Below are 144,179 nucleotides of genomic sequence, written 5' to 3'. Positions count from 1 at the left end.
TGGATTACATGCAAGCAAAAGCTTTTCATTGTATTTCGATACACGTGACAATAAAACACTAAACTAAGCTAATCTAAACTAAACTAAACTAATCTAATCTAAACCAAACTAAACTAAACTAAACTGAACTAAACTAATCTAAACTAAACTAAACTAAACTAAACTAAATAATACAGCCATGACTCTCTTCTAGATTAATGCTTGATGGTGGCCTTGAGAATCTTAACAACAAAATGTAGGCTGATACATTCTACTGAGGCAATCAGAGTGTCATCAGAATACAATGGGTGAAGATAAACTAGGCAAATATGGGGGGGGAATTGTGGTTTGATGGTATTCATAAAGAATAGAACACAGTTGTCATGATTTAAATTAGAGCAGGTGGTGGTGGAGCTGAGCAATAATGCATTGCTAACCCTTGGTTATCCCACACAGTCCAACATGACTGCTGAGGAAATGATGCCTCTGCAGTCTTTACCACAGATTCAAAACACCCGTGACTAATCGAGGCTGTTGCATCAATGTTTATCTATTGCATGTCCATCTGTAACCCAAGGGTCAGAAACAAATGTATTTAAAACATTGTCCATCACGCCTGATGGCGTAACACCTCTCCGTCTCCCAGTTTATCTCCTTCGCAGTTCTGATCAAAGATCTTTGACCTAAAATGTTGATTCTATCTCTCTTCCCACAGATGTTGCCTGTCTGTACCATTTGTAGACACAAAATGCTGGAGTACAGTATATATATATATATCAGCTTGGCGTCACAAAGATGACTGAGGACAGGAACTGTGGGATTTCAGTGTTCTCAGACACATTTACGAAAATCCTGAAGTTTCTGTCTCTTTCTAAAAGGGAGGTTCCTATGACACTATTTGAGGAAGTCAGTATCTTGACCAACACTTTGGTCTCCTTCAATGATCAGCACCAAAACAGATCATCTGCCCATGACCATAACAGTCATATCACTGGGCACAAACTGAGCATTTTATTTCCTACAGTAACAACTGAAACTTCCCCATATAAAATATTTTGAAAACCATTTAGGCCTTTGCTTTGATGAGAACATAGAACATAGAACAGTTCAGGAACAGGCCCTTCCACCCACAATGTCCATGCTGAACGTGTTCATAAAACATAGGAGTAGAATTGGGCCGTTTGACCTTTCGAGCATGCTCTGCCATTCATTCATGGCTGTTCTATTTTTCCCTCTCAACCCCATTCTCCTGCCTTCTGCCTGTAGCCTTTGATAACCTCACTAATCAAGAACCTATCAATCTCCTCTTTAAAAATACCCAATGACTTGGCCTCCACAGCCGTCTTTAAGCCGCATGGATTAAAGAACCCCAGCAGCGGCTGTATCTCCTGGGGAAGCTCAACTCCTTTGCGGTCAGCAAGGACATCCTCATAACGTTTTACTACTCCTTCATTGAGAGCGTCATCACGTTCTCCTTCACCTGCTGGTTCCACTCCTTCGGCCTTCAGAACAGAAACCGCCTGCAGAGCACAGCCAAGGTCTGTTCCAAAATGATTGGACTCCCTGTCAGAGCCCTCTCTCTCCACCCTATGCGACCAGCAGATGCTAAGGTCAGCTGGCAGGGTTTTACAGGACCCCTGACACGTCCTGTTCTCTGCATTTGAGTGGCTCCCCTCAGGATATAACAGTATAACAGTATAACAGAACTTTATTGTCATTCGGTATAAATACCGAACGAAATTTCAGCAGTCACAAGACACAGCAAAAAAGAAAAGAACACAGGACACACGACCCCAACACCAACATCCATCACAGTGACTCCAAACACCCCCTCACTGTGATGGAAGGCAACAAAACTTCCACTCTCTTCCCCCCGCACCCACGGACAGACAGCTCGACCCCTACCGAGGCAAACGACACGCACAGCCCCCGCAAGGGGATGGAAGGCCCCGCGGCCGAGCCGCCCCGGGCACCAAAACGTCCCGCGGCCGCACCGGGCGATGTTAAGTCCAGCGGCCGAGCCGCGCCGGGCGATAGAAGGCCCCGCGGCCGCTGCTAAGTCCAGCGGCCGAGCCGCACCGGGCACTGAAACGTCCCGCGGCCGAGCCGCACCGGGCACTGCCGGCCTCACTGCCCAGGCTGCGGGACACAGAGGAGAAGGGCAACCTTTGTCCCCAAGGCTGTTCAGCTCCTCAACTCCCAACCACCCCTGCTCCGCTGCTCACCCTGTTAATCCCTCCCCCCGCCCACCAATAGTTTTATACTACTCTACGTACCTTTGTAAATTGCCCCACGGGGACAAATAACGTGTTTTTGAACTTGAAGTCTTCCAGGTGAGACAGAGGTTCACATGCACCCCCTCTAACCTCACCTACATTGCATCCAATGTTCCTGATGTGGCCTCCTGTACATCTGCGAGACCAAGTTTAGACTCGGTGGCTGTTTTGCCGAACACTTGCATTCGGTCCGTCAAGGCCTACTGGATCTCTGCAGTGGTTGCCAACCACTTCAACTCCCTTTCCTATTCCCATACTGAACCTTTGTGTCCTGGAACTCCTCCATCTCCAGAGTATGGCCACACGTAAACAGGAGGAACAGCACCTCATGTAGGCTTGGCTAGTTTACAACCTGATGGTGTGAACAATGAATTCTACAATTTTAGGTAAATAATCTAACACCACCCCCTCCCCCACACTTTCCCATTGTCCCCCCCCCCCCCCCACCCCTTCCCTGTGCTCCACATGGACTCCCACCTAATTCTCCCCTCCCCAACCCCATCCACTTACATTCCTTCCTCCGGCTTCACAATTCGCAACTCTTCTATCCTTATACCTTTTGTCATATCATCTCTGGCGTTCGTCGAACCATCAGCCTATCAACCCCTTCCCCCCTACCCCCACCCCTTTATTTGTACCCACCTATCACTTGTTTGGCTTTTTCCTAGCCATCCTATCTCGGTTTCTTCCCCGCCCCACCACCATCGGACTGAAGAAGGTTCCCGACCCGAAACGTCACCTATCCATGTCCTCCACAGATGCTGCCTGACCTGCCGAATTACTCCAGCACTTTGTGGCTTTCTTTTTCCTAATGGGAGTAAAGACAAGTTACGGTTTTTGGGAAATAACTTGGACTTTGACCATCTCTCTTCCTCCATAGTTGGGTATGGTGGTATTGACTCTGCAATCACTTCACCATTAGAATTGACCAGTACTGGACTACTCAGAATCTGTGGTGATATTCAGGATTACATTAAACTTGAGGAGAGGAATGTCGAATATGTTGTTTCTATTTGCCTCAGGTCTTTCTCTGCTTAGTCCCTCCCAAGAGACTTGATGAACGGGTTAAGCAGAGGCGAAAGAAGGAGGGAGAGTAGGGCAGAGGTTAGATGAGTCCGCTCCTCCTCCTGTTTATTCATTTCACAGCTTTTGGGCATCAAGGGCAAGGCCAGCATTTAATTCCCGCCCATAATTGCCCCTGAACAGATACATTTATTAATCCTTTGCAGGATCTATCAGACTTGTGGACCTGGTGTTACCTAGAGGTCAGATGCCGGGGCAGCACAGTGGCACAGCGGTAGCGTTGCTGCCTCACAGCACCAGAGACCTGGGTTCAATCCTGACTACGGGTGCTGTGTGAACGGATTTTAAAGATTTTTTTAGATTTAGATTTAGAGATACAGCGCGAAAACAGGCCCTTCGACCCACCGGGTCCACGCCGCCCAGCGATCCCCGCACACTAACACTATCCTACACACTCTAGGGACAATTTTTACATTTGCCCAGCCAATTAACCTACAAACCTGTATGTCTTTGGAGTGTGGGAGGAAACCGAAGATCTCGGAGAAAACCCACGCAGGTCACGGGGAGAACGTACAAACTCCGTACAGACGGCGCCCTTAGTCAGGATCGAACCTGAGTCTCCGGCGCTGCATTTGCTGTAAGGCAGTAACTCTACCGCTGCACCACCATGTACAAATGGCGTTTGTACATTTTACCACATGGGTTTTTTCTGGGTGCTCCGGTTTCCTCCCACACTCCAAAGACGTACAGGTTCGTAGGTAAATTGTAAATTGTTCCTCGTGTGTAGGATATTGCTAGTCGACGGTCAATTTTAGGCGCAGACTCAGTGGGCCAAAGGGTCTGTTTCCATGCTGCCTCTCTAAATTCTAAAGTCTAAAGAAAATTTATGAGGATGTTGCCAGGATTTGAGGGTCTGAGCTGTAGGGAGATTGTTGAGGTCAGGACATTACTCTAGCTGATGAGTTAGTTGTTGCCTGATAACAGCTGGAAAGAATCTGGAGATATGTGTTTTTATATTTCTATGCTTCTTTCCAGATGGGAGAGGGGAGAAGAGGAAATGTCTGGAATGAGATTGGTCCTCGATTATGCTGATGGCCTTGCCAAGACAGAGTGAAGTGCAGATGGTGTCAATGGAAGGGAGGTTGGTTTGCGTGACGGTCTGGGCTATGCCCACAAATCCACTATTTCTTGCGGTCTTGGAAGGAGCTGTTTCCAAACCATGCTGGGATGCATCCCAATAAAATGTTTTCAACAGTGCATCTGCAGAAGTTGGTGAAGGAGGCCGAGCGGTGACCTTTACAAGGTGTATGAAATCATGAGAATAGATTAGGTGAATGCACAGAGTTTTTTCCCTAGGGTAGGGTAATCAAATGCTAGGAGGCATAGGTTTAAGATAAGAGGGGAATGATTTAATAGGAACCTGAAGGGTAACTATTTCGTGCAGAGGATGGTGGATATGGCGGGGGCTTCAATGTCGGGAGCCACGACCGCCCCGACGTGCATCGGCAGCGACTTCGCCCGCCCCGAATCGCGGGGCTTGGGTCGGCCCGCTGCGGACCTTTCACCGTCCGGCGCGGCCTGGAACGTGGCAACTTCAACAGCCTGATCGCGGGAGAAGACAGCAGGGGAAGAGAAAAGACATTCTGGCCTTCCATCACAGTGAGGAGGTGACTGGAGGAGACTCACTGTGATGGGTGTTTCTTTTTTTTTGTTTTGTGTTGGTTGTGATTGTGTGTGAAATTGTTTATTTTTATTGCTCTATTGCTGGACTGTGGGTGACCTTTCATTTCACTGCACATCTTGTATGTGTATGTGACAAATAAACTTGACTTGGCTTGACTTGATATGTGGCACGAGCTGCCAGAGGAAGTAATTGATGCAGGTACTAAAACAGCATTTAAAAAACATTTGCACAGGTACATGGATAGGAAAGGGTTGGAGGGATATGGGTCAAATGTGGGCCAACGGAACTAGCTTGGTGGGACATCTTGGTCGACATGGATGAGTTGGGCCAAAGAGCCTGTTTCTATGCAGAACCTCAGAGCCTTAAGCTCAGCCACCTGCTCTTCTCACTCTGTACCCATGACTAAACCTCTACTATAGTTCTTATGCACTTATGGCAGTGCCACCAAATACACAATCTAAATCAATTTACAAGTTCGCCGTCGATACTACCATAGTTGGCTGTATATCAAATGATAAAGAGACCAAATACAGAAATGAGCTGGCGAACCTTGCACCCTGGTGCCAAGACAATAACATCTCACTCAAAGTCAGCTAGACAAAGGAGATTGTGATTGACATCAGGAAGCGAATCAGTTCACACACCCTGGTGTACACTGTTGGTGCCGAAATAGAGACGATTGAAAGCTTGTCCCCAACAACCCTCACCAACTTCTGCAGATGCACTGTTGAAAACATTTTATTCAAGATTCAAGATTCAAGATTCAAGATAGCTTTATTGTCATCCAAATTGGACGAAATTCAGTCACCCACAGTCCAACAACAAAAGCATCAAAATAGGCATTAAAATTACACAACCCCCAAAACACACAAAAGAAACATCCATCAAGAAAACATCCATCACAGTGAGTCTCCTCCAGTCCTCTCCTCACTGTGATGGAAGGCCACAATGTCTTTTCCCTTCTCCTGCCGTCTTCTCCCGCAGTCAGGTTGTTGTGGTTGCAGGCCGCGCCGGACGGTCCGCAGCGGCCAGAGCCTAAGGCGAGTCGCAGCCGCTCCCGCAGCCTCCGAAGACGGCCGGCTCCGCCGATGATAAGTCCGATCCGGGGCGGGTGAACACGCTGCTGCTGCCGCTGTTGCTGCACGTCGGGGTGGTCGTGGCTCCCGACATTGAAGCCCCCGCCCAGCAGGGAAATATCCCGCGGCCTATCTTAGGCCGCGCCGGACGGTGAAATGTCCGCGACCCAAGCACCGCGATCCGGGGCGGGCGAACACGCTGCCGCTGCCGGAGCTCCTGATGTCGGCATCCACGCGGCCCGAGCCTAAGGCGAGTCGCAGCCGCTCCCGCAGCCTCCGAAGACGGCCGGCTCCGCTGATGGTAAGTCCGGTCCGCGGGCTCTGCGAACCAGAGCCCTGGAGGCCGCCAGCTCCAGGAGTTGCATCCCAGCATGGTTTGGGAACAGCTCCATCCAAGACCACAAGAAATAGTGGATTTGTGGGTGTAGCCCAGACCGTCACGCAAACCAACCTCCCTTCCATTGACACCATCTACACTTCACTCTGCCTTGGCAAGGCCACCAGCATAATCGAGGACCAATCTCATTCCAGACATTTCCTCTTCTCCCCTCTCCCATCAGGAAAGAAGCAGAGAAATGTAAAAACACATATCTCCAGATTCAAGGACAGTTTCTTTCCAGCTGTTATCTGGCGACAACTAACTCATCAGCTGGAGTAGTGTCCTGACCTCAACAAACAAACAACAATAGTACAAAGACAAATCAATGCCTCTAAGTCTATGTTGTTTGGAGCTAATTTGGTGGTTGTAGTGTTCAGTGGCCTGATTGTTATAAGGAAGAGGCTGCTTCTAAACCTGGACATTACAGTTTTCAGGCTCCCATACCTTCTTCCTGATGGCAGGAGTGAAATGAGACCATGGCCAGGGTGGTGTGGGTTTGCTGATGATGCTAGCTGCCTTTTTGAGCCAGTGATTCCTGTAGATCCCTTTGATGGTGGGGAGATCAGATCCTGTGATGGACTGGGCAGTGTTCACCACTTATTGCAATCTTCTTCGTTCCTGTGCCAAATGACCATAAGATACAGGAGCAGAATTAGGCAATTCAGCCCATCGAGCCTGCTCTGCCATTCGATCCATTTTCCCCTCTCAACCTGCCATGACCCCTAAACCCCTCATTCCCTCAAACCCCTCATTTTCCCCTCATTCTCCTGCCATGACCCCTAAACCCACAACACCATAGCACGCAACAAGAGCTTTTCACTGTACCTCGGTGCACGTGACAATAAACTAAACTGAACTAACCTTTGACCCCCCTTACTAATGAAGAACCTATCAATCTCCACTTTGAAAATACCCAATGACGTCCTCCACAGCCGTCGGTGGCAATGAATTTATCACGTATGAACTTATCAACTTATGAATGAATACCAAAGATGTGACATACATAGTGGGACATTTATTTATTGACACCATCCTGTGCTATCATGACAACTCTTGGTGCAGTTCAAGGCAAATATAAGCTATCACTTCCTCAGGATTAGATGGAAGGTCATGAATGCATCCAATCCAATGTAAAAGAACAATATTGACGTTTGCACTTGTATTCCAATTCATTAATCTGACCTGCAAAGTGAATCGTATGCATATAATGTTTACAGAACTTAAATGATAAGGTCAAGTTAATCATAAATAACAATTTAGTTAACAATCAACTCACTTTATCTTTATAATATCAATCTGGCAACTATATAATGTAAAATGTGAGGTAAATAGAAACTGTTTTATATTCATCGCGAGAGAGAGAGAGCACGAGAGAGAACGAGAACGAGAGATTAAATACGTGCCGAAGCATTTTGTAATTGCAGGTGATGAATAATTCTGGTGCAATCGTGACTTTGCCATTAAATCAAAGTGACATTTAAGAAAAAGATTAATAAAAGGATTAATAAGAAGTTAAAGAATGGAAACAGTATTAAGCTGTTTGGCCCTGCTTTCCCATTAGGAACGGCACAGGGGCGCAGAGGTAGAGTTGCAGCCTTACAGCGCCAGAGACCCGGGTTCGATCCTGACTAAGGGTGCTGCCTGTACGCAGTTTGTACGTTCTCCCTGTGACCACATGGGTTTTCTCTGGGTGCTCCGGTTTCCTCCTGCAGTCTAAAGACGTGCAGGTTTAGATTTTAGATTTTAGAGATACAGCGCGGAAACAGGCCCTTCGGCCCACCGAGTCCGCGCGTTCCCCGCACATTAACACTATCCTACACACACTAGGGACAATTTTTTACATTTTACCCAGTCAATTAACCTACATACCTGTACGTCTTTGGAGTGTGGGAGGAAACCGAAGATCTCGGAGAAAACCCACGCAGGTCAACGTACAAACTCCGTACAGACGGCGCCCGCAGTCAGGATCGAACCTGAGTCTCCGGCGCTGCAATCGCTGTAAGGCAGCAACTCTACCGCTGCGCCACCGTGCAGCCGTTTGTGGGTTAATTGGCTTTTGTTCATTGTCCCTAATGTGTAGGATAGAACGAGTGTACGGGTGATCGATGGTCGCCGTGGACTTGGTGGGGCAAAGGGTACGTTTCCACGCGGTATCTCCAAACTAACCTAAAACTAAACAATAAGATCATTGCTACTTCAACAGTGCCACCTCTCTGCACAAATTGATTTCCCACATCTCAGTCGCTGTCTTGAATATGCTCAACAGTTCAGGTGGTGAATTCCAAACATCCACTTCCATTCTCTCTGAATAAAATCTCTGGATTGTTTTCTCTGGAACGCCAAAGGTTAGTAGGGGACCTTGTAGAAACATCAAAAATTATGCGAGGCATAGATAGGGTTAGACAGGATAACCCTTTTCCCAGGATGGTAATGTCAAATACTAGAGGGCATAGGTTTGAGGTGAGATGGGCAATTTTAAAGTAGATGTGCAGGGCATGGTTTTTACACAGAGAGTGGTGAGCACCTGGAATGCAATGGCTAGGGATGGTGGTGGAGGCAAGTACAATAGTGGTGCTTAAGAGACTTTTGGATAGGTACATGGATATGCAGGGAATGGAGGGATATGGATTATGTGCAGGTCGATAAGTGATGGTCTTGGCATCGGGTTTGGCACCGACATTGTGGCTGAAGGGCCTGTTCCTGTGCTGTAATGTTCTATGAAAATATTTCATAGAGTCCTAGAGTTGTACAGAGTAGAAACAGGCCCTTCAACCTGCTCCATCTTTGTCAACCATCTTGCCTATCTATACTAACCCCACTTACCCCCATTAATTCCAGATCACTCTCTGCCTCGTGCTTTCAAGTATTTATCCATATACCACGTTCTCTGTGTTAAATTGCATCAACCATTCCTCAGCCCACCTGCCCAAACCAATCAAGATCCTGCTGCGATTTTTGACAACCATCTACAATACCACCCATTTTGGTGTCATCTGCAAACTTGCTAATCATGTACGTTCGACACGAAACGTCACCCTTGTATGTTCTCATCCAACCATTGACATAGACCAGTTATGACCTGATGATCTTATCAATTTCATGGTTTATTTCCTTATTGTGGTTGAGTCAAACTCTGAGCCATGTATGTACATATCTGTGCTGTGCCCACTGAAAGCTTGCACCTTTATGCAAAATTCCCAGCCTATTCAAAATACCTGGAAAATTATGGAAATCCCTTTGGCCACTGGCAAACCCAGAACTCAAGCCAGACAAATCATTCACACACATTAAGCTGTTCCATTCGGTTGGCAATAGGTCATTTGTACCATTGAAGAGGAATATTTAAATCCCTTCAAAATGAGTTTTGTAATTCAGCACAAATGGAAGCAGGAACTGTTCCAGTAGACCGAGCGTTATATATGGTCCTTAAGTGTAGGAAGGAACTGCAGATGCTGGTTTACACCGACGATAGACACAAAGTGCTGGAGTAACTCAGCGGGACAGGCGGCATCTCTGGAAGGATGGAATGGGTGACGTTTCGTGTCGAGACCCTCCTTCAGACCTGTTCATAACCTGGCCTAATCGTGTCTTGTCTTGTCTTGTTGCTACTGTACCAACCACCGTTGTTGGGCTATAAACGTGCAGTCCCTCATGCATGCAGTTGCAGATTTACAATTTAGTGTTTGCAAGCAACAGTTTAAAAGATTTACTATCAGCAGCAGATTTTATATGCGGTGGCAAAGGATTCCAAACAGGGATGGTTCTGGGGTACAGCGTGTAGCAGAAACAGTCTTTGTTGGTCTGGATGGTTATATAATTCATGGATTGGTTTAGTCGAGTTCCTGGTCTGTTGTCCCGACTGTATGAAAGATGGGCAACGTTGGATGGAGCTAATGAGTGGGTTTCTTTGTCGACTGCAGTAAGCCTGGTTATTATACGGCGTCTATGGAGGGTGTCTCATTTGAGTTCATGAAGCATTTCTGTGACACTACTGGTCTTTCTATAGTCACCGGTTACAAACCTGGCAGCTCTTCTCTGGACCTGGATCGTGGCAGCATAGTGGTGCAGTTGGTAGAGCTGCTGCTTCACAGTGCCGGTGAGACCAGGGTTCATTCCCGACCTTGTGGAGTTTGCACGTTTTCCATGTGACCGCTTGGGTTCACTCCGAGTTCTTCCGTATCCTCCCATGTCCCAAAGATGTGCAGGTTCGTCGCTCAATTGGCCTCTGTGAAAATTGCTCCCAGTGTGTAGGGAGTGGATGAGAAAGTGGGATAAATGGAACTAGTGTGAATGGATGATTAATGGTCGGCATGGATTTAGTGGGCCAGAGGGCCTGTTTTCATGCTGTATGTCTAAAACTTAAAAACTCAAACAAAACGTGATTATGTTATGTTATCTTCTGGCACGCTTTCATTTCCCAGATGGGGAAATGAGGTGATGAATTCACCTCGTACCTACTTTGCCACCGTGTGTGATGCTTGAGCAGAAGTTCATAACTCCAGAAGCTGAACCTAAATGCCAGAGTTTGCAATCCTGGTTCAAATAATCTCACCTAATTTAACTCTTGGAGTCTGGATAGCAGAAAACTTCCCTCGGTCATGGGGCAATTCTATATCTTGTGATTGACACACGTGACTGAGGAGGGATTTCGACTCCAGGCATCGTTCTCAAGACAAACACCAGATAGAACAAAGAACATTGAACTTAGAACATGCAGCACGGGAACGGGCCCTTCAGCCCACAATGTTTGTGCCAAACATGATGTCAAGTTAAACTAATCTCATCTGTCTGTGCATAATCCATACCTCTCCACTCCTTGCACTTCCACATGCCTGTATAAAAGCCTCTTAAATGCTACTACCATATCGGCCTCCACTACCATCCCAGGCAATGCATTCCAGCCCCCCCCCCCCCGATTCTCTGCGTAAAAAAACTTGCCACACACATCTCCATGAAACTTTCCCCCTCTCACCTTATAGCTTTGTCCTTTCATGTTGGACATTTCCAACCTAGGAACAAAATTTCGACTGTCTACCCGCTCATAATTTTACCTACTTCTATTGTCTCTCAGCATTTCCAGAGAAAACAATCCAGGTTTATCCAAACTCTTCTCGTAGCTGAAATCCTTTAATCCAGGCAGCATTCTGGTAAACCACCTTTGCACTCTCTCCAAAGCCTCCCCATCTTTGCTTTAATAGGGGGTTAGATTTTTAAAAAAATGTTGTCAAATCATACTGGAACAATAAACATGTGCACATGTCAAAGTGTATTTGACCTCTTCCATCATCCCTTATGGTTCAACTCAATATCCCCTTCATAGAATATGAACAGAACGACTCAGAAAGCTCCACTTAGCTGTAGCAGAGCCTCCTCTCCTTGTAGAGTTGCAATGTAACGTTCATCCTTGGTGTAGTTGTAGAAGAACCTTCCTCCTATGTACAATTATAGTAGAGCTTCCAACTTATGTTTAGCTGTAGATTCTCTACCTTATGATTAGTTGAACACCTGTCCCACTTAGGCGATTTTTTAGGCGACTACAGACGACTAGGCTGCCACCACACGGTTGCCGGGGTGTCGCCTGTATGGTCGTGAGTAGTCTCCAAAGAGTCAATAGACAATAGGTGCAAGAGTAGGCCATTTGGCCCTTCGAGCCAGCACCGCCATTCAATGTGATCATGGCTGATCATTCTCAATCAGTACCCCGTTCCTGCCTTCTCCCCATACCCCCTGACTCCGCTATCCTTAAGAGCTCTATCTAGCTCTCTCTTGAATGCATTCAGAGAATTGGCCTCCACTACCTTCTGAGGCAGAGAATTCCCCAGAGTCATAGCGTTTTTCTGGTCCACCCATTGAGTCCACGCTGACCAACGATCTCCCGTACACTTTTTCTAGGTTATCCCTGTTTCACTCCCTACACAGTAGGGACAATTTGCAGAGACTAATTAACCTGTTGAACCTAATTAACCTGTTGGAATGTTTAAAAGTTTTTGGTGACTGTTGATTTGATGCCAATGATCGTAGCTCGACATCTCCTGACTGTACGGCACGGTAGCGCAGCGGTAGAGTTGCTGCTTTACAGCGAATGCAGCGCCGGAGACTCAGGTTCGATCCTGACTACGGGTGCTGCACTGTAAGGAGTTTGTACGTTCTCCCCGTGACCTGCGTGGGTTTTCTCCGAGATCTTCGGTTTCCTCCCACACTCCAAAGACGTACAGGTATGTAGGTTAATTGGCTGGGTAAATGTAAAAAATTGTCCCTAGTGGGTGTAGGATAGTGTTAATGTACGGGGATCGCTGGGCGGCATGGACTTGGTGGGCCGAAAAGGCCTGTTTCCGGCTGTATATATATGATATGATATGATATAATATGACGTAGGCGCTGTCAAAGGTTGCCGCCAGGTTGTCGCCAGGTGACGTAGGTTGTCCATCAGAGATAGATGGATCGTTGATTAGTATAGGTGTCAGGGATTATGGGATCCCCTACACACTGGTTCTACCCTGCACACTAGGGACAACTTACAGAAGCCAATTAACCTACAAACCTGCGCGTCTTTGGAATGTGGGAGGTAACCAGAGCACCCGGAGAAAAGCCACGCAGTCACAGTGAGAATATACAAACTCCGTACAGACGGCATCCACCGTCAGGAATGAACTTGGGTCTCTGGCACTGTAACTCTATCGCTGCGCCACCGTGTGTTTACTTGAGAATTGAGCATTCAAAACATCATAAAACTCCAATGATATTCATGAAGGATTTTGTGTTCTCATGTCAACACCGTGGAACCCCTTCACCAAGTGCAAGAGCTTTGCCGTTTAAGTCCTGAAAAGATGACACTTCTGGTCAGCAATGAAAGATATTTGCTGTCATTCTGCTATTTTAAAAGAGGTTTTTCGTTTAACTTATTTTAGAGATATTGCCTGGAAACAGGCTCTTTGGCTCACAGTCGATCTCCCTCAATCAACCGTTCACTCTAGTTCTATGTTATCCCACCTTCTCATCCACCCATTGACCCATTGACCAACGATCTCCCGTACACCTTTTCTATGTTATTCCAGTTTCACTCCCTACACAGTAGGGACAATTTGCAGAGGCTAATTAACCTGTTGAAATGTTTAAAAGTTTTCGCTGACTGTTGATTTGATGCCAATGATCGTAGCTTGACATCTCCTGACGTAGGCGCTGTCAAAGGTTGCCGCCAGGTTGTCGCCAGGTGACGTAGGTTGTCGCCGCTGCTGACTTCTTTGAATTCCATTGGCGACTACCTACGTCAACCAGCGACAGGTACCGGTGTCAAAACCGGAGGCCATAATGACATGAATTGTCTTCAGTTGTCGCCGACAGGGTCGTAGCTTGTCGCGGGTAGACGTAGGTTAACTTCCTTTGTTGTAGGTTGCTGCCTGTGTGGTCGTAAGTTGTCATAGGTGCGGTCGTAGGTGGACGTCCTAAGTCGCGACGATTGGGTCGCCGGTTGTCAGTAGCTTTCCGTAGCTTGACGTCGACTAGGTGATAGGTTATTGTAGCTTTTCGTAGACATTGTCTTGGGGGTGTCCAGTCGCCGGTTTTTCGGCGAACTGCTACGACTATTGCAGTCGCCGGCAGTTGCCTAAAAAAACGCCTAAGTGGGACAGGCCCCTTATAGTGTAGCCTTTACACTCAATACAGTAGCTGCATCGTCTCTATCCACTGTACAGGGTGGCACAGCGGTAGAGTTGCTGCCTCACAGTGCCAGAGACCCGGGTTCGATCCTGACTACGGGTGCTGCCTGTATGGAGTTTGTACGTTCTCCCTGTGACCACGTGGGTTTTCTCTGGGTGTTCTGGTTTCCTCCTAAAGTCCAAAGACGTGCAGGTTAGTCGGTTAATTGGCTTGGGAAAATTGTGAATTGTCCCTGGTGTGTGTAGGACAGTGTTAGTGTTCGGTGATCGCTGGTCGACAAACGGTCGGACTCAGCAGGCCAAAAGGCCTGTTTCCGCGCTGTATCTCTAAACTGAACAGAAGTTAGTTCTATTGCCTCCACCGTTTGTGTATTTGTAATATAGCTTGAACCCACTGTAACGTGGTAGTGCGGCCTCCATTTTTTAATCATTCACATAGAAAGTATTACTTCAACTGATTAGTTGTGCTCTTTTTCTCCAGAGGTGCAGCCTGACCCGCTGAGTTACTCCAGCACTTTGTGTCTACCTTTGGAATAAACCAGCATTGGCAGTTTGTTTCTCTACTGTTCTATTCCTGTTTTCTGTTTCATCTGGATTTCTCATACTAGCTTATTTTTTGATCAGCCAGTTTGGGGTTACTTGTTTTCTATTTACTGGTGTTCAGTTTAGTTTGTTTTAGAGATTTTAACGGCACTGGGCCTGTACTCACTGGAGTTTAGAAGGATGAGGTGGGACCTCATTAAAACTTATCGAATAGTGAAAGGCTTTTATAGAGTGAATGTGGAGAGGACGCTTCCACTCGTGGGAGAGTCTAGGACCAGAGGCCATAGCCTCAGAATTAAAGGACGTTCCTTTAAGAAAGAGATGAGGATGAATTTCTTGCCACAGAAGGCTGATGAGGCCCAGTCAATGGATATTTTTAAGGCAGAGATAAATGGATCGTTGATTAGTATTGTTGTCAGGGATTATGGGGTGAAGGCAGGAGAATGGGGTTAGGAGGGAGAGAGAGATCAGCCTTGATTGAATGGCGGAGTAGACTTGATAGGCCGAATGGCCTAATTCTGCTCCTATCACTCATGACCTTATTTCCTCATGAGATACAGCGTGGAAAAAGGCCCTGCCACCCACTGAGTCCACACCGACCAGCGATCCCCTGCACACTGGTTCTACCCTGCACACTAGGGACAACTTACAGAAGCCAATTAACCTACAAACCTGCGCGCCTTTGGAATGTGGGAGGTGACCAGAGCACCTGGAGAAAAGCCACGCAGTCACAGTGAGAATATACAAACTCTGTACAGACGGCACCCACTGTCAGGAATGAACTTGGGTCTCTGGCACTGTAACTCTACCGCTGCGCCACCGTGTGTTTACTTGAGAATTGAGCATTCAAAACATCATAAAACTCCAATGATATTCATGAAGAATTTTGTGTTCTCATGTCAACACCGTGGAACCCCTTCACCAAGTGCAAGAGCTTTGCCGTTTAAGTCCTGAAAAGATGACACATCTGGTCTGCAATGAAAGATATTTGCTGTCATTCTGCTATTTTAAAAGAGTTTTTTGTTTAACTTATTTTAGAGATATTACCTGGAAACAAGCTCTTTGGCTCACAGTCGATCTCCCTCAATCAACCGTTCACTCTAGTTCTATGTTATCCCACCTTCTCATCCACCCATTGAGTCCACGCTGACCAACGATCTCCCGTACACTTTTTCTATGTTATCCCTGTTTCACTCCCTACACAGTAGGGACAATTTGCCGAGGCTAATTAACCTACAAACCTGCACGTCTTTGGAATGTAGAGACTGAAGCACCCGAGGAAACCCTTGCGGTCACGGGGAGAACGTGCAAACGCCACAAAGACAACACCCGAGGTCAGGATCGAACCTGTGTCTCTGGCGATGTGAGGCAGCAGCTCGACCTGATGTGCCAGCGCGCCATTTTGTTCTTATAATGCTGATCCTTGGAATCAGATAATAGATTTTCCATCTTGTTTTCCAGAAAGTCAATTAACTTAAAAAAAATTGTTCTTGAATGCCAGACCAATGTTGGCTGACTATTGGAGGCTTGTGTAGGGAACTCTGCCAGTTGACAAGGAACTCGGTGTTGTTTTAATTGCTTGCCATCTTATGACTTACTTAGAATCAATTGTGTCATTTTTCCACAGAAGTCAAAGAGGAAACTTGGAGTTGTGCAGACCTAATGCAAAGTATTCTCAATAATGAGTCACTTTTGCCGTGAATTGTATGTTGAAATGAAGTTGTAATGCAAACTTTGGCAATACTCACAGTCAGGGTGTGAATTATCTTCTTTTTTTTGTTTTCCCTTTGTTGTTTGAGGTTTACTTTAGACTTGTGACTTTAGAGATACAGCATGGAAACAGGCCCATTGGCCCACTGAGTCCGCGTCGACCTGTGATCACACCGTACACTAGCACTATTCTACATATTAGGGACAATTTACCGAAGCCAATTAACCTACAGACCTGCACGTCTTTGGAGTGTGGGAGGAAACCGGAGCACCTGGAGACAAACCATGTGGTCACAGGGAAAATGTACAAGTTCCATAAATACAGTACCTGTGGTTGGGATCAAACCCGTGTCTCTGGTGCTGTAAGGCAGCAACTCTACCGCCGTGCCCCCCGGACTGAATCAACGGATGGTAGTGTGGAGGATTGTTATTCAGATAGGAGATCAGTGACTATGGTGAGCTGCAGGGATCAGTGCTGGGTTCATTGTTGTTTGTCATATGTAGAAACATAGAAAAATAGGTGCAGGAGTAGGCCATTCGGCCCTTCGAGCCAGCACCCCATTCAATATGATCATGGCTGATCATCTAAAATCAGTACCCCGTTCCGGCTTTTTCCCCATATCCCCGTGATTCCATAAGCCCTAAGAGCTAAATCTAACTCTCTATCGAAAACTTCCAGCTCATGTAAATAAACCCTTCCTCTATTGCTCCATGTGATGTGAAAATGCAGAAAGCACTGGGTGAGTAGTTTATTCTTATTCATTTAGGTTTCTCATTAGATTTTTCATAGTTTCCTTCAGTACCATCGTTCAAACATGAATTTGTTAAACATGAATTCCCTGGCCTGATGAACGACCTCTTTATCACAGCGATTCCTTTCAGCTTCCAATGATGTCTCATCGAGGCCTGGGACTATTGTTACTGGTGGATGTCCTCGCGTCTGAGAATTTAGTGGATGACCAAGTAAAACATGTTAAAGATGACAAAGGTTAAAGGGCAACCAGCCCGTGTTACTGTGTCAAATCTTCTTGGCTCTGTCGATGAAGAGTTTCCTCGTGTCTTGTCTTTCGGTGCAGGTTGTGACGTGCTAATGGCGCCTTTTGGAGTGACTCCATCTTTTCATTGGAGACAAGGTCCCACCCCGTGGGCGGTGAAGCTGAAGCGATTCTCTCTCACCTCATCGTCTCGTGAAGGTAGCAGAGTGTTACTGCTGATCACAAGCTATAAGTACAACCGCGATATAACAATATTACGTCATTCATGAATTTTGATCCACATTTTACTCCCGGCCCAAAGTGTGGAAATATCTTTATATTTCCTGAGGCTTGTTTATTCATCAGTCTAGCAATAATTTGTAAGTTCACAAGACAGAGGAGCAGAATTAGGCTATTCGGTCCATTGAGTCTACTCCGCCATTCAATCATGGCTGATCTATCTTTCCCTCTCAACCCCATTCTCCTGCCTTCTCCCCATAACCCTATCAATTAAGAATCTGTCAATCTCCACTTTAAAAATACCGCTTTAAAAAGAGTATTGCTCTGCTGTAAAAATAGTAAAACATGCAAAATCAGTCAGATGACACAAGGATGTAACAGCGTAAATTGACCCATTGAAACAGGGACAAGTAGATTTTTTAGATTTTTAGATTTAGAGATACAGCGTGGAAACAGGCCCTTCGGCCCACCGGGTCAGCGCCGCCCAGCGATCCCCGCACATTAACATTATCCTACACACAAAAGGGACAATTTTTACATTTGCCCAGCCAATTAACCTACATACCTGAATATTCAGTAGTGAATAAGCAACACAGGAATCAAATTGGGTAAAAATCTCATATTTTGTTCCTCAAGTCAGGTGCAATGCTAAGGTACCTTTCCTGTCATTGACTGTACTTGGCCCAAAAGCAGGGTTCAAATTAAAATTATTGATTAATATTTTTGTTCGTATTTTTTGCATAGTTCATGCTCGTTTTAAATGATTTCTTAAACCTTCGTAGAGTCTCCTTTAGTTGCACTGAAGAGGATCCTAGAGTGCCCTCTGATGGTCCCAAGTATATCTTCCCAGGCATTGAGGGAAGAGAACACATTCAGAATCAGAGATCATTCTGGAGCGATTACTTGCCCTATATTCCCAACAGAAGTACTGTATTAAAACGTGCACATTGCACAAAATATTAGATCATATGTGACTCCTCTAATATTTCTCTTCCTGGACAATTTATTGCAATGCTCAGGTTATTCGTTGAAGGAGAAATAGGGTTCAAGTTTAAAATTATACTGCTTGATGTCACCATTATAAATTCATTTGAATTGCATCTAAGAATGCAGAGAAAAATATAAGTGAGTGAAAATCATTAAGACCTTAGACTTTAGGGATGCAGCATGGAAACAGGCACTTCAATCCACCGAGTCCGAACTAACCAGCAATCACCCCGTACACTAACACGATCCTACGTACTGGGGACAATTTTGCAACTTAGCCAATTAACCAACAAACCTGTACGTCTTTGGAGTGTGGGAAGAAACTGGAGCATCTGGAGGAAACCCACATGGTCACAGAGAACGTACAAACTCCATGCAAGTCAGGATCGAACCTGGGTCTCTGGCGCTGTGAGGCAGCAACTCTACCACTGTGCCACCCTTTAGTTTGTTCAGTTCACTGTATCCCTCAGTAATCCTAAATCTCCACCAAATTTATTCCAAAGTGGACCCTTTCCCTCTAATTCTTCATCATCCATTCCTTTAATTTACATTAAGGACACCTGTTGAGTTTGCTGAGAATCTCATGAGAATCTCCCATGAAAATATCTGTTCTCTTTCTCAGTTGTCAAATGACCCCGACGTAACCAAATTGTTATGTTTCTATGTTAGGTGACAAGGAGAAGAGCAAACGGGGTGGTTCCTCAGCATTATATCCTGGTTATTCACAGTCCTTCAGACTTTCCTTGCATGCTTTTGAATATATAAATAGTAGTTAAGGCAGGTACTATCGTAACGTTTAAATGCATTTAGACAGGTACATGGATAGGACAGGTTTAGAGGGAGCAGCAAGGAAACGGGGGGTTCACCTCTTCCATTATAGATGAGGCTCTCACTAGGGTCTCCCCAATATCCCGCAGCTCCGCTCTTGCTCCCCCACCCCCTATTCTGAGGTGAGAAAAAAGTTTTCACCCAGCGAGTTGTGAATTTGTGGAATTCTCTGCCACAGAGGGCAGTGGAGGCCAAATCACTGGATGGATTTAAGAGGGAGTTAGACAGAGCTCTAGGGGCTAGTGGAATCAAGGGATATGGGGAGAAGGCAGGCACGGGTTATTGATTGGGGACGATCAGCCATGATCACAATGAATGGCGGTGCTGGCTCGAAGGGCCGAATGGCCTCCTCCTGCACCTATTTTCTATGTTTCTATGTTATTCATAACAAGGACAGAGTCCCCCTTGTCCTCACCTTCCACCTCATCAGCCATCACTTACAACATATTATCCTCCAACAATTCCACCACCTCCAACGGAATCCCACTACTAGCCACATCTTCCCATCTCCACCCCTTTCAACTTTCGGCAGAGACCATTCCCTCTGAAACTCCCTGGTCCACTCATCCCTTCCCATCCAAACCACCCCCTCTCCAGGTACTTTTCCCTGCAACCGCAGGAGATGCAACACCTGTCCCTTTATCTCCCCCCTCGACTCCATCCAAGGACCCAAACAGTCTTTCCAGGTGAGGCAGAGGGTCACCTACACATCCTCCAACCTCATCTATTGTATCCGCTGTTTCAGGTGTCAACTTCTCTACATCGGTGAGACCAAGCGCAGGCTCGGCGATCGTTTCCCTGAACACCTCCTCTCAGTCCGTCTTAACCAACCTGATGTCCCGGTGGCTCAGCACTTCAACTCCCCCTCCCATTTCCAATCCGACCTTTCTGTCCTCAGCCTCATCAGAGTGAGGCCCAGTGCAGATTGGAGGAACAGCACCTCATATTTCGCTTGGGTAGATTACACCAGTGGTATGAACATTGACTTCTCCAACTTCAGATAGTCCCTGCTTACCCTCTGTACCCCCTCCCCCTACCCAGTTCTCCCACTAGTCTTCCTGTCTCCGACTACGTCCTATCTTTGTCCCGCCCCCTCCCCTGACATCAGTCTGAAGATGGGTCTCGACCCGAAACGTCATCCATTCCTTTCTCCAGAGATGCTGCCTGACCCGCTGAGTTACTCCAATATTTTGTGTCTACCCATGTTTAGAGGGATACTAGACCAAGTGGACCCGTTGGGCCCACAACTCATTGGGTTGCTATTGCGAAGTAGGAAAATGACACTTTTTTCTTAAAAATAAATGTCTTTAAAAAAAAATGTTTCAATCTGAATGAAAATCGTGATTTTTCTTTAAAATTGTGTTTTTTTCTGCATTGGTCTAGCACTCTCCCCTCCCCTCCCTTACTCCATTCCCTCAACCCCCCTTCTCCCCCACCCATTCCCCCCTTCCCCTCCCACCCCCCAGTCACCCACTCCATCCCCCCTTATCTCCTCCCCTCCATTCTTAGGGGCTCTCTGGCGGCGCCGCCATTCCCGCCCGTCGGGTTTCCATTGTGACGTGGAACATGGAGGTATTACTGCGCATGGGCGGCTGACGGGCACAGCAAGTGGAAAAGGGATTTATTAAAGTTTAAAATGTGAATAACAAATATAATAACAATTTGAATGTTAATAGGATTTCTTGATGCAGGAATTTTCAACATCAGCATCATTTCCCCTTTTCACAACAGGAAGGAGATGTCGAAAATCGCCACAACAAAATGTAAGAATGCCGCCAAAAGGCTCATCGTTCTTTTTGCATAGATGTCGAAGAGTTCTGTCCACCGCTTCAAAGCTCTCCCTCCTAATCATCGGGCACTCATCCCAAACAATCAGTCTCACACTCCTGATCAAATGAACCATGTTGGAGTTCTTCTCAATGTTGCACATGGTATTATCGGTCACTTTGATGGGTATCTTGAATCGAGAATGTGCAGTTCTACCACCAGGCATCAATGTAGCTGCTATACCAGAGGATGCTACAGCAAAAGCAACATCAACTTGACCTCGAACTTTGGAGAGGATCAAATTGGTGAGAATTGTTTTGCCCATTCCTGCTGGTGTATCAATGAAAAACATTGAAGGAACATTCCTTTCCAAGCAGCTGCACACATGGTCATACACTGCTCTTTGCTCAGCATTCAGCAGAGGCTCCTTCTCTTCAACAAATCACTGTTGTTCAGATCTATTGTACTGCAATTCATGCAGCAAATCTGGATTGTCACCATCAAGGTTCATAATTTTTATGTCCAAAATTCAGAATTTTACATCAAATTCATAATATGGCACATAATGCAACTTTCCAGCAAAAAAAAAGTATGCATGCCAAATGCGCGTACATGTTGCGCTACATTCAGGTGTGAAAAACGACTATTATTTCCAACAGTCTGTAGTTTTTGCACTACATGCACAATGTCAGGCCTTTTCTTTTCTCCCATTTAAAAAAAAATTTCTTCAACACACATAGTACAGAATACATACAACATGGAGGAGATACATATTCAGTTACACCAGTTTTCACGTATATTCTCTTCTTTTCATGTCTGTTATGAACATGGTTAATAACTACTTCCTCATTGGTAATAATAATTCACATATTACCTCAATAAGGATATCACTCATCATATACCTTACCTCTCATACCACCTATGAATTAACTCCTGTTAACCAAATGATCAACAGGTGTAATAGAAATAAAAATAAATACGAAAAAGTAAATAAATAAACAAAGCAAAAACAAAAGAAAAAAAAAAGGTGACTATAGTTCTGGCATCGCCTGTATTAATGGTGACCATCTTTTAACAAACTCGTCTGTTTTCAACTGTATTTTTGTTGTGATTTTCTCCATGATAAAGACACTTTTTATCCTGTCTCTCCATTGCGTTATGCTGGGGGGGGGGGGGGGGGGGGTTGTGGTTTCAACCAGGAAACTGTTATCATTTTTTTTGCTATCAAAAGTAGAATTCTCAGTAGATAAATTAACTCTCCATCTGTCATATTATCAGGGAGTATACCCAGTGCTGGATCTAAAGTAAAGTTAATGCCCAGCACCTGTTCAATTTCCTTTTGAACACTCTTCCAGAAATCCAGGAGCTTTGGGCAATCCCAAAATATATGTGTGAAGTCCCCCACCATTCCACAGTCCCTCCAACATAGCTCCGATGTGTTACTATATTTTGGTGATAGATGGAGTGTTAAAATACCGCATTTTCACCTTCCAATCAAATTCCCTCCATGTTGGACTGTTGGTTAATTTATGTCCTGCTTTGAATGATTCCTCCCATTTTTCATCTGTTATTATAATATTTGTTTCCAACTCCCATTTTTCTTTGACATCCATATTGTTATCATTAGATTCATGTTGTATTATTTTATAAATTTTCGATATGACTCCTTTTTTTGTCTCTTCCTCTGAAGATGACATTAACAGTTCCTCTAGTTTGGATGGTTTTTTACAAATATTCTCCCATTCCTTATGTTTCTGAAGGTAATGTCGTAGTTGTAGGAATTTATAAAAGTCATGAGCTGGTAGATTATATTCCTGTGCAAGTTGTTCGAATGACTTCATGGTCTGTCCATTAAACACTTGTGCGATATATATTAACCCCTTTTTTGTCCAATTGTTATACCCTGAGTCCATAGTAGATGGTAAAAAATCTGGGTTTATCGCTATTTTAGTGGCCCTACAAATGCAATTCGACAGTTTTAATTTATTTTGTACTTCTGACCATGTCTTCAACGTTCCCTTGATCCAGTCATTACCCACCCTGAGCCTCCTCTGTGCCATTTCAGTCAAGAATGGGAGTGATTCCAACGGTACATTTTGTTCCATTCCCACCCACACCGCATCCGTCTCATTAGTTATCCACATAATTATAGCTCTAATTTGTGCCGCCAAATAGTAATTTTTTTAATTAGGTAGATTCAACCCTCCCTTCTCTTTCGGTCTTATATTTAATTCTAGCCTTTTTATTTTGCCATAAGAATTTTAATATGATTCTGTCAACTAATTTTTTTAAAGTAGGAATAAGAAACCCCAATAGGCAATGACTGGAACAAAAACAGCAATCTTGGTAGTATGTTCATTCTTATCGTTTCTATTCTCCCCATCAAAGTCAGTGGTAAAATTTCCCATCTAGCCAAATCCTTCTTTATCTCAGTTGTCAATTTCCCATAGTTTGCCTCAAATAGCTGTGATATCATGGGAGTAATAATAATAGCCAGGTATCTAATCCCTTTATTAGTCCATTTGAAGTGAACCTTTCCTTCCGGCGACACGGTGGCGCAGCGGTAGAGTTGCTGCCTTACAGCGAATGCAGCGCCGGAGACTCAGATTCGATCCCGACTACGTTTCCTCCCACTCTCCAAAGACGTACAGGTATGTAGGTTAATTGACTGGGTAAATGTAAAAATTGTCCCTAGTGTGTGTAGGATAGTGTTAGTGTGCGGGGATCGCTGGGCGGCGCGGACTCGGTGGGCCGAAGGGCCTGTTTCTGCGCTGTATCTCTAAATCTAAAATAAATCTCACCTGAAAGCATCATAGCTACTGATTTAGTTTCATTGGTCAAATATCCCGATATTTCTCCATATTCATTCAGGGTGTATAACAGGGCTGGTGTAGATGAGGATGGGTAACTTATATATGTTAATATATCATCCGCGAATAAAGATATTTTGTGTTCTATCCCCCCATCCGTCCCTTTTTCCTTTTATGTCTTTTTTTTTCTTATTAACTCAGCCAACGGTTCCATACTAGCAGCAAATAATAATGGACTCACACAATGTACGGTATAGGAAACTCCATTTTACCCAATCAAATGCCTTTTGTGTATCTAAACTGAGCAACATGGTAGGTTGAGGATTTCTTTTAGTGCATGATATGAGATTTAGTGTTCTCCTAATATTGTTGGCTCCTTGTCTACAATGAATAAAACCCGTTTGATCCGGTTTGATTAATTTGGTTATACATTTCTGCATTCTCTGTGCTAATATGTTTGTTAATATTTTGTAAGTCATTACGGAGCAAGCTACCAGGCCTATATCCCTCACATGAAGTTGGGTCTTTGCCCTCCTTGTGTAGGACTGAGATGATGGCTTCTGACCAAGTTTTTGGTGGGTTACCTGATGATAGAGCATAGTTAAAGACTTTAGATAGTACTGGTGTAACCTCTTCTGTAAAACATTTGTAAAATTCTCCCGGGTACCCATCCGTGCCAGGGGATTTATTATTTTTAAGAGTTTTTATAGTATCAGATATTTCTTGTAATGAAATTGGCTGTATCATTTTAGATGCACCCTCTGCCGATGGTGATGGTAAATGTAATCTTTTAAGGAATGCCTGTGTTTTGATTTCTGTGAAATTGGACTCCGAGTCGTTATATAGCCATCTCTGATGGCTACCATAATTTGTTTGGAACTAGGGTGTCTTATTTTTGAAATTATCCTATTTGTTTGGGCCTTTCGAAGTTGGAATGCTAATAAACGACTTGCTCTATTACCCATCTCATAATATCTTTGGCTTGTAAAACGTAGAGCTCCTTCTGCTTTATATGTTAGAAGTTCTTCTAAACTTTGCCTAATTTCTTTCAGTTCAAGGAGTATGGAGTTGTCTGATGTTCTCTTATGTTCTAACTCCAATTCTCTAATTTTACTCTCTAGCGCTCTCTGCTGTTCTAGACGCGCTTTTCTCAACCTAGAAGTTATTTCTATTATTTTCCCTCTTATGACTGCCTTCCCCCCCTCCCATAAAATCGAAGATAATACCTCGCCATTGTCATTTATTTGAATATATTCCCTTAAATTTTGTTTTAGTTCCTTTATTACCCTCTCGCCTGATAGGATTTATACATTAAGTCTCCAATATTTGAAAATAAATTATTTGTCCAAATCCACAGTTAGTGTAATAGGGGCGCTATAAGGTCGCTTATAGTTATGGACTCTATGCCACATTTCGAAACTTTGTGTATCTGTTGTTGTGATACACAAAAAAAATCAATCCTTGAATAACTACCCTGTGGATTAGAATAAAAAGTAAGGTCCTTCCCTCTAGGATTATTGTTTCTCCATGGATCAATAAGGCCTAACTCTTTAATAACATTATTTAATACTCTAGATTTTTTGGTGATTGGTCCCTGTTCTGGTGGTAGCCTGTCTAATTTGCCATTCTGTACCGTATTGAAATCCCCACCCATTAATATCATCCCTTTTCTATTACTGGTAATTACATTAGCTATGTTTTTAAAGAATGTCCCTTTCTCCTCATTAGGGGCATAGATATTTAGTATCGAGATAATCATGTCTCCTATGGAGCCATTACCATAACGTATCTTCCCATATTATCTTTTATCACTTTCTCTGGAGAGAATGGCAGCGATTTATTAATTAATATGGCCACTCCCCTTCTCTTGCCGTATGAAGCATGAAATACTTGGTTTACCCATTCCCTTTTCATTTTTTTATATTCCCCCTCAACCAAATGTGTTTCTTGTAATAAAGCAATTGAACATTGTAGTTTCTTCAGTTGGCTCAGTATCTTCTTCCTCTTGATGGGGTGATTTAAACCATGGACATTATAAGATACACAATTTAACCTATTCATATTAGTTTAAGTTGAAATTCCCCTGCACCTCTTATAGACCAAAACAAAAAACAAAGACAGAACAACTGCGCAAAACATCACACAGTAAAAAAGGCAAACAGTAAACGTCTCCTTCAGAACTAATATACAATAACAAAAGAACATGACTCCCAAAAGTCCCATGACCAGAGAGGTGTGGCGAACTCTCTCTGGGTACATAGTACTATCTAGGTGCACCTGCAACTTACCCGCTGATATGTAAAGTTGCTACTTACTCTAACTGAGCGACGATTTTGCTCAATATAACCAGCATTTCTGTTAGTTTGCATAGGTAGTATGTTACCTTTAACAAGCTCTGCTTATACTTCATATGTTTTATATTAGGCAGATTTTCTAATGGTCTTAGTATGTTTCAGGACCTCCACTTATTTATCCATTTATTTATTCAAGTACTTTTTCTGGTCCTACCATAATGATCAAGTTCGTGAGTTCACCCAGTGAGGGCCCATAAGTCTGCCTCTGTGATGTGTGGCTGCCTCTTCTTCTCCTTCCGTCTTGTCACCATAGTCCAGCTGCCTTGCACAAAGTCCCTCTGCAGTCTCTCTATCTCATCCTCCTCGACGTGAATCCCCATGACCTTCAGGGTAGGCGCAACTTCCGTTAGTGTAGTGAACGTCTTAGTCCCTGAGTCTAGAAACATTTCCAGCTGTGCAGGATATGGGGATTGTGCCTTCACGTTCTTCTCCTTTAGTTTTTTATTACGTCCCTTACCTTCGTCCTCTTTTTTTGTATCTCCGTCGTGTAGTCTTGATTGAAGTAAATGGTCCGTCCCTCAAATGTTGTCTTTTGTTTCCATGCTTGCTGTATTATATGCTCTTTCACTCGGCAGTCTAGGAAGCAGACAATGATCGCTCTCGGGAGGGCAGTCATCTCTTTCGGATTGGCGACCAGCGAGCAGTCTGCTCTTTTAATGCGTATGTCCATGTCGTTTGGAAATTGCAGTAATGAACGAATAAAATCAGTCACAAATTTTATTGTGTCATTTTTCTCAGAGCCCTCCGGGATGCCATGTATCCGTATATTATTACGCCTCGACCTTGATTCCAAATCGTCACTTTGCAGATAACTTTGCCTCTTGGTGAAGTAGGAAGACAACCAATCTTTCCAGCCGCGCTGTCTTATCTTCTGTGCCTCCCAGTCTTTCTTCCATATTTACTGTTCGCTGCTCCAAAGTGACTGTTCTTTCCACAAGTTCCTTCATGTTATTCTCTAGTCTAGTCAAAGCATTTTTGTTGCCATTAACCGCTTCTGTGTGCTCTTGCCTTAGCCTGCGTATATCCGCCAATATTACCGAGTCCTGTTCGCCTCCTACATGCACGGTCTCCAGTTTCGTTCCCTTCGTCGTGTCGGCACCTCCTTCATTTACATTTTGCTTCTTCCCAGGCCTGCCTTTTCTCTCCATCTCCTTTTATTAAATTTCTTCGTCACATTTCCATTAGTTTGACTCACTTTCTGCCGTACATGTTGTTTTTAAAGAGCTTGTTTTAGTCGGTTTTTGGAAAAGCTAAATTTCAACCCATGTCCTACCACGTGTCGCCACCGGAAGTCCCAATGTAGTTGAATAAAAGAACAATGGTCATAAAATGTATGACTAAGTTATGAAGCAATTTAAAACTGCACACATCTAATACATACTTGCTCCAGTGGTCTTCAACAGCATATCACAACGACCCGGTGGGCGGTGAGGCGAGGCCCGGCGGACGGCGAGGCGAGGCCCGGCGGACGACGAGGCGAGGCTCGGGGAGCGGCGAGGTGAGGCCCGGGGAGCGGCGAGGCGAGGCGAGTCCCGGAAAGGCAGGGGCTCAGAGAGCGGCGAGGTGAGTCCCGGTGAGGCTCGGCTCGGCCAGTGGAGAGACGAGGCAAGGCCCGGGGAGCGGCGAGGCCCGGCGGGTGGTGAAGCCCAGCATGCAGCGAGGTGAGACGAGCGACGAGGCTCGGCGGGTGGCGACGCGAGTGGCGAGGCCTGGCGAGGCCCGGCGATCGACGAAGCCCGGCGAGTGTAGCGGCGAGGAGAGACCCAGTAAATGCCAAGGCCCGGCCCAGACTGGCGAGGCCGGGCGAGTGGAGAGGCCAGGCAAGAGGCGCGGGAAGGCGGGGTGGGGCGAGTGGTGGGGCAAGCAGCGGGGCAAGTGTCAAGACATGTGTTTTCCGGTAAAATGTGAGGCGAAATCGGAATGGCGAAAATGAAATAAGAAGGTGGAAACTTTCTGCCAAATTCGGAAGGATTCGGAGGTCTGCATGACCGCTCGCCGGGCCCCTGCCTCGCCTCGCCTCACCGCCCGCTGGGCTTCACCTCGCTGCCCGCTGGGCCTCGCCTCGCCGCCGGCCGGGTCTTGCCTCGCTGCTCCGTTATGATTTGCTGTTGAAGATCACTGAAGCAAGTATGTCTTCAATGAAATTAGTTATGTGCAGTTTTAAATGAAACTCTTTCTTCATAACTTGGTCATACATTTTATAACTATTGTTCTTTTATTCAATACCACGAGAATTGGGATGTGTACGGAAAAACCAACATAGAAAAATCAAAACAAAACAATTTTTTCGTTGTGTTGTAAAAAGTATTTCTGTTCGATAACCTTTCTATAAATACCAGAATATACTCATGATAGGCCTGACATTGTACATTGTAGTCCAAGAACTACAGACTGTTGGAAATAATAGTCGTTTTTCACACCTGAATGTAGCGCAATGTGTATGCGCATTTGGCATGCATACTTTTATTTGGTGAAAAGTTGCATTATGTGCCATATTATGAATTTGATGTAAAATTCTGAATTTTGGATATCAAAATTATGAACCTTGATGGTGACAATCCAGAATTGCTGCGTGAATTGCAGTAAAATAGACCTGAACAACAATGATTTGTTGAAGAGAAGGGGCCTCTACTGAATGCTGAGCAAAGAGCAGTGTATGACCATGTGTGCAGCTGCTTGGAAAGGAATGTTCCTTCAATGTTTTTCATTGATACACCAGCAGGAATGAACAAGACATTTCTCACCAATTTGATCCTCTCAAGTTCGAGGTCAAGTTGATGTTGCTTTTGCTGTAGCATCCTCTGGTATAGCAGCTACATTGATGCCTGGTGGAAGAACTGCACATTCTCGATTCACGATACCCATCAAAGTGACCGATAATACCATGTGCAACATTGAGAAGAACTCCAACATGGTTCATTTGATCAGGAGTGTGAGACTGATTGTTTGGGATGAGTGCCCAATGATTAGGAGGGAGAGCTTTGAAGCGGTGGACAAAACTCTTCGAGATCTAAGCAAAAAGAACGATGGCATTCTTACCATTTGTTGTGGCGATTTTCGACATCTCCTTCCTGTTGTGAAAAGGGGAAATGATGCTGATGTTGAAAATTCCTGCATCAAGAAACCCTATTAACGTTCAAATTGTTATTATATTTTGTTATTCATATTTTAAACTTTAATAAATCCCTTTTCCACTTGCTGTGCCCATCAGCCGCCCATGCGCAGTAATACCTCCATGTTCCACATCACAATGGAAACCCGACGGGCAGGAATGGCGGCGCCGCCAGAGAGCCCCTAAGAATGGAGGGAGGGGATAAGGAGGGATGGAGTGGGTGACTGGGGGGTGGGAGGGAAGGGGGGAAGTGGGTGGGGGAGATGGGGGGTTGAGGGGATGGAGTGAGGGAGGGAACGGTGCTAGACCAATGCAGAAAAAACCCACAATTTTAAAGAAAAATCGCGATTTTCATTCGGATTTATTAAAAAAAATATTTAAAGCCATTTATTTTAATGAAAAAAGTCCCATTTTCCCACGTTACAATGGCAACCCAATGAGTTGTGGGCCCAACGGGTCCACTTGGTCTAGTAAACCATAAAGGTCGAATAGCCTTTATGGTTTATGAACATCATGTGAAAAATAAGATGAAGAGAGAAATAGAGCGTTGCTTTAAATCAAAGTTGTTTCTGATCCATGAGAAGGAACTTTGAGATCTATTGATCTCTATCTTGCCTCTCACACACAAACACACACGCACACACACATTTGTGTGGCTTGGCTGGTATACACTGGAATTTAGAAGGATGAGAGAAGATCTTATCGAAACGTATAAGATTATTAAGGGTTGGACACGTTAGAGGCAGGAAACATGTTCCCAATGTTGGGGGAGTCCAGAACAAGGGGCCACAGTTTAAGAATAAGGGGTAGGCCATTTAGAACTGAGACGAGGAAAAACTTTTTCAGTCAGAGAGTTGTGAATCTGTGGAATTCTCTGCCTCAGAAGGCAGTGGAAGCCAATTCTCTGAATGCATTCAAGGGAGAGTTGGATAGAGCTCTTAAGGATAGCGGAGTCAGGGGGTATGGGGAGAAGGCAGGAACGGGGTACTGATTGAGAATGATCAGCCATGATCACATTGAATGGCGGTGCTGGCACTGTAAGATTTGAGAAGTTTTCCCTCATTCTGCAATCAACACCAAACCAAAGAGCTGCAGTTTGGACATTTTAAACGGGAGACTGGGGCTGATAGCGGAGAAAGGCTGCGGTCAGTTTACCAAGGGATGTCACAATCTGTGGGTCCTAAGATGGCTGCAGGACCTCGTGACCAGCCACAAAAGTAAAAACCTTACAGCCCAGTCTCTAGGTTTTTGCAAAGCCACGGCCAGAACAATGGATGGGTATTGGCCATGCAGAAACCTGCGAAACCAGGTCGAAGTCCAGACACTGGGGCGCTGACATCAGCATACTCACAATGCCCCAAGCCGACCTACACAGTTAATCTCGTTAAGGGGGCACAATAGCCCATAGAAAACTACCTGGTAGGTGATGGGAAACCAGTTAAACCCATCACCTCGCAACGAAATACCAATTAACACCGTCTGGCCATCCCCGGTACCCCCGGACATAAGCGCAGATCAGAGAGAAAACTCAATACATATCTTTTAAACAAAGAGATCCCGAGATCTGGCGGGAGATAGGACGGGTCAGAATAGTATAACTGGCCACGACTTTTGGGTTTTAAACTCATGCAAGAAACTCAACAAGTCAAACGGATGCAGGAGGAAGAAAAGACAGGCAAGAAGAAGCGAAGTGCAAGAGAGAGGAACCGGCACGCAACTCGAGAAGAAATACTGCAAGAAAATCTGCAAGGAACGCAAGAAACGGAAGGAAGAAACTCAGGGGACAAGCACGACCCTCACGGAAAGCAGCGGAGAAGCAGCACGAACAGCCAGTAACCCCAGTAATAGCCCCATGGTGAGCATGTACCCCAATCCTGCATATCCTGGACATAGTTTAGTGTAGAGGGGAGGGTGGTTTGAATAAACGTGGGTGTGTAAAGGAATATGTGTTGGTCAATTTTGCGATGTGTCGTACGTTCCCCATCTTACAGTCGTGTATATGTCTTGTAGAACTGTACGTTTTAGAATTCAGAGTAAAAGGTATTCATGTATATGTCTTGTAGAACTGTGCGTTTTATGATTCATAGTCAAAAGTATTCATGTAATTCGGTATGTGTCTTATAGATATGTCTTATAGAACTGTGAAGAGCATTCATGTACAATAATCCCAAGCACTCAATAACAGCCTTTTCCATTTAAACCCTGGTCTTCAAATCTGGTCTGGTTGAGTTTTTTTCTGCACTATAAACGCTCCTGCATCTAAGTCCAGTGTCTAGTACCGTAGGGGGTGAGTGGGTCGAACCACTCACGGGGAACCAGTGTGCGCGGCCTGGTCAAGGGATCAGAGCAAGGCACGGGGACCTTAGGTCGGGCGAAAGCTCGGCGCAGAAACCCCTTACACTCGAAGGGCCAAATGGCCTCCTCCTGCACCTATTGTCTATTCATGTATATATATGTGTATATATATATAATAAGTTAAATTTGTGCAGAGTGTGTGTTTGAGCTATACAAGGGAAACTGCACAATAGAGGGGGCTGGGGAGGAAGGATCGGAGTGTCTATCCTCATTTCAAGTCAAGTCAAGTTTATTTGTCACATACACATACACGATGTGCAGTGAAATGAAAGTGGCAATGCCTGCAGATTGTGCACAAAAAAGAATTACAGTTACAGCATATAAATAAAGTTAATAAAGTTAATATAGGGAAGACAAAATGTCCCTGGAGTTATAAAAGTTAACCATCCTGATGGCCTGTGGGAAGAAACTCCGTCTCATCCTATCCATTTTCACAGCATGACAGCGGAGGCGTTTGCTTGACCGTAGCATCTGGAACAGTCCATTGCTGGGGTGGCAGGGGTCCCTCATGATCTTGCTTGCTCTGGATCTGCACCTCCTGATGTATAGGTCCTGCAGGGGGGCGAGTGTAGTTCCCATGGTGCGTTCTGCCGAACGCACTACTCTGCAGGGCCATCCTGTCCTGGGCAGAGCTGTTCCCAAACCAGACTGTGATGTTGCCGGACAGGATGCTCTCTACAGCCCCAGTGTAGAAGCAATGAAGGATCCTCAGAGACACTCTGAATTTCCTCAGCTGTCTAAGGTGGTAAAGGCGCTGCTTTGCCTTACCCACCAGTGCGGCAATGTGCATTGCCCATGTCAGATCCTCTTTGATGTGGACTCCCAAGTATTTAAAACTGCTCATCCTATCCATAGTAGACCCATCTATCTCCAGTGGCGTGTACGTCCTTGGATGTTGAGCCCTTCTAAAGTCCACAATCAGCTCCTTAGTTTTAGTTACATTCAAGAGGAGGCTATTGTCCTGACACCAGAGTGCCAGATCAGCCACCTCCTCCCGGTAGGCCTTCTCATTGTTGTTGGAGATCTGGCCCACCACCACAGTGTCATCAGCAAACTTGATGATGGAGTTTGAGCTGAACCTGGCCACACAGTCATGTGTGTACAGGGAGTACAGTAGGGGGCTAAGGACGCAACCCTGGGGGGATCCTATGTTTAGGATGAGGGAGCTAGATGTGTGTTCCCCCATCCTGACCACTTGGGGCCTGGCGGTGAGAAAGTCCAGGACCCAGGCACACAGAGGGGTGCTAAGCCCCAGTTCCAGCAGCTTCTCAGCCAGTCTGCTGGGGACTATTGTGTTGAAAGCTGAACTAAAGTCAATGAACAGCATCCTCACATAGCCCCCCTGGCTGTCCAGATGAGAGAGAGCGGTGTGCAGAACGTGGGAGACCGCATCATCCGTGGACCTGTACGGACGGTATGTGAACTGTAGTGGGTCCATGTTGCGAGGAAGGAGGGCACAGATGTTCTTCTTGATTAGCCTCTCGAAGCATTTGCTATCCTCATTTAGATTGCAGCGGTAGAGTTGCTGCCTTACAGCGAATGCAGCGCCGGAGACTCAGGTTCGATCCTGACTACGGGCGCCGTCTGTACGGAGTTTGTACGTTCTCCCCGTGACCTGCGTGGGTTTTCTCCGAGATCTTCGGTTTCCTCCCACACTCCAAAGACGTACAGGTATGTAGGTTAATTGGTTGGGCAAATGTAAAAATTGTCCCTAGTGGGTGTAGGATAGTGTCAGTGTGCGGGGATCGCTGGGCGGCACGGACCCGGTGGGCCGAAGGGCCTGTTTCCGCGCTGTATCTCTAAATCTAAAAATCTAAATGAAATGGGCAGAAACAGTAAGAAATAATAAAATCAAAGAAATTAAGCAGGGGGAAAACATTAAAAAATAAAAATAACAAAAAAATGTGAGTTGATAAATGAGATATTTTCTGCATTTTAATGTTAATGAACACACACTGTTCCCCCACCACACTGATTACACTGCGAGAGGTATCGCGGACAGCGGTTTGCTTACCAAAATGGCGGACGTTCTGCTCATTTGCCTCCTACACTTCAGTACAGGCGATTTTGACGGAGTGGTCCATCGTGCTCCTCTAGTATCTTTGGTCACTCACGTCTTGTGAAAATTATTCCAACAGCACCTCCAGCAAGGTGATCCTTAGCTTTTCATTGCCACAATACATCCTTAGTTGAAGAGCCTTCTGTGATATACTCTCATCACTGCAAGGATGAAATTCTAGTCAACAATGGAATCCTTCATCAGCTATGCCATCTTCTCATTTAGATCGGTAGGAAAGAACTGCAGATGCTGGTTTAAATTGAAGGTAGACACAAAATGCTGGAGTAACTCAGCGGGACAGGCAGCTTCTCTGCAGTGAAGGAATAGGTGACGCTTCGGGTCGCGAAGAAGACTGAAGAAGTCTGAAGAAGGCCATTCCTTCTCTCCAGACATGCTGCCTGTCCTACTGAGTTATTCCAGCATTTTGTGTCTATCCTCATTTAGATTGCTGCCCTGTCACGCTGAACACCTCCTGGAATGTGGATCTGCCAGCTCTACTCTTCATTCAACTCTCTATGAGCCTCTCTAAAGTCAGATACGACAGTGGTATTGACGAGGCATTAGGATCGGCACATGGATATGCAGGGAACGGAGTGATATGGATTATGTGCAGGCAGATAAGAGTTGGTCTTGGCATCGTGTTTGGATCAGATGTTGTGGGGCCGAAGGGCAAATTCCAAAGGGCTGTACCGCTCTAATCCAAACCGCTCTATCTTCTTTATGCTTTGATAGCAACCATATCATATTTCGATGTTGCGAGCACATAGTTTTTGCTTAAACTGATTGAAAGATACAGCGATGGAAACCAGCCCTCCAGCCCTGCCAGCCCACATCGCCCATCGATCACCCATTCGCACTCGTTGTATGTTACCCCACCTTCTCATCCGCTCCCTGCACACTAGGGGCAATTTACAGAAGCCAATTAACCTACACGCCGGTCGTCTTCAGGATGAAGGCAGGAACCAGAATACCCTGAGGAAACCCATGTGGGTCGCAGGAAGAATGTGCAAGCACCAGACACAGACAGCACCCCTCTGAAGGGGCTGCTCCTCAAGTTCTGGCTCCAGTTTAGCCCTACGCTTTTAATTTTTGGGCACCCGGTACAGAGGGGGGAGGGTCAGGAGAGAGGAGGGGGTCTCCCTGTCGGTCTGCTCCTGGGCCTGGCCAAGATAGCCATCCGCGGGTCCAGGCAGCGGGCAGTCGACGGCCTCACAGAGGTCGGCTGCCTGCCCCTGTTCCGGGCTTACGTCCGTGCCCGTGTGTCCCTGGAGAGGGAACACGTGGTGTCCACGGGGACTCTGGAGGCCTTCCATGAACGCTGGTCGCCGCGGGGGGTCGAATGTATTGTTGACAGAGATGGCGGGATTTTAATGTGATAATTGTTTATTTTGTAAACTACCGATACAAGCGGCTTTTGTTTGATCACATTTTGCTTAGTATGTTTGTATGGTTTTCTTTGGAATAAAACTTTTATATTTAAAAAAAAAAAAAAAAGTCAGGATTGAACCTGGGTTTCTGGCAGTAGCTCTTCCAGCTGCACCACTGTGCAGCCAGTCAAAGAGCAGAGTCTTTATACTCTCTCGTCAAATTTTATTATTTAAGCCAAGCTTTGACTTTGTTCCTTTAGATAGATGCTGGTTTCAACCAGCATCTGCAGCTCCTTCTTACACTTTTAGAAAGGAGATGGGAGGAATTTCTTAAGTCAGAGGCTGGTGAATCTGTGGCATCTGTGGAGGTCAAGTCAGTGAAAAATGTCTTTAAGATGGAAATTGACAGATTCTTGATTCGTGCAGGTGTCAGGGGTTATGGGGAGAAAGCAGGAGAATGGGGCTGAGAGGGAGAGATAAATGAGCCACGATTGAATAGCAGAGTAGACGTGATGGGCCAAATGGCCTAATTCTGCTCCTATAGCTTATGAACATAAACAAGCATCTAATATAATGCTTCTAATGTCTTGTACACATTAGAATTAGAATTTAGATTTAGAGATACAGCGCGGAAACAGGCCCTTCGGCCCACCGATCCCCGCACATTAACACTATCCCACACACACTAGGGACAATTTTTACATTTACCCAGTCAATTAACCCCGTACGTCTTTGGAGTGTGGGAGGAAACCGAAGAGAAGATCTCGGAGAAAACCCACGCAGGTCACGGGGAGAACGTACAAACTCCGTACAGACGGCGCCCGTAGTCAGGATCGAACCCGTGTCTCCGGCGCCGCATTCGCTGTAAGGCGGCAACTCTACCGCTGCGCCACCGTGCCGGTAAAAGTCTACATTAGAACGGCAAAGCGCCCTGCCCTCGCATTGACTTGCTTAGTTTCACTTCAGTGGAAACGAAACTAGATGATGTGGTATCGTGGCAGGGCTCGGGTTTCATATTCGTATTTCTCAATGATCCACTTTGCAATTCACGGTGCTCGGGCTCGGATCGTCGTTGCCTGGTCAATGAGAGTCCTCTGGACCGAGGAAAGGCCCAAGCCATGGCGGAAGCACCTGCAACCCGGGACGTCGCTGGGTCAAGGAAATCCAGGGACACACGGAAAAAAACCAGAAGGCAAAAAGGAGGAGCTCCAGGATACTTTGAGGAACTAAATCTAGAGGAGGAGGAAGAAGAAGGGTCGGTGAGTCCGGACAATGATGGCAAGGACAAGGTGGACAGGGACAAGGTGGGCAAGGAAAGTGCAGAGGGTGTGGATGAAGACGCCTGGTCAAGTTGTGACGAGGACTCGGGTGATGGAGATGTCTATGTGGAAGAGGTCTCTCTCAGCTCCTCGGAGACAGTCGAATCAGAAGAGGAAGGGGACTTTTGGGATGAAACTGGAGAAGGGCAAGTTGGTAAGTTCCTTGGTCTGAAATCCAGCCAAACCTGTGCAAGTGTAAAACGGTGATCTTAGTTTAGTTTGGTTCAGAGACACAATATCAAAGCAGCCCACCGTGTCCACCGCCGACCAGTGATCACAGTTTATTCCCTACACACTCGGGGCAATTATACAGAAGCTATTTAACCTGCAAATCTGTACGTCTTTGAAATGTGGGAGGGAACCAAACACCCAGAGCAATCCCACACACAGTCGCAGTGAGACCCCTAGGTAGTCAGGGTCGAACCCTGAGGCAACAACTCTATCACTGAGCCACCGTGCAGGGGTGTTTCGTGGGGGGTGGGGGTGGGTGGGAAGGACTGGAGAGCTCACACTTGGCAAGTGTGGGTGGTCACTTGGACCGAAGTGTGGCAACTCTTTGTGTTCTGTCACAGACAGGGATCTATCTACTGTCGACTCATACAACTAACTAACTGCCTCATTCTTTTGTGGACACAAAATGTTGGGAGTAACTCAGCGGGACAGGCAGCGTCTCTGGAGAGAAGGGATTTGTGATGTTTCGGGCTGAGACCCCCTTCTTCAGACCGTCCCATTCTTTTAAGTCTCTTCCCCCCCCCCCCCCCCCTTTGAAACACTTTCGCTGTTTACTTGTAAAAGACACAAAGTGCTGGCTGAATTCAACGAGTCAGGCAGGATCTCCGTGGACCATGGGTAGGTGATGTTTCGGGTCGGGTCTGAAGAAGGGTTCTGACCCAAAATGCCACCTTTCTTCAATAACCTGGGTAATCAATATCATACCTTGCACTGAATGTTGTACCCTTTATCCTTCAACTGTGCGCTATGGACGGCTTCATTATAATCAGGAATAGTCTTTTCTCTGACTGGACAGCATGCAGACATCCTTTACCTGCACCCTTTACCTGTACCCTTTACCTGTGCCCTTTACCTGTACCCTTTACCTGTACCCTTTACCTGCACCCTTTACCTGTACTCTTTACCTGTACCCTTTACCTGTGCCCTTTACCTGTACCCTTTACCTGTACCCTTTACCTGTACCCTTTACCTGTGCCCTTTACCTGTACCCTTTACCTGTACCCTTTATCTGTACCCTTTACCTGTACCCTTTACCTGTGCCCTTTACCTGTACCCTTTACCTGCACCCTTTACCTGTACCCTTTACCTGTGCCCTTTACCTGTACCCTTTACCTGTACCCTTTAACTGCACCCTTTACCTGTACCCTTTATCTGTACCCTTTATCCTTTATCTGCAGCCTTTATGTTATCTGTGTACTTTGAACGGCTAAATGGTATTCATGTGTTATCTATTCTTTGGCTTTGACCTCGGTACACGTGACAATGCACTGAGATACAGTGAAAAGCTTTTTGTTGCACGTTGTCCGGCCAGCGAAAAGACTGTACACGATTACAATCAAGCCGTCCATTGTGTACGGAAATTCCATTAGGACCCACTGCTAAACTAGTAACAGCATCCAGGTGAGCCAGCATAGACCACCAAGCATGGATCAGTTTACATGTTTTATTATCAAAAAACTTAATATGCCTATCTTCATGAGCCGTGATAGTAACGGGCAATGTGGGATGACTGACAGCTCTATTTATTGATTTATTCACAAAATGCTGGAGTAACTCAGCAGGTCAGGCAGCATCTCGGGAGAGAAGGAATGGGTGACGTTTCGGGTCGAGACCCTTCTTCAGTCTGATGTCAGGGAGGCGGGACAAAGGAAGGATATAGGTGGAGACAGGAAGATAGAGGGAGATCTGGGAAGGAGGAGGGGAAGGGAGGGACAGAGGAGCTATCTAAAGTTGGAGAAGTCGACGTTCATACCACCGGGCTGCAAACTGCCCAGGCGAAATATGAGGTGCTGCTCCTCCAATTTCCGGCGGGTCTCACTATGGCACTGGAGGAGGCCCATGACAGAGAGGTCAGACTGGGAATGGGAGGGGGAGTTAAAGTGCTGGGCCACCGGGAGATCAGTTTTGTTAATGCGGACCGAGCGCAGGTGTTCAGCCCCCACCGACTCGCACAGCTATCTGGACTACACTTCTTCGCACCCGGTCCCCTGTAAAAAGTCTATCCCCTACTCCCAATTCCTCCGTCTACGCTGCATCTGCGCCCGGGATGAGGTGTTTCACACTAGGGCTTCCGAGATGTCCTCGTTCTTCAGAAAACGGGGCTTCCCCTCCTCCATTATAGATGAGGCTCTCACTAGGGTCTCTTCTACATCCCGCAGCTCCGCTCTTGCTCCCCCTCCCCCCACTCGCAACAAGGACAGGATCCCCCTCGTTCTCACCTTCCACCCCACCAGCCAGCGGATCCAACATATCATCCACCAACATTTCCGTCACCTACAACAGGACCCCACCACTGGCCATATCTTCCCATCCCCTCCCCTCTCTGCGTTCCGCAGAGACCGTTCCCTCCGTAACTCCCTGGTCCACTCGTCCCTTCCTACCCAAACCACCCCAACCCCGGGCACTTTCCCTTGCAACCGCACGAGATGCGTGTCCCTTTACCTCCCCCCTCAACTCCATCAAAGGACCCAAACAGTCTTTCCAGGTGAGACAGAGGTTCACCTGCACCTCCTCCAACCTCATCTATTGCATCCGCTGCTCTAGATGTCAACTTATTTATATCGGCGAAACCAAGCGCAGGCTCGGTGATCGCTTCGCTGAACACCTACGCTCGGTCCGCATTAACAAAACTGATCTCCCGGTGGCCCAGCACTTTATCATTAAGAGCTCTATCTATCTCTTGAAAGCATCCAGAGAATTGGCCACTGCCTTCTGAGGCAGAGAATTGCACAGATTTACAACTCTCTAATAAGTGAAAAAGTTTTTCCTCATCTCCATTCTAAATGGCCTACCCCTTATTCTTAAACTGTTTAGTTTAGAGGGATATTGACCAAACGCAAGCAGGTGGGACTAGTGTAGAAGGGACATATTGATTGGCATGGCAAGTTGGGAAGAATGGCCTGTTTCTGTTCCATTTGACTTCATGACTCTCTTTTAGTACATGCATAAATGTACTATCAGTGGATGGAATCAGGTAGTGTCAGGTCTTGGAATCAGCCAATCAAACTGTGCAAGTGATAAAAAGAACAGAGAACAGCACAGGACAGGAAGAGGCCCTTTGACCCACAATGTCAGTGCTGAACTTGATGCCAAGATCAATTCTCATCTGCCTGCACATAATCCATATCCTTCCTCTCCCTGCCTTGTTGCATAGTCACTTCCTCAGACATTTGGTAATATTTCTACAATTTTTCAAAACTAATCTTTTAATTACAGTCATCCCGGAGATTACGGTGTAGTCAGAATTAATGCATAGTAAAGTGTATTTTTGCCTCCCGTTCTATTAAACCATAAGGAAAATACTACAAGGTTATTGGAAATCTAACATGAATATAGATAACGCTGAAAAAACTCAGCAGATCGTGCAGCACCTGTGGAGAGGTAAAAGCTAACATCTCAAGTCAATGTCCTTTCATCGGAAACATTCGGAGTTTCTTCTTTGCACTTATCACCGAGTTGGTGCTCTACAGCGACAGAGACCCGGGTTCCATCCTGACTACGGGTGCTGTCTGTACGGAGTTTGCATGTTCTGCTCGTGACCATGTGGGTTTTCTCCGGGTGCTCCGCGTTCCTCCCACATCCCAAAGACGTACAGGTGTGTGGGTTAATTGGCTTGTCTAAAACTGTAAATTGTCCCTTGTGTGCAGGATGGTGCTAGTGTAACGGGGTGATTGTAGGTGATTGCATGAACTCGGTGGACCAAATGACCTGTTTCTGCGCTGTATCTCTAAAGTCTAACGTTGCTATCTCCCAGTGGCAAAGATCTGGGTTCGATCTTGACCTTGGGTGCTGTCTGGTGAAGGAGGAGGAGAAGAAGCTGCCCGTTTGTGTACGGTAACGGTGCGGGGCACTGGGCCCGGGCGGGAGGGGGGACTCGAGGACGCTGTGGGTTGAAGGGACGGAAGGGAAGGGTGACTGGACTGAAAAACTGCCAAGTGCTGGAGGCAGCATCTCTGGTGAACGTGAATAGGTTACATTTTGAATCAAGACCCTGTTTCAATTGATTGTAGCAGTGGGCAGGGGGAGAAAGCTGGAAAAGCCATAGGGGCAGGACAAAGCTTGGCAAGGGATGGGTGGATACAGAAGTGGGGTGTTTGATTAGCAGATGGGTGCACAAAGGCCAGAGATGGAAAAGAGACAAGGGTGTAAGATGAGAAGTGAAATGTGAAGCCAGAGGAAAGGATATAGGGAGAAGGGGGTGGGGGGAGGGGAAAGAAAGGTGGGGTAATGGGGGAAATGGGTGTGTGCCCATGGGGCACAGGGAAGAGGAGGGGGGAAAGGGGAGGAAGGGAGCGCAACCAATATGGGAGAATTCAGGTCCTGACCCGAAACACTACCCATCCTTTTTCTCCATCCTTTTGCTGCCTGTCCCGCTGAGTTACTCCAGCATTTTATATCTATCTTCGGTGAAAGCCAGCATCGGCAGGTCTTTTCTACACTCTATATTCATACCATTGGGTTGTAAACTACCTAATCGCCCATAACTACTGTGGTTTCATCATTGTCTTTCAACAGAAAAGAAACCTACCGACATCTTGACGTGGCTGTCGTCATACTTGACAAAACTATTTTGCAAATGCCAGTAAGTATTGCTCACTTACATCCACAGACTAATTATATTTATTTGTTGTAAAAACATAACATACTAAAAATACTCCACAGCATCTGTTGGAAGAGAAACAGTTAACATTTCAGTTTTAAAAACCTTTTAGCAGATGAATATTAAGATGCATGGGACCCACACTGACTTGGTAGTTTGTATTCAGAACTGCCTTACCCGTAGAAGACAAAGGTTAATGATGGTAAGGTGTGATTCTGACTGGAGGTCTTCACCTGTGATGTTCCATAGGGACCACTAATGTTTGCGATATCTATCTATCTCTCTCTCTATATCTCTCTCTCTATCTATATCTAGCTCTATATCTCTATCTCTCTATATCTATCTATCTCTCTCTATCTATATCTATCTATCTATCTATCTATCTATCTATCTATCTATCTATCTATCTATCTATCTATCTATCTATCTATCTATCTATCTATCTATCTATCTATCTATCTCTCTCTCTCTCTCTATCTATCTCTCTATCTCTCTATCTATCTATATCTATCTATATCTATCTATCTATCTATCTATCTCTATCTATATCTATCTATCTATATCTATCTATCTATCTATCTATCTATCTATCTATCTATCTATCTATCTATCTATATATCTATCTATCTATCTATCTATCTATCTATCTATCTATCTATCTATCTATCTATCTATCTATCTATCTATCTATCTATCTATCTATCTATCTATCTATCTATCTATCTATATATCTATCTATCTATCTATCTATCTATCTATCTATCTATCTATCTATCTATCTATCTATCTATCTATCTATCTATCTATCTATCTATCTATCTATCTATCTATCTATCTATCTATCTATCTATCTCCACTCTTGCGGCGACTGTTTCTAACAACTTTTATTTAAATTGGTCGGATGTTTCTGCAGTTGGAGAGGCTTTAAAGTTTAAATATTTAATTTCTAACCGATTTCTTGAAGGTCTTCAGCGTGTGACATCACAATGGGACCCGTGCACCTGTGAGAGATGAGCTCGCGTCCCCCCCGCCCGGACCTTCAACTAATGCATTCCCCATTCCCCCCCCCCCGGAACTTTAACTAATGCGCTCCCCCCCGGACCCCTCGCGTCTGACATTCCTCAGATCGGGCAGCGCTGACAGGCAGGAGGTGTAGTCGCCGTCGCCTCTCCCACTCGGTGGGGGGTGAATGCAGCACCCGCCCGACTGACGGGAGTGCCTGCCGATGAGCGTGCGGGGTGTCGAGAGCTCTGCTGCTGCCCTCCCCCCCCCCCTTGCACGCCTGCTCGACGTTCGATTGGTCCGCCTCCAACCAGCCGCTCACCACGATGTGGGCACCATTCATTGGCTCCGACCTCCCTATTTGCGCCCAATTGGGCTGGGTCCCTACGTGGGGTCCAGTGATTGGCTCCGACCTCCCGCTCGATGCGGGTGGAGCAGTTGCTTCGGGCTGACAGCAACTGCCGTCACAGTCCACCGCACGCTGCTGCTGATTGACAACAGCATCGCAGAGGGGATTTTCAACTATATAGAGATGAAAACTGTATAGATAAGTTTCATTTAATTTCTAACAAAAAAACCCCATTTATTTTAAATGAAGAACCAAATTTCCATTGCGTTTAATTTTATTTTTAAAAAACGATAAAAAAGCAAAGATTTCATAGATAAGTTTACTTTCATTTTTCACAAAAAAAACATTTATTTTACATAAGTTTCGTTTCATTTATAACAAGGACATTTATTTTAAATAAGGAACGCGATTTTCATTGATTTTATTTCTTTAAAAAAAGCAACTGCTCTATAGATAAGTTTAATTTCCTATTTTAAAGGGAAAAAGCGATTTTCTTTCATTGGGCTTAATTTCATTTCTTGAAAAAGACCATTTTACTCTAATTCTTCGCTTTTCATTGGTGACTGAAATTGTTTTTAGGTTCTTTCAAAAAAGCAACGTGATTTTCATTGAAAGTTTTAAAAGGATCCATTTTGATTTGATACTTTGGTTTTTAATAATGACTTAAATTGTGTTTAGGTTATTTTAAAGAAAAAACGGCATTTTAATTAACATTTTTTTCATTCCCAAAAAAAGACCTCCATTTTGATCTGATACCTTTGTGTTCATTGATAACTGAAATTGCCTGATCTCCATTTTGATCTACACTACAATTCTCTTGAGGAGTTTATACATATAAATATATCCGTATGTATCTATATATGATGGTCCACTCATCCTTCCCTTCCGTCCCTTCAACCCACGGCGTCCTCGAGTCCCCCCTCTTACCCGGGCCCAGCGCGCCGCACCGTTACCGTACACAGGCCGCAGCGCAGCGGGCAGCTTCTCCTCCTCCTTCAGCGGCCGCTTCCACCGATGGCGATGTCGACGAGGGCTGCTGCCACCGACGGCCCCGTCGCGACTTCAGAAAGATGGCGGCCCCTCTCCTCCTCCTCCTCACGCTCCGCCATCTTGTGCGCGCCTCCCGCTGCGCCTCTCTCCTCTCGCTTCTCTCCCCTCCCCACTCTCCCAGACCCGCCGCCGCCCGCCTTGAGTAGTCCCACCTCTGCTGCCCGCCTCGAGTAGTCCCACCTCCCCTACCCGCCTCGAGTAGTCCCACCTCCACTGCCCGACTCCAGTGGTCCCACCTCCACTGCCCGCCTCGAGTAGTCCCACCTCCACTGCCCGACTCCAGTAGTCCCACCTCCACTGCCCGACTCGAGTAGTCCGGCGCTCCCTCCTCCTCCCTGCACGCTCGGTAAGTGCCTTTCGCCGCCAACGGCTCCACGGAGGGAAGTGGACGTGGGGGCCGAGTGGGTGGACGGAAGGGTGGGGGTAGGAGATGGGGTGAGGGTGGGGGGAGGAGTGAGTGGGGGTGGTGGAGAAAGGGGGGGGTGGGCGAGAGTGAGAGTGGGGCTGGGGGAGGAGAGAATGGGGGGGGTGGGGGAGGAGTGGGAGTGGGAGGGAGAGTTGGACTGGGGATGGGGACAGCGGGGGTGGGGGCAGTGGGGATGGTGGTCGGGGGAAGAGAGAGTGGGGGTGGGGGGACGGTGGGGGTCAGGGAAGGGGGGATAGTAGGGGAGGGTGGGAGGAGCAGAGAGTGTGGGTGGGAGGGACAGTGGGATTAGGAGGGGGACAGCGGGGGAGGGGTTGGTGGTGGGGGAAGAGAAAGTGGGGGTGGGGGGGGGGAACGGGACAGTGGGGGTCAGGGGAGAGTGGGGGAGGGAGTGGGAGAGAAAGGGAAAGGGGGGAAGGTGGGTGGGGGGAAGGGAACAGTGAGAGTGAAAGGGGAGGAGAGAGGGGGTGTGGGGGAAGGGGTAGTGGTAGTGGGGGGAAGGGGGACAGTGGGGGTCAGGGGAGAGGGGGGGGGTGAAGAGGGGAGAGTGAGGGTGGGGGGGAGGGGACAGTGAGAATGGGGGTGGGACGAGTGGGTGGAGGGGAGGGTGGGGGTAGGAGAGGGGTGAGGGTGGGGGAGGAGAGAGTGGGGAGGAGGGGTGGGGGAGGGGTGGGGAGGGGAGGAGAGAGTGGGGGGGTGGGGAGGGGGAGGAGAGAGTGGGGGGGGTGGGGGAGAGAGAGTGGGGCTGGGGAAGGAGAGAATGGGGGGTGGGGGGAGGTGAGTGGGGGAATGGAGGGCGGTGGGGAATGGCGGGGTTGGGGGAGAGTGGGGGTGGGAGGGAGAGTGGGACTGGGGAGCAGAGCGGGGTGCTCTAAAAAAAGATTTGTCTTTTTAATATTACTTACATTTCATTTTTCCTCATTTCCGATTGTTTTATTTCTATTTCATACTTCGGGGAGGGTTTTTTTAGTTCGGGAAGCTTGCCTTTTTCTGTTCAGCTCCGACTTCTTACTCGACCATTGGTCGGCGTACCACATGAGAGAGCAGAATAAAACGCCGGTTTCATTTACATTCCTTTCATTTTCAAAGAAAAACACTTCATTTCAAAATTTCATTCATGTCAAAAAAGGACGATTTCACAGCATTACTTCACTTAAAAAAAAAACGATTTAAAGGAAAAAACGCTTTGTTTTTTAAACATAAAATTAATTTCATTTCCCCTCATTTAGATTTGTTTCATTTGAGAACTCCACTCACCCTCTGGAGCTGTGATGTCACCTATTCCTTTTCTTTTTATTTTTTTTTATTTTTTATTTTTGAAAAGCATATGTACAAATCGAAATTAAAAAAAAAACACATTTGTTACAAAGTTCTTACATAGCTTCAATTTTTAAATTTTTGAAGAGAGAAAGTAAAAATAAAAATATAAAACTATAAACTTGGGAAGAGAGAGTAAGAGGGTTAAAAAAAAAAAGGATCTAACAATAAAAATTAACGGGAGTAGATCCGGGAGACAAAAACCACAGCTGTACATATCATATCATATCATATATCTACAGCCGGAAACAGGCCTTTTCGGCCCTCCAAGTCCGTGCCGCCCAGTGATCCCCGTACATTAACACTATCCTACACCCACTAGGGACAATTTTTACATTTACCCAGCCAATTAACCTACATACCTGTACGTCTTTGAAGTGTGGGAGGAAACCGAAGATCTCGGAGAAAACCCACGCAGGTCACGGGGAGAACGTACAAACTCCTTACAGTGCAGCACCCGTAGTCAGGATCGAACCTGTGTCTCCGGCGCTGCATTCGCTGTAAAGCAGCAACTCTACCGCTGCGCTACCGTGCCGCCACATCCAACCCCCAACTCAAGTTTCAACTTTTTATTTAAATTTTTTTTATTTTTTTTATTTTAGTCCTGTGCCAAACCCATTTACTTTTCTAAAAATTCAATAAATGGAGACCATATTTTTAAAAATAACTCAGGTTTGTCGATTAAGGCAAACCTTATTTTTTCCAAATGCAGGGTCTCTGTCATTTCCATAGTCCACATTTTAATTGTGGGGGTCCTATTCCTTTTCTCCAGAGATGCTGCCTGTCCGGCTGAGTTACTCCAGCTTTCTTTGTCTTATCTTCAGCGTAAGACCAGCATCTGTAGTTCCTTCCTACACAAACATTGGTGGAGTTGCTGACAGTAAAGGATAAAACAGGCTATGGATCAGTTACCGATATGGGGAGAGAAGTGGGCAGTGGAGCGAAACCTGAGAAGATCTGAAATGTTTGCACTTTGGGAAATTAAATGTAAGGAGATCCCGATTGAAGAAGGAAACTGCCGGGCCCAGCACCTGCATGTCCCCAAGGACCGGGAAGCGGAGAGGGGGGTGGAGGTAGTCGTCAGCGATGGCGGACAAAGGGCCGGTATGAAAAACCCGGGGATCTTATCTTCCGTCCCCTCAAGGTCGGCTGCAGGAGGCACCCTCTGGGCCACAAAGGCTGAGCTGAGGAGCAATGTTTCACTTGACCGTCACGGTGGAGGCTAGGGCTGCAACGAGCATTTAGGTTAGTTTAGTTTAGAGATACAACGCGGAAACAGGCCCTTCATCCCACCGGGTCCACGCCGACCAGCGATCCCTGCACACGAACACTATCCTACACACACTTGGGATAAATTTTACATTTACCAAGCCAATTAACCTACAAAACCTGTTCGTCTTTGGAGTGTGGGTGGAAACCGGAGATCTTGGAGAAAATCCCCTCGCAGGTCATGGGAAGAACGTACAAACTCCGTACAGACAGTACCTGCAGTAGAGATCAAACCTGGGTCTCTGGCACTGCAAGCGCAGTAAGGCAGCAATTCTACCAATGCGTCACCAATACAGCTATACTATTTGCTGCAAAATAAAGACACAAAGTGCTGGAAAAACTCAGGGGGCCAGGCAACATCTCTGGAGAACATGGATCAGTTATATTTTGGGTCGGGTCTGAAGAAGGGTCCCAAACCAAAATGGTGCCTATTGTTCTCCAGATAATCTGCCTGACCCGCTGAGTTACTCCAGCACTTTGTGTCTTTCTTTCTGCAACACCATTAACCTATGGCGGCATGGTGACGCAGCACTAGAGCTGCTGCCTTACAGCTCTTGCATTGCCAGAGACCCAGGTTCGATCCCGACTACGGGTGTTGTCTGTATGAAGTATGTACGTTCTCCCCGTGACCGCGTGGGTTTTCTCCGAGATCTTCAGTTTCCTCCCACACTCCAAAGACGTACAGGTTTGTGGGTTCATTGGCTTGGTGTAAGTGTAAGTTGTCCCTAGTGTGTGTAGGATAGTGTTAATGTGCAGGGATTGCTGGTCGGTGCGGACTCAGTGGGCCGAAGGGCCTGTTTCCGCGTTGTATCTCTAAACCAAACTAATGGCACATTTTCAAAGAATTAGTTCATGGTTTACTGAAAATATATTTTCCTCAAAGGCATGAAACTCAAAAGGGAAAATGGCTAAGAAGGGAAGATAGTAAACATAGAAAAGAAACATAGAAGATTGTCGAAGATAGTGATAGAAGATTGTCAATATAAACAACTCCCTTCTGCCTGCCCATGTCCAAGGCCCGCATTTGCTGCACATGTGCCTTTGCTTAAGAAAGGTACATGTATAAGACAGTTTGGAGGGATGTGGGCCAAACACGGGCAGGTGGGATGAGTGTAGATGGGACATATTGATCGGTGTGGACAAGTTGGGCTGAAGGGCCTATTTCCACGATGTATCCAGCATCCGCGGTTCTTTGTAACTCAATTCCTGCCATGTGTTTGAGTGTATATTCCCAATCTACCACGTCTAATTCAAGTTGCAAATCATCCTGTATCTTTTTGTTTGTGTTTAACTCCATGTTGGGTCTTTTATATAACGATGACTGCTTTTTTGAGAAGTACTTCATTGGATGAGTAGTAGTTTTGGGGCATCTTTTAAGCACCTCCAAGAACGCCAATCGTTTTCTTTGTATGCTTCCTCCATTAGGATGACAAGCTTGCTCCGTGACTTTGTTGAGTCAGAGTTCTTTGTCATCGATGGCGATTCTTTAATGACGATGTACATTCACCAGGCAATGGTTGACGGTGGGCAGAACCTGCACTTTTTCTATCTGGTGGAATGCTTCCTGTTTGACATGATCCAAAAGCAGGCCAGGTTTGTCATCACGTTCTTTAAGGTGAGAATTAAATTGCAAATTCTGCGGCGCTGTGTTTCATATCTGTGTTAACTTCTCTGGGGGGTTGCATGAGTAAAATGCATTGGGTTTAGGTTTTTTATTGTCACTGGTATCGAGTTACAGTGAAACGTTTTGTTTTGCATGCTGTCCAATCAGACCAGGTAATACTATATATAAACACAATCATGTAAAAATCTCAAGTACAATAGGTCGAGCAAAGGGGGAAATACAGAGTGCAGAATATAGTTCTCAACTACAGAGCGGTCCTGACCTACAATCTACCTCATTGGAGACATTTGGACTATCTTTAATCGAACTTTACTGGACTTTATCTAGCACTAAATGCTATCCCCTCTATCCTGTATCTGTACACTGAGGACAACTTGAGGAAGGTAATCGTGTATAGTCTTTTCTCTGACTGGATAGCAATAATATATTCCTTTTACGTCCCACACCGGGGAAATTTACAACAAAGTTTTGTTGCAGCATGCAACAAAAGAACTTTTTCACAGTACCTCGGTGCACATGACAATAAACTAAACTATTATAAACTGCCATCTGGGGTCCTACTGTGCTGAACAGGTACAATCGCTCCATTCTTTTAAATATTTATTCCAATAGCAGCATTTCTTACTGTAACAATGCTCTTGGACTTTATCTTGCACTAAACATTCTTCCCTAAGTCCTGTATCTGTACACTGCAGACAGCGTAATCATATCATATCATATCATATATATACAGCGCGGAAACAGGCCTTTTCGGCCCACCAAGCCCGCGCCGCCCAGCGATCCCCGCACATTAACACTATCCTACACCCACTAGGGACAATTTTTTACATTTACATTTACATTTACCCAGTCAATTAACCTACATACCTGTACGTCTTTGGAGTACATAGTCATGTACATAGTCTTTACACTGACTGGATAACACGCAACTAAAAAGCTTTTCACTGTACCTCGGTGTACGTGACAATAATAATAAAGGAAACTATTAGAAGATAGAAATAAAACGCTGGAGTAACTCAGTGGGTCAGGCAGCATCTCTGGAGGAATGGGATAGGTGACGTTTCAGGCTGAGTGAGACCCTTCTTCACGCTCAGATCCTGAGCCGAAACCTCACCTTTTCTCCAGAGCTGCTGCCTGACCCGCTGAGTTACTCCAGCACTTTGTGTCTATCTTCTGTATAGACCAGCACCTGCTGCTCCTCCCTTCACATTTTGTGCGCTAAACTGTTGGATGTTCCTGTGATTGATCTTGCCTTTGTTAGTTGAGCTGGAATTGTTTGCGTTTGTTTCCCCAGGATGTGGAGTGCATTTGGAACTATAGCTGCGCCTGCCTCACACTCCGCACCGCACTGATTCTCCACCTCCAACGTAACACGAACATCCCGGTCCACACGGAGTTCTCCAGCTGCTTCGATCCAAAGTGGGAGAAGTTCGTGGCTGAGAACCAGCCCTACTTTGTGATGATCTCTGACACGGCGTGCCACCAGGGGAGGGGGCAGCATCCTTCCACGGGATTGTTCCACATTCTGATGTTTCACACACTAGGGAATGGAATCAGTGTTGTCCTCACATCAGGAATCTTTGACGACATTCTCAGAGTTTATGGGTATCACCAGACCAGCAGTGCCATCACTATTTCACGCTTTCAGAAGGTAAAACGACAGTTCCGAAATACAGTAAACCATCACAATAATGGACCATGGGGTGGGAGGGAAGGGGGGGGGGAGGGATGGAGTCTGTTATTGCCGATTGGCTGCTATAACTGAGTGGGGGGGGGAGGGTGGGAGTGTTTGTCCCAAGACCTAGAGGGAAGAAACATGGCCAAATTGAAATGCCACCTATCCGTGTTCTCCAGAGATGCTGCCTGACCTGTTGAGTTACTCCAGCACTTTGTGTCTTTTTTTTTTGTAAGCCAGCATCTGCAGTTTCTTGATTCCATGTTTGTGCCTCTCTATTCCTCTCCTGCTGAATTTTCTTTCATTTGTCTATCCCACCCTGCTGGGGATGTCTCAGTCGACGAGACTGTACAACATCACACAGTCACAGACTTCACAACATTAGCAACACATTACACAGATAATGGAGCCTGTTCAATGGCTGTACTATCATAGAAGCAATGGCCAACAAAGCACACCAACGCCTATTCTTGCTTAGAAGGGGTAGGAAGTTCGGCATGTCCTGGAATGGCGGGACTGTCGTATGTTGAAAGGCTGGAGCGACTGGGCTTGTATACACTGGAATTTAGAAGGATGAGAGGGTATCTTATTGAAACGTATAAGATTATTAAGGGATTGGACACACTAGAGGCAGGAAACATGTTCCCAATGTTGGGGGAGTCCAGAACCAGGGGACACAGTTTAAGAATAAGGGGTTGGCCATTTAGAACGGAGATGAGGCAAAACCTTTTCACTCAGAGAGTTATAAATCTGTGGAATCCTCTGCCTCAGAAGGCAGTGGAGGCCAATTCTCTGGATGCTTTCAAAAGAGAGTTAGATAGAGCTCTTAATGATAGAGGAGTCAGGGGGTATGGAGAGAGGGCAGGAACGGGGTACTGATTGTGGATGATCAGCCATGATCACACTGAATGGCGGTGCTGGCTGAAGGGGTCGAATGGCCTACACCTGCACCTATTGTCTACTGTCCCCAACAAACTCTCAACAACTTCTACAGATGCACCGTGGAAAGCATTTTATCGGGGTACTTCACAGAATGGTTTGGGAACAGCTCCATCCAAGACCGCAAAAAACTGCAACGCGTTGAGGACGCAGCTCAGATCAGCGTGCAAACCAATCTCCCTTCCACTGACTCCGTTTTTGCCTTCCGCTGCCTCAGCAAGGCCACCAGCATTATCATGAACGAGTCGTACCCAGGCCTCTCCCTCTTCTCCCCTCTCCTATCGGGTAAAGGGTATAGAAATGTGAAAATGCACACCTCCAGTTTCTTCCCATCCCTTCCAGGGTCTGAAGGGTTCCAACACAAACCATCACCTATCCATGTTCTCCAGGGATGCTGCCTAACCTGCTGCGTTACTCCAGCACATTTGTTTGTTTTTTTTGTAAACCAGCATCTGCAGTTCCTTGTTTCTATAAATACAATTGTCAAACTCAAATACAATAGATGGAGCAAAAGGGAAGGTACAAAGTGCAGAAATAGTTCTCAGCGTTGTAGTGCATTGTAACACGTCAGCTGCATGGACAGTGTACAGTGAAAAGCTTTTTGTTATGTATTAAACCATCACTGGAAAGACTATATGTGATTACAATCGAGCACAGTGACCAGATACAGGATAAAGGGAATAATGTACGGTGCACTATAAAGCCCACTGAGGTCTGATTAAAGAAAGTCTGAGTGTCTTCAATGAGGTAGTTAGTAGCTCACTAGCTGGTGATAGGATGGTTCAGTTTCCTGGTAACAGCTGGGATGAAACTGTCCCTGAATCTGGAGATATCTGGAGAAGGGCCCCGACCCAAAATGTCGATGTGTCCATTCATTCCACGGATGCTGCCTGACCAGCTGAGTTCTTCCTGCACTTTGTGTCCTTGTGTGTGTTGGCCAGCATCTGCAGTCCCTTGTTTCTGCCTTGTGTGTTGAAGCTTCTGCCCTTGCCCCTACATAGAAAACTAGAAAATAGGTGCAGGAGTAGGCCATTCGGCCCTTCGAGCCTGCACCGCCATTCAATATGATCATGGCTGATCATCCAACTCAGTATCTCATACCTGCCCTCTCTCCATACCCCCTGATCCCTTTAGCCACAAGGGCCACATCTAACTCCCTCTTAAATATAGCCAATGAACTGGCCTCAACTACCTTCTGTGGCAGAGAATTCCACAGATTCGCCACTCTCTGTGTGAAAAAAAACTTTCTCATCTCGGTCCTAAAAGAATTCCCCCCTTATCCTTAAACTGTGACCGCTTGTTCTGGACTTCCCCAACATCGGGAACAATTTTCCTGCATCTAGCCTGCCCAACCCCTTAAGAATTTCGTAAGTTTCTATAAGATCCCCCCTCAATAAGTACAAAGCGGGCCTTGTGTGTTGAAGCTTCTGCCCTTGCCCCTACATGGTAGTACAAAGCGGGCCTTGTGTGTTGAACCTTCTGCTCTTGTCCCTACATGGCAGTACAAAGCGGGCCTTGTGTGTTGAACCTTCTGCTCTTGCCCCTACATGGCAGTACAAAGCGGGCCTTGTGTGTTGAACCTTCTGCTCTTGCCCCTACATGGCAGTACAAAGCGGGCCTTGTGTGTTGAACCTTCTGCTCTTGCCCCTACATGGCAGTACAAAGCGGGCCTTGTGTGTTGAACCTTCTGCTCTTGCCCCTACATGGCAGTACAAAGCGGGCCTTGTGTGTTGAACCTTCTGCTCTTGTCCCTACATTGCAGTGCAAAGCGGTTCTGAAGCAAGCTCAGGAACAGACGCTGAGATGTGCTCCAGCGTTCTACAGCAAAGTGTTTGCGGCCAATGAAAACGAACTGATGGAGAGACTGGAAAGTGAGGTAGGATTCCTTCCACGAGCGGGAGAGTCTAGGACCAGAGGCCACGGCCTCACAATAAAAGGACACACCTTTAGGAAGATGAGGAGGAATTTCTTCAGGCAGAGGGTGGTGAATCTGTTGAATTCAATGCCACAGACGGCTGTGGGGGCCAAATCATTGGGTATTTCTACAGTGGAGATTGACAGATTCTTGATTAGTAAGGGTGTCAGGGGTGATGGGGAGAAGGCAGGAGAATGAGGTTAAGGGGGAAAGATAGATCAGCCATGATTGAATGGCAGAGTAGACGATGGGCCGAATGGCCTAATTCTGCTCCTGTAACTGATGAACATGAACCTATGAGGTGCTGCTTCAAGAAGACGGCATTTATCATCAAGGATCCCCACCATCCGGGCCGTACCTTCTCACTACCACCCTCGGGCAGGAGGTAAATGAGCCTGAAGCCCCACACCACCAGGTTCATGATCACTTCAGAAATCCCCCCACCTTTCTCTCCCCCCCCCCCCCCCCTTGTTCCTTCCCTATGCCCCATCTAGAATCCCATCTATTTCTCCCCCTCCAACTACTATTCCTCCTCTAGCTTCACAATTCACAACTCGTTAAACTTGTCTCACACCTTCTGCGGTTATCTCTGGACTTTGTTCCAACCATCTGCCTTTCAAACCCCCCCCCCCCCCCATCTACATCCTGCTATCACCTTCCACACTTGGTCTTGCCTCTCCCCTCTTCTAGCTTTCTTTTCCCACCAGCTACAATCACTCTGAAGAAGGGTCTCGACCCAAAACATCATCCATCCATTTCCTTCCGCAGATGCTGCCTGACACGCTGAGTTCCTCCAGCACTTTGTGCTTTGCTCAGGAATCCTCCTTTCCTTTGTTCATGGCAGCCAACCTTTAACAAAACCTGGGTTTAGATTGTCCAAACATCACTAACAGTAGTATTTTAGACAATAGACAATAGGTGCAGGAGGAGGCTATTCGGCCCATTGAGCCAGCCAGCAACCATTTTATGGCTCAAACAAATCATTGTCCCGTGTGGCACTTTTGAGAAGGTATGAGAGAGGTTCATCGGAATGCTGCCTGGATTCGAGGGTATTAGTTATCAGGAGAGGTTGGTCAAACTTGGATCGTTTTCTCTGGAGAGTCAGAGTAGAGGGGAGACCCGATGGAAGTTCATAAAAGTATGAGAGGCATAGATAAGGTAGACAGTCAGATCCTTTCCCCAGACTGGAAATGCCAAACGCTGTAGGGCAGAGCTTTAAGGTAAGAGGGGCAAAGTTTAAACGAGATGTGCTAGGCAAGATTTTAAAGAGAGTGGAACGCGCTGCCAGGGGTGCTGGTGGAGGCAGATGTGACAGTGTTGTTTAAGAGGCTTTTGGGTAGGCACGTGGAACTGCAGGGTATGGAGGGATGTGGATCATGGGCAGGCAGAGGAGATTAGTTTAACATAGCATCATGTTCAGCATGGACATTGTGGGGCGAAAGGCCAGATCCAGTGCTGTGACGTTCTATGTTCTATAATAGTGCCCGACTTTATAAAGTAAATGCATTTAATAGACCTTTGGATAGGCACATGGATATGCAGGGAATGATGGGATGTGGGTTATGTGCAGGCAGTTAAGAGATGGTCTTGACTTCATGTTTGGCACAGACATTATGGGCTGAATGGCCTGCTCCTGTGCTGTACTGCTCTATGTTCTAATTGCCATCTCGATTTCATGGTCACGAAATGCTGGGTTACAGACAGCACCCGTAAGGATCGATTCTGGGTCTCTGGCGCTGTAAGTCAGCAACTACTGCGGCGCCACCGTGCTGCCCAGAACTGTAATGTTAATGTTATTGTAATGTTTCCTGACCTGTAATATTAAAGACAGGTACTGTCAGGTACTACCACAACATCTAAAAGACATTTAGACAGGTATATAGATAGGACAGATTGGGCCAAAAGCGGGCAGGTGGGACTATTGTAGATGAGGCATCTTGGTCAGCCTGGACAAGTTGGGGGAAAGGGCCTGTTTCTGTGCTGTGTGACTCATTGACTACATGGTGAGATAACCACATTATTCCTCTCCAGATTTCCCAGAGCTACTCGGCACTGAAGCTTTTGTGGCCCAAAGGAGCAGATGTCCGGAAAATTGTATGTGCTGTGTCGTGTTCTGTGGCTCTGAAGATCTATGGCTACATGATGACAATGGGCAAGTCCACAGGAGGCAAGCAAGGAGCTTCAGCCAACAAAGAGGTGACACTGTCTCTCTGTCTCTGTCTCCCTTTCATTCATCTCTTCTTCTCTCACTCAATCATTGTCAATCCCCCTCTCCTTCTCCCTCTCATCTCTCTCCCTCATTCACATTTCCCTCTCATTCAACTCCCGCTCACTCCCTCTCATTTATCTCTCTCTCCCACTCACATCTTCCTTTCTCTTCCTCATCCCTCCTCCCTGCCTTTCTCCCTCCCTCACATTCATCACTAACCCTACACACATTCTCTCTTCCTCTTATCTCTCTCTCATTCACCTCTCTCTCTCTCCCTCTCGCTCTCTCCCACAAACATACACACGCACACACACACCCAACTCACACACAAACACACACACCCCGCTCACACACACGCACACAAACACACACACACCCCCCACTTACACACACACACAAACAAACACACGCGCACACACACATCCCACTCACATACACACACACGCACAAGCACACAATCAAACACAAGCACACATGCACGCACACTCCCCCTCACACACACAAACACATGTACACACATACACATGCACAAGCACACAATCAAACACAAGCACACATGCACACACACTCCCCCTCACACACACAAACACATGCACACACACACACCACTCACACACACAAACACACGCGCATGCACATACACACACACACATACACTCGCACACAAACATATGCACACACACACACACGCACACACCCCCACTCAAACACACACAAACGCATGCACACACACACCCCACTCACAAACACACGCACACACCACTCACACACATAGACACAAACACACGCACACACACCCCACTCGCACACACACACATATACTCACACGCACGCACACACACTCCACTCACTCACATGCACACACACACCCCACTCACACATGCACGCATGCACACACACCCCACTCACACGCACACACACAAATACATGCACACACTCGCACACACAAACACCCCACTCACACACACATGCACACACACACACTCACCACACACCCACTCACACACGCATGCACACAGATGCACACAGATGCACACACACACCCCACTCACACACTTGGGAGAGGAGGTGTTTTTATTGGTTTTTGAAGGTGGGGGTGATATTGGGCTGAAGGTTTTATCGAAGCTCTGTTCTCACACGCTGGTTTCAGCACATGTTTAAACAGGTGGAACCTGAGAAACTGTCGTTGGAAGGAGCGACCGAGTTCTGCCGAGTGTACTGCCTGCACGTGGCTCTTCTCTGTAAACTCCCCTTGGCACAAAGAGCTCTCAAGAGCAACGCAAAGTGGAAACAAACTGCTTTTAAAAAACTGGTAAGTAAAGATGGTGGCGTCCAATGGAGAATGGGATCACCATTGACACAGCTGGCTCCAGTCAATATACCTCACGACTGGAGTTCTGCTATACCCCAAAACTGTAGAAACAAGGAACTACAGCTGCAGCTTTACAAAAGAAGGACACAAAGGGCTGGAGTAACTCAGTGGGTCAGGTGGCATCTGTGGAGAAAATGGACACGTGACGTTTCGGGCTATAGAGTCATACAGCTTGGAAATAGGCCCTTCGGCCCAACTTTCCCACACTGATGAACATGTCCCATCTACACTAGTCCCACCTGCCTGTGTTTGGCCCAAATGTATGTACTACTTTGTGTCCTTCTATGTATTATTCAGCATCTGCATCTGTTTCTACCCATTGGCCCTCATTTGGCCCATATTCCCTAGAAGGTTTCCGATCCAACTTTTCCTACACCCTTCCACATCTTTCCTTTCAAGTATTTGGGTGGCACAGTTGCGCAGCGGTAGAGTTGCTGCCTTACAAGTGCCAGAGACCCGGGTTCAATCCTGACCACGGGTGCCGTCTCTAAGGGGTTTGTACGTTCCCCCTGTGACCACGTGGGTTTTCTCCGGGTGCTCCGGTTTCATCCCACACTCTGAAGACGCGCTGGTTTGTCGGTTAATTGGCTTCTGTAAATTATTAATTGTCCCCAGTGTGTGGGATAGAACTAGTGCAGGGGGTGATCAATCATCAGCGCGGACTCGGTGGGCCGAGGGGCCAGTTTCCGCTCTGAATCTCTAAAGTAAAGTTTACTTATGCAACGATGCTGGAGTAACTCAGTTTGAGTGCTGGAGTAACGCAGCGGGTCAGGCAGCATCTGTGGAGAAAAAGTATGGGTGGCGTTTTGGGTTGGGACTTCTTTATTCAATTTTCCTTTTGGAAGTGGCATTTGATTCCTCCACCACCTTCCTTGCATGCACAACGTTCCAGATCCAAGCGAGTGTTGGGATTTCTCCTTTCTGTCCACAGAGGAGGATGCTGGACTTCCTGGTCTTGAGGAAGCTGGTTCACGTCCAGCATGGGGCGGCTGACATGACGTACTTGACTGACATGAACGATCAACATCTCTTCACAAGTGTAGCCACGATCTGCTCCAAAAGGCCAGGTACATTTGCGTTTGAGTTGAGTTTAGTTTATTGTCACGTGCACCGAAGCACAGTGAAAAGCTTTTTGCCGCGTGCTAACCGGTCAGCGGAAAGCCAATACATGATTACAATCGAGCCGTCCACAGTGTACAGATACATGATAAAGGGAATAACGTGAATAACGTTCAGTGTAAGATAAAGCCAATAAAGTCCCATCAATGATAGTCAGAAGGTAGCTCGGGACTGCTCTCTGGTTGTGGGTAGGACGGTACAGTTGCCTGATAACAGCTGGGAAGAAACTGTCCTGAATATCGAGGTGTGTGTTTTCCCACATCTGTGCCTCTTGCCCGAGAGGAGAGGGGAGATGAAGTTAAGAGGGGTGAGACTCATCCTTGATTATGCTGGTGGCCTTGCCGAGGCAGCGTGAGGTATAAATGGAGTCAATAGTTGGCACCCATAATTCTCAGCAATTTCTTGCGGTCTTGGTTGGAGCTGTTCCCAAACCATGTTGTGATAAAATGCTTTCCACGGCGCATCTGTAGAAGTTGGTGATCCAACATACAGTCGGGTTGCATCACAGCTTGGCTTGAGAATAGTTTTGCCCAAGACCACAAAAATATTTAATGATCAAAGTTCAATGGTGCAAATGCACAGTGAAATTCTTTTTTTACATACAGTCCAGTAAAAAAATTGTCACACCTAAGCACAATCCCCAATTAGCAAAGTTCAGTTTAGTTTATTGTCAGGTGTACCAAGGTACAGTGAAAAGAATTTTTGTTGCTTGCAATCCAGTCGGCAAAAAGACTGTACATGATTACAATCAAGTCGCCCACAGTGAACACATACAGAATAAAGGGAATAACATTTAGTGCAAGATAAAGTCCGATTAAAGATAGTCCAAGGGTCTTCAATGAGGTAGATGGCAGGACTGCCCTCTAGTTGGTGAGTGTTATTACTCATAGATAACATAATAAACAACAACTAAGAGAGTTTGTAGTCCGTAGTTTAGTTAGTGTTTCAAGAGCCCAATGATTACTGTGTAGAAGCTGCTCCTGAACCTGGTGTTGACAGTTTCAGACCCCTGTGCCTTCTTCCCGATGGCAGGAATGAAATGGGAGCATGGTCAGGGTAGTGTGACTCCTTGATGATGCTGGCTGCCTTTTTGAGGCAGGACCTCCAATAGATCCCTTCAATGGTGGGGAGGTCAGTACCCGTGTTGGACTGCAGTGTTGAAACTCTCTGTAATTTTTTTCGTTCCTGGGGCGTTTGAGTTGCTAAAGCAGTTCGCGATGAAACCATGGTGATGGGGGGGGGGGGGGGGGGGGGTACTATGCAGAAACCGGGTGCTGGATGGTGGGTGGTCTGGATATTGAGAAATGGGGATGAGGCCGGCGCTAGTGCAGTGAAACTCGCACGTTGTGACGTCTGTTGTTTGAACAGGATCGGAGGTCTGGTTTGGGAAGGAGATCGGGAGTGAATACCAAGATATCTGGGAAGCAGTGGCCAGGATTTCTCCTGCTCTGGATGTTGGATCTGCTTTCCCCGTGACATGCTCACCTGACCTACTTCAGATTCCCGCTGTCTCCACACGATCAGGTAACTCCAAAACACCGTGCAATCATCATCCCTTTCCCCAGGGTGGGAAAAACAGGGTTTAGGAGAGGTTTACCAGAATGATGCCGTGATGAGAGAGCATTAACTATGAGGAGAGCTTGGCAAACTTGTTTTGTTTTCCCTGGAACATCGGAGGTTAAGGGCATAGATAGACTGAGGCATAGACAGGGTAGGCAGTCAGAACCTTTATCCCAGGGTGGAAATGTCCAATACAAGAAGGTATAGCTTTAAGGTGAGAGGGACAAAGTTTAAAGCTTTAATGTGAGAGAGGCAACTTTTTCACACAGAGAGTGGTGAGGCCTGGAATGCACTGCTGGGGTTGGTGGATGAGGAAGACACGATAATGACATTTAAGAGACTTTTAGATAGGCACATGGATATGGAGGGATATGGATTATATGCAGGTAGATAGAACTTCTTCTTGGCATCATGTTCGGCACAGACTCTGTGGGCCGAAGGGCCTGTTCTGTTCTATGTTCGACGTGCTATCACCACATTTAGGAGACACGCAGACAAAAACTTAAATAGACAAGACACGGAAAGATACAGCTTAAATGCAGCCGAATAGGATTAGCATAGATGGGCAGAAATATCAACATGGATGTGATGGGCCAAAGGACCTACTTCTGTATAAGAAAATAACTGCAGATGCTGGTACAAATCGAAGGTATTTATACACAAAGTGCTGGAGTAACTCAGCAGGTCGGGCAGCATCTCGGGAGAGAAGGAATGGGTGACGTTTCGGGTCGAGACCCTTCTTCAGACTGAACCTAACTTCTTCAGACAGACCTACTTCTGTGCTCTACAACTCGACAACCTCCACACCCTTCTGTTGAAAGGTCTCTAGTCTGCACTAGGAATGGTGCCATTAAATTGGAAAGCGTGCAGAGAGGATTTGTGTGGATGTTACCAGGACTTGAGGGCCTGAGCTTTAAGGAGAGGTTGGACGGGCTAGGACTTTATTCTTTGGAGCACAGCTAAGGGGTAATCTTATAGAGGTATACAAAATCATGAGCAGTATTGAAAGGGTGAATGCAGAGTCTTTTATCCAGGATAACGGAATCAAGAACCAAAGGACATGTTTAAGGTAAGAGGAGAAAGATTTAATAGGAACCTGAGGGGCAACCTTTTCACACAGAGGGTAGTGGGTATATGGAATGATCTGCCAAAGGAGGTAGTTGAGGTAGGTACAACATCACCATGTAAAAGACATTTGGACAGGTACCTGGGTAGGAAAGGTTTAGAGGGATATGGGCCAAATGCAGCCAAATGGGATTTATTTAGATGGAGCATCTTAGTCTGCATGAATGAGTTGGGTGAAGGGCCTGTTTCTGTGCTATCTGATTCTGGACTATGACTATCTCTCTCTCCACAGAAGACACTTGACCTGCTGAGATTTTCCAACATTTTTTTGTTTTTTTACCACAAAATGCACCGCAGTTATCACAAGGCTGTCAGCAAGAGCTATCTGTGCACAGATTAGCAGTCTTTCGTTGCTTGTACTAAACCAATAACTGCACTTCAAATGGTGCGCCATTAGCTGTAAAATGCCCCGTGGAAAGCATTATAGAGATGTAACGTCCAGTCCTGGACCCTCAGGCCGTGAACACGTATGCATCAACATGCAGACCACCGGGCGAAGAAAAGGATCCCACCAGACATGCAGGCTGAATCACTGGGCTGAGCAATCACAACGCAAACTAGCAAACCAGACAACACGAGTTCAGATCCCACAGCATCCCATGCGATCCAACCTTTCAGTTGAGCCCACCATGTGGAATTCATTGCCACAGGCGGCTGTGGAGGCCGAGTCAATGGGTATTTTTAAGGCGGAGATCGACAGATCTTTGTTTAGTACGGGTGTCAGAGGTTAAGGGGTGAAGGCAGGAGAATGGGGTTTAGAGGGCAATATAGATCAGCCATGATTGAACTGCAGAGTAGAATTGGCCTTATTCTGGCAGAGTAGAATGGCCTTATTCTGCTCCTAGAACTTATGACCTTATGAACCATGCCGGACCTTGTCAGAGGGTTGCAAAGGTCCATGTAGACACCATCCACTGCCCTGCCCTCATCAATCCTCTTAGCTACAAGATTTGTGTGACACTATTTCCTCTGCACTGACTATCCCGAATCAACTGAACAGGTAAATAATGCTGTTGGATCCCACCCCTCAGAATTCACTCCAGTAACTTACAAAAAAACACAAAGTGCTGGAGTAACTCAGCGGGTCAGGCATCATCTGCGGAGAGCATGGATGGATGTTTAGGGTCAAGGTCCTCCAGTGGTCTGAGATGCCCCCTGACCTGCTGAGTTACTCCAGCACTTTGCATCTAATTTTGTAAACTAGCATCTGTAGTTCCTTGTGTCTACGACTTACTCCTGAGTTCAGGCTCACCAGCCTGTTGTTCCCTGGTTTGTCCTTGCTGCCCTTCTTAAGTTGCAGTACAGCAATCAGCTATCTTCCAGTCTTCCAGAACTTCATCGGTAGCTAAAGGGCTTCATCAGTGGCACAGTGGTAGAGTTGCTGCCTTACAGCACTGGCGACCCGGGTTCGATTCTGACTGCATATGGAGATTGTACGTTCTCCCCGTGACCGCGTGGGTTTCTGCTGGGTGCTCCGGTTTCGTTCCACATTCCAAAGACATACAAGTTTGTAGGTTAATTGGCTTTGGTAAATTGGAAATTGTCCCTTGTTTTTTCGTTTTTTTTAGATTTAGAGATACAGCGCAGAAACAGGCCCTTCGGCCCACCAGGTCCGCGCCATCCAGCGATCCCCGCACACTAACACTATCCTACACCCACTAGGGACAGTTTTTACATTTGCCATGCCAATTAACCTACAAACCTGTACGTCTTTGGAGTGTGGGAGGAAACCGAAGATCTCGGAGAAAACCCACGCAGGTCACAGGGAGAACGTACAAACTCTGTACTGTACAGCACCCGTGGTCAGGATCGAACCTGAGTCACCGGCGCTGCATTCGCTGTAAGGCAGCAACTCTACCGCTGCGCCACCGTGCCGCCATGTTCATGGGATAGTGCTAGTGTTTGGGGTAATCGCTGGTCCGGCGCAGACTCGGTGGGCTGAAGGGCCTGTTTCCACACTGTATCTGTAAAAGACTGCCAGATCCATCTCATATTCTCTTCAACCCTCCTCACGTCCCTCAGGTACTTCCATATTTCCACCCCCACTCAAGATATTAAGAAGGTGCCAATTATAGTAGGGATTGTAATATCAAGTCCTATAAGCTCAACTGTATGCTAGTTGCAGGATTTGATTGACCCTGACTTCCTAAACTATTTATTGTTTGCCTCCTTTGTCCTGAGTGGAGCCACAATGTCTCAACATGAAAACGGCCAGGGTTCCCTGAACAATCCAACCGTGCCTTTTACTCCCACAGAAACAAGCAACCTTTTTGTCGCCATTCTTCTATGGGATTTTGGAATTCTCTACCTCATCCTATCCTATCCCACCCATGTACCTGTTCCAAATGTTCCTTAAAGGTTATGATATTACCTGCCTCAACTACCTCCTCCAGCAGCTCTTTCCTTGCACCCCCAACTTTTGTGTAAACAAAAAAAATGCCCCTTCGTGTTCCTGTTAAATCTCCCCCCCCCCCCCCCTCACCTTAAACCTATGTCCTCTGGTTCTTGACACCCTTACTGTGGGTAAAAGACTGTGCATTTACTCGATCTATTCCTCGCATGATCTTATACACGGTGCAGCACAGGAACAGAGCCTTCAGCCCACAATGTCCATGCTGAATATGATGCCAGGTTAAACTAATCTGTTCTGCCTTCATGTGATGCATATGCCTCCATTCCCTGCACATACGTTGGCCTGTCTGAAAGTCTCTTAAATGCCTCCACCACCACCCCTGGCAATGCTTTTCCAGGCACGCATGACTCACTGTGTAAAGAAACTCTTGATCACGTATTTCTCTGCACATCGATCTCTAATTCTACACTTGCTTTGCACAGGCCAACAAGAGCAGCCAATTCCTCCCATTGGTTTGATACCAGTGAGCTCGGAAGTAGTGGAAGAATATCTCGGGGAAATGCTGGACCAAGTGCACCAGTTTCACAGGTGAATATATAAAAGAGCACCGGCTGCCTTAACCTGCATCTGTGTTTGAATCTTTATCCTTTATCGTCATCCTTTGTCCTTCATCTGCATCCGTTATCCTTTATCTGTACCCTTTATAGAAACATAGAAAATAGGTACAGGAGTAGGCCATTCGGCCCTTCGAGCCAGCACCGCCATTCAATATGATCATGGCTGATCATCCAGAATCAGTACCCCGTTCCTGCTTTTTCTCCATATTCCTTGATTCCTTTAGCCATAAGAGCTCTATCTAAATCTCTCTTGAAAACATCCAGTGAATCGACCTCCACTGCCTACTGTGGCAGAGAATTCCACAGATTCACAACTCTGGGTGAAAAGGTTTTTTCTCATCTCAATCCTCAATGGCCTACCCCTTATTATTAAACTGTGACCCTCTGATTCTGGACTCCCCCAGCATGGGGAACATTTTTTTCTGCATCTAGCCTGTCCAAAACTTAAAGAATTTTATATGTTTCTATACGATCCCCTCTCATCATTCTAAATTCCAGTGAATACAAGCCCAGTCGATCCATTCTTTGATCTTATGTCAGTCCCGCCATCCCTGGAATTAACCTGGTAAACCTAAACTGCACTCCTTTAACTGTATCCTTTATTTTTTACTATACCCTTTAACCTTTATCTGCATCCTTTAACCTTTATCTGCATCCTTTATCCTTTATCTGTACCCTTTAACCTTGATCCGTGTCCTTTAGCTTTACTACTTCAGTACCCTTCATACTTTATCTGCACCCTTCATTCTTTATCTGTGAACGGCGAGGTTGTATCCATGTATATAGTCTATTCTTTGACAGGATAGCACACAAAACAAAAGCTTTTCACTGTACCTCGCTACACGTGACAATGATAAGCTAAACTAAATCTGCTCCTGTTTCTTAGCGAGGATCCGGCCGTCACGTCACTGCTGAAGCTCAAAGAGTTTGACGACGTCTTACACTGGCATTCGAGCAGGCCCTTGACTGAACCCTTTCTTGAGCGGACGGGGAAACTCTCCACAGGTAAAACATTCTGCTGATGAGAGTATTTAAATCTACACGGCAACACAGAAATCACCGCACAGTAACAAGCCACAGCCACTCCAAGGAATAAAGCTGGGACTTTATCCCTAAGAGCACAAGGAGTTGGGGGTGATCTTACAGAGGAGTAAAGCACAATGCGTGGGGATCAGATTAGTTTAGTTTAATTTATTGTCATGTGTACCGAGGAACAGTGAAAAGCTTTTGCACCTCAGTGGAAAGACTATACATGACTACAATCGAGCCATCCACAGAGTAAAGATACAGGGTAAAGAGAATAACATTTTGTGCAAGATGTAATTCAGTAAAGTCTGAGTAAAAATAGTCCGCTGGACTCTAGGCGGCGGGGCAAAGGAGGGGACACACACCCGCAGATACAGCGGCCATCTTATGTAAATACCAGATCAACGGAGCCCCAACTGCGCATGCGCGTTTTTTTCAACTTTAAAATGTGAATAACTTAAAAAATATAACACCGATTTCAATGAAACCTCTTCCATAGGACCATGGGACGACGGTGAGTAAGATGGGCCAAAAATTGTTGTACTATCTTGTACCGTTTTGGCTGTAGTTCAGGAACAAGCAACAAAAGAGAGTTTTAGTATATAGATATAACACCGCAAAAGTGTTAAGGGATATAGGAATAAATCTTCATGTGTGGATACAGCCTTGATATTTCACGAAGCTGAAGCAAGTTCCAGACCCAGTATGGGCTCCTCCTTCATTTATTTCTTGGTGTCTAATCAGGCAACCCTGGTATGATGTGGTACTTTATCTGTCACATGTACCGAGGTACAGTTCAGTACAAATATCATTATACATAAACACTTAAACACATATTAGATAAGCATCTCAGATACAGTGCAAATGTATAGCAGTAGTACACTGAGACGGTGTACAGAGTCGCCAGTTCGGCGCCATTTTCAAGTCTCAGTTGGTGGAAGTTCAGGGATCCTGACCTGACCATGAAGTCTGTGGCCCTGGTTTGTTGACATCTCAATCACAACAGAGTGAATTCAGCATATCACTCAAGAAGGACGGCACGGTGGCGCAGTGGTAGAGTTGCTGCCTTAAAGTGCCAAAGCCCCAGGTTTGATCCTGACTACGGATGCTGTCTAAATGGAGTTTGTACATTCTCAGTGTGACTGCGTGGGATTTGCTCCGGGTGCTCCGGTTTCCTCCCACATTCCAAAGACGTGCAGGTTTGTAGGTTATTTGGCTTCTGTAAATTGTCGCTAGTGTATAGAAATAGAACTAGCGTACGGGGTGATCGTTGGTCGCCACGGTCTTCGTGGGCCGAAGGGCCTGCTTCTATGCTGTATCGCTGAAATTAAAACGAAACTTAAACTTACTTTGTCTCCTCCATATAATGAAGACTTGGACTGACCAAAGAAGGGGAAATGACACCTCCTCTAACCTCAGCCACTGCATCCGGTGTTCCCGATGTTGCCTCCTTTACATCGGCGAGACTCAGCGTAGACTTAGCGACCGATTCCCCAAACTCTTGCGGTCGGTCTGCCAAGGCCTGCTGGATGTTCCAGTTGCTAACTATTTTAATTCCCCTTCCCATTCCCACACTGACCTTTCTTTCCTTGGTCTGCTCCATTGCCAGAGTGATGCCACATGCTAACTGGAGGAACAGTACCTCATATTCCGCTTGGGTAGCTCACATCCCAACGGGATGAAAACTGAATTCTCCAATTTTAGGTAACTACAACCCCTCCCCTTTCTTCACCCTTCTCTCCCCTCTGCCCCACCTGGACTTGCATCTATTTATCCCCTTCCCCCTCCCCTTCCACCTACATTCCATCCTCCAGCTTCACAATTTGCAACACTTCAATCCTTTTGTCTCACACCTTCTGGAGAAGAGTCCCGACTCAAAACGTCACCCATTCTTTTTCTCCAGAGATGCTGCCTGACCGGCTGAGTTACTGCAACGCTGTGTATCTATCTTTGTAAACCAGCTTCTGCAGTTCCTTGTTCCAGCACTTTATGTCTATCTTTTTGGTCAAGTGTTGCAAAGGACATCTCTGGCCTTTGTCCAACCATCTGCTTATCAACCCCCCTCACTTGTATCAAGCTATAACCTGGCAGGCTTTGCTCACTTCCAGCTTTCTTCTCACCCCCCCTACCCCACTCCCACCCCCACAATCAGTCTGAAGTAGGGTCCCGACCCGAAACGTCACCTATCCATGTTCTCCAGAGAGGGCTGCCTGACCTGCTGAGTTACTCCAGCACCTTGTGTCTTTCTTTGGTAAACTAGCATCTGCAGTTCCTTGCTTCCACGCAATGTGGTGACTGTTTGTTCACTTACTCCCCTTATCCCTGCCACACAAAGATCCAGTAGAGAGGAAAAAGATGTTACGGATGAACCAGAAGCAGGTTGTGTTTGAGAGGCTTTACGCGGAATCCCTGAATGAAAACGCAGAGGTGAGGATTATCACCGAGCCAGCCGTGGCAGTGAAGACCAAGTCTAAATGCGTGCCACATCCCAGCAAGGGGAAGGGCATGGCGCCGAAGGTAAGCCCAGCAAAGGCCCGTGCAAAGCTACCGTCGTCTCCCCGCGTCCAACACCTGACTGGGTCCCACCGGGGGGGGGGGAATAAGGTTCATAAGTTCATGTCGTAAGTGATAGGAGCAGAATTAGGCCATTTAGCCCATCTAGTCTACTCCACCAGTTAATCAAGGCTGATCTGTCTCTCCCTCCTAACCCCATTCTCCTGCCTTCTCCCCATAACCCCAGACACCCGTACAAATCAATAATCTATCCTTCTCTGCCTTAAAAATATCTATTCACAGCCTTCTGTGGCAAAGAATTCCACAGATTCACCACCCTCTGACTAAAGAAGTTCCTCCTTATCTCCTTCCTAAAGGAACGTCCTTTAATTCTGAGGCTGTGACCTCTGGTCCTCGACTCTCCCACTAGTGGAACCATCCTCTCCACATCCACTCTATCCAGGCCTTTCACTATTCGGTAAGTTTCAATGAGCCCCCCCCACCCACCTCACCCTTCGAAACTCCAGCCAGTACAGACCCATTAACGTCAAACGGTCATCATATGTTAACCCACTCATTCCTGGAATCATTAAAGCTGGAAGAGAGGTGAGGGCAGTACAAAGCTTGGCAAGTAACAGGTTAATACAACAGGTTGAAGGAGGGGTTGGGGGGGAGGGAGGGGGGGGGGGTTGATAGGCAGATGGTTGGACAAAAAATATGATAGGTGACGTTTTGGGTCGGGACCCTTCACAGTCTCTCCACATTCTCCAGAGATGCTGCCTGACCTGCTGAGTTACTCCAGCACTTTGTGTCCATCTTTGTTAAAAAGCAGCATCTGCAGTTCTTTGGATTCACAGACACTCACACACATAGAATCACAGAGGCACACACATACACAGAATCGTACAGACACACTGAGACACACAGCAAATCACACAGACACTGACACATATAGACACAGACACACGCGCACAGACTCACACAGACAGACCCATACACAGAGACACATATATTCACACAGGGAGACAGTCACAAATGCATGCACGCACACACTCACACACTCACAAACTCACACTCACTCATACTAATACACTCACTCGCACACACCCACACACTCACACACCAACACACTCACACTCGCACATCTAAACACCAACACCCACATTATCACAGCATCATCTCTGACCCAAGAATAATGGCCATATCCCACTCCTGACCCTTGATCCCAGTTTCAGATTACAACTGTTGCTTCCTTTCCTCTGCACACACCACCCCCCCCCCCCCGCACCACCGGACCCCCGCACCCCACGGATGTGAACTGCTGCATGTGCACACGTTTTCTAAGAACCTCCTTCTGTAAACAAAAGAAAAAGTCTGAATGCATCATCGAGGCCCAGAAAAAGAAGAAAATGGCGGAGGAGGAGAGGAATGCAAAGGAACAGTGGAGCTCCATTCAAGAGACCCTTGAGACTGAGGATATCGAGGAGAAGATGAAAAGGCTGGACAGATTCCTGCAGAGTTGCGGTAGTGAGCCGGTGAAAGTTGACGTGGAGATGAAAGGAGTTAAATACTGCCATGAAGCCTGGAAGGAACATTACAGATCTACAGGTAGGAACCATACACCCCACCCTCAGCACACCTCCCCATCCAATAGCACAGCAAAAGCACAAAAAGTGCTAAAGTGGTCAGGGTCCCCTCTCCTCCCCTGCTTCCCTCTCCCCACCTCTCCCCCCCTTTCTCCCACCTCCCTCTCCCCTCCCTCTGTCCATCTCTCTCTCTGTTCCCCCCTCTCTCTCTCCCCCAACTCTCTCTCTCCCCCCACCCATCTCTCTCCTTCTCTGCCTCTGTCCATCTCTCTCTCTCGCTCTCTCTCTGTTCAACCCCCCCTCTCTCTCTCCCTCTCCCCCCACCCATCTCTCTCTCTCTTTCTCTCTCCTTCTCTGCCTCTGTCCATCTCTCTTTTTTTTTTTTTTTTTTTCTTCTTTTTTTTTTTTTTTTCTTTCAAAGACTTTATTCAGCACAATCACATGATACATCACATCAAAACCACAATCAGAGGTTACAAAACATCAGGTAATCATTATAATACAACATTGCCTTCATTATTTACAATGCTCTCAACCCCCCGTGGTGACCAGCGTTCACGGAAGGCCTCCATAGTCCCCGTGATCACCGCGTGTTCCCTCTCTAGGGACACGCGCGCACGGACGTAGGCCCGGAAGAGGGGGAGGCAGCCGACTCTGGCAAGACCATCGACCGCCCGCTGCCTGGACCCACGAATGGCCATCTTGGCCAGGCCCAGGAGCAAACCGACAGGGAAATCCCACCCTCCTGACCGGCCCTCCCCACTCCCATCCCCGAGTCCAAACACCAGGATCGTAGGACTGAAATGCAGCCAAAACTTGAGGAGCAACCCCTTCAGATACTCATACAGGGGCAGCAACCTCACACACTCCATGTACATGTGGAACACGGACTCTTCCTCGCCGCAGAAAATACAGGCGTCCGGCGTGTCCGTGAACCGGCTCAAAAATTTATTACACACAACGGCTCTGTGCAACACTCTCCACCCCAGGTCCCCGATGTAAAGGGGGAGGACACCCTTGTAGAGAGACCTCCACTGGGGACCACCCCCGCCATCAGGTGGTAACACGGATCGCCACGGCGTATCCGGACGGAAGACGAAGGCGAGGAGGTGCAGAGTGTGCAGGAGCATCCTATACAGTAAACGTCTGCCTGCATCACGGAACGGCACGCTGGGCATCTGGGAGAGGCGGCTCAAGTTGTGTGGGGCCGGCTCCCGGGAAATATTCCGGAGCCTGGGCCCGATGAGCAGTTGCGGCGGAGCGGGGGTAAGCTCGGCCGGAATCACTCCAAGCTCACGCCGCTCCCCAACACCCACCGCGACAGCGTGAGGACCGGCCCCCACCACAGCCACAACACCCCCCCTCCCCCTGAGGAGCAAATTCCTCACTCTCAACACATCGCGGTAAAAGCTTGGCATGTCCCGTGTGGCGGGTCGGCTGATGCCCGCCACCGGGAGCCGCCAAACCCCCCTTAGGCACTGGCCCTGGCGGAAAAAATACGTGGCCAGAGCGTGCCACCTGGGAGGGTGCTCCGCGTACACGTACCTCCGCAGAGTCCTGAGACGGAGAGCCGCCACCTGGGTACGCACGCATACCAAGGACTGGCCACCCTCCTCTAGCGGGAGACTCAGGACTGCGGCTGAGACCCAGTGTTTCCTCCCTCCCCAAAAGAAATCCACTAACCTCTTCTGTACAGCATTTACAAAGGTAGAGGGCGGGACAAGAGTGGCCAGCCGGTACCATAACATTGAGGCCACCAGCTGGTTTATGACCAGCACTCTACCCTGGAAAGAAATAACCCTAAGCAAGCCTGACCAGCGTCCCAGCCGGGCGACGACTTTCGTCTCTAGCTCCTGCCAGTTCGCTGGCCAAGCATCCTCAGTGGGACTCAGGTAGATCCCCAGGTAGAGGAGGTGCGTGGTACTCCACGCATAATCCTTCATCTCTTCCGGCAGGGAGTCCACCTGCCACTGGCCCACTAGAAGTCCGGAGCACTTACTCCAGTTGATCCTAGCGGACGAAGCAGCTGAGAACACCTGCTGGCATTCGTGCATCCTCCGCAGGTCAACAGGATCAGTGAACGTAAGGAGAATGTCATCGGCATAGGCCGAGAGAACCACCTCCACCCCCGGTCCTGGTAGAACCAGGCCTGCCAACCGCCTCCTAAGAAGACACAGGAATGGCTCCACACAGACCGAGTACAACTGCCCAGATATGGGGCACCCCTGGCGTACCCCCCTCCCAAAGCGAATGGGAGCCAACAATGCACCGTTAATCTTCACGAGACACTCTGCTGCGGTGTACAAAAGCCGGACCCGGGCCACAAAATGCGGTCCAAAACCGAACGCTTGCAGTGTCCCGAAGAGGTAATCATGGTCCACCCTGTCAAAAGCCTTCTCCTGATCCAGGGATAGAAAGGCAGCTGACTGACCAGTGCCCTGGGCCAGATGGATCAGGTCCCTAACCAAATGGATGTTATCTTGGATGGACCGACCAGGGACTGTATAGGACTGGTCAGGGTGGATCATTTGGGATAGTACGGAGCCCAGGCGATTTGCCATTGCCCTTGCAAAAACTTTATACTCTGTACAGAGGAGAGAGACCGGGCGCCAGTTCTTCAACGGGCGGAGTTCGCCCTTCTTGGGTAGCAGGACAACGACTGCCCTGCGCCACGAGAGGGGCATCTCCCCGGTCGCCAGGCTCTCCCCCAGAACCTTCATGTAGTCACCCCCCAGGACATCCCAGAAGGCTCTAACAAACTCAACCGTCAGCCCATCCAGCCCAGGGGACTTACCCCTTCTGAGCTGGTGCAGGGCACCAGTCACCTCCTCCAATGATAAGGGGTCATCAAGCTGTTCAACCACCCCTCTATCTATAGTCGGTAGCCTCTCCCACAGAACCCGCTGAGCCTCTCCGCTGACACCATCCGCAGAGAACAGCGTTCCATAAAAGGACCGAACTAATGCACTAATCCCCACTGGGTCTGTGACCGAGGAGCCATCGTCCGCGAGCAGCTCGACGAGCTGTTTGCGGGCTCCTCGCCCTTTCTCCAGAGAGAGAAAGAAAGGTGAAGCCCGGTCCAGATCATGCAGCATCTGGACTCGCGACCTCACGTAAGCACCTCGGGACCGCTCAAGCTGCAGGTCCCTCAGCGCTTCCTTCCTCTCCTGAAACTCTCCCCACTCACAGGAGTCCTCACCGACCCGGCCCAAGCGAGACTCTGCGTCGAGTAACTCCTTCTCGAGTCGCTCGACTGCTGCGTCCCGCCTTCTGGTCGACCCTCCCGTGTAGTCCTGACAGAAAAGACGGATGTGAGCTTTCCCCACATCCCACCACTGCTTAAGGGAAGGGAAGCCCCTCTGCCTCTCTCTCCACTTCACCCAGAACCGCCTGAAAGACTCCCGGAATCGGCGATCCTCCAGCAGCTGGTTATTAAAGTGCCAGTACGCGGACCCAGCCCGTGTGCGCGCTGGAATAAAATCCACTCGCACCAGGCAGTGGTCCGAACATGGCACCGTCCGCATAGAGGCCGCCGAGACCCGGGAGACATACGCTCTGGAGATGTACACACGGTCGATACGGGAACCACCCCCCTCAGACCTCCGCGAAAACGCGTTGGAATCAGGGTGGAGATTCCGCCACGCATCAACCAGCTCGAAAGATTCAATCACACCTCTCAACTTCTTCGCCACTGCAGGGGCACACTGAATACCAGAGCGATCTCGCGTCTCAAGGGTACAATTGAAATCCCCCCCAAGGAAGACACACTCTCCGCAATCAATGGTGCTCAGCAGAGCAGTCACCTCCTGAAGTAACCGCGCTTGCATCGTGCCGGTGCTGGGGGCGTACACGTTAATGAAATGTAACGGCACGCCATCCAGGATCACGGCCAGATAGAGCAAACGGCCTGGCACAACTTCCTGCACCTTCACAATCTCTGGCTGGAAAGTCGGGGCCAACAGGAAAGCCACCCCACTTGACTTTGTACTGAGGTGGCTCATGTAGACCCCCCCCTCCCACTCCAGGACCCAGGTGGGCTCATCACTAACAACAGTGTGCGTCTCTTGTAGAAAGCTCACTGCATACTTCCCCTCTCTGAGGACCGATAGATGGTGAAACCTACGAAGGTCCCCCCTTCCACCGTTTATATTTAGGCTAACTACTGTGAACTTGAACGCTCACTAGACTTATTCCTCAAGCTCCTTGTGGGAGTGAAGCCCCGCTCTTTTAGGAGCTTCAAAAACTCCCCGAATTGACGCTTATCACAAGCACTTAGAGCATTATCCCTACTGTTAAGGATAGCACTAAGTGTCCGGATAGTTCCCCCCAGGTCTGGCCACCGTTCGGCAGCTAGCCGGACTTTGCTCCTACTGTGCTGATGTTCATGCAAGAACTCTCGAATCTCAATGATGCCGGCCGCTCGAGCCACAGCACTGGAGTCCTGGCATTCTGCCAACCCACTGACACCTGAAGCAACATCTTCCTCCTTCCTGCACTCAAGGTCATGGCCCAGATTTGGCAGACTGCCACTGGCTGCCAGCTCGCTCTCTTCACTGTGTAAGCTGGCTCCAACACCCTCCCCCCCCTCCGGCATGATCCCACCCCCGGGATCAATGTCGAGGGAGAGTCCTGACACCTCCAACAGCGATGAGCCGGCCAGTGTATGGCCAGGCTCCTGCACACTCTCCCCGCCCTCTACAACTGGGCCTGGGGAAGAACAAAAACAGGGCGCTCCCAGGGCCCGCGGTCCACCTTCACCCCCGGAATCTGACTGAGAGACACGACCCGAAACAGCCCCGTCCCCCTCCGCATCCAGGGAACCCACTCCCCCAGCATCACCCAGAGAGTCTCCATCCTCCACCACCAGGGGAGTACCCTCACTGGGGCCCACTGAAGGAGCCAGTGTTTCTGGACTCTCCCCTACTTCCTCAGTCTGTGGGGCAGCACACCCCTCAGTTACTCTCATAGTTCTAATGAGGAGCATAGGCTGGGAAACCACCCCTACAACCGAGACCCCCCCTTCGGGTTGTCCCTGCTCGTCCTCCCTCCCAGGGGACACATTCCCAGGGCAGCCAACCCCAACATCTTGTGAGATATCACCCTCTGAAGGCCCCTGGGACGAAAGGGCAACCCCCGGCCTAGAGGACACTAGTCGTGGATCACCATCCTCTACCGTAGTGGAGGGTCTCGGGGCAGGCAGCCCCCTGGCCTTATGCCCAGGGCCATCCTCTTCCTCACCAGACGCACGCCTCCTCTTTACCCCCACGGCGGGCGGTGGTTCGGTGACCTCCATAAAGGAGGAGTCCTCCACCTCCACACTGCCAGCTTCCTCTCTTTCATCCCTTTGATCAGCCACCGCAGATCCCAACAGGAACTCCCCCGCCCCCTCCCGTACCTCCTCAGCTCCTTGCTGAGCCCCGCCAGGTGCCCCCTGGACCTCTCCGGGCCCAACAGGCACCCTTTGGGTGGGCTCAGGTGTGGGCGTGGGCCCATCCGTTTGCGATTGTTTCGCTTTAAGATTTCTCGTTTTCCTCGTGGGCTTCTTCCCCTTCTGCACGTGCCATTCCCCCTCCTCCTCCTCGCCCTCCCCCTGCACCTCTCCGCCAAGCTCCGCCGCAGGTACAGGACATGGGGGTCGAGGGGCAGTGCTGCCCTGGGCCGCCAAGGTGGAACCAGCAGCCCCGGGTGGGCCAGCAGTGTCTCCCCGGGTCACCGAGGTGGAACCGGCAGCCCCGGGTGGGCCAGCAGTGTCTCCCCGGGTCACCGAGGTGGAGCTGGCAGCCCTGGGTGGGCCAGCAGTGTTTTCCTGGGCTGCAGCGTTGGGATTTCTCGCAGCACCCCGGCCATTGGGACAATCCCTGCGGAAGTGCCCGAACTCTTTACACGCATGACACCGTGCTTCCCCCCAACTCCAATACACGCGGTATTGGAGCCCCGCATTCTTAACGACAAAACTTCCCTCCGCGCCCATCCCTAATCCTACTTCCATATACACCCGCCTCGTAAATGTATAGCTCCTTTGGAGACGAGTGCTGCTGCGCCAGGTCTGTTTAAGCCTAGTCAGCCTGGACCGCACCTCCCCAATCTCTGCCAGGTGTGGGCCAAGGAGCGCATCCCGGATGAAAGTGGGAACGTTGCGCAGGAGAACCGGTCGCACGGTGGACACCCATGGTTCCACCGGTACAAAGATCCCCCTCACTATAAGCCCCTTCTCCAAAGCTAGGGCCACATCCTGCTGTTCCTTTAGGATGAACTGACATTTACCCCCATCCAACCTCAGCAGAGGCAATCTCGTCCTTCTTGAAGAGATCAAACAGGCTCTCCGCTAATTCCTCCTTGGACCACCGGTCCCCGGTTTGGACCGTGATCCCGTACTCGAGCCCCCCCAAGTTGACATAGGGCTCCTCCTCGAGTGACTCCGGAGCCGCAGCCGAAACCACACCTGCGTAGCTCCGACCCTGACCCCGACCCCGAGCTGCTGCCATCCTGACAGGGGTACAGAACAACACCCGAAACAACAGCAGTCCTCGCACAAAAACGCTCTCAGAGTCAGTCTCAGTCTAAAGAGCGGCAGAAGCAGTTCTCTCCAGTCGAGCAAAGGAACACGCCCACGCTTTTCCTCACCGCCGAGTGCAGCTTTTGGGGCTTTCTGAGGCCTTTCGAGCCCCTCCGGAATCTGCCAGATTTTGGAAAGTACCTTCACTTTGTTGAGCCCGAAGTCCCAGTCCGGGCACAATGTTATGGAAGCTGGATTGTGGAGCTAGAATCGCCACAAACACCACATCTTCCCAACTCCCAGTCTCCAGGTACGATTGGCAATCCGCCAGCCACTGCCGCTCCCACAGCTCTGCAGACAAGCGCTGGAGTTCCTCACTAAATGGAGAAATCCTTCGACAAAGGAAAGTTTCCGAAGTCCAACGTTCACTCAAACTTCGAACTCCCACTGCCTCTGTCCCCTCTTCCTTCGACACACTCTTCAAAGGTTGCTTCAATCCTCTCAGCCACCGGAGCAGAGAGCAACTCTAACTCTCTCTCTCTCTCTCTCTCTCTCTCTCTCTCTCTCTCTCTCTCTCTCTCTCTCTCTCTCTCTCTCCTCTCTCTCTCTCTCTCTCTCTCTCTCTCTCTCTCTCTCTCTCTCTCTCTCTTCTCTCTCTCTCTCTCTCTCTCTCTCTCTCCTCTCTCTCTCTCTCTCTCTCTCTCTCTCTCTCTCTCTCTCTCTCTCTCTCTCTCTCCCCCCCCCCCCCCCCCCCCCTCTCTCTCCCCCTCTCTCCCCCCCTCTCTCCCCCCCTCTCTCACATATATATTACGTAGGGAGACTCTCTCCACCTTTCATTACGTAGGGAGATGCATGACCCACTCCTGCTATGTAAACAATGAATTGAAGCACATTACATTCATGATGTTTGTATCTGCTTTCAATATTCTGAGCAGCAGAGCCCTTGAAAGACGTGAAAAATGCGATCACTTTGATGCAAAGAATCCACAGTGTTCTGAGTCGATATGAGGAGCAGCTTACTCCTAAACAATTAACCCGCCTGGCCAGTTCCCTCAAAGAACTCGGATTCCTCAACCTCAGAGATACGCTGATGCAAAGAGTTGATACACACCAGGTAAAGCACTTGGATAAATGTTGTAGAATGGTACAGTACAGTGCAAGGCATTTGGTCTATGGTTCAACGCTTTCTTTCGTATCATACGAAAGATGATACGAAAGGTACAGTGGAATACATTTGCACACAGATCAGCAAGACTATCACCATGGCAACTGAACCATGTCATAAGGAATAGGAGCAGAATTAGGCCATTCGGCCCATCAAGTCTACTCCGCCATTCAATCATGGCTGATCTATCTCTCCCTCCTAACCCCATTCACCTGCCTTCTCCCCATAATCTCTGACACCTGTACTAATCAACAATCTATCTAACCACCCTACTAGGGAACAGTCCTAAACTAGAGAACAGTCCTAAACTATTTTCTACCTCATTGGTGATCCTCAGACTATCTTTGATCGGACTTTACTGGACTTAGTCTTGCACTTAACATTATTCACGCTATTCCCTTTATCATGTACTGTATCTGTACACTGTGGATGGCTCAATTGTAATCATGTATTGCCTTTCCGCTGACTGGTTTACACAAAATGAAAGCTTTTCACAGTACCCCAGTGTACACGTGATATATTAAACTAAACACGTACATAAGCACAATCCCCCGGTTAGTACAGAATGTTCAGGTCAGCCCACTGAGACTATATGCAAAGGTCGCCAGGTTTTGCCGCCATTGTCACAGTCCCAGCTTCAGCTGGCTGTAAAGGCCCGTCACCTCCATTCCAGCTGTCCCGCAAACTGTCATCCCTCTCCTCGCCCGGACACCTTCAGACCGAGAGTCAAGAGGCAGGGAAACCAGAGGTATGAAAAGTTTCAGAGCAAATCAGAGCTGGCACCGATGGCCAAGGCATGGTGGAGCCACAATGGTCCATCATTGGCTGTGGAAGAGGTGATAACGGAGGGATACAGGTATGCGAGCAGTGGACCTAGCAAGATGATCAGGGTGGGGAGGGACCGAGAGAGGAGGGAACGCAAGGGTTACTTGAAATTAGAAAAATCAACATTCATACCGAATTATGAATAGACAGCATCCGAATTATATTCACCCTTACCGCTCAAGATCATTAAACATACTACTCCGCTGTGTTTAGCCGCAGAAGGTGAAGGCAAAGAAGTCGCTGGCAAAAGATCCCGAGTTTCCGGTTGGATTAGGAGCAGCACGTTTCCAGTTGAAGCATATGGGTCCTTTTCTAATCCGGAATGTAAGGAATGATCGTGATCCAAGGGTGAAGCATTTCATACCAGACACCTGGCAGGTAACTCCCAATGTTCATCACCAAACTGCAGATGCCTGAAACCTGACACAAAATCAGACTCAAAATGTGTAGGAGGGAACAGTGCAGATGCTGGTTTACACCCAAGATAGGCACAAAATGCTGGAGTAACTCAGCATCTCTGGAGAGAAGGAATGGGTGGCGTTTTGGGTCGAGACCCTTCTTCAGACTGAGTCAGGAGAGAGGGAGACTAGAGATATGGAAGATGTGAAAAAGACAGATCAAAGCAGACACTGATTAAGGGAATGTAGAATGGTTCATTGATAGCTGAAGGGAAGGTGACAAGGGAGCATACAATCAGTAAAATTCATCAGGACAGTGAAACTAGTTAGAGAACTCGGGTGGGGGAGGGATAGAGAGAGAGGGGATGCAAGGGTTACTTGAAGTTAGAGAATTCAAAGTCATGGGTTGGGGTGTAAGCTGCCTAAGCGAAATATGAGGTGCTATTCCTCCAGTTTGCATTGGGCTTCACTCTGACAATGGAGGAGGCCCAGGACAGAAAGGTCAGTGTGGAAATGGGAGGGGGAGATAAAGTGTTTGACAACCTCAGTCCGTCTAGGCATACCCGACCTCTGTCCAAGGAGCCCAACAGTCCTTTCAGGTGAGGCGGAGGTTCACTGGCACCTCCTCCAACCTCATCTACTGTTTACGCTGTTCCAGGTGTGGACTCCTGTGTATCGGCGAGACCAAGGGCAGGCTTGGCGATTGTTTCACTGAACACCTTCGCTCAATCTGCTTACGCCGACCCGGTCTCATCTGACTCTTCATCTATAAACTGCAGATGCCAGAAACCAGAAATGAAGTCAGAATCGAAATCTGCTGGAAGTGACTCAGCAGGTCATTTTGCGCGATATTTGTGAACGGTTATCCACAGTTACTTGCGTGTAACCAATGCTTCTGCCTGGTTGGGTTTCAGAGAGAGCTGCTGGACGCCGTGGACAACAACGAATCTGCAGTCGTTGTTGCTCCCACCTCGTCGGGTAAAACCTACGCCTCTTATTACTGCATGGAGAAGGTGTTGAGGAGCAGTGATGATGGCATTGTGGTCTACGTGGCGCCCACCAAGGTAAGTGACTTGCTGGGACACCGTGAAGACAGAGACGGAGCTAGAGGGCTTGCACCGTGACCACCCTCGGTCCCACACCTCCAGTTAGTCAGAAGTTCCTCAGGAACCTCATTGAATTCTCCAAAGACAGACACAAAAATGCTGGAGTAGCTCAGCGGGTCAGGCAGCATCTCTGGAGACAAGGAATGGGTGACGTTTCGGGTCAAAACTCTCCTTCAGATTGAGAGTCAGGTGAGAGGGAGACATCAAAAATAGGTGCAGGAGTAGGCCATTTGGCCCTTCGCGCCAGCACCGCCATTCAATATGATCTTGGCTGATGTCCAAAGTCAGTACCCCGTTCCGGCTTTTCCCCTATATCCCTTGATTCCTTGAGCCATAAGAGCTAAATCTAACTCTCTCTTGAAACAGGGATAGGGAAGGGTAAGGTGTGACAGATCAAAGCAGGTGTTGATCAAGGAAATGTAGAATGGTTCATGGTACAAGGAATCACCAGACTGAAAGTAGACGGGTGGGGGGGGTGGGGGGGGGGGGGGGCAGGAGGTGGGCACCTCCAGAGATGCTGCCTGATCCGCTGAGTTACTCCAGCACTTTGTGTCTGTCTTCGCTATAAACCAGCATCTGCAGTTCCTTCCTACACACGTTATTCCCTTTATCCTGTATCCGTACACGGTGGGCGGCTTGATTGGAATCATGTATAGTCTTTCAGCTGACTGGTTGGCACGCGACAAAAAGCTTTCCACTGTGCCTCGGTACATGTGACAATAAACTAAACTAAACTGGCCAATTTTGAGATAACTTCCCCCACGTCTTTAGCCTTTGTCACCACTGACTCCACTCGACTGCCTGCGAACCTCCCTGCACCTTTAGACTTGACTTTAGAGATACAGAGGGGAACAAGCCCTTCAGCCCACCAAGTCTGTGCTGACCAGTCATCACCTCACACACTAGCACTATCCTACACTATCCTATCCTCAACACGATGCCAAAAGCTAAAAGAAGCACAAAGTACTGGAGTAACTCAGTGGGTCAGGCAGCATCCCTGGAGATAATGGATAGGTGACATTTTAGGTTGGGATCCTCCGTCAGACTTGTTGGAATTCACCAGTCTGAAGAAGGATCACTAACGCAAAACATCACCTACACGTGTTCTCCAGGTCCCACTGCCTTTGTTTGGGCCGTATCTCTCTAAACTTTCCGTATCCATGTACCTGTCCAAATGTCTTTTAAATATCGTTATAGAACCTGCCTCAGCTACCTCCTCTGTCAGCTCGTTCCATACACCCATCACCAATGATTGAAAAAGTTGCCCCTCAGGCTCCTATTATATCTTGCCCCTCTCACCTTAAACTTATGTCTCTCACCGATGAAGACCAATGTGCTGAAAGCCTTCTTGACAACACTATCAACCTGTGACGCTACTTTCAAGGAACCATGTACCTGCACTCTTAAATCATTCTGCTGAATCATCCTACCATAACTGGAGAACAGTGCTGAACTACTATCTACCTCTGTGGTGACCCCCGGACTATCCTAGACCGGACTTTGCTGGCTTTACCTTGCACTAAACGTTATTCCCTTATCGTGTATCCATAAACTGAAGCTCTATCAGTTGATATCAGGAGACTGTTTCCCAGCTGTTGTCAGGCAACTGAACCATCCTACCAGCAACTAGAGAGTGGTCCCGAGGTGCCATCTGCCACATTGGAGATCCATGGACTATCTTTAATTGGACTTTACTAGTTCTAATCTTGCACGAAACGTTATTCACGTTATTCCCTTCATCAAGTATCGGTACACTGTGGATGGATCGATTTAGATTTTTTTTAGATTTAGAGATTTACAGCACGGAAACAGGCCCTTCGGCCCACCGGGTCCGCGCCGCCCAGCGATCCCCGCACCTTAACACTATCCTACACACACTAGGGCCAATTTTTTACATTTGCCTAGCCAATTAACCTACATACCTGTACGTCTTTGGAGTGTGGGAGGAAACCGAAGATCTCGGAGAAAACCCACGCAGGTCACGGGGAGAACATACAAACTCCATACAGACGGCGCCCGTAGTCAGGATCGAACCTGAGTCTCCGGCGCTGCATTCGCTGTAAGGCAGCAACTCTACCGCTGCGCCACCGTGCCGCCGGGTTGTAATCATGCATTGTCTTGCCACTGACTGGTTAGCAAGCAACAAATGCTGTACCTCGGATCACATGACAGTCAACTAAATTCAACTCTGCAACACTCCCCGGAGCCCTGCCATTCACTGTGAAGATCCTGCGGTGGTTTGACTCCTTTCTGACTTGTTTTCTCATTGCGTTTTTGCATTAATGCCATTTACTTGGCTTCCGGTTGTGTTTTGTCCAATCGTCTCGTTTTTGAACAGTCTTCATTTTCGCTGAATATGTTATCATTTATATTTCTGTGTTGTCTGTATGCCTGTGATGCCGCTGCAAGCAAGGTTTTCATTGCCCCTCTTCCTCGCTGTACTTCTGCATATAAGTTCACAAGTTAGAGGAGCAGAATTACTCATGTGCCAGGCATGTGAATTTTCTGCGTTTCCACGGATTTCCGTGTTTTTAAAATCTATTTTCCGTGTTTTTTGCATGATTTCCGCCTTTTTCACTGCCAAAATCGCGTTTACCAACGGAGAAATCAGATCAAAAAAAAGAAAGAAAGAAAAAGAAAAGAAACGATGTACAGACTTGTAATGAACACTAGGGTTCCGCTAGAATGAGCAAATAACTGCAGATGCTGGTACAAATCGAAGGTATTTATTCACAAAATGCTGGAGTAACTCAGCAGGTCAGGCAGCATCTCAGGAGAGAAGGAATGGGTGACGTTTCGGGTCGACACCCATTCCTTCTCTCCTGAGATGCTGCCTGACCTGCTGAGTTACTCCAGCATTTTGTGAATAAGGGTTCCGCTAGAGGTCGCTAGGGGTTCCGTCGAGAAATCCCCCGTGCCCTGGAAGTCTCCCTGAAAATGTGGCACCTCGGCTGGGCAAGGCAGCCAATCTCGACCTCATTGGGACTTCCACGGCCGATTGGTGGGTTGAAATTGCAACCTGCAGCCGGGGCTCTGGAACTCTAGCCCAGCTGGAGCCAGCACATCTATCCCCACAGCCGACTTCCTTGGCCGGCTGGATAAACCAGCAAAGCTCTGGAACCAAGAGTCAGAAAATCAGTGGTGGAACTGTAATGAGTAAATATTAAATTTAAGTGCAAGATTATATAACTAAATTAATTAAGACAGGGTTAAAAAGCAGAAAAGCCAATTACCACCTTTTTGGGCTGGTTATCAATTAATGTGCGAATTTACTTCAAAATGTTATTATTTGCATACAGTGACATATTCACATTATTTTGTAATGTCTGTTTTTACTTTGAAATGCACTAAGAGAAGCTTGAAACTGGTAATTTTGTATGCTCATTTTCAAAAAAAAATCCAGTTCTTTGACCCCCGCTGTCCGCTTTGCTCTAGCGCTCGGCTCTTTTCCTCCCTTTTTTACCTCACTCACATGCCTGATGTGCAGAGAAAGGTTTCCACGTATAGTTAAGCTAAAGCAAACCGGGTGACAAAGCTTACCTCACTCAGTAGGCTGTTCTTCAAGATTACATGTTGTAAAATGTATGTGTGTTGCTTTTATTTATTAATCCTCATGCTTAGTATTCCTGGGAATCACTTTGCTTTCTCAGCGTCATCCACTTACTGTTTGAATCTTCAAGAGACCAGGCACTCAACAGGAGTCAGTGGAGATAATAATCTGGCTCTGTTCTGATACCTCATGCTGTTTATCACCTGCACCTCTGCCCCTGTTCTTATACTTGCTACCAGTTAAACTCTGCCTTGATTTTTAAACTCTCAGCTATGCTAGTAATCTTCCCTGAGACCTCATCCCCTCCCTGTCTTTGTAATCTCCTCCAGTCCTATCTCAGACTCTGCTCTCCTCCAAATCCAGCATCTCGCCCAACCATTTCTTCACCATGTCAACGTTCAAAAGTGATAGGAGCAGAATTAGGCCATTCGGCCCATCGAGTCTACTCCACCATTCAATCATGGCTGATCTATTTTTCCCTCACAACTCCATTCTCCTGCCTGCTTCCCGTAACCCCCGACACCCGTACTGATCAAGTACATGACAAACATATGACGGGAAATTCAACTTGTCTTGACTTTTCTTTTTGCCAGGCTCTTGTCAATCAGGTAGTAGCCACTGTCTACGGGAGGTTTACCAAGAACTTGCCTCAAGGAAAGGTGGTGTGTGGATATTTCACCAGAGACTATCAGAACAACGTCTATAATTGCCAGGTACGCTTCATTGTTATCAGCTGTCGTTGTTTGCTGAAAGTAGAGGAGTTGTCATTGGACTTGAGTCATAGGGTCATGCAGCGTGGAAACAGGGCTTTCGGCCCAGCTTTCCCACACCGACCAACATGCCCCACCTGCACTAGTCCCACCAGCCCATGCTTAGCCCACAACTCTCTAAACCTGTCCTTGTTTGGCCTTCATCACTCAGGGTTTTGAGACACAAGGAGAGTTTGGACAGGCAGGGTCTGTTTCCCCTTAGAGCAAAGGAGGCTGAGAGGTGACATGATAAAGATATGTAAACTTATGAGAGAGGCATGGACAGTGTAGGTAGCCAGATTCCATGGTAGGGCTGTCCAAAAGTGGAGGGCATTGGTTTAAGGTGAGAGTGAGGGGGTAAAAAGTGGATCCGAGGAGGTAAATCTTTCACATGACGAGTAGTTGGCATCTGGAATGTGCTGCCAACGGAGATTGTGGAGGCAGGACCAGGAATAATAGTAACATTTAAAAGGCCCTTCAGTCTGAAAAAAAGGTCCCGACCCAAACCCTGGCTTATCCATCTCCTTCAGAGATCCTGCCTGACCCGCTGAGTTACTCCAGCACTTTGTGCTGTATGCAAGGTTCCAACATCTGCAGTTCCTTGCCTCAACATTTAAGAGGGATCTGGACAGGTGCATGTGCACCAGTAAAGGTGAATGGGTGATGTGGAGAGATATGGAATTAATGCAGGCAAGTGGGGTTAGTATAGATAGACATGATTGTTGGCATAGATGTAGTGGGCTGAAGGGCCTGTATGACTATTAGTCGAGGACGCAGCGATAGAGTTGCTGCCTTACAGCGCCAGAGACCTGGGTTCAACCTGGGTTCAATGGACACCGCCTCTTATAGGTTCACCTTCAAGTCGCACTCCATCCTGCGTGGTTCCAAGGTAGCACAGTGGCACAGCTAGGAGAGTCACTGCATCACAGAGCCAGAGGCCCAGGTTCGATCCTGACCTCAGGCGCTATCTGTGTGTGGAGTTTGCACAGGGAGTGGATGTGAATGTGGGATAACATGTAACGAGGGTGAACAGGGTGAATATAATTTGGCTGCTGCATATTCATAATTCGGTATGAATATTGATTTCTCTAATTTCAAGTAACCCTTGCACTCCCTCTCTCTCTGTCTCTTCCCCACACTAGTCCTCCTGCTAGTTCCACTGCTCGCATCCATGTATCCCTTCGTTATCACCTCTTCCACAGCCAACAATGGACCATTGTGGGCTCCACCTTTCCTTGGTCATCGGTGCCGGCTCTGATCTCTTCATACCTCTAGTTACCTTCCCCCTGACTCTCAGTCTGAAGAAGGGTCTCGACCCGAAAAGTCACCTATTCCTTTTCTCCAGAGATGCTGCCTGACCCGCTGAGTTACTCCAGCATTTTATCTCTACAACTCTAAGCTTCATCTATGCCAATGTGTGTTTGTCTGTCGCTATTGGAAGGACTGACATTTTTCACTTTATCCACAGATCCTGATTACAGTACCACAGTGCTTAGAAATTCTCATGCTCTCTCCCCCAATGCAAGACTGGACAAAAAGAATCCAATATGTGATTTTTGATGAGGTAAGAAATTAGAATCACTAGTTTAGAGACACAGTGTGGAAACAGGAATTTGGGTCACTGAGTCCACGCCGAACATTGATCACCCCAGTACTGTGGTGCAGCAGTGACGTTGCTGTTTTACAGCGCCAGAGACCTGGGTTCGATCCTGACTACAGATGCTGTCTGTACGGAGTTTGTACGTTCTTCCTGTGACTGCGTGGGTTTTCTCCGGTTGCTCCGGTTTCCTCCCACACTCCAAAGATGTGCAGGTTTGTAAGTTAATTGGCTTCTGAAAATTATCCCTGGTATGTAGGTTCAGAAACTGGGAGAACATAGAATAACATAGGATAACAAGAATGCCTCGTTGTCACCTTCCCCAGAGCTAACAACCATCCATTCTACATTTACTTGATCATCGTCTGCTTTGATCTGTCGTTTTCAAACCTTAACCTCCCACATATCTCTCGTCTCCCTCTCCCTTTACTCTCAGTCTGAAGAAGGGTCTCGACCTGAAACGTGTAAACCAGCATCTGCAATTCCTTCCTAACAGAACCCGTGCATGAGCTCCGGGTGCCGAAGGGCCTATTTCCATGCTGTATCTCTAAACTAAACTAAACTAAACACCTTTTCACACTAGTTCAATGTTTTCCCACCTGTGTATCGTTCACTCTCGGGGCAATTTATAGAAGCCAATAAACCTGCATGTCTTTGGTGTGTGGGAGGAAACCCGAGCACCCGGAGAAAGTTCACGTGGTCTTGGGGAGACCGTACAAACTCCGCACAGACAGCACCCACAGTCAGGATTGAACCCGGGTCTCTGGCGCTGTGAGGGAGCAACTCTACACAAGGGCCAATTTACCACCAATTGGGATGTGGAAGGATACAGGAGCATCCAGGCAAAACCTACGTAGTGACAGGGAGAACGTGCAAACATCACACAGACGGCATGAGTGGTCGGGATTGAACCTGGATCTCCAGAGCCGTGAGCACTGCCAGCTGCACCACTGACATCTATTAGTACATAGATTGCTGAGTAATAATAATCAGCACATGAATTGCTGGAAACCTGTCCATTGAGTCTGCTCCACCATTCGATCATGGCTGATCTATTTCTCCTTCTCAACCCCATTCTCCTGCCTTCATTCCATTGCCTTTGACCCCCTTACGAATCAAGAACCTGTCAGTTTTTTATTTGAAAACCCAATTTACTTGGCCTCCACAGCCATCTGTGGCAATGAATTCCATAGGCTCACCATCCTCCAGTTAAAGAAATTCCTCCTCATTTCTAATCTAAAGGGATGTCCAATAAATACTGAGGCTGTGTCCTCTAGTCCTAGACTCTCTCACTAGTGGAAACATTCTCTCCACATCAGGCCTTTTGTTGTATGGTCATAGAGTCAGAAGGTTATGTGGTGAAGACGGAACAGAAGAGGCTACTGTTCCAGCTGATCCCATGCATGTTTATCATCCCATTCACCTCCATAAACCTCTCCACGAATCTCATTCCCTCTTCTGCTCCTGTGAAAATTGGTGGTGGCTTCCCATTGAACCTGCCAATACCACTGGAGTTTAGCAGGTTGAGGGGGGGGGGGGTCCCATTGAAACTCAGCGAATTGTGAAAGGCCTGGATTAAGTGGATGTGGAGAAGATGTTTCCACAAGTGGAAGTATCAGAGTCTAGTACCAGAGGGCACAGCTTCAGAATAAAAGGGCATACCTTGAGAAAGGAGACGAGGAGGAATTTATTTCGCCAGAGAGTGGTAAATCTGTGGAAATCATTGCTACCGAGGCCAAATCATTGGGTATTTTTAAAGCAGAGATTGATAGATTCTAGGTTAGTAGGTGTGAAAGGTTATGGGGAGAAGGCAGGAGAATAGGGTTGAAAGGGAAAAATAGATCAGCCTCGATTGAATGGTGGAGTAGACTTGATGGGCCGAATGTTCTAATTCTGCTCCCGTGTCTTTTGGTCTTATGGGAGTCTCTATTGGGAGCCAGCAGAGAACCCTTTTGGTTGAAGTAAGTTGAAGGCTTTTGATCTTGTGTTGCAGGTGCATTGCCTGGGCGGGGAGATTGGAGCAGAGATCTGGGAACATCTGCTGGTGATGATCCGTTGTCCATTCCTTGCTCTGTCAGCAACTATCAGCAATCCTCAGGACCTCACTCAGTGAGTCCAGCGGCACTTGCTCCGCAACTGTAACACTACAGTCTTCTCTTTCAACCGGCTGTTGTAAGGTCATAAGGAATAGGAGTAGAATTAGGCCATCCGGCCCATCGTCTACTCTGCCATTCAATCAGGGCTGATCTATCTCTCTCTCCTAACTCCATTCTTCTGCCTTCTCCCCATAACTTCTGACACCCGTACTAATCATAGTACTAATCAAAGATACTAGAGAAGCAAGATAGACCACTCAACCCTAAAAACCGTAGTATGTCATGGCGCCATTTTAGTAGGCAGAAACTTGCAGAAACATTTAAAAAGAAAAATAACAAAAATCTGTGAATTGATAAATGAGGTATATTCTGCATTTTAATGATATCATCACACATACTGTTCCCCCAAAACACTGATTACACTACGAGAGGCATAGCGAATGGCGGGTTTTGCCTACTAAAATGGTGGATGTTACGCTCCTTTGCGTAGTACACCTCAGCATACGCGATTTCAATGGAGTGGTCCATCTTGTTCCTCTAGTATCTTTGATACTAATGACACCTGTACTAATCACCTGCCTTCTCCCTATCACCCCTGACACCTGTACTAATCACCTGTGCCAATCACCTGTACTAATTACCTGCCTTCTCCCCATAATCTCTGACACCTGTACTTGTGTGTGGCTTGATTGTACGCATGCAAAGTATGATTTGACTGGACAGCACGCAAACAAATGTTGTCACTGAATCTCGGTACACGCAATAATAGTAACTAATACAAATGGGGTTGGCACTGGAGAGAGGGTTAGGCCATCAGCCATGATGTTATTGAGTGGGGGAAGTAGGTGTTCCACCCGTGTCATGCTACTTGTGTAGGAAGGAACTGCAGATGCTGGTTTAGACCGAAGATAGACACAAAATGCTGGAGTAACTCAGCGGGACAGGCAGCATCTCTGCAGAAAAGGAATAGGTGACGTTTCGGGTCGAGACCGTTGTTTGGACTGGTTCTTGATATGGCCCACTACCTGGTCATAGAAGCACTACCTGGTCATAGAATGTAAGGAACATAATCCCATGATCATGTGCTGGACTTGTGGTTAGTTTAATTTAATTCAGAGATACAGTGGGGAAACTGACCCTTCGGCCCAGTGAGTCTGCACTGAACAGCGATCACCCATACACTCATTCTATCCTAAACACTAGGGACAATTTAGAGAAGCCAATTAACCTACAAACCTGTATGTGTGTGGAGTGTGGGAGGAAACAGGAGCACCTGGAGGAAACCCATGCGGTCACGGGGAGAATGTGCAAACTTTGTACAGACTGTACCTGTAGTCAGGATCGAACCTGGGTCTCTAGTGCTGTAAGGCAGCAACTCTACCGCTGCGCCACCGTGCCATGCTGTGTTGTGTTGTTAACAGGTGGCTACAGTCGGTGAAGGACTACTGGGAAGGAGCGGAGTGCAGTCCTGGAGCATCTTCATCAGCGGGCCCCAAGCTCCAGAGGAAGAGCAAGCAACCCACCAAGAGGCAGTCCTTCAAAGTGAGACTCGGTATGGAACACAGCCCAGAGGGGCAATGCTGCAATGTAACACTAGGAACTAAAACACATCTTGAGTGCTTAAAATGAAGCAGCAAAGTAAGGTTGTAAATGGACGTCAGATGCGTAGATATGTTTAAGGTGGTGATAGCGTCATAGAGTCATACAGCATGGAAACATGCCCTTCGGCCCAACTTGCCCACATGGCCCTAACATGACCCATCTACACTAGTCCCACCTGTCTGTGTTTGGCCCATTACCCTCTAAACCTATCCTATCCGTGGACCTATCTAAATGTTTCTTAAGCGTTGTGATGGTACCTGCCTCAACTTCCTCCTCCAGCAGCTCGTTTCATACACGTACCACCCTTTGTTTAAAAGTTTTGTCCCTCAGGTTCCTATTAAGTCTTTCCTACCACACCTTGAACCTAAGTCCTCTGGTTCTCGATACCCCTACTCCGGGTAAAAGACTGTGCATTTAGGTTATCGATTCCCCTCATGATATTCTACAGCATTAAACGATCACCCCTCATCCTCCTGCCCTCCAAGGAATAAAATCCTAGTCTAAAATCCTAGATGAGCCATTTGGAGTCACCGAGTCTAGAGGCATTGAGACATACAGCATGGAAACAGGCCCTCCGGCCCAACCCGTCCATGCTGACCATGATAGCCCATCTACACTAATCCCATTTGCCCGCATCAGGCCTCTCTCTGCAAATCTTCCTTTTCCTTTTGCAAGAAGCAAGCTGTCCAAATGCCCTTTAAATGTTTTTATTACACATTGTGTGCAGGATCAAGGACCAGTCTCACCCCTTCACTACCTCTTCTCCTCTCTCCCACTGGACAGGAGGTACAGAAGTGTGAAAACGCACACCTCCAGATTCAGGGACAGTTTCAACCCAGTTGTTATCAGGCAACTGAACAGTCCTTTCACCGGCTAGAGTGTGGTCCTGACCTCCAATCTACCCCATTGGAGAACTTTGAACTATCTTTAATCAGACATTATCGGACTTCATTGTTATATCTTTGCTCTACATATTGTACCCGTTACCCTGTATCTGTGCACTGTGGACGGCTTGATTGTATTCATGGGTTATCTTTTCTTTGACTGGATAGTATGCAGACAAAAGCTTTTCACTCTACCTCGGTACACGTGACAATAATAAATTAAACTAAGCAAAGCTTAACTAAACTGCCTCTACTACCTCCTCTGGCAGTTCGTTCCATTTACCTACCACCCTTTGAGTGAAAAAATTGCCCCCCATGTTCCTATTAAATCTTTGCCCTTTCACCTTAAACCTATGTCCCTCTGGTTCTTATTCACAAAATGCTGGAGTAACTCAACAGGTCAGGCAGCATCTCAGGAGAGAAGGAATGGGTGACGTTTCGGGTCAAGACCCTTCTTCAGACTGAAGAAGGGTCTCGACCCGAAACGTCACCCATTGATTGTATTCATGGGTTATCTTTTCTTTAACTGGATAGTATGCAGACAAAAGAAGGGTCTCGACCCGAAACGTCACCCATTCCTTCTCTCCTGAGATGCTGCCTGACCTGCTGAGTTACTCCAGCATTTTGTGAATAAATACCTTCGATTTGTACCAGCATCTGCAGTTATTTTCTTACATCCCTCTGGTTCTTGATTCCCCTTCTCTGGTTAGGGGACTCTGCATTCCCCCAATCTATTCCTCTTATGGAATTCTTGGAATTCAGTGTCCTCAACAGAGAAAACCTATCTCAGCCCTCTAACAACCACTAATATCAGTTCTATTCATGTGGTGTCTTACATTACCTCTTCACTACATTACCTCTTCACTAAGACAAGTGCTGGAGGTACTCAGTGGGTTGGGCAGCATCTGTGGAGGGCTTGGAGGGTTATGGGGAACTGGCACAGAAGAGGGGGTGAGGCATTAGATTATGCATGATTATACGGAATGGCGGGGCTGGCATGAGGGGAATGTTTCAAAGAATGAATTGATTGATTAAAAGACACAAAGTGCTGGAATGACTGAACATATCAGGCAGCATCTGTGGAGAACATGGAATAGGTGATGTTTGTGTACGTGTGAGTGTGTGCGTGTGTGAATGCATGTGTGTGCGTGTGTGAATGTGTGCGTGTTTGTGTGGATGGGTGTGTATGTGTGTGCCTGCATGTGCGTGTGTGTGTGCATATGCATGTGTGTGTGTGTGTGCGTGACCCAGGAAAAAGAGAGGCAGATGAACCTCCCGTTCACTCACATCAAATATCCCTCTTGGGCAAATGCAACGATTCCACAGCATGGGAAAAGGCCCTTCGGCCCGAGTCCACGCTGATCATCGATCACCCGTTCAAACTAGTTTTATGCTGTCCCACTTTCGCATCCACTCCCTATACACTAGGGGCAATTTTACAGAGGGCAATTAGCCTCCAAACCCGCATGTTTTTGAGATGTGGGAGGACACCAGAGCACCTGGAGGAAACCCACGGCCACAGTCACAGGGAGAACGTGCCTTGTACCTGAGGTCAGGATCGAACCTGGGTCTCTGGCGCTGTAAGGTGGTAGCACTACCACGGCACCACTGTGCTGGCCAGGATTCCAGGAGTTGTAGCTGCCTGCTTCCTTGAATTGCCCTTGTGTGACCTTCAAACTGCATCGACCTTTATGGATCTTTAAATATCAGAATTCTGACAGGATAGACATCCTCTGGTGCAGCAATGAAGGATGTACAGGGAGATGGTGAGGGAAATAGGAGCACACTTGGGGTGAGATGGGGCGGGCTGAGGAAAGAGAGAGGGAGTAGGAGAGTACTGCAAAATTAGAGAATTCAATGTTGATATTGTTGGACTGTAAGCTGCCAACAGTATGATGCAGCAGGCTAAGGCACACCAAACGCAAGTGTTCGGTGAAACGGTCACATAGTCTGTGCGAGCTCAGCTGAATCTCACTGACTCATCAATCACAAATGGACCTATTGATCTGTAGAAACGAGGAACTGCAGATGCTGGTTTACACAAAAGGACACACAAAGTGCTGGAGTAACTCAGCAGGTCATGCAACATCTCTGGAGAACATGGATAGGGGATGTCACCTATCTGAGTTGAAGAAGGGTTCCTGCTTCAATCCTGATCTCGGTCGCTGTCTGTGTGGAGTTTGCACATTCTCGCTGTGACCGTGTGGGTTTCCTCACGGTTCTCCAGTTTCCTCACACATCCCAGAGACATGCAGGATCACACGTCTCTTTATTTGGTCCCAGATAATATTCCCCCCATCTGCATCTGTGGGCCGGGACACTCCCACGGAGCATTGGGCAAGGACTTCCGACTGAAGGCTCATCGGTCGACGGGATCGGGAACCTGCCCAAAGGCTCGACAGATGGTGTAACCGGGAGGGAGCTGGAGAGGTCGGACGGGCAAGGGCTGGTAGGAGGGTGAATTGGGATAATGCCTCCAGCGCCTTCAGGTAGGCTGCAGGAGGCCTCCCCGGGGCACAAAGATGGCCGGGCAAGGAGAGGGACATCGGTTCATGGGAACTGCTCCCGTAGTTTAGTTTAGTTTAGAGATACAGTGCGGAAACAGGCCCTTCGGCTCACTGGGTCCGCGCCGACCAGCGATCCCCGCATATTAACACTATCCTACACACACTGGGGTACAATTTTTATATTTACCAAGCCAATTTACCTATATACCTGTATGTCTTTGGAGTGTGGGAGGAAACCGAAGATCTCTGCGCAAAACCCACGCAGTCATGGGGAGAATGTACAAACTCAATTCAGACAGTGCCCGTAGTCGGGATCGAACCTGGGTCTTCGATGCTGCAAGCACTGTAAGGCAGCAACTCTACCGCTGCGCCACCGTGCCATCCAAGTACATCGAGCGCGCGGGCTGACCGGACATTGAACTTTGAATAATGGCGCCAAAAATGGCGGCGCCATCATGTGTAAAATATGCAAAAATAATTTCACTTGGCAGTTGCATATGTGGCAAATAAACAGGTGATTGATGGTCGGTGTGGACTAGGTGGGCCAAAGGGCCTGTTTTTCTCAAACGTTATCTTGTTTATTTTCAATCATAACATTGTCTAGCCACATTATCAGGGACAGTGTCCTCAATTGGCGAAACAAGGAACTGCAGATGCTGGTTTACAAATGCTGGGATGAAAAGGGTCCTGAACCATCGCCTATCCATGTTCTCCAGAGATGCTGCCTGACTCGCTGAGTTACTCCAGCACTTTTGTGTGTTTTCGGCCTATTGATCAGTCCTGAAACTCTGTTCGTACACTGCCACGTCACTCATTGTTTAATCATTAAGCCATTAATGGCTGCACATTGTGCTAATGGTATTTCCTGTTGCTTGCAGTCATTTACGAGGAACGGTACAATGACTTGGAAAAGTTTGTGTGTGACTTTGAAGGTGGTAAATACAAATTTGTGCCCTATCATCCCTGTGCTGCCTTAACAGTGGATCACGTAAGTCACAATAGGTTTGGAAAAATACCCGATACAGTATTATCTTTGCACTCGGTTATAGAGTCATACAGCATGGAAACAGTTCCTTTGGCCCAACTTGCTCACGCCGACCAACATGCTCCATCTACACTAGTCCCACCTGCCTGCGTTTGGACCATATCCCTCTAAACCTTTCTTAACCATATACCTGTCCAAATATTTCTTGAATGTTTTGATGGTACCTGCCTTAACTAAATGCACAGAGTCTTTCACCCAGACTAGGGTGATTGAGAACCAGAGGACATAGGTTTAAGGTGAGGGGTGGAAAGATTTAATAGGAACCTGAGGAGCAACCTTTTTACAGAAAGGTGCATGGAACGAGCTGCCGGAGGAGGTAGTTGAGGCAGGTACCATCTAAATGTTTTAAGAAACATTTAGACGGGTACCTGGATAGGATAGGATAGGTTAAGAGGGATATGGGCCAAACGCAGGCAGGTAGGACTAGTGTAGTTGGGGCACGTTGGTCAGTGTGGGCAAGTAGGGCTGAAGGGCCTATTTCTATGATGTATGAGTATAACTACCTCCTTTGGCAGTTCATTCCATACACCCACTACCCTCGATGTAAAAAAATTTGTTGCCCCTCAGGATCCTATTAAACCTTTCGCCCCTCACAAAGACCTGCTGGTTGCCAACCGTTTTAACTCCATTTACCCTTCCCATTCTGACCTTTCTGTCCTGGGATTCCTCCATTGCAACGGTGAGGCAACAGGCAAACTAGAGAAACAGCGCCTCATCGGAACGATAGAACCCCCTTTGTTTTGCCTTTGACCATGAAACACTCTTGACTATCTCTCCTGGGTTATTTCATGCAACCAGAGGTTTTGGACACCAGTCACATTCACTCCCACAGCAGCAGGGATTCCTGTAAAGACCATGGTCTGAAGTTTCATTAAAGGGCATTGACAAAGATGTGCTTTTGTTTTGCAGATTGTAAAGTATGGGATCCCGTCTGACCTCGCACTGTCTCCAGCTGAATGTCTCAGACTGTACGACACGATGGCAAACGTTATGCAGAACTGGCCCAGGGTGCAGGTAGGTGAAACGTGGAAGTGCCTGACACATGGGCTTCTGGTAGAGCCGAAGATGTCTTTGTTGGGTTGCTCCTGGGCCTGGCCAAGCTGGCCATCCGTGACTCACGGTGCCAGGTGGAAGAGGGCTCTGCCCAAGCCAGCTGCCTACCCCTTTTCCGGGGTTACGTCAGCGCCCGGTGGGGTTAGAGAGGGACTACGCGCTGTCCACGGGCACCCTGGAGGATTTCCGGGACCGCTGGGCACCGCGGGGGATTGGATGTATCCTGGATTGGGATTGTAATTGTATAATAGTTTCAATTGGTATATTTGTTTGTGTAGTATTCTGGTGGTGGGTTCTGTTTTGGTTTTATTGTATTGTATATATTATTTTAATATTTGAATAAATATTTTTGATTTAAAAAAAACAAAAAAACAAAACAGGGGCTTCTGACACAGAGGTTCATAAGAGGTTAGATAGAGCTCTTAGGGCTAACGGAATCAAGGGATATGGGGAGAAGGCCAGAACAGGATACTGTTTTTGGATGAATGGCCTACTCCTGCACCTATTTTCTATGTTTTTATGTTCATAAGACATAGGAGCAGAATTAGGACATTCGGCTCATCCGGTCTGCTCTGACATTCGATCACAGCTGATCTATTTCCTCTCCCAATGCCATTCTCCTGCCTGCACCCTATTAACTTTGATGCCCTGATCTAGAATCTAGAATCTATCAATTTCTTGGAAAATACCCAATGTCTTGATCTCCACCAAGGATAATGAATTCCTCCAATTCACTGTGTAAGAAAGAACTGCAGATGCTGGTTTAAATCGAAGGTAGACACAAAATGCTGGAGTAACTCAGCGGGTCGGGCAGCATCTTGGGAGAGAAGGGATGGGTGATGTTTCGGGACCCGAAACATCACCCATTCCTTCTCTCTCGAGATGCTGCCCGACCCGCTGAGTTACTCCAGCATTTTGTGTCCACCTTCCACAGATTCACTATCGTGTGGCTAAAGAAATTCCTCCTCATCTCCATTGTAAAGGTACGTTGTTTTATTCTGAGACTGCTACCTCTGTTCCTAGATGCTCCCGCTAATGGAAACATCCCCTCCTCTTGCACTTGATCTAGACCTTTCACGACACAATAGATTTCATTGAAATCCCTCATCTTGTTTCTCAACTCCAGCGAGTGCAAGCCCAAAGCGATCTAATGCTCCTCTTCAGCTAACCCAATCATCCTCGGGGTCATTCTCATAACCACCTCTGGACCTTGTCCAACACCAGCACTTATGTGCAGCGTAGGTTTACTAGGTTAATTCCCGGAATGGCGGGACTGTCATATGTTGAAAGATTGGAGTGACTAGGCTTGTGTACACTGGAATTTAGACGGATGAGAGGGGATCTTATCGAAAGGTATAAGATTATTAAGGGGTTGGACACGTTAGAGGCAGGAAACATGTTCCCAATGTTGGGGGAGTCCAGAACCAGGGGCCACAATTTAAGAATAAGGGGTAGGCCATTTAGAACGGAGATGAGGAAAAACTTTTTCAGTCAGAGAGTTGTGAATCTGTGGAATTCTCTGCCTCAGAAGGCAGTGGAGGCCAATTCTCTGAATACATTCAAGAGAGAGCTGGATAGAGCTCTTAAGGATAGCGGAGTCAGGGGGTATGGGGAGAAGGCAGGAACGGGGTACTGATTGAGAATGATCAGCCATGATCACATTGAATGGTGGTGCTGGCTCGAAGGGCCGAATGGCCTCCTCCTGCAAAAAATAAATAAATAAATAATCCCTTCTCAGATATGGAACACAAAAACAGTTTGTATACACCTACAGAGTGTCAACTCCACCACCTTGGTGGTTTTCCCCCCCTCTTCCCTGTGCCCCACCACACACCCATTTCACCCCTCCATCCCCTTCCACCTATATTTCTTCATCAAGCTTCACAACTCACTCCTCTTCCATCCTTACCTCACACCTTTTGTCTTTTTGTAAAAAGACACAAGGCCCTGGAGTAATTCAGCGGGTCAGGCAGCATCCCTGGAGAATATGGAAGGGGATGTTTCAGGTTGGAACCCTTCCTCAGACTCAAAGAAGGGTCTCTACATGAAACGTCACCCATCCATGTTCCCCAGGGTTGTTGCCTGACTCTTCTTTTTCATTTCTGGCCAGCGTTACAACCATCTGCCTTCCCAAAGCCCCTCTCACCTGCTGCATCCACCCACTGAGACCGAAGAAAGGTCTGGACCCAAGCGTCACCTATTCCATGTTCCCCAAAGATACTGCCTGACCTGCTGAGTTTCTCCAACACTTATTTTGTAAATCAGCATCTGCATTCCCTTGTTTCTTCACCTATCACTTGCTAGGCTTTGTCTCAATAGACAATAGGTGCAGGAGGAGGCCATTCGGCCCGTCGAGCCAGCACCGCCATTCAATGTGATCATGGCTGATCATTCTCAATCAGTACCCCGTTCCTGCCTTCTCCCCATACCCCCTGACTCCGCTATCCTTAAGAGCTCTATCTAGCTCTCTCTTGAATGCATTCAGAGAATTGGCCTCCACTGCCTTCTGAGGCAGAGAATTCCACAGATTCACAACTCTCTGACTGAAAAAGTTTTCCCTCATCTCCGTTCTAAATGGCCTACCCCTTATTCTTAAACTGTGGCCCCTTGTTCTGGACTCCCCCAACATTGGGAACACGTTTCCTGCCTCTAACGTGTCCAACCCCTTAATTATCTTATACGTTTCGATAAGATCCCCTCTCATCCTTCTAAATTCCAGTGTATACAAGCCTAGTCGCTCCAGTCTTTCAACATATGACAGTCCCGCCATTCCGGGTCTCATCATCACCTCTCCTCCCGCTTCCAAACCTCCCCCTTCCACCCCACCCCACCCCACCACATTCAATCTGAAGAAGGCTCTCAACAGATGCACGCTGCCCTCGGGATGGCTGCAATGGAGAGGAGATGTAGAGTGTAAATTTGTGAAGAAGGTCTGGAGAATGATGCAAGGGTCCCTGTCACGGTTTATTCCAAACAGTTCCACAACAGAGGACTCTGATTTACGGACTGTTCCCAGGGACACATTCGGAGACGGACATCAAGTGCTGCTGGAAGGTCGTGAGCTCGGTGCAAGACGCTCTTTGGTCTGCCCGAATCCTGTTGGCCTCCCAGCAGAGCGAGATGTCCATCAGGGAATGTTGCCGACTGGCCCGTTCCAGGCTGCAGGAGTACGTGCTGAGGGAAGCACTGAAGCTTAGTGCAGCCAACGCCAAGCCTCTGTGGGGGAGGACCACGGTCTAGGGTCCTTCCGCTGCCGGGCGTTGAGGAGCAGAGTCCAGTGGGGCATCCCCAAAACAAGGGAATGTATAGCACCGCAGGGGGACTGGACCACATGAGGGGCAAGAATATTTTATTTATAAAATAATTGCAAACTCTGCTGAATGTGACACTGTTGAATTTACAGACATGGAGAATGTATGACGGATTTTTCCACAATCTTTGTTTTGGAAATCTTTTTTAAATTCGGAATCAAGTTAAATTTTTTAAAAGAGACATATATTTCTGGAATAAATCAGTGGGTCAGGCAGCATTTCTGGAGAATGTGGATAGGTGATGTTTCGGTTTGGGACCCTTCCTCAGATGTACCGACCCAAGATGGTGCCTATCCATGTTCTCCAGCGATGCTTCCCAACCTGTTGGGTGTCTCCAGCAATTTGTGTCTCTATTTTGTTCACCAGCATCTGGCTGTTCTTTACATCTCCATTTCCCTGCAGGAGTTGGAACCTGAGGAATACAAGTCCTTTAAGAACAAAATTGTTATCAAGAAGTCCGATGTGAGAGAATATGAGGCTGAACTGAAGAAGGAACTTGCAGGGTGGATTGAAACGGGGCGGAGACATGAGGTAGGTGTTTGCCCATCGTACAATGTATAAAAGCACATGAAAATAAACTTTGGACACATAAGGAACTGCATATGCTGTTTTACAACAAAAAAACCCACAAAGTGCTGGAGTAACTCAGCGGGTCAGGCAGGCATCCCTGAGGAACATGAATAGGTGTCGTTTCAGGTCGGGACCCTCCTTCAGTGATTTTAGGGGATGGTTGGAAAAGAGGTGGGGGTGAGACCGTCTAGCAAGTCACAGGTAGGAACAGGTGAGGGGTATTCATTGTCAGAGGGTGCTGAACTGAAACATTGCCTATCCATGTCCTCCAGAGATGCTACTTGATCCTCTGAGTTACTCCTGCACTTTGGGTTTTTTTTGTAAACCAGCATCTGCAGTTCCTTGTATCTCAGTGTAAAAACATATAAAGGTATTGGTGCAATAGAATGTGTTTATGCTCCTTCTCACATCCCATTCCTTTCTCCCTCCTGTGATGATATGCCCTTCCTCGACCAATCAGTCGTATCCCAGCTTTCTTTTTAAAGAATAATGAACGAGTGCTTATTCAGTATTCTCCAGTATACTTAACTCTGAAGACTCCTTCTCCTTGAGAATGAAAATGCCCCCTGCCCTAAGTCAAACCCTTGGTATAACCTGTTTCTCCCAAACTATTCACGAGCTTCCACAAGAACCAAAGCACATCAGGTGTACTTTTATATACCTGGTAAGGGTCTCCATTGTGCCCTGGGGCCAAAAGAGCCTTTGCATGCCTTACTACTGCTTCCACTTCCTTCCACTTTCATGGCCTATCTTATGCTCTATCTTTCCTAAGATGTGGTTTTACATAGAAGTGTGAAAACACACACTTCCAGATGCAGGAACAGTTCCTTCCCAGCAGGTAACTGAACCAACCTATCAACAACTAGAAAGCGGTGCTGAATTACTACCTACCTCATTGGTGACCCTCGGACTATCTTTGATTAGATGTTAATGGCTTTACCTTGCACTAAACGTTATTCCCTTATCACGTATCTATACAGTGTAAACGGCTCGATTGTGATTGTGTATTGTCTTTCTGCTGACTGGGTAGCACACAACAAAAGCTTTTCACTGTACCTCAGTACATGTGACAATAAACTAAACTGACATCGGTCCTGAATTTTCCTAGGTCAAGGATGTGCTGAAGATGTTGAAACCGAAGGTTAAAGGGATTTTTGGGAGAGCTCACTCAGATAACTACCCGCTTCTGGTGGAAGCTCTTCAAAAGCAGAACAGTCTTCCAGCTATATTTTTCATGTGAGTAGCACTTACTGGATCTTTGTTCATTGCGGCCGCTATCTTTAATTTCATCACGTCCCCACAATATTATTAGAGTCAAACTCTACTTTGACTGGATGCTTTCATTCAGAAATGTAACAAAGCAAATTCTAACATCTAACATGCACTTCTTAACTCCCAAACTGTCCAAAGAGACAGTGAGTTTAGTGTAGAGATACAGGCCCTTCAGCCCACCAAGTCCATGCCGACCATCGGTTCACCCGTTCACGCTAGTTATATGTTCTCCGACTTTCGCATTCACTCCCTACACACTGGGTGCAATTTACAGAGGGAAATTAACCTGCACATCTTCATGATGTGGGAGGAAACCGGAGCACCCGGAGGAAACCCACGTGGCCACAGGAAGAATGTGCAAACTGCACATAGTTAACATCTGAGATCAGATTCAAACACCGGTTTCTGGCACTGCAAGGCAGCAGTTCTACCTGCTGTGCCACTGTGCTGCTCCTAACTGAGTTGCTCCTCAGAATGTCTGGAAGATGTGCGCACTAAGAGTTCTACACAAAGTTTATCACTCAAGTCACAATCTGTGAAAATTGACTGGTATTATTCTCATAATATGGTGGCTATTTCAGTGGCTGTGAGAAATATTGGTTTATCACAAGGTAGTGAAAGATTTGTTAAGTTGAGTTTATTATTGTCACGTGTACCGAGGTACAGTGAAAAGCTTTTTATTGCGTGCTATTCAGTCAGTGAAAAAACTATACCTGATTACAATCAAGCCATCTAGGGTATACAGATACAGGATAAAGGGTATGATGTTTAGTGCAAGATAAAGGTCTGATTAATTAATTAGTTTGAAGGTCTCTAATGAGGTAGATGGGAGGTCAGGACCGCTCTCTAGCTAATGAAACATATAAAAGGATTGGACAGGCTAGGTGCAGGAAAAAAAAAATCCCGATGTTGGAGGAGTGCAGAACCAGTGGTCACAGTTTAAGAATAAGGGGTAGGCCGTTTAGGACTGAGATGAGGAAAAACTACTTCACCCAGAGAGCTGTGAATCTGTGGAATTCTCTGCCACAGAAAGCAACGGAGGCCAATTCACTGGATGTTTTCAATAGAGAGTCAGATTTAGCTCTTAGGGCTAAAGGAATCAATGGATATGGGGAATAAGCAGGAACAGGGATTGATTAGCCATGATCATATTGAATGGTGGTGCTGGCTCGAAGGGCTGAATGGCCTATTCCTGCACCTATTTTTCTATGTTTCTATGAGAGGACGGTTCAGTTGCCTGATAAATGCTGTAGGAATGCAAGGCATAGAGTCATACAGTGGGAAACATGCCCTTCAGCCCAACTTGTCCACACCAACCATGATACCCCATCTATACTAGTTCCATTTGCTCGTGTTTGGCCCACATCCCTCTAGACCTTTCCCTATCCAAGTACGTCCAAATAAACTCTGTTCTATTTCCCCATAATTACCCACAGTCACATGGTCATAAGGTCACAAGGAATAGGAGTAGAATTAGGCCATTTGGCCCAACAAGTCTACTCCGCCATTCAATCATAGCTGATCTATCTCTCCCTCCTAATCCCTTATCCTGCCTTTCCCCCCATAACCTCTGATACCTGTACTAATCAACAATCTATCTATCTCTGCCTTAAAAATATCCAGACTTGACCTCCACAGCCTTCTGTGGCAAATTCCACAGATTCACCACCCTCTGACTAAAGAAATTTCTCCTCATCTCCTTCCTAAAATAACTTCCTTTAATTCTGAGGCTGTGACCTCTAGTCCTAGACTCTCCCACCAGTGGAAACATCCTCTCCACATCCACTCTATCCAAGCCTTTCATTATTCTGTATGTTTCAATGAGGTCCCCCATCATTCTAAACTCCAGTGCGTACAGGCCCAGTGCCAACAAACGCTCATCGTAGGTTAAGCTATTCATTCCTGGGATCATTCTTGTAAAGCTCCTCTGGTCCCTCTCCACAGCCAGCACATTCTTCCTGAGATATGGTGCCCAAAATTGTTCACAGACTAGCCTGCATCTTTAATTTCAGCTTCAATATAATAATGGTTGAGAAATTTGCTGATAGCATACTGAGGCACCTGCTGAGGAAAGAGGAAAGCAGAAAGAAACCAGATGATGGCAAAGTGAAACAGCGGATGGTAAAGAGGCTCGGCAAGCTACGGAAGTACCTGCAAAAAGGGGATACTCCGTAAGTATCTTTTTACAGCTTACGTTCCGAGGACCCATACGGGGCGACAAGACGCTGGAGTAACTCAGCGGATTAGACAGTATCTCTGGAGAAAAGGAATAGGCGACGTTTCGGGCCGAAACCCCTCTTCAGACCCGAAACGTCACCTATTCCTTTTCTCCAGAGATGCTGCCTGACCCGCTGAGTTACTCCAGCATTTTGTGTCTATCTTCGGTTTAAGCCAGCATCTACAGTTCCTTCCTACACTTATAGGGAGACGTTGGCAGGCTCGGACTTCATTCCTTGGCGTGCAGGAGGATGATAGGTGATCTTGCAGAGGTTGTATAAAACCCATAAGGGGAATAGATAGGGTGAATGCACCAATATCATCCTGGTCATTTTAGAGAGCCCCAGTGTCTTTCTAAACTGCTCTTTTATTTCTAAAAATAAGCTTTACTCAGAATAAAAAATATATACAAAACAATAAATTATGCAAGGGCTCTTCAGATGTTCTCAGCATATACATTCATTAGTGTATCAATAGACAATAGGTGCAGGAGGAGGCCATTCGGCCACTCAGTAATGTTTGCATTTCCAACTCAGTGGTGAGAAAGCATCAACTTTGAAATTGAAAGTCGGATAACAAAATGCATCGTTATGTTTTATGTTATCCCGCTTTCTCAAATGCTCCCTACACACTGGGGTCGATTTACTGAGACCAAATAACCTACAAACCCACATGTCTTTGGAATGTGGGAGGAAGCCAGAGCAACCGGAAGAAACCCACGTGGTCACAGGGAGAACCTGCACACTCCCCACAGACAGCACCCGAGGCCGGGATCGAACCCCGGTCTCTGCCATTGTGAGGCAACAGGTTTATCTAGTACAGACATAGATAGGGTCCACTTTTGTACTCTTGTGCTTATAGAGATATAAGATTATGTATTTGTACTTTCTTCTCTGACTTTAGAAGTGTAGCCTAGAAATAGGCCCTTTGGCCCACACCGAGTCCGTGCCGACCAGCGTTCATCCCGTACACTAGCACTATCCGACACACTAGGGAAAATTTCCCTTTTTTTTTTTTTACCAGAGTCAATTAGCCTATAAACCTGAAAATAGGAACAAAATACCGGAACAACTCAGCGGGTCAGACAGCATCTGTAAAGAAAATGAATAGGTGACGTTTCATGTCGGGAATCTTCTTCGGTCTCGACACGAAATGTCACCTATTCTTATTCTCCAGAGATGCTGCCCGGCCCACTGAATTACTCCTGTATTTTGTGTCTATCTACAGTGTAAACCAGCATCTACAGTTGCTTCTCTCACAACCTATAAACCTGTACGTCTTTGGAGTGTGGGAGGAAACCGAAGAACCCGGAGAAAACCTACGCGGTCATAGGGAGAACGTATGAACACTATGCCGACAGTACCCCGTGGTCGGGATCGAACACGGGTCTCTGGCCCTATAAAGCAGCAACTCTACTGCTGCGCCACTGTGCTGCCCGACAGGAGAGAATAGATAGAGATCTCGGGTTGGAGATTTGAACCCAGAATTTTCCAACTCAAGAGTCAAGAGTGTTTTAATGTCATATCTCTTGAAATCAAACATTGAAATTCTTGCAGCAGCACGCATGGTATTATAATAAACAAAACAAAAAGTTCTGTGTATATATAAATATTTAAAAAACAGACAAATAAATTGAAACTAATACTCCAAAGATTATGTCCCCAAGTCTATATAGTTCTGAACCTATATTGAGGTTGTAGTGTTTAATAGCCTGAATGTTCAAGTCAATTTTATTTGTATAGCACATTTAAAAACAACCCACGTTGACCAAAGTGCTGTACATCTGATTAGGGAAAAAATGTAACATACAGTAGCACGCAAACATAACAGCACATACAAAACAGTTCACAGCGCCTCCTCAATGAGCCTCAAACGCTAGGGAGTAGAAATAGGTTTTGAGCCTGGACTTAAAGGAGTGGATGGAGGGGGCAGTTCTGATGGGGAGAGGGATGCTGTTCCACAGTCTAGGAGCTGCAACCGCAAAAGCGCTGAATGTTGTAGGGAAGAAGCTGCTCCTGAACTTGGACATCACAGTTTTCAGGCTTCTATACCTTTCCGATGGTAGGAGTGAATTGAGAGCGTGGTCAGGGTGTTGTGGGTTGCTGATGATGCTGGCTGCCTTTTTGAGGCAATGACTCTTGTAGATCCCTTTGATGGTGGGGAGGTCAGAGCATGTGATGGGCAGTGTTCACCACTTTTTGCACCACATTCTTCGTTCCTGGGCATTCGAGTTGTGACTGTGCTGAAACCAGTCAATATGCTCTCTACTGTACACTCGGAGGTGAACGAGCATCATCTTTGAAATTTAAGGGCAAACTTGTTTTGTTACTTTTATTACCCGGGATATGGTGGCACTTCTGTAAAGCTTTTGTTTCATCTTGTCCTCCATCCAATATTTGCCTTTTGAAAGGGTGCGTCTCAGTAGGAAACAAGAGGTGGAGCTGTCGCAATGTAAGAAAGAACATGATCTGTTACTGACGGAATTTCAATCACTTCAAGAACTCCCTCCCGACTGTACATTTGCCCAGATTACTGCTGCAGATCGAGAGGTAAGGGCTCAATGCTGCTTTATTGCCACAAGTACCATTGTGGATAGTTCAGTAAAAGTTTGCCTATACATAAACACGATCTTAGTTAGGTACAGGAGTCAAGAGTGTTTTATTGTCATATGTCCCGAACTGGAACAATGAAATTCTGATGCAACAATACAGCAGAATATGAAAACACAGTCCGTGGGGTAAATTGAAATTCTGCTTTGACTTCCCACAGTTCATGGACAAAGTTTTTTTCCGTATGCGTCGGGAGTTTCGTTTCAGCACCTTCCGTGCGATGATGCGCCGAGGAATTGGTTGCCACCATGGTTCTCTGAATGGCAAATTTCGGCAAGGCGTGGAGATGCTGTTCAGACGCGGTATAATAAAGGTGAGAACAGGTATAAATCCACAGCACTCCATAGAAAGCACACTGTCGGATTGCATCACAGCTTGTCAACAGCAACAGCTCTGCCCAAGGCTGCAAGAAATTGTAGAGTTTTGGTGTAGCCCAGTCCACCACCTCCGCACCATTGACTCCATCTACACTTCACGCTGCCTCGGAAAAGCAGCCGACATAATAAAGGACTAGTCCCACCCCCGGTCATTCCTTCTTCTCTGTTCCCGTAAGGTTAAAAGTACAGAAGCTTGAAACCACTCACCGCCAGACTCAGGAACAGCTTCTTCTCCTCTGTTATCAGGCTTCAGAATAGTCCTTCCATAAGCTAGGGTACTGTCTGATTCACCTCTACCCATCGTGGACATTGGACTCTGTCTATGGAACTGATGCGCTACAATGCTGAGAACTATATTCTGCACTCTGTATCCCCCTTTGCTCTACTTATTGAACTTTAGTTTGGACTTGTTTACATTTATAAGAACAAAAACAGAACCAAAACAGGCCCTTTGGCCCATAATGTTTGTGCTGAAAAAATGATGCTTTACAGCGAATGCAGCGCCGGAGACTCAGGTTCGATCCTGACTACGGGTGCTGCACTGTAAGGAGTTTGTACGTTCTCCCCGTGACCTGCGTGGGTTTTCTCCGAGATCTTCGGTTTCCTCCCACACTCCAAAGACGTACAGGTATGTAGGTTAATTGGCTGGGTAAATGTAAAAATTGTCCCTAGTGGGTGTAGGATAGTGTTAATGTACGGGGATCACTGGGCGGCACGGACTTGGAGGGCCGAAAAGGCCTGTTTCCGGCTGTATATATATGATATGATATGATAATCCAAATCTCTTCATTCTCTGCATATCCATGTGTTTTTCTAAAAAAAACTTACCCCGCTCATCTCCTTTAAACTTTGCCTCTCTCACCTTAAAGTTATACCTCTAGCATTTGATTTCTCCATTCTTGGAATAGGTTCTGACTGTCTACCCAATCAAAGCTTTTAATTTTATATACTGCTAACAGGTCTCCCCCACAACCTCCAGCATTCTATAGAAAACAAACAAAGTCTGTTCAACCTCTCCACTGTTGCTAATGCCTCAGGCAACATTCTGGTAAACCTCTTCTGCACCCTTTTCAAAGCCTTAGCATCCTTCCTGTGATGGTGCGACCAGAAATGCACACAATACTCCAAATGTGACCCTTCAGACATTTACCTCCTCTCCTCCATGGACCCCAACAGTCCTTCCAGGTGAGACAGAGCTTCACGTCCACCTCCTCTAACGTCATCTACTGCACTCGGTGTTCCCAATGTGGCCTCCAGAACATCGGCGAGACTAAGTGTGTAGAAAAGAACTGCAGATGCTGGCTTAAATCGAAGGTAGACACAAAATGCTGGAGTAACTCATCGGGACAGGCAGCATCTCTGGAGAGAAGGAATGGGTGACGTTTCGGGTCGAGTCTGAAGAAGGGTCTCGACCCGAAAAGTCACCCATTCCTTCTCTCCAGAGATTCTGCCTGTCCCGCTGTTACTCCAGCATTTTGTGTCTACCTTCGATTTAAGCCAGCGAGACTAAGCGTAGGTTCGGCAACCGTTTTGCCGAAGTTCGAGGTTAGAAAGGTTGGTCTCGACCCGAATCGTAACCTATCCATGTTCCCCAAAGAAGCTGCCTGACTCGATGAATTACACCAGCACTTTGTGTCCATAACTAATGAATCCTCTGTTTCCGTTAAGGTCGTCAGCGCCACATCAACCCTTTCTCTGGGAATCAACATGCCCTGCAAGACTGTCGTTTTTTTGCAAGATTCCGTGCAGCTGGATTCTCTCAACTACAGACAGGTAGTGGAGGAGTGCTGGTGTAAGGCATCAAAGCCATTACAACGCTATCTGTAAAGAGTACAAACTCCGTCCGGACAAGCACCCGTGGTCAGGATCGAACACGGGTCTCTGGCGTTGTAAGGCACTCGGCTCGAACGCTGCACCACTGTGCCGCCCATCCATTTAAGGCTCCAGATGGGCCCACTTTAACAATATAATACAGTGGCACGGCTGGTGGAGCTGCAGCCTCACAGTGCCAGACATCGAGGTTCAGTCTGGACCTCGGGTGCTGTGGGCAGTTTGAACCTTCTCAAGGCAGATCAATCCCCAGGACCTAATGGTCTGCATCCCAGAGTACTCAAGGAGGTGACCCTAGAATTCGTGGATGCATTAGTGATCATTTTCCAATGTTCTCTCAACTATGGATCAGTCTCTGGGGACTGGAGGGTAGCCAGTATGACCCCACTTTTTAAGAAAGGAGGGAGAGAGAAAACGGGGAATTATAGACCAGTCAGCCTTACATCGGTAGTGGGGAAGATGCTTGAGTCGATTGTTAAAGATGTAATAACAGCGCATTTGGAAAGCAATGACAGGATCGGTCAAAGTCAGCATGGATTTATGAAGGGGAAATCATGCTTGACTAATCTTCTGGAATCTTTTCAGAATGTAACAAGTAGAATGGATAAAGGAGAGCCAGTGGATGTGGTGTATCTGGACTTTCAAAAAGCCTTTGACAAGATCCTAAACAAGAGATCAGTGTGCAAAATTAGAGCACATGGTATTGGGGGTAGGGTATTGACATGGATAAAGAACTGGTTGGCAGACAGGAAGCACAGAGTAGGAATTAATGGGTCCTTTTCAGAATGGCAGGCAGTGACTTGTGGGGTGCCGCAGGGTTCAGTGCTGGGACCCCATTTATTTACAATATATATTAACGATTTAGACTAGGGAATTAAATGTAACATCTCCAAATTTGCAGATGACACAAAACTGGGTGGCAGTGTGCGCTGTGAGGAGGATGCTATGAGGCTGCAGGGTGACTTGGATAGGTTGCGTGAATGGGCAGATGCATGGCAGATGCAGTATAATGTGGATAAATGTGAGGTTATCCACTTTGGTGTCAAGAACATTATTAGGCAGATTATTATCTGAATTATGTCAGATTATGTCAGATTAGGTGCATCGAAACCTGGATGTGCTTGTACATCAGTCACTGAAAGTAAGCATGCAGGTACAGCAGGCAGTGGAGAAAGCTAATGGCCTTCATTGCGAGAGGATTTGAGTTTAGGACCAGGAGGTCCTACGGCAGTTGTACAGGGCCCTGGTGAGACCACACCTGGAGTATTGTGTGCAGTTTTGGTCTCCTAATTTGAGGAAGGACATTATTGCTATTGAGGGAGTTCACAAGGTTAATTCCCGGGATGGCAGGACTGACATATGATGAAAGAATGCTACGGTAGATATCTATCTACTGAGTAGTAAGGAAGGCAGATTCAATGCTAGCATTTATATCAAGAGGACTGGAAATGACAAAAACATATGTAATGCTGAGCTCTACAAGGCGCTGGTAAAGGCCGCATCTGGAGTACTGTGAGCAAATTTGGGCCCCATTTCTGAGGAAGGATGTGCTGGGTCTGGAGAGGGTCCAGAGGAGGTTTACAAGAATGATTCCAGGAATGAGTGGGTTAGCATATGATGAGCGTTTGACTGCACTGGGCCTGTACTCGCTGGGATTTAGAAGATTGAGCGGGACCTCATTGAAACTTACCGAATAATGAAAGGCAGAGAGAGTGGATGTGGAAAGGATGTTTCCACTGGTGGGAGAATCTAGGACCAGGGGTCATAGCCTCAGAATTAAAGGGCACTATTTTAAAAGGAGGTGAGGAGGAACTTCTTTAGTCAAAGGGTAGTTGATATGTGGATTGTTGATAGTTGGATAGTGGATAGTTGATAGTTGATATGTGGAACTCATTGCCACAGAGGCCGTTAGTGAATATTTTTAAGGCAGAGAAAGACAAATTCTTGATTAGAATGGGTGTCAAGGGTTATGGGGAGAAGGCAGGAAAATGGGATTAGGAGGCAGAGATCAGCCATGATTGAATGGCGGAATAGAGTCGATGGGCCGAATGGCCTCATTCTACTGTATCTTGTGAACTGTGGGCACAGAGGTGACCGTGTTCTTTTGATGCACAGATGGCGGGAAGAGCAGGCCGTCGAGGTTTGGACAATGCAGGGAGCGTGATGTTTTACAACGTGCCACTGTCCAAGGTGCAGAGGCTGATGAAGGCCAATATTCCCCAGCTGAGGGGCCAGTTCCCCCTGACTATATCCTTCATCCTCCGCATCATGCAGCTGGCTGCCAAATCTAGCGACAAGATGGACTCCAAAGCCAAGGTATTGTGGCGGTAGCCTTCCCTCTCTGCACCTTATCCTCTCCTTTCCCGCGAATATTCACATTAAGACGTTCACCCCTGCGCTCAATGAATTTGCCATACCTCAATCAAGGTCTGATGAAAGGTCCCAACTGAAAAAGTGACCTATCCATGTTCTCCAGAGAGGCTGCTAGACTCACTTAATTACTCCAGCACTTTGTGTCTTTATTTTACCTCAACCTTAACTTTGTTTATGCATCCTTTCTGTATCCTGTTCCTCCCGTCTCTGTAATAGAGCCATACAGCCAGGAAGCAAGCCTTTTGACCCAAGTTGCCCACGCTAACCAAGGTGTCCCATCTACGTTTGTCCCACCTGCCCGTGTTTGGCCCATATCCCTCTAAACCTTTCCTATCTTTGTTCCTGTCCAAACCTCTTTTAAATGCTGTTATAGCACCTGCCTCAACCACCTTCTCTGGCAGCTCGTTCCATATGTCCAACACCGTGTGTGAAAATGTTACACCTCAAGTTCCTATTAAATCTTTCCCCTCTCTCCTTAAACCAATATCCTCATGTTCTTGATTCCCCAACCCTGGATAAAAGACTGTGCATTCACCCTAACTATTCCCCTGATGATTTTATACATCACTGTAAGATCACCCCTCATCCTCCTGCGCTCCAAGGAATAAAGTCCTAGACTGCTCGACCTCTCCCTATAGCCGAGGCTCTGGAATCCTGTAATCATCCTCGTGAAACTTCTCTGCATCAGCTGATGTTTTCTTGCCATTTGTGATGTCCGATTCCACTTTGTAGACGTCACGTAACCTACAAACCCGCACATCTTTAGCGTGTGGAAGGAAGCCGGAGCAACCGGAGGAATCCCGCGCGGTTACAGGGAGAACGTGCGAACCCCACACAGACAGCTTCTGAGCACAAGATGGAACCCGGGTCTCTGGCGCTGTGAGGCACCAATTCTACTGGCTGTTCCACTGTGTCGCCCTGGAATTTTAGAGCCAGGAACTGGATTCTGGGATGACACATTCAGTGGGATACCTTAGACCAGAATCGAACAGCATGCCAAGAGGAAGAGATATCTAAGAGGTTGAAGGAGAGGAGAAATGCAAACGGAATGGTGGAGAGGGAATCACAAGTGTGAAGACATGACGGGTATCCTTCTGGATTGGGAAATGTTAGCAACAGATTAGGGCGGCACGATAGCGCAGCGGTAGAGTTGCTGCTTTACAGTGCGCCGGAGACCCGGGTTCCATCCTGACTTCAGGTGCTGTCTGTACGGAGATTGTACGTTCTCCCTGTGACCTGTGGGTGCTCCGGTTTCCTCCCACACTCCAAAGATGTACAGGCCTGTAGGTTAATTGGCTTTGGTAAAATTGTAAATTAAGTGTGTGTAGGATGGTGTTAGTGTGCGGGGTCATCTCTGGTCATCGCGGTCACAGTGGGGGCTGAAGAGGATGTCTCCGCACTGTATCCCTAAACTAAACTAAACTGACCCTAAAGATTAGAGGGGAAGGGCAAACAGAGAGAAGAGGGGAGACATAAGTGTGGGGACATAAGGTCATGAGGCCATAAGTGAGAGGAGCAGAATTAGGCCACTCGGCCCATCAAGTCTACTCCGCCAGTCAATTATAGCTGATCTATCTCTCCCTCCTAACCCCATTCTCCTGTCTTCTCCCCATAACCGCTAACACCAGTCAGAGGGGGAACTGACTGGATTGAGAAATATTAGCAAGAGATGAAGGCTGTTTCATTGGTGTGATGTTGGCTCGCTGTTTGTTTACCATGTGAAATCTGTTTTGCAGGCACTTTCCGTCCTCCGATACTCCCTGATGACCTTCAATCAACCCCAAAAACAGATTATAGTCAAATTCTACTTCCTCTTCTCTCTGCAGTTCCTGCTCAGAAAGGTGAGATGTCCCCTGTTTTGCTTAGTTAAAATGCCGGGGCTATTTCTGGGAATGTCCTTCCATCCACTCTGGTGTAACTCGGTGGGCAGTGGGCTGCAGGGGGTGGTGGACCTCTGGGATTCTCTGCCTCGAGAGTTGTGGACAGAGTGGTAGAGCACAGAAAAGGCCCTTCGGCCCACCACTCCCATGCCAAACTTTCTGGCCATCTACACAGATCATAGTGTTTTGGAGTCATACAACACGGAAACAAACCCTTCGGCCCAATTTTCCCATGCTGACTCACACTCCCCTTCTATACCAGTTCCACCTACCTGCGTTTGGCCCAGATCCCTCTAAACCTTTCCTATCCATGTACCCCTCCAGATGTCTTGCCTGCACTAATTTTGTATCCTTCTACACTTGTTGCATTTAAGTGACTTTCGAAAAGGCTCTTAAATGTAGTAGTTGTATCTAATTCCACTTACTCCTCTGGAGGTGTGTTCTAGATTAACATTGAACTGTACAGCATAGGAACAGGCCCTTCAGCCCACAATGTCTGTGCCGAACACGATGCCAGGTTAAATTAACCTCCTCTGCCTGCACATGATCTGTATCCCTCCATTCCCTCAATATCCATGTGCCTATCCCAAAGGCTGTTAAACTTCACTATCATATCCACCACCACCCCAGGCAGCATCCATCACCCTCTGTGTAAAATTAAAATGTTACCCTGAACATCTCCTTTAAACGTATCCCCTCTCACCATAAACCTTTGTCCTCGTGTCTTTGACTGGGAGAAAGGTTATGACTGTCTACCCTATCTATGCCTCTCATAATTTTCTATATTTGTATCAGGACTCTCTTCAGCTTCCGACGATACGGAGAACACAATCCAAAATGTCCTTATAGCTAATACCATCTAATCCTGCCATGATTCTGGTAAACCTCTTCTGCACCCACTCCAAAGCCCTCACATCCTTCCTGTAATGGAAGCAACCAGAACTGCACGCAATACTCAATACTCCAAATATGGCTTAAATGATTTTTTTTATAAAGCTGCAGTTTCTGACTCTCGTACTCAATGTGCTGACTGATGAAGGCAAGCATACCACATATCTTCCTTACCACTCTATCGGCTTTCCAACTACTAAACAACCATTCTCTCAGTATAAAACTTAGAGTGACACCTGCAGCACAGAAGCAGGCCCTTTAGCCCAACTGGTCCATGCCAATCTAAACTAGTTCCATTTGCCCATGTTTGACCCATCTATATACTAAAACTCTCGTTTGTTTGTTTCTTCCTGAACTACAGCCAAAATGGTACACGATAGTATGACAATTTTAGGCCCACCTTACTCACCGTCGTCCCTTTGGTGCTAATGGACAAAGTTTCAGTGATATCGATGTTATATTTTTAACAGTTTTCACATTTTACAGTTTAAATCTATCTCCTGAGGGGGGCGAGGGAGGGAGGGGGGGAGGAGGGAGGAGAAGGGGGGTTGAGGGGAATGGAGTGGAGGGGAGGGGAATGGAGGAGGGGAGGGTGCTGCACCAATACAGGAGAGGTTTGGGCCCAACGGGTCCACTTGGTCTAGTATCCCTCTAAATCTTTCCTATCCATGTACCTGTCCAAATATCTTTTAAATGTTGTTATTGTATTGGCCTCAATCACTTCCCTTGGCAGCTCGTTCCATGCACCCACCACTCTCTGTGTTAATACGTTTCCCTTCAGGTTCCTATTAAATCCTTCCCCTGCGATCTTAAACTCACGTCCGCTGGTTCTTGATCCCCCACGGTGCACATTCATCCTATTTTGACTGCATGCATTCATACCATTTATACTCCTCGTGGTTTTATACACCTTTATAAGATCACCCTCAATCTCCTGCACTCCAAGGAATAAAGTCCTAGCCTGCCCAACCTTTCCCTGTTGCTCAGGCCCTCGGATCCTGGCAACATCCTTGTAAAGTGTGGGAAGGAACTGCAGATGCTGGTTTACACCGAAGATAGACGCAAAATGCTGGAGTAACGCAGCGGGACCAGGCCATTCCTTCTCTCCAACATTCTTGTGAATCTTCTCTGTTCTTATCCCTAAGTCTCATTTGAAACCTCTTCCTCTCATAGAAGCATAGAAATATAGAAAATAGGTGCAGGAGTAGGCCATTCGGCCCTTCGAGCCTGCACCGCCATTCAATACGATCATGGCTGATCATCCAGCTCAGTAACCTGTACCTGCCTTCTCTCCATACCCCCTGATCCCTTTAGCCACAAGGGCCACATCTAACTCCCTCTTAAATATAGCCAATGAACTGGCCTCAACTATCTTCTGTGGCAGAGAATTCCACAGACTCACCACTCTCTGTGTGAAGAAATGTTTTCTCATCTCGGTCCTAAAAGTCTTCCCCCTATTCCTTAAGCTGTGACCCCTAGTTCTGGATTTCCCCAACATCGGGAACAATCTTCCCGCATCTAGCCTCTCCAACCCCTTAAGAATTTTATATGTTTCTATAAGATCCTCAGTCTTCTAAATTCCAGCGAGTATAAGCCTAGTCTATCCAGTCTTTCTACATATGAAAGTCCTGCCATACCAGGGATCAATCTGGTGAACCTTCTCTGTACTCCCTCTAAGGCTAGAATGTCTTTCCTCAGATTAGGAGACCAAAACTGTACACAATACTCCAGGTGCGGTCTCACCAAGGCCCTGTACAACTGCATTTTATCCTCCTGTTTACGCTACCACTATCACAAGAAAGGATTTTGACAATCTACTATAACTATGCCTCTCCTCGTCTTGCATATTACACACTTATCAATTTTTGTTTAGAGCATTTTGTCTGAAGAAGGGTCCCGACCCAAAATGTCACCTGTTCCTGGAGCACCGAGAACGATGTAGCACAAGAACAGGCCCTGAGGCCCTCAATGTCTGTGCCAAACATAATGCCAAGATAAACTACATCTGCCTGCAGGCGGTGCATTTCCCCCCACACCTTGCATATCCATGTGCCTATCTAAAATCCTCTTAAATCCACTATCGTATCTGCCTTCTCATACAGTCATACAGGGTGAAAACAGACTCCTCAGCTCAACATGCCCCGTCTACACTAGTCCCACCTCCACACGCCGATCAACATGCCCCGTCTACACTAGTCCCACCTGCCCACGCCGATCAACAAGCCCCGTCTACATTAGTCCCACCTGCCCACGCCGATCAACATGCCCCGTCTACATTAGTCCCACCTGCCCACGCCGATCAACAAGCCCCGTCTACATTAGTCCCACCTGCCCACGCCGATCAACATGCCCCGTCTACATTAGTCCCACCTGCCCACGCCGATCAACAAGCCCCGTCTACATTAGTCCCACCTGCCCACGCCGATCAACATGCCCCGTCTACACTAGTCCCACCTGCCCACGCCGATCAACATGCCCCGTCTACACTAGTCCCACCTGCCCACGCCGATCAACATGCCCCGTCTACACTAGTCCCACCTGCCCACGCCGATCAACATGCCCCGTCTACATTAGTCCCACCTGCCCATGCCGATCAACATGCCCCATCTACACTAGTCCCACCTGCCCACGCCGATCAACATGCCCCGTCTACACTAGTCCCACCTGCCCACGCCGATCAACATGCCCCGTCTACACTAGTCCCACCTGCCTACGGTTGGCCCATATCCCTCTAAATATGTCTAGTTTAGCTTTGTTTAGAGATACAGCGCGAACACAGGCCATTCGGCCCACTGAGTTCGCACCAACCAGCGATCCCCACACATTAACACTATCCTACATACATTAGGGACAATTTTACATTTATACCAAGCCAATTAACCTACAAACCAGCACATCTTTGGAGTGTGGGAGGAAACTGGGGCACCTGGAGAAAACCCACGCTGGTCACGGGGAGAACATACAGTACAATCTGTATGTATGCAGTTCCAAAGCACTCGTAGTCAGGATCGAACCTGGGTCTTTGGCGCTGTAAGTGCTGTAAAGCAGCTTATCTACCGCCACGCCTCTGTGCCGCCCATGAACCTGCCCTATCCATGTACCTGTCTAAATGTTTCTTAAACATTGCGATAGTCCCTGCCTCAACTTCCACCTCTGGCAGCTTGTTCCCCACACCCACCACCCTTTGTATGAAAAAGTTGCCCCTCAGGTCCCTATTAAATCTTTTACCCCTCACCTTAAACCTATGTCCTCTGGTTCTTGATTCACCTACTCTGGGCAAGAGATTCTGTGTGTAGATTCTGCCCGATCTATTCCTTTCATGATTTTGTACACCTAGAGCTCAGGCCTTCGAGTCCTGACAACATCCCTGTAAATCTTCTCTGCACCCTTTCCAGCACGAACATTGGCCTTTGAATTCAGTCTTGGACATTTATACCCTGGGGGGAAAAAAGAGTCATTGAGCCACAGAGTGATACAGTGTGGAAACAGGCCCTTCGGTGCAACTTGCCTACACCGGCCAACATGTCCCAGCTACACCAGTCCCACCTGCCTGCATTTGGTCCATATCCCTCCAAAAATGTCCTATCCACGTACCGGCCTAATTGTTTGTTAAATTTAGTTTAGTTGCGGGAAAGGTTGAAGTGATTGGATGTGTTGGTGGATTGTTTCAGTGTTTCCTGGACCGAGAGTGTCAGCCTCAGGGCTTTGCAGGCTTGGTGATGCACCTCCACTACCATGAGCCCGCCAACTTTGTCTTCATCCACTTCCTGATGCAAGGCCTCCTGCACCGAGTCTGCCGGCCCATGAAGAAATGTGAGTTCACATCTGAGAAGTGCTCTGCGTGGAGAAGGCCCAGAGGAGGTTGACGTGAACGATCCCAGGGAAGGTTGGGTTGACGTATGAGGAGAAGTTGCCGGCACTGGGCCTGTACACGCTGGAGTTTAGAAGAATGAGGGGGGGGAACCTCATTGAAACTTTCCGAGTAGTGAAAGGCCTGGATAGTTAGCGTGCAACAAAAACCTTTCACTGTGCCTCCGAGTAAAGGGACATATCTTTAGAAAGGAGATGAGGTGGGATTTCATTAGCTGGAGGGTGGTGAATCTGTGGAGTTCAGTGCCACAGAAGGATGTGGAGGCCAAGCCAATTGCTATTTTTAAAGCAGTGACTGACAAATGTAGACACAGCAATTGCAGATGATGGTTGACAATAAAAGTGCTGGAGTAACTCAGCGGGTCAGGCAACATCTCTGGAGAACACAGGTAGGTTACCTTTCAGGTCGAGACCCTTCTACAGATTAGTTGCAGTAGGGGGAGAGAAAGTTGAGACACCCCCCGCCCACCCCACACAGTCGAGCGCTGCGCAGTGTGAAGCTTCTCCCTGAGACCATGTGGGTTTCTTCTGGGAGCTCCAGTTTCCTCCCACATTCCAAAGATGTGCAGGTTTGTAGTTGACTTATCCTCGTTAAAGTGCCCCTAGTGTGTATGGAATGGATGCAAAGTTGTGATAACATAGATCTAGCGTGAGTGGGTGATCGATGGTCGGCGTGGACTCAGTGGGCCGAAGGGCCTGTTTCCATGCTGTATCTCTAAACTAAACCAAAACACTAAATTTCATCTATGCCAAAGTGGTGATCAATGTTTGTTTGTCTATCACTATTGGAAGGACTGATGCTTTAAATAGAATTATTGCAAAAGGGTGATTGAAGGTCAGCGTGGACTCGATGGGCCGAAGGGCCTGTTTCCATACGTGTTCTCTAAAATAAGCCTAAATCAGTGTTGCTTCACCATTGCTGAGTCAAATCCTGGAACTCCCTCCATAACAGCATTGTGGATATATTCACACCTCAAAGACTAGAGCGGTTCAGTAAGACCTTCGTCACCTCCTTCGCAAGGGCAACTAGGGAAGGGCATAGAACACAGTAGACAATAGACAATAGGTGCAGGAGGAGGCCATTCAGTCATGGGGAGAATGTACAAACTGTGTGCGGACAACACCAGTAGACAGGATCGAAACTGGGTCTCTGGAGCTGTGTACTAACTCTACGAATGGACCACCGTGTACAGGTAAATGAGATCAGTTTAACGTGGCATCATGATTCAATGTGATCATGGCTGATCATTCTCAATCAGTACCCCGTTCCTGCCTTCTCCCCATACCCCCTGACTCCGCTATCTTTAAGAGCTCTATTTAGTTCTCTCTTGAATGCATTCAGAGAATTGGCCTCCAATGCCTTCTGAGGCAGAGAATTCCACAGATTCACAACTCTCTGACTGAAAAAGTTTTTCCTCATCTCCATTCTAAATGGCCTACCCCTTATTCTTAAACTGTAGCCCCTTGTTCTGGACTCCCCCAACATTGGGAACATGTTTCCTGCCTCTAACGTGTCCAACCCCTTAATAATCTTATACGCTTCGATAAGATCTCCTCTCATCCTTCTAAATTCCAGTGTATACAAGCCTAGTCGCTCCAGTCTTTCAACATATGACAGTCCCGCCATTCCGGGAATTAACCTAGTAAACCTACGCTGCACGCACTCAATAGCAAGAATATCCTTCCTCAGTACATAGAACAGAACAATGTATGTGCCGATCATGATGCCACGTTAAACTGATCTCATTTACCTGTATACAGTGGTCCATTGGTAGAGTTAGTACACAGCTCCAGAGACCCAGTTTCGATCCTGTCTACTGGTGCTGTCTGCACACAGTTTGTACATTCTCCCCATGACCTGCGTGGGTTTTCTCAAGGGGGCTCACCCACTCCAAAGATGTACAGGTATTTAGGTTAATTGGCTGCTGTAAATTCTAAATTGTCCCTAGTGTGTAGGATAGTGCTAGTGTACGGAGATCGCTGGTCAGCCTGGACACTGTATCTCTAAAGTCTAAAGATCCATATCCCTCTGTTCCCTGCACTTCCATGTGCCAATCTAAAAGCCTCTTACATGACACTCTTGTATTTGCCTCCCCCACCACTCCAGGAAGTACCTCTTGGTCTCGCACATCTCCATTAAACTTTCCCCCTCTAACCTTATAGCCGTGTCCTCTAGTGTTGGACAGTTCCACCCTCAGGAAAAAGGTTCTGGCTGTGTACAGCAAGTAAACGCTCGCTCAGCCTGTGAAGCTCACATCACTTGAATGAACAACAAACCAGATCTTGGAAACAGACCCTATGGTCCACCGAGTCAGCGCCGACCGGCGATAACCCTGTACACTAGTTCTATCCTATGCTCTATCTAGAGAGCTAGATAGAGCTCTTAAGGACAGCGGACTCAGGGGGTATGGGGAGAAGGCAGGAACGGGATACTGATTGAGAATGATCAGCCATGATCACATTGAATGGCGGTGCTGGCCCAAAGGGCCGAATGGCCTCCTCCTGCACCTATTGTCTGTTGTCTATTGACAATTTACAATTTGGAGAAGCCAATTAACCTACAAACCTGCACATGGGAGGAAACCGGAGAAAACCAACCCGGTCACAGGGAGAACGTACAAACTCCGTATGGACAACACCCAGAGTCAGGATCGATTCTGAGTCCCTGGCGCTGTAAGGCAAAACCTCTACTGCTGCACCAACTTGCCATTGGACATGTCATTGGGCATTTTGGTGCATTTACATCACCTGTCGGCTGCCTAACATGTTGGCTCTTTTTTGACAGGTTCACACAGGTTTTCAGAACGCGTAATGCAGACTTTAGTTCTCATCCTGGCTAATATATTCGGCAGGCGCCATTTGCCGTCACTCGTGTGGGAGCAGAAGCCTTCTTTCGAACAGTCCAAGGTAAGTGAGGGTTTCATCTCTGCAAGAGATGGGGGTCTCAGTCATTGAGGGTTCCACCACCTGCCCTGCTGCAAGACACCAAGGGTGCTCCCCCTTCCCTTGGATAAGACTTCGTGTCTTGACTGAACAGACATGTTACTCTCTTCTCTCTTGGGCAGCATGCCGAAGGGTGGTACAATGGCGTAGCTGGTAGAGCCGCTGCCCCACTGCGCCGGAGACCCAGGTTCCATCCCAACCTCAAGGGCAGCCTGTGTGGAGTTTCCCCATTCTCCCTGTGACCGCATGGGTTTCCTCTCAAAGCTCCGGTTTCGCCCCACATGCCAGAGACGTTCAGGTTTGCAGGTTAATTAGCCCTCTGTAAATTTCCTCTCGTGTGTAAGGAATGGATGAGGAATTGAGATAACATAGAAATAGTGTGAACGGGTGATCGCTGGTCGGCATGGACACGGTGTGCTGAAGGGCCTGTTTCCATGCTGTATCTCTAAACTAAACTAAAACACTAAACTTTACCTATGCCATACTAACATAGATAGAAACATAGAAAATAGGTGAAGGAGGTGGCCAATTGGCCCATCGAGCCAGCACCGCCATTCATTGTGATCATGGCTGATCGTCCCCAATCAATACCCCGTGCCTGCCTTCTCCCCATATCTCTTGATTCCACTAGCCCCTAGAGCTCTATCTAACTCTCTCTTAAATCCATCCAGTGATTTGGCTTCCACTGCCCACTGTGGCAGAGAATTCCACAGATTCACAACTCTCTGGGTAAAAAAGTTATTTCTCACCTCAGTTTTAAATGGCCTCCCCTTTATTCTAAGACTGTGGCCCCTGGTTCTGGACTCCCCCAACATTGGGAACATTTTTCCTGCATCTAGCTTGTCCAGTCCTTTTATAATTTTATATGTTTCTATAAGATCCCCCCTCATCCTTCTAAACTCCAGTGAATACAGGCCTAGTCTTTTCAATCTTTCCTCATATGTCAGTCCTGCCATCCCAGGGATCAATCTCATGAACCTACGCTGCACTGCCTCAATTACAAGGATGTCCTTCCTCAAATTAGGAGACGAAACCTGTACTCAATACTCCAGATGTGGTCTCACCAGGGCCCTATACAACTGCAGAAGAACCTCTTTACTCCTATACTGAAATCCTCTTGTTATGAAGGCCAACATTCCATTAGCTATCTTCACTGCCTGCTGTACCTGCATGCCAACTTTCAGTGACTGGTGTACAAGGACACCCAGGTCTCGCTGCACCTCCCCCTAACCTAACTCCATTGAGATAATAATCTGCCTACTTGTTTCTGCCGCCAAAGTGGATAACCTCACATTTATCTATATTATACTGCATCTGCCACGCATCTGCCCACTCACTCAACCTGTCCAAGTCACCCTGCAACCTCCTAACATCCTCTTCACAGTTTACACTGCCACTCAGCTTTGTGTCATCCACAAATTTGCTAGTGTTGCTTCTAATTCCCTCTTTCAAATCATTAATATAAATGGTAAACTGTTGTGGCCCCAACACCGAGCCTTTGCTTCCTGTCTGCCAACCAATTTTCTATCCATGTCAACACCCTACCCCCAATACCATGTGCTCTAATTTTGGTCACCAATCTCCCGTGCGGGACCTTATCAAAGGCTTTCTGGAAGTCTAGATACACTACATCCACTGGCTCCCCTTCATCCATTTTACTTGTCACGTCCTCAAAAAATTCCAGAAGATTAGTCAAGCATGATTTTCCTTTCATAAATCCATGCTGACTTGGACTTATCCTTTTACTGCTATCCAAATGCACTGGTATTACCTCTTTAATAATTAACTCCAGCATCTTTCCCACCACCGAAGTCATGCTAACTGGTCTGTAATTCCCCGTTTTCTCTCTCGCTCCTTTCTTGAAAAGTGGGATAACATTAGCTATCCTCCAATCCACAGGAACTGATCCTAAATCTATTGAACATTGGAAAATGATCACCAATGCGTCCACTATTTCTAGAGCCACCTCCCTGAGGACCTGGGATGCAGACCATCAGGCCCAGGGGATTTATCATCCTTCAGTCCCATTAGTCTACCCAATACTATTTCTCGCCTAATGAAAATTTATTTCAGTTCCTCTACCCCCCTAGATCCTCTGTCCTCCAGTACATCTGGGAGATTGTTTGTGTCTTCCTTAGTGAAGACAGATCCGAAGTACCTGTTCAACTCTTCTGCCATTTTCTTGTTACCCATAATAATTTCACCTGTGTCTGCCTTCAAGGGACCCACATTTGACTTTGCTACTCTTTTTCTCTTAACATATCTAAAGAAGCATTTACTGTCCTTCTTTATATTCTTGGCCAGCTTCCCCTCGGACTTCATCTTTTCAGCCCGTATTGGCCGTTTTGTTACCTTCTGTTGTCTTATGAAAGTTTCCCAATCCTCTGGCTTCTGGCTACTCTTTGCTGTGTTATACATCTTTTCTGTTAGTTTTATTCCATCCCTAACTTCCCTTGCCAGCCACGGTTGCCTCCTACTCCCCTTGGAATCTTTCTTCCTTTTTGGAATGAAATGATCCTGCGTCTTCCGGGTTATGCTCAGAAATTCCTGCCATTGCTGTTTCACCGTCAATCCTGCTAGGATCCCTTTCCAGTCTACCTTGGCCAGCTCCTCTCTCATGCCTTCATAATCCCCTTTGTTCAACTGTGACACTGACACTTCCGATTTAACCTTCTCCTTCTCAAATTGGAGATTAAAACTGATCATATTATGATCACTACCTCCAAGCGGTTCCTTTACCTCGAGTTCTCTTATTAAATCTGGTTCTTTGGACAACACTTTACAATTGCCTTTACAATTCCTCAACTCAATCCACAGTGACTCTACCTTGTCAGTCCCTATGTCTTCCCTCGCAAGGGACTGAATTTCATCCCTCACCAGCAGAGCTACCCCACCGCCTCTGCCCACCTGCCTGCCCTTTCTATAGGATGTATAACCCTGAATATTAAGTTCCCAGGCCCGATCCTCCTGCAGCCACGTCTCTGTAATCCCCACAATGTCATATCTACCAACCTCTAACTGAGCCTCAAGCTCATCTACTTTACTTCTTATACTTCGCGCATTCATATACAATACTTTTAATTCCTTACTCATCTCACCCTTCACATCGATCCCTATTACACTTGGCCATACTCTCCTATCCCTTTGTGAGCTTTCTTTCCTGTTAATTCTGGGGTCATTAACAATCCCTTTAACTCCATCCTTGACTGTCCCATTTGACACCCCCCCCCCCCCCTTATTTAGTTTAAAACCACCCGTGTAGCAGTGGCAAACCTGCCGGCCAGAATGCTGGTCCCCCACCTGTTAAGGTGCAATCCGTCCCTTTTGTACAATTCCCCCTTACTCCAAAACAGATCCCAGTGATCTAAGAATCTAAATCCCTGTCCGTTGCACCATTTCCTCAGCCACACATTCAGATCCTGTACCTCCCTGTTCCTGCTCTCGCCAGCACGAGGAACTGGAAGCAAACCGGAGATAACCACCCTGGAGGTCCTGCTTTTCGGCATTTTTCCGAGCTCTCTAAAGTCACGCTGCAGAATATTCATCCCCTTCTTCCCGACATCATTTGTGCCAACATGCGCTACCACTTCCGGCTGTTCATCTTCGCCCTTGAGGATTTCCTGCACTCTGTCCAAGACATCCTGGATCCTGGGACCAGGGAGGCAGCACACCCTCCTCGAATCCTGTCTGTTGCCGCAGAAACCCCTGTCCATACCTCTCACAATGGAGTCTCCTACTACCACGGCGTTGCCTGACGTCGGCCTCTTTGGTTTTGGCTCAACAGCACTTTTTGCTTTGCAAACCAGTCTGCCGCCCAGTTTGGCAACGTCTTCTTCCCCGACAGCTTCCAAGTGGGTGAACCTGTTCTCAAGAGGCACAACACCCAGGGACCTTTGCATTCCTTGTTTCCTTCCATTTCTCACCATCACCAACCTTCTCTCTTCCAGTACCTTTGGTGTCACAATCTCACTGTAGGACTTGTCGAGGAACGACTCAGTTTCTCCGGCGAACCCGAGGTCATCCACTTGCTTCTCCAGTTCCCCAACACGGTCCTTCGGGAGCTGTACATGGATACACCTCTCGCACTTGTAGCAGCCAGAGGCACCAGCAGTGTCCCTGACCTCCCACACCATGCAAGCATCACACTGAATCAGCTTGCTTGGCATTTCCTTCTTTCGTCTCTCCCTCGCCAGCGTTTTGTGTGGCGCCCTCCCTCAGCCTCCTCGCCGAAGACTCACAGCCAAAGACTCGCACTTTACTCACAGGGAACTTCCCTCGACAGGACTGCACCCAGACTGATGATCAAACATTCTCTATCACAATTAGAAGGACTGATGTTAACATCAAATTAGTTTGGTTTAGTTTAATTTAGAGATACAGCACGGAAACAGGCCCTTCATCCCACCAAGTCCTTGCCGACTAGCAATCACCCCATTTTCTAGCACTATCCTACACACTAGTGACTATTTACAATTTTTTTTAAACTGAAACTAATTCACCTACAAACCTGTATGTCATATCATATCATATATATATACAGCCGGAAACAGGCCTTTTCGGCCCTCCAAGTCCGTGCCGCCCAGTGATCCCCGCACATTAACACTATCCTACACCCACTAGGGACAATTTTTACATTTACCCAGCCAATTAACCTACATACCTGTACGTCTTTGGAGTGTGGGAGGAAACCGAAGATCTCGGAGAAAACCCACGCAGGTCACGGGGAGAACGTACAAACTCCTTACAGTGCAGCACCCGTAGTCAGGATCGAACCTGAGTCTCCGGCGCTGCATTCGCTGTAAAGCAGCAACTCTACCGCTGCGCTACCGTGTCTTTCGAATGTGGGAGGAAACCGGAGCACCAGAGCACCCAGAGAAAACCCATGCAGTCACAGGTAGAACATACAAACTCCATACAGACAGCACCCGAGATCAGGAACGAACCTGGGTCTCTGGCGCTGTAAAGCAGCAACTCTACCGCTGCAGCTATTGTGTTATGTTTGACATAGAATTAGAGTGAATGGGTGATGGAGAGTCAATGGGTCAGGCAGTAAATGTGGAGGGAAATGGACAGATGACGTTTCATAGAATGCAGAACAGTACAGCACAAGAACAGGCCCTTCGGCCCACAATGTCTGTGCTGAACATGATGCCAAGACCAACTCTTTTCTGCCTGCACATAATCAATATCCCTCCATTCCCTGTATATCCATATGCCTATCGAAGCATATCTTAAATGCCACTATCGTAACTGCCTCCACCACCACCCCTGGCAGCATGTTCCAGGCACCCGCCACCCTCTGTGCAAAAAAAACCTTGCCCAATACATCTCCTTTAAACCTTGCCCTTCTCACATTAAAGCTGTGCACTCTAGTCTTTGATACAAAGTGTCATCTGCATATTTCCTCCACAGATGCTGCCTGACCTGTTGAGTTTAGAGTTTAGTTTAGTTTAGAAATACAGAATAGAAACAGGCGCTTAGGCTCACTCAGTGCATGCCGACCGTCAATCACCCTTTCACAGAGGTTCTATGTTATCCCACTTTCGCATCCAATCCCTACAAACTGGCGGAGATTTACAGAGGCCAATTAACCTAAGTAAAACGGCAGATCTTTGGGATGTGGGACGAAACTGGAGCACCCGGGGGAAATCCACGCGGAAAACATGCAAACTCCACGCAGACAGCGCCCGAGGTCAGGATCGAACCCGGGTCTCTGGTGCTGCGAGGTAGCAGCTCCTGATTAGTACGGGTGTCAGGGGTTATGGGGAAAAGGTAGGAGAATGAGGTTGAGAGGGAAAGTTAGATCAGCCATGGTTGAATGGCAGAGTAGACTCGATGGGCCGAATGGCTTAATCCTGCTCCTATCACTTATGACCTTATGAAATCAAGTGGCTGTGCAATTGTGTCGCCCATTTGGCACAATGGTGCAGCTGGCAGGTGGACCGAGTTCCGCCAGCACTTTGGGCTTTACACACAGTTGAATTCTTGTTTTGTGTTTAGGTATTCCTGGACGATCTTCCCAAAGAGTTTGCTGATGCAGTCCGTGAGTACAACAAGAATGCTCTCCACATCTTTGGAAACTTCCTGCTCACCATCTCACGGCAGGTTGACCAGGAAGAGGAGCTTAAGCTTCCCCTGACAAACACATGTAAGCACCTCGTATTCTGCCTGGGTAGCTCAAAACCTAACGGTATGAACATTGAGTATGTATGTACATAGGAAGGAACTGCAGACAGACATAAAAAACTGGAGTAACTCAGCAGGTCAGACAGCATCTCTAGAGGAAAGGAATGGGTGACGTTTCGGGTCAAGACCCTTAAGACTGAGAGTCAGGGGAAAGGGAAACGAGAGATGTGGACGGTGACGTTGAGAGATATAGAACAAATGAATGAAAGATATGCAAAAAAGTAACGATGAGAAAAGAAACAGGCCATTGTGAGCTGTTGGTTAGGTGAGCACAAGTATGGACAATGAGACTCAACCGGACGACTTTGAAGCTGGTACGACTTGGGTGGGAGAGGGATGGAGAGAGGGGGAATGCTGGAGGACAAGGAACTGCAGATGCTGGTTTATACCGAAGACAGACACAAAGTGCTGGAGTAACTCACCGGGCCAGGTAGCATCTCTGGACAGAAAGAATGGGTGACGTTTCAGGTTGGAACCCTTCTTCAAACCTTTTTTGAGCGAAGCAGGGTTCTGACCCGAAACGTCACCTATTCCAGCACTTTGTGTCTAACTTTGGCATGAACATTGAATTCTCCAACTTTAGGAAACTAACCTTGGAAATAGTCCTTCTTTCCTAACCCTTCTCTCTTCCCTACACTCTACCTGGACATGCACCAATTTCTTCCCTCCCAATTCACCTTCCACTTATATTCCTTCTTCTGGCTTCACAATTCGCACCTCTTCTATCTTTATCTCACACCTTTAGTCTTTTCATCTCTGGCCTTTGATCAAGCATCTGCCTATCAAAAATTCCCCTCACCTGTATCCTCCTATCACTCGCCAGGCTTTGCCCTGCCCCTCACCTCTCCAGCTTTCTTCACCCCCTCCCTCCCTCCACAATCAGTCTAAAGAAAGGTCCAGACCCGAAACGTCAATTATCCATGTTCTCCAGAGATGCTGCCTGACCCGCTGAGTTACTCCAGCACAGTCTTTTATGTAAGAACTTGAGATGTTGTAGCCCAATTGGTGCAGAAAAGTGTAGGAATGAACCGCAGATGCTGGTTTACTGCAGATGCTGCAGATGAAGATGGACACAAAATGCTGAAAATGCGGAACAGACAGCATCTCTAGTAGATGGAATGGGTAACGTTTTGTGTCGAGACCCTTCTTCAGACTGAGAAAGTGATATGTAGAAAGTGATCATTTAATCAGGATTAATTGGCGTTTGTGTCGAGCATTGCCCATGGATTACCAGTTGGCCTGGTTCATGGGCCTGGTTCATGAGCCTGGTTCATGGGCCTGGTTTATGGGTTTATTGAAGGTCAGAAAACCACAGAGAATGGAAATTGGAATCAGAAGCAGAACAGAAGCATCTGAGGAACAGGGCTATTGAATCGGGCAGAAAGCAGGGAGACACAGTGGGGCAGCAGAGGAGTTGCTGCCTTACAAGCACCGGGGACCCGGGTTCGATCCTGACCACGGGTGCTGTCTGTACAGAGTTTGTACATTCTCCCTATGATTGTGTGGGTTTTCTCCGGGTGCTCCGGTTTACTCCCACATTCCAAAGTCGTGCAGGTTTGCAGGGAATAAGTTAATTGGCTTCCGTAAATTGTCCCTAGTGTGTAGGATTTCCGATCTGAAATGTCACCTTTCCATGTTCTCCAGAGATGCTGCCTGACCCGTTGAATTACACCAGCACTTTGTGTCCTGTGGTGTAGTAGGCACACTTGTCTACATTGGGATGGGCATTGAGTACAAAAGATTGGATTTCTTGATGCAGTCACTGGTGGCTGGTGAGACCTCACTTGGAGTAAGGTGTGCCCTTCTGGACACACAACTGCAGACGTTATTACCTTAGACACGGTGCAGAAGATATTCACCAGCATGTTACCTGGGCTTGTGGACTGGGAGACTGGGCTTGAGTTAATGGGAGAGGTAAGATGGGCTGGGATGGTTTCTTTGGAGCGTACGAGGCTGAAGGACAAGAGAGACCAACTTTCCTGCTTGTCATCACCCAAGGTATGCCTTTCATCCAACACACCAGGGTTTTATTTACCATTGATAACCCTAAAAGGTCTACCCCTGTTGAAAGAATATAGAACAGAGAACAGTGTCGTACAAGAGCAGGCCCTTCGGCCCACCATGTCTGTGCTCAACACGATGCCAAGACCAACTCTTATCTGTCTGCACATAATTCATGTCCCTTCATTCCCTGCACGTCCCACTGCCTGTCTAAACGTCTCTTAAATGCGTCAATTATATCTGCCTCCATCACCATCCCTGGCAGCGCATTCCAGGCACCCACCACCCTCTGTACATAAAAAAACAACTCCTTGAAACTTTCCCTGCACTAACCTTAAAGCTATGTCCTGTAGTACATCCTGGGAAAAAGGTTCTGACTGTATCCTTTCTCTGCCTCTCATTATTTTATGGACTTCTAACAGGTCTCCCCATAGCCTCTGGCATTCCAGACAAAACAATCCAAGTCTGTCCAACATGTATATAATGCTCCCTGCAGCTAATACCCCCCCTAATATAGGCGCTATTCTGCATTATTCTGAAGCCTCCTCTGCACCTTTGCAAAGCCTACTCATCCTTCCTGCAATGGGGCTGATAGTTTTGGCTTTTTGACGTGATTGGCAAAAAACCAAAACTCCAGTGGTGAGATGAAAAGACCAATACTTTTGCATCACAGTCGGGGAGTGAGATGGCAGAAATAGTTGTGAAGAAAATTTAATGGTGGTAATCAAAACTTGTACTTGTACAGCAAAGTGGGACAATTCACAAGAGCTGACCAAAGCTGACATCAATCCTTAGCTGGGAATACCGGAGGTGTCAAAATCTCGTTTTTAACCAATGCCATGAAGGGAGAGAGAGTGAATAAGTTAAACCTCTTCTCAAGGTTTGTGGCTGGCACAGTGGTAGAGTTGCTGCCTTACTGCGCCAGAGACCTGGGTTTGATCCCGACTACGGGTGCTGCCTGTACAGATTTTGCATGTTCTCCCAGTGACCGCGTGGGTTTTCTCCAGGTGTTCCGTTTCCTCCCACATTCTAAAGACGTACAGGTTTGTACGTTAATTGGCTTCTGTAAAATTGCCCCTAATATGTCTGACAGAACTAGCTGGTCGGTGCAGACTCAGTAGGCCGCATGGCCTGTTTTCACACTGTATCGCTAAGCTAAACTAAACTGAGGTGAATGTGATCATGAGAGGAATAGATATAGATAGGGTGAATGCACAGCGTCTTTTAGACTCCCCAGAGTAGGGGAACAAAAAAGCAGAGGACGTAAGGTTAAGGTAAGGTTGGAAAGATTGAATAACAACCTGAGGGGCAGCTTTGTACTCAAAGGTGTTATATGGAAAGTGATGCCAGAGGAGATAGTTGAGGGAGGTACTAAACTTTTTTAAAGCATTTGGACAGGTACATGGATAGGTTAGATTTAGAAGGATAGGATCCAAATGCAGACAGGTGTGATTAGTGTAGTTGGGACCGGGCCAAAGGGCCTAATTCTCCGCTGTATGACTCCATGACTCTAATTTCATAAAGGTAATTGATACATTTTTGGAACAGAGAAAGGTATAAGGCTATTGGTTGAAAGTTGGACTTGTTCAGCAGGTCTACGAAAGGGCCAGTAGGGCTGAATGGCCTCCTACTGAATCAGGTGAGTCAATGGTCCTAAGCTGGCAACAGGTAAAAGGGAGCTCCTACTTGTGCTGGCAAGTCCAAAAGCTGCCTGACCCAGTGAGTTACTCCAGCACCTCGTGTCCTTTTGTCTATTAACTGGCATCTGCAGTTCCTTGTTTGGGCAGCACAGTGGCGCTGTGGTAGAGTTGCTGCTTTACAGTGTCCGAGATCCGGGTTCAATCCTGACTACGGGTGCTGTCCGTACGAAGTTTACACATTCTCCCCATGACTGCATGAGTTTTCTCCGGGTGCTCCAATTTCCTCCCACGCTCCAAAGACGTGCAGGTTTGTAGGTTAATTGGCTTCGGGTAAAATTGTAAATCCTGGTGTGTAGGATAATGCTCGTGTACGGGGCAATCGCTGGTCAGTGTGGACTCGGTGGGCAGAAAGGTCTGTTTCTGTGCTGTGTCTCTAAAGTCTGAGGTTGAGTCATGTCCGCTAGTGTGAATGCACCGACCGACATGTAGATGTTTTTACTTCCAGCATTCACGCGTTCCCAGGAGTCAGAGGTCACTGAGTTCACCACAGAGTTGTGCAAATGCTTAAACCGTCAGGTTACAGGAGTCTCACCGTTCGCCTGCTTGTCTGGGCACACTGACCACGATCTGTTCAAGAATGGCGATCTGGACACAGTAAGTTGGCAGCATCAGAGCGGGAGGAATGGGCAACAAGGAATGCTAGGACTTACTAATCAGCTGGAGAAGCCAGAACACACTCCACTGGCCTGAATGGCTGTGAGATAACATAAGATATAGGAGCAGAATTCGGTCATTCGGCCCATTGAGTCTGCTCCACCATTCAATCACGGCTGATCTATCTTTCCCTCTCACCTCCATGCTCCTCCCCACAACCTTTGATGCCCTTACCAATCAAGAACCTATCAATAACCTCTTTATAAAATGACTTGGCCTCCAACGCCATTTGTGACGATGAATTCCACAGATTTAACACTCTCTGGCAAAATAAATTCCTCCTCATCACCATTCTAAAGATACATCCTTTCATTATGAGGCTGTGCCCTCTGGTCCTAGACTCACCTAGTCAGTGGAAAGACTATACATGCTTACAACCAAAACTGTCCACAGTATACAGTCACAGGATAAAGGGATAGACACAAAATGTTGGAGTAACTCAGCGGGACAGGCAGCATCACTGGGTAGAAGGAATGGGAGACCCTTCTTCAGCCTAAGAGTCAGGGGAGAGGGAGACACAGAGATATGGAAGGGTAAGGTGTGAAAACGAGACTTCAAAGTGGACGCAGTTCAAGGAAACTGTAGAGTTGATCATTGTTAGCTAAGGAAGGTAACAACAAAGCATCCAGTCCATACAGAGATAGAATTTAATCAAGAAGACAGTCAGATTGATCAGAGAACAAGGATGGGGGAGGGATGGAGAGAGAGGGAAAGCAAGGGTTACTTAAAGTTGGAAAAGTATAAGGGACATTCAACCGCTAGGTTGTAATCTGTCCAAGCAAAATATAGGGTGCTGTTCCTCCAATTTATGTTGTGCCTCACTCTGACTACATACCAGAGTTCTTGATGGTGGATTTGGACTTGATGAGCAGAAGGGCCTGTTTCAATGCTGTATGACTGAGTCCAGGCCCACCCATTTAATTAAATTATCAGTGATTTGAAATGTTTATTGGTAAACATATAACAGTACAGCACAGGAATGGGCATTTCTGCCCTCAACGTTTGCACTGAACATGATGCCAACTGAAACTGATCTCATCTACCCTGTGCACGATCCATATCTCTCTATTCCCTGCACTTCCATGTGCCTATCCAAATGCCTCTATCATATCTGCCTCCACCAGCACCCCTGGCAATGCGTTCCTGTGTAAAATATACTTGGCACGCATTTCTCCATTAAACTTTCCCCCTTCTTAACTTCTACCTGCGCCCTCTAGTGGTGGACATTTCCACCCTGGGGAAAAAGATTCTGACTGTCAACCCTATCAATGCCTCCCATAATTTAAGTGAAATAAAAGAGTAGGGAATGGACTAAAGCTGGAGTTGTATAATTAAATTATGGATACACATTTTGTTGCTTTCAGATTATTTTCCGCACACTTGGTATTCATATGAATAACATCCCCATTCTGCCCTTGAAGCACTGCGATGGACAAGGAAGGCACATGCCTCTCAACGCATACGCTCTCGACTTCTACAAACACGGCAGCTTGCATGCTTTGACCAAAGATAACGGGTAAGAATCCCTTGTCTTATGGATATGGGGCGGCACAAGGTGCACCACTCGCAGTAAGGTAAAGTTGCTGCCTTCCATCGCCAGGGGCCCAGGTTCGATCCTGACTACTGTTGCTGTCTGTACGAAGTTTGCACGTTCTCCCTTTTCTCCGGGTGCTCCGGTTTCCTCCCACACTACAAAAACATGCAGGTCTGTAGGTTAATTGGCTTCGGTAAGATTGTAAATTGTCCTGAGTGTGTAGAATAGTGCTAGTGGACAGGGGGGTCGCTGGTCGGTGCAGACTCAGTGGGCCGAAGGGCCTGTTTCCACGCTGTACCTCTCCGTACTTTGTTTCCATACTTTACATTAAAGTCTGAAATGTATTTTGTGGTGGAGGCACCTTATCTTCAAGCTGGGGGCATCGCAGCCTCTCAAGTTCCACGCTGAACGCAAGCCTTTCGGATAATGGTTAGCTTACTGGACCAAGAGCCGGAAGTTAGGACATTTAGGCAGATAAGTGTGAGGTGTTTCAGTTTGGGGAGTCAAATCAGGCAGGACCTTCACCGTAAATAGTATGGCCACAAGCATGTACTGTATGTAGAGCAAAGGGATCTAGAAATGCAGGTACAGAGTTCCCTGTAAGTAGCAAGACAGGTAAACAGGGTGGTTAAGATGGCTTTTGGTACATTGGTCTTCATCAGTCAGGGTATTGGGTATAAACGTTGAAATGTTATACTACTGTGGTATAACATGTTGGTGAAGCCCTGTTTGGAGTATTGTGTTCTGTTGGAGTCACCCTGCTAAAGGAGGGATGTCATTAATTGTGCAGAGAAGATTTACAAGGATGATGCCAATAACTAATTGCCTGAGCTATAGGGAGACGTTGGGCAGGCTCGGACTTTATTCCTTAGAGCACAGGAGGCTGAGGGGTGATCATGTACAACGGGAGCCTCAGCGGCAGCTAGAGCCTCGATGGCGGTGGGCCCTCGCAATCGACCCGTGATCAGCGGTCGATGAGTGTGATGTTTGGTGGATTGTGAGGGGTGGGAGGACCCGTTGCTCCTCCTGTCCAGCAGGTGGCGCTGCACAGGCCAAAGGGAGGTATTGTGTACATAGTTATTTTGGCTGTACACAGTGTGTGAGTGTGGTTGCTGCCATTTTAAGTTGTCTTGCTGCCAGCATTGAGTTAATGTAATAAAGACTTCTGTTGTACCTTGAAGACTCTCAAGTTTTATACAGATATAGAACAAGAACACGAAAGAGGGGGTGAAGGGAGGGAGGGAGGGGGGAGGAGGGAGGATAAGGGGATAGAGTGGGGGGAGGGGAGTGGGAGGGGGCAGAGAGGGGAGGAGAGGGTGCTGCACCAATGCAGGAGAGGCTTGGGCCCAACGGGTTCACTTAGCCTAGTTTTGCACTAAATGTTGAACCCTTTATCCTTTGTCTGTACTCTTGATTGCAATCGTGTATAGACTCTTCTTTGACCAGACAGCATGCAAACAAAGGCTTTTCACTGTACCTCAGCACAAGTGACAATAATAAATTAAACTAAACTGCTGTGGTATCTTAATCCATCATTGCCTCTCACTGCTGCTCAAAGTCTATTGTACGATGCAACAAGGACTGCATTAAAGTGAACTATCGTTTTGCCAATGGTAACATTATGTTAAACCTGTTATTTCATCCCACAGAATAAATAGGGGGGAAGCCTACTTCCTGATCAAAGATTTCTCGATGGTAATTGCCGCAATCAGGTGAGGCCATTTGTTTTTCTCCAATTATCACTGCACACTTATTTGACTTTTAATTAATTTTCTTTAATTGTTGATTTCATTTTAAGTAGAGAACTGAGAAGGTAGAGAATTTTTTAACTGAAGCAGAATCTGGACGAGAAGGGTCAATCCCGCCTCTTGAATCATAGAGCCATAGAGCACGGAAACAGCCCCACACAGCATGAACACAGCCCGACACAACATGGAAACAGGCCCACACAGCATGGAAACAGCCCCAATCAACATGAACACAGACCCACACAGCATGAACACAGCCCGACACAACATGGAAACAGGCCCACACAGCATGAACACAGCCCGACACAACATGGAAACAGGCCCACACTGCATGGAAACAGCCCCAAACAACATGAACACAGACCCACACAGCATGAACACAGCCCGACACAACATGGAAACAGGCCCACACAGCATGAACACAGCCCGACACAACATGGAAACAGGCCCACACTGCATGGAAACAGGCCCACACAGCATGGAAACAGGCCCACACTGCATGGAAACAGGCCCACACTGCATGGAAACAGCCCCACACTGCATGGAAACAGGCCCACACAGCATGAACACAGCCCGACACAACATGGAAACAGCCCCACACTGCATGGAAACAGGTCCACACAGCATGGAAACAGGTCCACACAGCATGGAAAGCCCCACACAACCTGGACACATCCCCACACAGCATGGAAACAGGCCCCACACTGCATGGAAACAGGCCCCACACTGCATGAACACAGCCCGACACAACATGGAACAGCCCCACACTGCATGGAAACAGGTCCACACAGCATGGAAACAGGCCCACACTTCATGGAAACAGGCCCACACAGCATGGAAACAGGCCCACACAGCATGGAAAGCCAAACACAGCATGGAAACATCCCCACACAGCATGGAAACATCCCCACACAGCATGGAAACATCCCCACACAGCATGGAAACAGGCCCCACACAGCATGGAAACAGGCCCCACACTGCATGGAAACAGGCCCACACAGCATGGAAAGCCCCACAAAGCATGGAAACAGGCCCACACAGCATGGAAAGCCCCACACAGCATGGAAAGCCCCACACAACCTGGAAACATCACCACACAGCATGGAAACAGGCCCCACACAGCATGGAAACAGGCCCCACACAGCATGGAAAGCCCCACACAACATGGAAACATCCCCACACAACATGGAAACAGGCCCCACACAGCATGGAAACAGGCCCCACACAGCATGGAAAGCCCCACACAGCATGGAAACAGGCCCACACAGCATGGAAACAGGCCCCACACAGCATGGAAAGCCCCACACAGCATGGAAACAGGCCCCACACTGCATGGAAACAGGCCCCACACAGCATGGAAAGCCCCACACAACATGGAAACAGGCCCACACAGCATGGAAACAGGCCCCACACAGCATGGAAAGCCCCACACAACCTGGAAACATCCCCACACAGCATGGAAACAGGCCCACACAGCATGGAAACAGGCCCACACAGCATGGAAACAGGCCCACACAGCATGGAAACAGGCCCCACACAGCATGGAAACAGGCCCCACACAGCATGGAAACAGGCCCACACTGCATGGAAACATCCCCACACTGCATGGAAACAGGCCCCACACAGCATGGAAACAGGCCCACACAGCATGGAAACAGGCCCCACACAGCATGGAAAGCCCCACACAACATGGAAACATCCCCACACACCATGGAAACAGCCCCACACAGCATGGAAACAGGCCCCACACAGCATGGAAACAGCCCCACACAGCATGGAAACAGGCCCCACACAGCATGGAAACAGGCCCCACACAGCATGGAAAGCCCCACACAACATGGAAACATCCCCACACACCATGGAAACAGCCCCACACAGCATGGAAACAGGCCCCACACAGCATGGAAACAGGCCCCACACAACATGGAAACATCCCCACACACCATGGAAACAGGCCCACACACCATGGAAATAGGCCCCAATAGCATGGAAACAGGCCTACACAGCATGGAAACAGGCCTACACAGCATGGAAACAGGCCCCACACAGCATGGAAAGCCCCACACACCATGGAAACAGCCCCACACAGCATGGAAACAGGCCCCACACAGCATGGAAACAGGCCTACACAGCATGGAAACAGGCCCACACACCATGGAAACATCCCCCAATAGAATGGAAACAGGCCCACACAGCATGGAAAGCCCCACACACCATGGAAACATCCCCACACACCATGGAAACATCCCCCAATAGCATGGAAACAGGCCCACACAGCATGGAAACATCCCCACACAGCATGGAAAGCCCCACACACCATGGAAACATCCCCACACACCATGGAAACATCCCCACACAGCATGGAAACATCCCCCAATAGCATGGAAACAGGCCCACACACCATGGAAACATCCCCACACACCATGGAAACATCCCCACACAGCATGGAAACATCCCCCAATAGCATGGAAACAGGCCCACACAGCATGGAGACAAGGCCAGTGAGCAAGGAAACAGGGAAGAGATACATGACAGAGAACATAGAACAGTACAGCACAGGCAGGCCCTTCAGCCTTCTGTCTGTGCCAAACATGATGCTAAGACCATCTCTCATCTACCTGCACGTGATCCAAATCCCTCCATTCCTGACATATCCAGGTGCCAATCCAAAAGCCTCTTAAACCCCATTATCATATCTGCCTCAACCAACAATCCCAATTCCAGGCACTCTGTGTAAAAAACTAGCCCTGCACATCTCCTTTAAACAGTCCCTCTCACCTCAAAGCTACGCCCTCTGGTATTTGATTTTCCCGAAGTGCTGGAATAACTCAGTAGATCAGGCAGCATCTCTGGAGAACGTGGAGGGGAAACCCTTCTTCAGACTGGGTGATTTGATTTTTCGACCCTGGGATAAAGGTTCTGAATGTCTACCCTATCTATGCCTCTCATAACTTTATATACTTCGACTCGCAGTCTCCAGCATTCCAGAGAAAACAATACAAGTCTGTCCAATTGACAATCAAATGCTTTGAGTCTTCTCTGTGAGGCCGCACAGACTAGATGGGCTGCAATGCCCCCTTCTATGTCATTAATCGATTACATCTAGAATCTCTAACGATCCACAGCGGTAGAGTTGTCGCCTTACAGCGCCAGAGACCCAGATTCGATCCCGACTGTGGGTGCTGTCTGTTCGGGGTTTGTACGTTCTCCCTGTGACCGTGTGGATTTTCTCCAAGTGCTCCTGTTTCCCCCCACATTCCCAAGAGGTGCAGGTTTGTAGGTTAATTGGTTTCTGTAAATTGTCCCTAGTGTGTAGGATGGAACTATTGTACGGTTAGTCATTGGTCGGCGTGGACCCGTTGAGCCGAAGGGTCTGTTTCCGCACTGTATCTCGAAACTAAACTAAACATTCTCTTTTCTCAGCACTTCTCTATCAGAACGGTCCGACAGCGATGATGACCCTGTTGTATTAGCTTTCAAGCAACTCAACATGACCTACAGAGAAAAGTTCTATGCTGTTGGGAGCTAACAAGCCAGAATGGGATTTCAACACCACCATCAATGCCCCTGTTGGTTGGGAGGACCTGGGGCCATCACTGAGTGCCACCAGGGGGCGGAGCACGATGGCTGCCTCCCCAACGGTCTATCTTCGTCTTTTTCCTTCTTTGTGTTTTTAGTTTGTTGTAAAATGTATGTTTTAGTTGATCATTAGTTTGGTATTATGTGGGGGAAACTTTTCTTATCTCTTTCCTCGACAGAGATGCGACTTTTTCTGTGTCGTATCTCTATCCGCACTGCGGCCTAACATCGTAGAGCTGGCGGCCTCTTGCTGGGATTTCTGGAACTCCAAAACCGTGGAGCCTGGGGACTTTAACATCTCGGAGTGGGCGATCCCTTGGCCAGGGGTCGGCCTTTGGTGCTCCAACCTGCGAGAGCTGCGGACTTTAACATCGTGAAGCTCACAGGCTAGGGAACGATTTCGGGAACACCAAGCTGCAGGAGTTTTGACCGCCTCGATGCGGGAGCTCGATCGCCGGCTGTGGATGGTTCGACTCCCCTGACCGTGGGGAGGAAAGGAGGAGAGAAGATGAGACTTTAGTGCAGCTGTGGCACACTGATTAGAGTCAGATGCCTTCCAGTCAAACACAACCGGTGTGTCCCTGCCCTGGGAGTGTTTGGCAGACCAACATTAAGTCTATTCTGTATCTAACCAGTTCCCTTTACATTTTCCAAACAGTTTTTTTTCCCCTCTCAAAAACTGCCCTAAATCTGGAGTATTGTGTGCAGTTTTGGTCCCCTAATTTGAGGAAGGACGTCCTTGCTATTGAGGCAGTGCAACATGGGTTCACCAGGTTAATCCCCAGGATGGCGTGACTGTCATATGAGGAAAGATTGGAAAGACTGGGCTTGTATTGACTGGAGTTTAGGATAAGAGGGGATAGAAAAGAAAAAAAACATAGAAAATCATAGAAAATAGGTGCAGGAGTAGGCCATTCGGCCCTTCGAGCCTGCACCGCCATTCAATATGATCATGGCTGATCATCCAGCTCAGTAGCCTGTACCTGCCTTCTCTCCATACCCCCTGATCCCTTTAGCAAAAAGGGCCACATCTAACTCCCTCTTAAATATAGCCAATGAACTGGCCTCAACTACCTTCTGTGGCAGAGAATTCCACAGATTCACCACTCTCTGTGTGAAGAAATGTTTCCTCATCTCGGTCCTAAAAGACTTCCCCCTTATCCTTAAGCTGTGACCCCTGGTTCTGGACTCCCCCAACATCGGGAACAATCTTCCCGCATCTAGCCTCTCCAACCCCTTAAGAATTTTATATGTTTCTATAAGATCCCCCCTCAGTCTTCTAAATTCCAGCGAGTACAAGCCCAGTCTATCCAGTCTTTCCTCATATGCAAGTCCCGCCATCCCAGGGATCAATCTGGTGAACCTTCTTTGTACTCCCTCTAAGGCAAGAACGTCTTTCCTCAGGTTAGGAGACCAAAACTGCACACAATTCTCCAGGTGCGGTCTCACCAAGGCCCTGTACAACTGCAGCAGAACCTCCCTGCTCCTAAACTCAAATCCTCTTGCTATGAATGCCAACATACCATTCGCTTTCTTCACTGCCTGCTGCACCTGCACGCTTGCTTTCAATGACTGGTGCACCATGATACCCAGGTCACTTTGCATCTCCCCTTCTCCCAATCGGTCACCATTCAGGTAATACTCTGCTTTCCTGTTCTTGCCGCCAAAGTGGATAACCTCACATTTATCCACATTATATTGCATCTGCCATGCATTTGCCCACTCGCCTAATCTATCCAAGTCACTCTGCAGCCTCCTAGCATCCTCCTCGCAGCTAACACTGCCACCCAGCTTCGTGTCATCCGCAAACTTAGAGATGTTGCATTCAATTCCCTCGTCCAAATCATTAATATACACTGTAAATAACTGGGGTCTCAGCACTGAGCCTTGCGGTACCCCACTAGTCACTGCCTGCCATTCCGAAAAGGACCCGTTTATTCCTACTCTTTGCTTCCTGTCCGCCAACCAATTTTCTATCCACCTCAAAACTGAACCCTCAATACCGTGTGCTTTAAGTTTGTACACCAATCTCCTATGTGGGACCTTGTCGAAGGCCTTCTGAAAGTCCAGATATAACACATCGACTGGTTCTCCCTTATCCACTCTACTAGTTACATCCTCGAAAAATTCTATAAGATTCGTCAGACATGATTTGCCTTTGGTAAATCCATGTTGACATTGTCCGATGATTTCACCACTTTCCAAATGTGATGCTATCACATCTTTAATAACTGACTCTAGCATTTTCCCCACTACCGATGTTAGGCTAACTGGTCTATAATTCCCCGTTTTCTCTCTCCCTCCCTTTTTAAAAAGTGGGGTTACATTAGCTACCCTCCAGTCCTCAGGAACTACTCCAGAATCTAAAGAGTTTTGAAAAATTATCACTAATGCATCCACTATTTCTGAGGCTACTTCCTTAAGGGGAATGCTAGAGTCAGTTATTAAAGATGTGAGAGCATCACATTTGGAAAGTGGTGAAATCATCGGACAAAGTCAACATGGATTTACCAAAGGCAAATCATGTCTGACGAATCTTATAGAATTTTTCGAGGATGTAACTAGTAGAGTGGATAAGGGAGAACCAGTTGATGGTTTATGTACTATGTGTGTATGTGGGGGGGAGGGGGGAACTGTAAAATTGTAATATGTGTCCCTTCCGAACTGAGACCCGACCGTTGTTTTCTGGGTCGGGTCTCCGTTCCTGCTGCGGCCTACCATCGGCCCAACTCCTGGAGCTGGCGGCCTCCAGGGCTCTGGTTCGCAGAGCCCGCGGATCGGACTTACCATCAGCGGAGCCGGCCGTCCTCGGAGGCTGCGGGAGCGGCTGCGACTCGTCTTAGGCTCGGGCCGCGTGGATGCCGACATCGGGAGCTCCGGCAGCGGCAGCGTGTTCGCCCGCCCCGGATCGTGGGGCTTGGGTCGCGGACATTTCACCGTCCGGCGTGGCCTAAAATAGGCCGCGGGATTTTTCTCTGCTGGGCGGGGGCTTCAATGTCGGGAGCCACGACCGCCCCGACGTGCAGCAACAGCGGCAGCGTGTTCGCCCGCCCCGGATCGGACTTATCATCAGCGGAGCCGGCCGTCTTCGGAGGCTGCGGGAGCGGCTGCGACTCGCCTTAGGCTCGGGCCGCTGTGGACCGTCCGGCGCGGCCTGCAACCACAACAACCTGACCGCAGGAGAGGACGGAAGGAGAAGGGAAAAGACATTGTGGCCTTCCATCACAGTGAGGAGGGGACTGGAGGAGACTCACTGTGATGGATGTTTCTTTGATGGATGTTTATTTTTTTGTGTGTTTTTGGGGTTGTGTAATTTTAATGCCTATTTGAATGCTTTTGTTGTTGGACTGTGGGTGACTGAATTTCGTCCAATTATGGATGACAAATAAAGCTATCTTGAATCTTGAAGCACTCTGGGATGCAGCCTATCTGGCCCTGGGGATTTATCTGCCTTTAATCCATTTAATTTACCTAACATCACTTCTCGACTAACCTGGATTTCCCTCAGTTCCTCCATCTCATTAGACCCCCGGTCCCCCGCTATTTCCGGCAGATGGTTTATGTCTTCCTTAGTGAAGACAGAACCAAAGTATTTGTTCAATTGGTCTGCCATCTCCTTGTTCCCTATGATCAATTCACCTGTTTCCGACTGCAAGGGACCTACATTTGCATTAACTAATCTTTTTCTCTTGACATATCTATAAAAGCTTTTGCAGTCTGTTTTTATGTTCCTTGCCAGTTTTCCCTCATAATCTATTTTCCCTTTCCTAATTAAGCCCTTTGTCCTCCTCTGCTGGACTCTGAATTTCTCCCAGTCCTCTGGTATGCTACTTTTTCTGGCTAATCTGTATGCTTCATCTTTTGTTTTAATACTATCCTTGATTTCCCTTGTTAGCCACGGATGCACTACCTTTCCTGGTTTGTTCTTTTGCCAAACTGGGATGAACACTTGTTGTAGTTCATCCATGCGACCTTTAAATGCCTTCCATTGCATGTCCACCGTCAACCCTTTCAGCATCAATCGCCAGTCTATCTTGGACAATTCACGCCTCATACCCTCAGTTACCTTTCTTTAAGTTCAGAACACTTGTTTCTGTATCGACTTTGTCACTCTCCATCCTAATGAAGAACTCTACCATATTATGATCACTCTTGCCCAAGGGGCCTCGCACAACAAGACTGCTAACTAACCCTTCCTCATTACTCAATACCCAGTCTAGAATGGCCTGTTCTCTCGTTGGTTCCTCGACATGTTGGTTTAGAAAACCATCTCTCAAACATTCCAAGAAATCCTCTTCCTCAGCACCCCTGCCAGTTTGGTTCACCCAATCTATATGTAGATTGAAGTCACCCATTATAACTGCTGCACCTTTAGTGCATGTATTTCTAATTTCCTGCTTGATGCCATCCCCAACCTCACTACTGCTGTTAGGTGGCCTGTACACAACTCCCACTAGCATTTTATGCCCCTTAGTGTTTCGTAGCTCTATCCATATCGATTCCACTTCCTCCAAGCTAATGTCCTTCCTTTCCACTGCTTTAATCTCCTCTCTAACCAGTAACGCTACCCCACCTCCTTTTCCTTTCTGTCTATCCCGCCTGAATATAGAATATCCCTGGATGTTGAGCTCCCAGCCTTGGTCACCCTGGAGCCATGTCTCCGTAATCCCAACTATATCATAATCATTAATAACTATCTCCACATTTAATTCATCCACCTTATTACGTATACTCCTTGCATTGAGACACAAAGCCTTCAGGCTTGTTTTTACAACTCTCTTACCCCTTATACAATTATGTTGAAAAGTGGCCCTTTTTGATTTTTGCCCTGGATTTGTCTGCCTACCACTTTTACTTTTCACCTTGCTACCTGTTGCTTCTACCCTCATTTTACACCCCTCTGTCTCTCTGCTCCTGCTCCCATCCCCCTGCCACATTAGTTTAAATCCTCCCCGACAGCACTAGCAAACACTCCCCCTAGGACATTGGTTCCATTCCAGCTCAGGTGCAGACCGTCCTGTTTGTACTGGTCCCACCTCTCCCAGAACTGGTTCCACCTCTTCCAGAACTGGAAATATCCTCCTATTCCTACTCTGACTAGCACGTGCGGGGAGTGGATGAGAAAGTGGGATAACATAGAACTAGTCTGAACGAGTGATCGACAGTTGCCGCGGACTTGGTGGGGCAAAGAGTGTTTTCATGCTGTATGTTTCAATCTTCCTATCTCCCTTCTACCTTTCACCATCTATCTTCTAATTTCTATCTTCTGCCTTCAGCTATCTATCTTCCAACATTTCATTTTCCATCTTTCTACCTTCCATCTTTCTACCCTCCATTTTTCTACCTTCCATCTTTCTACCTTCCATCTTTCTACCCTCCATCTTTCCACCTTCCATCTCTCCACATCTCCTTCCATCTTCCAATCTTTCCACTTCCATCTTTCCATCTCCCATCTATTATCATAAGATCATGTGACAGGAGCAGAATTAGGCCATTCGGCCCATCAAGTCTACTCGTCCATTCAATCATGGCTGATCTATCTCTCCCTCCTCACCCCATTCCCCTGCCTTCTCCCCATAGCCTCTGACATCTATCCTATTCATCCTCTCCCAATGTAAGTCTAGTAACACTCTGGTGATTACAGCTTCCATTTTTCTATCAATCTAAGTTCTAGTAGATTTCCATCGTGTCCTGATGCCTTCATGGGACCTCGACATCAAGGGCAAGGCCGGCAGTTTCCACCCTTCCCTAATTGTTCCAGAACTGGGAAGTACCGCAACTTGACACCCTTTAGAATACTTGTTGGACCACTCCTGAGGGCAGAAAAAAACAGCGCGTGAAACTCATGTTTACATTCTACTGCTGATAATAACTTTTAATTCCAGATTAATTTCACTAAATTTAATTAAATTTGAGTTCATTTGCAAAGTCATACTTCCCGATGGACCATGAAGATTATTCACTGTAACATCACCTGTTCTCCGGTAAGATCTTGCTGGTCATAACAACATTGTACATGAACTATTTCTCATTCTATCTCTGGCATTGGGTGATGACATTAAATCTACATCAGATAGTCTTGCCCACTGGTGGCCTACTGATGGATATGCCATATCCATTGCAGTGTCTTGTACATGGTACTATGTTAAATCAATGTAATGCCCATGGTCCTGTCTTTTGCCAATGTCACATCAATATCATGCCAATATCATACCTGTGATCTCAGATTACATCAACATCACACCCATGGTCCTCTATAACACCATCAAAGACTATTCCCACCCTGGCCATTCCATCATCTCCCCTCTCCCATCAGGCAGGAGATAGAGAAGCTTCAAAGCATGCACCATAAGACTCAGGAACAGCTTCTTTCCCTCCATTATCAGGCTGCTGAACGGTCATTCCGAAAGCTAGGGTACTGTCCAATTCACCTCTAGCCCATAGCAGACATTGGAAATGTCTCTGGAACTGTGCGCTACAATGCTGAGAACTATATTAGGAAAGTAGAATCAAGGAACTGCAAAAGTTGGTTAATACACAAAAGGACACAAAATGCTGGAGTAACAACAGGTCAGGCAGCATCTCTGGAGAACATGGATAGGCGACGATTCGGGTCGAGACCCTTCAGAGTGATTGTAGCTGAGGGGAGAAGAAAGCTAGAAAAGGGGAGAGGCAAGACCAAGCGTGGCAGGTGATAGCAGGATGTAGATGGAGGGGGGGTTGAAAGGGAGATGGTTGGAACAAAATTCAGAGATAACAGCAGATGGTGTGAGACAAACTTGACGAGTTGCAAATTGTGAAGCTAGAGGAGGGATAGTAGCAGGAGGTGTTGGACGGGGAGAAATATATGGGATTCTAGGTGGGGCATAGGGGAGGAAAGAAGGGAGGGAGCAAGGTGGGGGGATTCCTGAAATGATCATGAACCTGGTGGTGTGGGGCTTCAGGCTCCTTAACCTTCTGCCCGAGGGTGGCAGTGAGAAGAAGGCACGATGGTGGGGATCCTTGATGATAAATGCCGTCTTCTTGAAGCAGCACCTCATAAGTTCTAGGAACAGAATTAGGCTATTCAGCCCATCAAGTCTACAACACCATTCAATCATGGCTGATCTATCTTTCACTCTCAACTCCATTCTCCTGCCTTCTCCCCATAACCCCTGACACCCTTACTAATCAAGAATCTGTCAATCTCAGCCTTAAAAATAGCAAACGTCGGCCTCCACAGCCTTCTGTGGCAATGAATTCCGCAGATTCACCACCTTCTGAATTAAGAAATTTCTCCTCTTTTCTAAAGGTACGTCCTTTTATTCTGCGGCCGTGTGGATCAGTCATATTAACTGACTTGATCGTGTCCGTGTTCTACGATGTATATCCGGTTCCTGATCCAGTCCGTGTTTTTCTGTATGCTAACCAGCTGTTGGTAGGTGGGATTCAGCCACCAGGGGGTCAGAGGGAACTAGACGCAGAGACGACAGCACGATATATTATATCCCCTGAGCATTCACGCAATAAAGAATTTATGCTTCAGCTTGACTCATGGTGATTGAATGGGACAAGAACAGCTGTGCCCTCTGGTCCTAGATTCTCCCACTAGTGGAAACATCCTCTCCACATCCATTCTATCCAGGCCTTTCACTGTTCGGTAAGTTTCAATGAGGTCCCCCCTCATCCTTCTAAACTCCAGCGAGTACAGGCCCAGTGCCGTCAGACGCTCATCATATGTTAGTTAACCCAATCATTCCTGGGATCATTCTTGTAAATCTCTTCTGGACCCTCTCCAACGCCAGCACATCATTCCTCAACATGAGGCCCAAAACCGCTCACTATACTCCATGTTAATACATTTCACGATAGCAATACAAGTTGCTTCAGTTAACATTCAACAGAACTGCCACTTGAATTCTGACGGCTTGTTAATTCAACACACTGTCTTCACAGCAGGACTGTTGTGGCCTTATGTTGACACGGTGCCTGTAATTGCTTGCCAGCTTCTGCAGACATACACATTCCCTTATGCCCTTCATTAGTAGTTAATACATTTCCACCGGACATAATAGACAATAGGTGCAGGAGGAGGCCATTCGGCCCTTCGAGCCAGCACCGCCATTCAATGTGATTATGGCTGATCATTATCAATCAGTACCCCGTTCCTGCCTTCTCCCCATACCCCCTGACTCTGCTATCCTTAAGAGCTCTATCTAGCTCTCTCTTGAATGCATTCTGAGAATTGGCCTCCACTGCCTTCTGCGGCAGAGAATTCCACAGATTCACAACTCTCTGACTGAAAAAGTTTTTCCTCATCTTAGTTCTAAATGGCCTACCCCAACATTGGGAACATGTTTCTTGCCTCTAACGTGTCCAACCCCTTAATAATCTTATACGTTTCGATAAGATCTCCTCTCATCCTTCTAAATTCCAGTGTATACAAGCCTAGTCGCTCCAGTCTTTCAACATATGATAGTCCCGTCATTCCGGGAATTAACCTAGTAAACCTACGCTGCACGCCCTCAATAGCAAGAATATCCTTCCTCAAATTTGGAGACCAAAACTGCACACAGTACTCCAGGTGCGGTCTCACTAGGGCCCTGTACAACTGCAGAAGGACCTCTTTGCTCCTATACTCAACTCCTCTTGTTATGAAGGCCAACATTCCATTGGCTTTCTTCACTGCCTGCTGTATCTGCATACTTCCTTTCAGTGACTGATGCACTAGGACACCCAGATCTCGTTGTACGTCCCCTGTTCCTAACTTGACACCATTCAGATAATACTCTGCCTTCCTATTCTTACCACCAAAGTGGATAACCTCACACTTATCCACATTAAACTGCATCTGCCATGCATCCGCCCACTCACACAACCTGTCCAAGTCACCCTGCAACCTCATAGCATCTTCCTCACAGTTCACACTACCACCCAGCTTTGTATCATCTGCAATGATTGGGTTAACGTCAAGAAGCATCAAATGTTAAAGAAAAATATTAATTGCCTCAAGGGTTAGGATGGAGAGATAGATCAGCCATGATTGAATGGCGGAGTAGACTGTGATGGGCCGAATGGCCTAATTCTGCTCCTATGATCTTACGATCTTATAATCTAAGGGAGAAAGGGAACGGGCAAATGAGCAATTACTTCATTTTCAGTTTACTTCAGTTTAGTTTATTGTCACGTGTACCGAGGTACAGTGAAAAGCTTTTGTTGCTTTTGATTAA

At 47.3% G+C, this 144,179-nt stretch overlaps 1 protein-coding gene across 2 annotated transcripts; it reads left to right on the top strand.

Annotated features, from left to right (window-relative positions):
* The first annotated feature begins 36,185 nt into the window (after positions 1–36,185).
* Positions 36,186–136,325, top strand: LOC144612507 (putative ATP-dependent RNA helicase DDX60). 2 transcript variants are annotated; one of them, XM_078432095.1, is made up of 37 exons: positions 36,186–36,651; positions 41,244–41,310; positions 48,165–48,354; positions 49,658–50,014; positions 52,740–52,853; positions 54,924–55,088; positions 56,252–56,413; positions 57,405–57,540; positions 58,961–59,116; positions 63,113–63,218; positions 64,134–64,252; positions 66,609–66,790; positions 68,134–68,374; positions 75,784–75,962; positions 77,052–77,216; positions 78,151–78,300; positions 82,486–82,605; positions 84,110–84,205; positions 86,232–86,347; positions 87,756–87,886; positions 92,206–92,315; positions 93,282–93,386; positions 97,139–97,267; positions 98,415–98,542; positions 100,591–100,749; positions 103,206–103,344; positions 103,565–103,717; positions 105,450–105,554; positions 107,727–107,927; positions 109,721–109,825; positions 114,427–114,568; positions 117,411–117,532; positions 123,569–123,716; positions 127,901–128,049; positions 129,474–129,625; positions 131,293–131,355; positions 134,815–136,325. In XM_078432095.1, exons 1-37 carry the CDS (start codon positions 36,297–36,299, stop codon positions 134,918–134,920), a joined length of 5,523 nt encoding a protein of 1,840 aa, XP_078288221.1. In that variant the 5' UTR covers positions 36,186–36,296; the 3' UTR covers positions 134,921–136,325. The 2 variants fall into 2 exon arrangements, with proteins under 2 accessions (XP_078288221.1, XP_078288229.1); XM_078432103.1 differs by lacking the exons at positions 109,721–109,825; positions 114,427–114,568; positions 117,411–117,532; ... (3 more) ...; positions 131,293–131,355; positions 134,815–136,325 and adding an exon at positions 108,717–108,847.
* The last annotated feature ends 7,854 nt before the right edge of the window (positions 136,326–144,179 follow it).

The sequence above is a fragment of the Rhinoraja longicauda genome, chromosome 3 (genome assembly GCF_053455715.1).
Source record: "Rhinoraja longicauda isolate Sanriku21f chromosome 3, sRhiLon1.1, whole genome shotgun sequence".
Classification (NCBI taxonomy): Eukaryota; Metazoa; Chordata; class Chondrichthyes; order Rajiformes; family Arhynchobatidae; genus Rhinoraja; species Rhinoraja longicauda.
This window is presented reverse-complemented; position numbering and strand designations above follow the sequence as displayed.

What these genes read in the sequence shown, in the direction of transcription:
- LOC144612507 (XM_078432095.1), top strand. Translation starts at nt 36,297, where the DNA reads ATGGCGGAAGCACCTGCAACCCGGGACGTCGCTGGGTCAAGGAAATCC. An exon ending in AATCCTCAGGACCTCACTCA is followed by an intron (nt 86,348 to 87,755) that starts GTGAGTCCAGCG and finishes TGTTGTTAACAG; the next exon opens with GTGGCTACAGTCGGTGAAGG. An exon ending in TTACTGCTGCAGATCGAGAG is followed by an intron (nt 103,345 to 103,564) that starts GTAAGGGCTCAA and finishes GACTTCCCACAG; the next exon opens with TTCATGGACAAAGTTTTTTT.